We start from the raw sequence: 144,179 nt of genomic DNA, 5'->3' as shown, positions 1-144,179 counted from the left end.
TATATAACGATACTTCTAAAAAGTTCTTTAGAAAGAACTGTGTAAAATACGCACTATGCATAATATGACAGCGTTTATAACATATCAACAGCTATCGTTGAATTTTATTTGGTAGTGCGAGTATTATTCAGTTCTCGACGAGTACAGTCGACTCTCGTTATAGCAGACATGCTCGGGACGTCGTTTAGTGTCTGTTTTAGCGAGAGTCCGTAATAGCGGGGTGTGAGGGAAAAATTAAAGTGCCGTTAAAGGAGCTACGTCACGGGAATTTCGCAGATTTTTAGTCTAAACTGTTCTGAAATATAGTGGTAGGCAAGTTAAACCAAGAAAAACATTATCTTTGAACATCTAAAGGAAGATATAACCTTAATTTGCGGATAGAAATCAAGCTACGGCTATAAATATCGATTTTTTCAGTGAAGACGCGTGGAAACAATTTGAAAAGTTAAGCCTTAATTTTTCAAGTTGCAATCCATTTCCATCCGAGCCATCCGCAGCTAAAGACTTTAGACTTTTCTTTGCACTAATAAAGCAATTTTTAATAAAACAGGACTATTAGTTTTAGGTTTTCTGCGACGCAAATCTATATATAAATTTTGGCTGTTCAAAAATTTGGTAAAATCCGTGACAAATCCCCTTTAAGTAATATATACTTGACGAGTTAGTCAACGGTAGTGAAACTACTCAGTAGTCGTTGCGGGCACGGAGAATGACAATGGTCGAGGGTTTGAGAGTTTGATCTCTCCTAAGGAGTCGTCTGGAAGAAAAGGGCGCAAGCTGAAGTGAAAAAGCAAGGTCTGTTGTACAGCTACTGAAGCAATTAATGCAAAAATAAATATTTCAGAAGACTCTTAAAGTGCGTTTTGACAAACAGTGAACATCAGACTGCAATTTTCCGTAATAATGTTCATGGTGTCCGACTTATTGAGAGTCAACACAATAAAATTGTTCGTTTGGTACCACGAATTGGGGAAAGTGTCCGTAATTCCGTAATAACGAAAGTCCGTAATAGCGGGAGTCATTTCCAGTCAAACCTCTATATAGAACGTAACTTTCGCCGGGGATCTGGATTTTGTCCGTAGGAGCGAGTGTACGTAATAGCGGCGTGTCTGCAAGGCGAGAGTTGACTGTATCCTGAAAATTCGATCGCTGCAATATTACTTGAGAAAGTTCCTCGTATATTCCAGTCCATATTTGGCTTTTGTGAAAACATATATGGGTGTGGTTAGAAATAAACAGAAAATAAGCGAGTTTTATTTCAAGTTTATCAGTATAAGAGCGTTTGTCGTTTAGTAACTCAGAACTCAACAGTAAGCCAGTATCCCTTTGACATTTATTAGAGTATGACCTACAATGTATCCTTGGACAACGAAACTAGCTAGCTTAAACCTTAACATTTAACTTATAATTAGTCCGGTTTTTCAAACTGTCTTTTAGGCTACGGTTGCCGAAGGCGCGGGGAAAAGGGTGAAAACACGTGAAAGCGCGGGAAACTCTAAGCTTGCTACAAGTCGCTCGTGAGATTAGCAGGTGACCGCTTGAGACGGAAACGGAGGGCGCATGCGTGCATGAAAAACAAAATGGCGGAGGATTGTGGCGGAACGAGACATTCCTTGATTTAGTGTGTCATTCAGTGTGCTTCGTGCATTACGCACGAACAAATAAATTCCGTGCTGTCACTCACGCACGAATTCAAAGCAATCTTAACTTAAGTAACTCTACCAACACGAAACGAGCGACTTTAGTGCAAGTGTAGGTAAACCCCTGCTTGGTTCAATCAATCCTTCATGAAATTTTGGAATAAACCTCGACAAACGCAAAAGACTCTACTACATATTTTACTTCAGCTCACTCCGTAAGCTGCTGTTTTACTTTTATTTTCCGTGGTTTGTAAACAAAATATATTAGTATTTTTCGATATTAGAGTAGATTTTGAAAGACATTTTGAAGTAAAGATCAGCGACAAAACTAACCAACAACGTTTTGGTGTTTCCATGCATGAAAGCAATGCCAAGTTCAAATGTAAATTGGTGTAGATGTCACACGCATTTGATCAATTGCGTGCATTGTTCTTAGAGAATACTTTGGCACGGATGGAGTCAGACTGAGTGCTCCTGCCTTGTATTGGACCGAGTTCCTGAATAAAAAAAGTCTCATTAATATAAGGCAAGTCAATTTAGATGTGCACTTCATAGAACCAAGAATTGTTTAACAAAGGCTTTAGCATACAGGCCAAGACATTGTTTCGGTGCATGCCAGGGTGATATTGAAACACCTTTCATTCCCTGTTAATTTGTCATGTTTTATCTGGCCGGCTAATGTATGTCCTAAACTGAGTGAAAATAAACTAAAACGTTGCTTTTCTCACTGTCTTAAGCCAGTAGTTTTTTACAATGTTTAAAAGAATCATGTCTGTAAACTGTTTACTAACTTCTTTGCGCCAAGTGGTGCATAAGGCGTCATTTTATTGAAAGAATTTATATAAAGCTACAGTGTGTTTCATGGTTGAATTTCGTGTGGTTTTAATAAAGGGCTTAGCCTTTGTAAGACGGACGAGTTTTTTTTTTTATCTGTCACCTTTTTCTCTCCTCCATTTCCCATCTATCAAGTCAACATATCCATCCTCAAGCCAGAGAGACCCGCCTTTTAAGCGGGTTTTACCTTTCTAGCCGTCATTTCAGACATGCACACAGTAACAGATAAGAAATAAAAGTAAGAAAATTATCTTCCACAGGCCAAGCGACTACAATAGCGTGCGTAGATTTCGCCAGATAACAGAAATCAAGAATTATCATAATGAAATTATAGTGCAATCGATAAATAACCAGTCAATTACGTTAATCAGTGTCTTTCTATTGTTTTGCCTTGTACTCCTCCAGCCAGCTTCGCACCTCTGGTAAGACGTAATTGTACGGACCCGTCCCTCCCTCGTACACGATTTGTCCTTGTTGTAGAATAAACAGTCTCTCGGGAAAGGCGCCATAAGCTTCAGTGGCTTCGTTATTCCACGTGTCAACCATGACTGGGACAGGACATTGACTGATCTTTATCAACATTTTTGCTGCATCACAGCGCTCCTTTAAACTCTTATGCTGTGGAATTTCGACATTGTTCTGTGGAAAAAGGCGAATAAAAAATTCGTTAAAAGCCTGAGTAGAAACGTCCTCTTTGCGAGGAGATGCTAAAGATAACCCTTCAGTCAGAGATGATTTTCTATATTCTTGTCACCAGTCTTCCTGCCATGTGTTAATATAGCAAGGAGATATTAGATTTTGATCTTTCTCTTATCCGTACGCTGTCTACCGCCGACCAGCATTTGCGTTGGCGCAGAGGAAACGAGATTCTGTTAATCAACCCAGGCTTCTCCCGACATTTCAAGCTTATTTAAATTTTTATGCGCAAGAAGACCCATTTTATGTTTCCATTCCCGAAATCACGTTTCTTCCCGTTATCTATGGATTAAATCTTAATTAATTTGAGCTCCGGCAACGGATCGGAGTTCAAACGATGCGTGATCTTAGATCACGAAGCCGTGTAGAAAAAAATAAACAAAACGAAACAAAAAGGCTCCTTCTTTGTGTACCGCTCACAAAAGAGAACGCATTGTTTAACTGTTGTTTGGCGAGTCATTGTATTTTGGTCAGTATACTGTTTGTTCCCTTTGTTTCTATGCGGGTCATCTGTGTCTGGTAAACAAGCGTATAATTCAACGTTAAACGCCAAATTAAAATAACCGGCACGCATACATGCATGCACAGGCGATGACGCTTTACAATGATCCCAGAAATTGCATTTTTCTTATTCATTTTAATTATTATTTGCCTTGACTACAAAACGAACCTCCAATGCAATACATTACAAACTTACAGTATGATAAGATAAATACATTAAATCATTATGAACTTCGTCATTTAGCAACAGAAAGGCCCAGGATTGATTTCCACACCTAGTCGATACTGAAGATTGTGTGACACTACCGTATTGAAATGGTCTGAAATGTAATGAAGTCAACACCGCTTACTAGAAATAGGGTAGAAGTTCTTTCTTAATTTCTTAATTCTTAATTCTGGCTTCTCGTACAAATAGGAATACGGATACCGTCACTGTTTTGTTTTTAATGGCTTGAGATAAATACCCGAATAAATATTATCAAAAGCAGTGAAATGAAGATGGCGAGTCGCGAAGGGAAAAGAAAAGAAAATTAACTTAAACTTAAATATTATCGACAACAATGCACGTCAAAGGTTAAGCAAACAAAGATTTCAGATAGCTCACCTTTGCAATCTAATCAAGATACTGCTGCCATCGGTCTCCCTTTTGGAAAGGTTTCAAAAGTTATGACACTAACCGGCCTTCACTCGTCAAATTCAACATCAGTCAAGTTAGTCTGCCATCACGTATGCCGACTTCGGTAGAAAAGTTCTTTAAGCGAGCTCACAATTATCCAGTACATCATTCTCCCTTGAACCCAAAACTCTGTTTAACTGTACGTTAGAAATCAAACGCGTTTTGCCGATGGATGCTCTTAAAGTTGATTCAGTACTCATGACAATCAACGATGGCGTACCAAAACTGAGTAAACAACAAAGTGCCTATACTGAAGATTGTGTGACACTACCGTATTGAAATGGTCTGAAATGTAATGAAGTCAACACCGCTTACTAGAAATAGGGTAGACACGGCTGTTTCAGAGGCCATAACGTGGAAACTTAGTTGGCGCATGTCAAATTAACTTTTGGTGCGATTATCCGCTGAATGTTGGTTAAGTGGGCTCAACAAAATCCTGTTACTGCAAGAGCCCACAGTCGACCTAGCTGAAAAAAGTATATGCGCAAAGCTTGTAGAAAGTGGCATTTCGTGCGCAGTTGAGGTATTTTGCAACTGCGATAGTTATTTCAGTGGAAATGGGTGCTTCCTGCAATCATCACAAGGGAAGAAGGTGTTTATTCCGTGGAGTTTTGAGACCTTGTGTTTCGTCGCGCTCTTGAAGCAACGCGTTAAACACTTAATGTTTGTACTTTTATGGAATTTTTTCTTGAATAAAGATGTATGTCTGCTTTTAAGTCTATCTTTCGTCTTTCTTTTGCACACAATCCGGTTTTAATCCGAATTGGTTTAAGTGTTGAAATGACCGCGTTCTCGCAGCTTCATAATAGCAAAGATGGCGGCCATTTCTTGTTGAGCTTCGAATTACTTGGCCCGTTTCGTGCTAATTTCCCTTTCAATTTGAGTTTTAAGCGCTCAACCATATATACCAAACACCATAGAAAAATATCTAACAGCAAGATTTTGTTATTCACGAAAGAATTCGCAGAACCCAACTGCTAAGACGTATAGTTATCATTTCCTTCCTTCCCTTGCTTGTCATCAGTTGAGATATACGCAAACACGTACCCGTGAAGTTTGTATCATTGTCTTCTGGATCGTGCCTTTATTTATATATTCCAGTTCTAGAAACATTCGATCTTTGCCTGTACGTTTTTCTCTTTCTTTTGTTTGAAAATTATGCTTATTACAACGAGTAGATATTTTAAAATCAGTCTTGTTTTCACTGACTCATTCTCTGTACGTGATTAATTATTGGAGATAAGTGTTTCGAAATGTTTTCCTTGCGCTCGCACGTAATGTGATTAGAATGTAACATATCCACCGAAGATGTCGAAATTAAACACTCCTTTTCCTGAAACACGAAGTATCCTCAATAAAAAGTCTTACAATTCATGTGATTCAATCAAAACCTGCAAAACTACGATACACGAAAACGTCCGAACATGGCAACCTTTGGCCTTGATGAACATCAACAGATACTGTTGCAACTCTGTCGAATATGTGGCGAACGTCTGATGAAAGCTAAAGATCGGTACGAAAACAGTTATCCCTGCATTAATAATCAAGATCTTTTATTCAGTTCCTTTGGATTAAAAGTTCATGAGGATAATTCGGAAACGTGTCCACCAAAATTCTGCCACAAGTGCTACAAGCTTGCTTCTCGAGGAGGCACACGAGTTGCTATAAATATCTGGCCGGCTCATAAGCGAACAGGGAATTGCTCGATTTGTAATTCTTACAAGGAGCAGCAAAAGCCTGGTAGGAGAAAAAAATCCAAGCCTGGTGTGAAACCGTCTAAAGAGGTAACAGTTCTCGATGGAATGTCAGGGACTCTGAGTTTTGAGCCTAATGAAACCAATGAAAATAACCACTTTTCCCAGCAAGTAAAGGAGCTCAAAAGCTATAGAGGAACCGAGCCACTGTACCCAGAACTATTTGATGAAAACATTAAGTTTGAGTACATTTGCCCCATTTGCAAAGAAGTCCTGGATCAGCCGGTGCAGACAAAATGCCATATACCACATATTTTCTGTGCCAGTTGTTTATCTTTCTCGTTAAACATGTGTGGTCTCCAATGTCCAGTTTGCCGCACTGCCATGCAAGACCCTAAAGAATTTGTAGAACCAGCTCCCTTTGTGCTACAAACTATAATTTCAGAGCTCGATTTTAAATGCCCTACATGCAAGCAAACAATTCAGCTTCAAGAACTCCCCCATCACCAAGAACTAAGCTGTACCCCTGCCCCTCCAATTGCAACTTATAGAGTTACCCTACGTGAGCAAGACAGAAATCCGGCTGCAGCTACTTTACATCCAGACACCACTGAGCTAGCTCAAGTTCCACAACCTGCTCCAGTTCCTGGTGACACAGTACAACAAGTACCAGCAATAATGCAAGTGCCACCACCAGTTGCAACCAACCCAGGTCCTGTGTTTGGACAAGTTACTGTTCAACAGCTACTGCATAGCCAACAAGAAGAATTGTCTTCACTCAAGGAGGAAGTGGGGCTATTTATCATTCGCCAGTTCCTTACCAAATCCCAAGATGGTGCAACAATTCTTCTCAAAACAGGTGGCCAGGTAAATAGAAATAATTATTTGTAATAATACAATAACAACAATATAATAATAAATATTTTATTGTTATTATTACTATTATTATTAAATAATGGTAAATAATTTTAGTAATTCAGAATTTATTAATCTTTTAGCCAATTGAATTGGTGAAAAGAACAAGGCCAAGAAAATCAACAGACAATGCAAGTCAGAAGACTGCCAGGAAAAGATCAAAAATATTAGCCGGGACAAGAACAGCTGTTAGTGGTGGTGCAGAGGGTACCCAGCTTAAAGACGAGCTCAAAGCGATGGGGAAAATAGAAAGAGAAGCCCTACTGAAGGAGTGCCTAGGCAAGGAGTTCAAAATCACAATACCGCAGGGAGACATGTTGGCTATGAAAGCAGACCTCGGGGAAACCTGGTATAAACTTAGAAAGCTTAGAAGGTAAGAATAACAAGAACATTTCTCTAATAATAATAACTACAATAACAATAATAATAATAAATAATAATTAATAGTGTGATACTTTCCTACATTAACAGATGGTTTGACCAATGGGGACTGGCTTCAGAAAGTGAAAAACACCAGCGCCAACAGGTCCAGACCATCACTGACCCTGCCAACCTTACATGTGAAATGGTGCCATTTGAGTTTAAAAAACCAGGGTGCAACACAGAGATCCGAGAAGCAGAATTTGGTTATATTAATGACCTTAATCGCTTCATAGAGCTTCATTTGGACGAGAATGAAAAGTAAGGCTATTCATAGAGGGTGGTGTTAACATTAGGAATTTTGCTATGCATTTATACTATAGTAATTTTTACTTCTTGTATAAATTGTAGGAATGGTAGGTTGACATGGGAGAATGCTATTCCTGAAGACGAAGTCCACATAAAACTTGGTGGTGATGCTGGTGGTGGATCATTCAAAATGGCCTTCCAAATTGCAAATTTACAAAAGCCAAATTCAAAGACAAACACAGTGATCTTTGCCATGTTCCATGCTAAGGACTCATGGGCAAACCTTAAAACTGCCTTGATGCAATATAAAAACCAAGTGAACATCCTCAAAGAAGCTAGTTGGAGGTTGGTTACAAATAAAACCCAGGATACAAGTTTAAAATCAATGTAACTTGATTGTATTTATTTTAAAACATACCATTTACATTTAACAGGGGGAAAAAGCAAGTGGTGTTTCTCTTTGGAGATTATGAGTTTCTTTGCAAGGTATTTGGGATGGCTGGCTCCTCAGGTAAGTTGTAATGCATAAATTTTGTATACATCAGAATGTTCACATTTAAAACAGTTAATTTCTGAACATTCCACAAATGTATGATATGCATTTTTTCCAGGTACTTATCCATGCCTCTGGTGTCTCATAACTTACCCACTGATGCAACTGTCCCGCAGCGATCCTCAGCGACGCTTGATAGAAAAAAAGAACCTTACAGAATATTCAAGAGGACTATGATCAGTTTGTTGCGGATGGTTCCTGCGCTAGTCGACAGAAGTTTTACCACAATGTCACCCATGACAAACTGCTTGACATTGAGCTAGACAAAGTAATAATTTGCTTATTGAGTCAACACTTACTATCATAAAGGTTTTTTTTCTGTTGGCTTTCTTACCCTTAAACATGATATAACAATTATTTTTTAACAGGTTTGTGTTCCTGGGCTTCACATCAGCTTGGGTGTTTTTAAGAAACTTTTTGATGAGCTCGAGAATCAGTGCTTTGAGCTTGACAAAAGAGTTCAATTACAGCTGGCTGTGGGGAGTGAGCAGCTTGAAGAAACTGCTGTGGATGAGAAGATGCAAGCACTCAGAGCTGCACAGCAACACCAAAGTCAGGCTTCAGAGTTACAAGAGAAAGCAAATTCTTTACAAGAGATATTGAATTTACAGCATTTGCATTCTAATATAACTCTTGCCCCTGCCTACATTGAAACATTGCAGAAAGAAATAGAGAAACTCTATGAAAATGCAAAACAGGAGGTAATGAGTATTAATCTATTTCAATTTTTTGACTCCTTAAGTCTCCTTTAGCCTCAAAATGTTAAAATTAAGAAAATTTCTATGATTAATTATTTATTTTTTTGGTAAATGTCACATATTAATACCGGTCCAACACTCTGAACAGCTTACTGAGTCAATCTGTTATTACTTGTACAGGTGTTTGAAAAGCTAACAAAATGATTTCCACACTATGACTAAACTATACACAAACACTCTTCTTTGACACAAAATCGTAGGAAAAGCTGGCAGATGATCAGTGGAATTTGGCTGGACTCGAAAAGTCAGAAGGACCTTTGGTAAAGCAGCTTGACACATCTTTGAAAGAAATGAATGTGGAGAGGCAGGCATATCATGGGAAATCATTTATTGGCAATCATGTGCATACTTGCTGTAAGGTAATATTAATGATTTTTTCATAAAGACAAGAAAACCAGTATAAAGGACATTCAGCATCAACTTGTTTTGGTCTTACTTACACTAACACTAGCTATTCATTTTTTCTGTTTCAGGAAAACAATATAACTAAACTTTGCAACGGAATTGTTGTGAAAACAGAGGAGGTCTGCCCTTCCTTTGTTCCTCGGGCCATAGAAATCAGCACAAAATTTAAAGAGCTGTTTCAGTTATTTGCTACCATCCACTTTGTTTACGACAGTGCAGAATACCTCAGCGATGAAAGGATTGATAAACTAGGTTAGAATGTCTCTCAAATAAATTGTTTCTTGTTTTAAACAAAATTCATTAAAAGGAATATGCTTATGCTTATATCATAAGCTTAATAACGTAACCTGACAAATCTTTTCTCGTTTCAGAGGAAGACATCGACAGATTCCTGAAGTTTATCCGCCAAAAATTCCCACACATGTCAATTCCTCCAAAACTCCATATGTTGGAAGACCATGTTTGTCCTTTTCTCCGCAAGTGGCACATGGGGCTTGGATTTTACGGAGAACAAGGGATTGAGGGCATCCACTCCGAAATCAACAGCCAGTCGGAGCACTTTAATCATGTGAAAAAATCGGACGTGAGATTGCGGCAAATCCTTGTCAACCACCACATTGCTACGAGTCCAACACTCGCAGGAAAGGCCCCAAAACCTAAAGAAAGGAATTTAAAACGAAAAGCAAACGAATGAATGTGCCACTCGTAATGTACATGTGTAGATAAGTTGTAAATATAAAAGCTTTCGAACAGAGGTATGTAAAATAACTCCTGAAATTATTAAATAAATGATGTAAATTTTCACTGCTCGTTGTTTAAGACAAACGAATTTTTTGTGAACCTGAAAGTTTGTTATTTGTTGAATTCTCAAACCAAATAAAATAAATACATGTCTATGACACACTTTATAGTCTTAACTCCCATAGTAGATCAAATAAAAGCGCTTCTGGACTAAAATTCCTCCTAGAAAATTCAAAATGGAGTCGAGCAACCGTCGAGCTTACATTATTAAATGTGGCCGAAACGGAGTTTAAAACAATTCGGATTAAAACACTTACCTCGTTTCTTAAGTCAGAAAGGTTCGACATCTTTGCTCTCCATGTTAGTTTTGCTGGAAAAAATTCGGGCCTTTCAGAAATAGCAGTCAAACATTTCAGTTGATTTTCACGTAGTGCCCTTGTTGAAGTTCACCATAGCGACACTTTTTTATCGAACTCGGCGAGAATTCCACCGATTTTTCCAAAACTTTCGACGGCATTGACTCCTTCGATCCCTTTTGAACGGCCATGTTGAAATCTGTATGCATACATTACACGTACGGCGAGATTTCATTGGATAAAAATACACGAAGCAATCGGGTTGCCATGGACGCTAATGTTATGCGAATATTTAGTCTGGTATTAACTAGCCGGAAAAATAATTAACTTGGTCTCGCGCGTAAAGCGCATGTGCGAACTAAGTTTCCATTACGAAACAGCCGTGGTAGAAGTTCTTTCTTAATTTCTTAATTCTTAATTCTGGCTTCTCGTACAAATAGGAATACGGATACCGTCACTGTTTTGTTTTTAATGGCTTGAGATAAATACCCGAATAAATATTATCAAAAGCAGTGAAATGAAGATGGCGAGTCGCGAAGGGAAAAGAAAAGAAAATTAACTTAAACTTAAATATTATCGACAACAATGCACGTCAAAGGTTAAGCAAACAAAGATTTCAGATAGCTCACCTTTGCAATCTAATCAAGATACTGCTGCCATCGGTCTCCCTTTTGGAAAGGTTTCAAAAGTTATGACACTAACCGGCCTTCACTCGTCAAATTCAACATCAGTCAAGTTAGTCTGCCATCACGTATGCCGACTTCGGTAGAAAAGTTCTTTAAGCGAGCTCACAATTATCCAGTACATCATTCTCCCTTGAACCCAAAACTCTGTTTAACTGTACGTTAGAAATCAAACGCGTTTTGCCGATGGATGCTCTTAAAGTTGATTCAGTACTCATGACAATCAACGATGGCGTACCAAAACTGAGTAAACAACAAAGTGCCTATACTGAAGATTGTGTGACACTACCGTATTGAAATGGTCTGAAATGTAATGAAGTCAACACCGCTTACTAGAAATAGGGTAGAAGTTCTTTCTTAATTTCTTAATTCTTAATTCTGGCTTCTCGTACAAATAGGAATACGGATACCGTCACTGTTTTGTTTTTAATGGCTTGAGATAAATACCCGAATAAATATTATCAAAAGCAGTGAAATGAAGATGGCGAGTCGCGAAGGGAAAAGAAAAGAAAATTAACTTAAACTTAAATATTATCGACAACAATGCACGTCAAAGGTTAAGCAAACAAAGATTTCAGATAGCTCACCTTTGCAATCTAATCAAGATACTGCTGCCATCGGTCTCCCTTTTGGAAAGGTTTCAAAAGTTATGACACTAACCGGCCTTCACTCGTCAAATTCAACATCAGTCAAGTTAGTCTGCCATCACGTATGCCGACTTCGGTAGAAAAGTTCTTTAAGCGAGCTCACAATTATCCAGTACATCATTCTCCCTTGAACCCAAAACTCTGTTTAACTGTACGTTAGAAATCAAACGCGTTTTGCCGATGGATGCTCTTAAAGTTGATTCAGTACTCGGTAGGAGTAATCGTAACATTGCCCGTCCACGGGCCACAGCATATAGGCGTTGCGTCACCGCCTAAAAAGAATATATATTTCTCGGCACGTTCGAGTTCAAACTCGTCATTCATATTCTATTCAGTTTAATTTCTTGTTGACTTAAATCACGCTCTTATAAAGCTGGCTGAGCACGAACATCTTTCAAAACCGACTATTTATCCAAAACTGCCAGGGATGACGATATTCACTGCGCGCGAGACATGCCGGAAGCGTACAAAATTGCGATAAGAATAAAACGTGTCAAAACAAATTCGAAACATGACCATAATAAATTTTCATATTCTTCGAATCTAAATGGTAGCTCATAAATATTCACTGTCATACTACTTGTCATAATATCAATTCATAGTAGGTTTTTGTCAAAGGATATCAATTAATACTAGAAATTGTTTTCTATTGTTCATACATTTCGAAAAGTTCGATTGCCGAACTGAGTGGAACTCAACCGTTTGAAGTTCATTTAAGTTCGATCTAGTGCGAACCCGAACGATCGTTGCCGGAAAAGCAGACTTCAAAAGTTCCACCTTATTCAGTTGCCGTACTTGCACAAGTCAGAGTGATGCTTCAAAACCTTAAAAATTATTTATATTTTAAGAGATATACACAAGCGAGTTGGAAAACCGAAGTTACGTAATTCCGAGTATTGGTATTAGAAAACCATTAGTTAATTGCTGATATGAAATTTAAGCAACAGGTGAAGGAAAAAATTAAGGAAGGAAACAAATGACAGAGATAAATTCTTGCCAACATGCTAAAACAAAAATGACTTACATTCCAACGCCATTCATCGGTTGGGTGAGCTTCGCAGATGTAGACAATAAGAAAATCTGCCACGTCTTCAAACTCCCGAACAACCTTGGTGAAGTCGTTCAGAAGAGTGATGAAAAATGGAGGTCAGCTATAACTACCGAAGTTCACGACCAATGGCCGGCTACCTCTCGCGAAATCCAGCAGTCTGCACTCTTTCTCGTTAGTCGTAACTAGCCTGCAGTTCGGAGCAGCATTACCAAGTCGAGCTGTCTTGTTTAGATCTCCCAACATTATCTTTAGCACTGCTGACAGCATCTTGTTACTGCCGTAGTCATCCCAGAAATCCTGGTAAGGAACCAGAAGGTAGTGCTCTTCGTATTTTTGGATGCGTTCCTTGAGGTACGGAATGGAAGACGCAATTCTCAACAATCCAACCAAGATTGTAAATTTTAAAGCCGTAAAGCCCAGTAGGACTTGGTGACTCAACTCCGCCAGCATGTTGGCGGCAGATGACAAAATGAACAGCGCCTATGATAGATAAACCCGTTACAAATGACCGCATCGATAGCCGATGAAGAGTTAGACAATAAACATTTTTAGAATGTTTGCAACTCAATCAATTGTTGAGTTGCATGCGCTGTCTTCGTGGGAGTCACGGAACATTATTGTTTGCTTTCTTCTAGTTGAAAACACTTCTTACAACTATCAACAAACGAAGAATTGATCTGACAAAAGTTTTTGATGACAATTACGTCACACCTAAGAAGAAAAAAAACTTGTAGATCGTGGTTTTCACATCTCTGCCCGCAACTGAACAGCCGGAGGGTTCAATCTATGACATTTTCCTGCTGTTAATTGAAGGCGTTGGTTTGGAGAGGGTTTTTTATGTGTTAAGAGACTTAAAAAAAATCATCGAGCAAAAACTGTTACACAACCCTCGTCCGGTATTAGGATGGACGCACTCCAACGTTTTTTTTTTAATCTCATGATGAAAGACGCCCGCGCAAATTAAAGGAACTCTAAATGTATCGAGTCAGTTGGCTTAATTTTGTCTTTATACGAACATTATGCGATAATTATTTATGATATTTAAATCTACCGCAGGAATATTACTTGATGAGGTCAACTTAACATGTCAGGAATTTCGACTTCTGGCGCGCTGATGAATGTGGTCTAATTTTACTGACAATGGAAAGAGTCAGAGTGAACAATAATGAATGAACTTTTACTGTCATTATGTTTAGCTAATCGTTTGAGTCAATTACGTTGTTAAAACAAAGGTTTTTAAATCTAATATATTCCGAGTAATGGGCTCATTGAAACCGGCGTAGCGTGAATATAGCTCAAGAGTGGTCAATGTTACCCCGAGGCAAAACATGCATTTTCTGCGGTGTACCGGTAACTTAATTTTAGCAAATCTGTAACTTCGGAAGGAATCACCGTAATCAGTAAACATTAATCACAGGAGAAAGAAACCAGACAAACAATTGCTAAAACAAAGTTTTATTGATCGTTACTTCACGGAATGAAAGGTAACTTTTAATTATTATCAAACTTTCTAGAAATTATTCCACAGATGGTTAGGACATTAGAAGAAAAGTTTATAATAAAACAAAGATGTTTGTTTTCCTGAGGAACCTAAGCCAACCCAACCTAAAAACTTCTTTTAGCTAACCCCAGGCAATTTAAGGTCAAATTTGAAAGAGTGATACAGTTACAAGAATGACTTGGGCGAAAAAAGTTTGCTGGTTTTTCTTTTTTGATAATATGACCAGCCTAATTTGATTAAACGTTGAAATTGCTGGAAAGGCAGCCTATTTTAGTACCTGTGTATGGTTATATTATGATAATAATAAACATTGTGGTATATGACAAACATAAGTTCGTGTAACAATGGAACAGTTGTTAAGGTAAAAATGTAACCATAGATGTATTCACAAGCAGATAAGTTAAGTGACAAAAGAAATCAGCCGGCGCGATCGCACAAAAGGTCCGCAAAAAAGAAACGCAGATCGAAAAGATTACGCTTTGTGCCCCGTGTTTGTTTTACTCTGTTCGACATATTTCGAATGTATGCACTACAGGTGTAAAATAAGCTGGAAATTTTAACTTCACAGCGTAAGTTAACTGGAATAGTTTTCTTTTGCAGCCGTCACGCGCGCTACTTCGCTCACAATCGGATATGACGCCGCATAGATTCATCATCTGGTCACGCCGGGCAAAAGATTAAAAAGAAGTAGGGCCCGGCAGTCTGTTCGCAGTTTATACTTACTTAAAACACACGCTCACGAAAAACATCTCGATCAGCAGTACAACTTTGCCATTTCTAGCTTCTTGAAGAGTTTTATTCTAGTAACGTAAGTAACTTAAGCCTTATGTTTACAAAGATAAAATGTATCATTTTGTTATTTTTTTTAAATATTTTTATACGGAAGACTGATAACCTTTGTGAGGCCATATGTGTGTCCCATGGCGCATTGAAAACCGATGATAACCTTTGTGGAAAAGGTTGTAAAAGTGAGCCCGCAATATCACAATCTGTGGCACGTGACAACCAAGAAAATGGCGCGAAAAGACTCGCTGTCCTTTTCCCGTTAAGGGAACGGTCATTGTTTATCGACTAGGGGGGGGGGGGGGGAGTGGAGAATATTTTGGAAAGGCTCACTTGATTAGGTGACACGTAAGGGCAATCACTAAGTTAATGTAGGACAGAAAGGGTGTTATGCAAAATTTAAAGCCGTTTTATATTTGGTTTTACCGTACCCAAATTCGCAAGTAGCCAATCAGAAGCGCGATCTACTGTCCTGATATCCTACGATATCAAGTCACTGGCCTGATATGCCACCATATCACGGTCACTTTGAAGTAAAGTAGTGTTACTGTACGATGATTTGAAAAGAGGTTTTACCAATAAAACAGAACTTCGTAATTTAAATTTAGCGGTGTTTAGCGGTCGTAAAAAGAGAAAAGTTTTCCCGCCAAAACAAAACTTGAGCCGGCGCTCGCCAATTGCGCGATGTTTGCCGACGAGTACTGAGACATTCAGACTAAAAAAATGGAATCGGAATTTCCAAATTTTTCGCTTAGTTCTGATTCGAAAATTTAGAGAATGAAACTCTAAACAAACGAGTGGAAAAAGGTAGAAGAATAACTTGGTAAAAGTGTTGAAGACCAAGTCAACACAATTTGCAGTACTTACCTTGCAAACATGGCTTCAACAGAGCGATAAATATAACCGGATTTTTTGTCTGAATTTGGGTACGGTAAATACCTAATCGTACCTTTTTAGTACACTTCGGCTGCATATCAGGCTCGTTTGGTCTCGCCATGGGTATTTTGGCTCGACTGCGTCTCGCCAAAATACGAACCATGGCTCGACCAAACTCGCCTGATATGCTACCGAAGCGTACCAAAAAGGTACGATTAGGTGTAAGTATCGTTTTATACCAGAGATATATACTCATAACAACTTTTATGCAGTTTTAAGTCGTCGTTCATGTTACTTGAAAAACCACAAATACTAGGCCTTTGTCGATTGTGTTCGTAAAAGTAGCCTCATACTATGCTAGTAACAGACTTCGCAATTTTGCGAAATGTTGTCAAAACGGTCCCTTTCATTTCTACGATCTTTTAAACCATTCAATAGAGTGCAAGCTGGCTAGCTGGTTTTGGTTGTAGGTCTAGGAGAAATCGAAGGCTTAGTCAATCCGGTACACTTCATTGTCCATTTTTGACATATTGTGTGAAGAGGTCGGCGAAGCATTTTTCACGGCGAGTTTACGTCATCTTTACAGAGCCATCGTTCAAACCCGAAGCGTCGGAATAAGCTGCTTTGTTGAAGCGAGAGCTTTCTACTCTTTGGATGACATTTACCATTCAGCTGCATGGGCTAAAAGATTCCTAACTTCATTGCGGAAAACCACAAGTTTGACTGGTGCGCAGATTTTCACCCGAAAAAAAAGTTTGTCTGTTCGTGCGGCACGCATATCGATCGCGGTCACGGAAACTCGGTAATGTCGCTTTGATATAACATCGAATTCTTAGAACTAACGTTAAGTAACTGTAAAGTAGTGAGTAAGGGGAGGTGACCGTGCGTTAAATTCCTTTGCGCTAAAATTTTAGTTGTGCGCACATACCTTAATATACATGTCTTACGAAGGATACTTAATTGGAAAATTTGGAACATGTTAACGTATGGGCACGATCTAGAAAAAAATTGAAAGCTAAGGCGTCAAATGTCCAGCACTTTAAGTAGAGGATTTTGATGGTTTGAACCCGCACTAACCGCAAGACTTGAGAATATACTCATGCCCTTGAGCGACATCTAGAACAACGCTTCAGGCAAAAGCCGCTTCCGAGTGTTTTGAGTACAGTGTTTAGAGACCGGAACCCCTCCTCCAAGGATTGTCAAGCTAATGTGAAGCACATGAGACCGAAAATGACTCAACTCAATTCGCGCAGCAAATTTGTTATCTGGTATCAGGTGTGCATTTCTCGCTCTGTGATCTTGTGATCTCTGTGATCTTGGGAGTTGTAGAGGGATGGACTGCACGCGGATCGCAGATGACAAAAATTTGATTCTTAGGCTACGTTTACACGGGACCGGTCCGGAACGGATCCGGTCCGATTTTCGGACCGGTTAGGCCTTCTGTTTACACGGGACCGTTCTGGAACCGGTCTGGAACGGATCCAAAACTGGACTTGCAAAATTGCAGGTCCAGTTATGGATCCGTTCCGGACCGGTTCCAGAACGGTCCCGTGTAAACACCTGGATCGATTCCAAACGGTTCCATGTAAACAGGTCCGGTTCGGTTCGGAACGGTTCCGGACCGGTCCCGTGTAAACGTAGCCTTATACAATTCATAATGTCAATATATGTAAAAATTAAATAAATTATAATGTTCATTGTGCTTGTAAGTTAAGAAGCTCTTTCCTTTTTTGAAACATTGAATGTATATATTTACCTACTATTTTTGATGTATGTTCATTGTCAGCTCTAAGTAGGTACTTAATCCTCTCGTTCTCACTTAAATATATGTACCTTACATCAACCTTTGAAATGTGAGAACATAATTCATGTCTTATGGTTGTAAATCCCTGGCAACACATCAAAAAATGTTTTTCGTCTTCTACGCAATTTTGTTTACATACCAAGAATGTTCTTTGCTCTACTGGGATTGATTCTCTTTTATTTTCATATTTTCCAGTCTGTATTCGTAATGTATGACATCCTAATCTAAGCTTTGTCAGGCTTATTCTGTGCGCTGGGTTTTTAACTGTTGTTAGGTAATTCTCAAATTCATAGCTCTTTTTAACTTCCTTGTGTGTAAATTTTTCTCTTGAAGTTGACGATGAACTATTCTGGGTGCCCAGCCCGTTTTGTGAATACTTATTTCTGAGGGTTTTCCTCGTGGTTAATCGACCGTTCTTGATGTGTTGCCGGGTTATCGGTTCTGTTTCTTGATGCATCTCTTCGTTAGTTGCAACATCGAAACATGTTGTAGATGTTGTTGCATATTGAAATGCCTCACTTAACAAAACGTTATTACAACAATACTTCAGTCTTTGCCAGTAGCTGAAGATTGAGGTTTTTATGGCAATGATTAAAGGATAACGCCCAAGTTCTGCCCTGCAAGCAATGTTTTCTGTATACCATGGGACGTTTAATGTTTGTTTACAGAACTTAATGTGGACTTGTTCAATTGTGCTTTTATCGAAGTGTGTTTTATATGACAGTAGTTCTGGTCCCCAAATTTCGCACGCATAAAGTAACACGGGCTTAACAAGGGCATTGAAAAGTTTGTTCTTAAACGCAATAGCTACTGAATCAGTGTTAGAAAAGGATCGTTTAATTATCGAGAGGACCTTAGTGGCTTTTTTGCTGAGAATTTCCCTTGCATAAGTGTAACGACCGGATGAGGTCATTTCTATACCTAAATATGTTTGTTTGTCGACAATTTGCAAAGATTCATTGTCGTATTTAAAATTTATATTATTTTTGTTTTGTCCGTTACCGCTGAATATGATTATGTTCGACTTTTTGGTATTAACTTTGAGCTTCCATTGCTGAGCGTGTCTATGAATTACATTAAGCGATTGTTGCAACCCTTCGGGAGAAGGACTGATTATTAACAAATCATCTGCATACATTAAGCAGTTTATAGTTCGATTCCCTAACATCACACCTGGAGATTTGCTCTGTTTAAGATATTGCGGTAGATCATTCATAAATAAAGAAAATAAAACTGGACTTAGACCATCACCTTGCCTTATCCCTTTGTTACATGAAAATAGTTCAGTAAGTGCGTTTTGGTTAATTTTAACACAACTCCTAATAGACGAATACATGGATTTAATAACATTCAAGAATTTCCCTTGTATTCCGTATGTTTGTAATGAATGAATGAATGAATGAATGAATGAATGAATGAATGAATGAATGAATGAATGAATGAATGAATGAATGAATGAATGAAATGAATGAATGAGTGAGTGAATGAATGAATGAATGAATGAATGAATGAACGAATGAATGAATGAATGAATGAATGAATGAATGAGAAGTATGCAAAGAAGGCAAAGATTTCTCTCCAAAATAAATGATTATGAGTTAGTTAAAAACGAGTCCATCAGTAATTACAAACCATTAAAACAACAGCATCATCAACAACCACAACAAAGACTGATTTTCTCAGGTTTATTTCGCAGACCAATCATTACATTTCTTTCCTTCTATTAACAGTGTGTGTACTTCGAGCTAAAGAACCCTTCGAGTGAGGTTTGTATCTTTAGCTGTCATCTGTTACACGTCAACTCTGGAAAAAAAGAGCAACGACATTGCCAAAAAAAATACCTATAAAAATATTTCCTGTTGTCGAAAGAGATACACAGTCTCAATTCTATCACAGATGATATTAACTTAAATGAAGCTTCTTTTGTATACGCTTCTCTTAAATATGTGTACATCAGTATATATATATACAGCTTAAGCTCTTTTTGAAAGAACGGTAATAAATAGTAATAGTTATATTTATGTCCACAAATCAAATTATGTCAGTCATCTTAACAAAGTTTTTTTTGTCTTGGCTTTTTCTATTCCACACTCCTATTGCTTTGCTCTGTATTCTTCCAGCCAACGCTGTACCTCTGTCAAGTCATAATGGTACGGACCCGTCCCCCCCTCGTACACTATTTGTCCTTGCTGTATGACGTACAGCCTCTCGGGGAATGCGGCGTAAGCTTTGGAGGCCTCGTTCTCCATTGTGTCGACCAAGACTGGTGCGGGGCATCCACTGGATTTTAAAATTTCTGCAGCTTGACAGCGATCTTTTAAACTCTTATGCTGTGCAATTTCAACGTTATTCTGCAACAAGAGAAAAAGAACGGTAACGTGAGAATTGAACGTTTCACTGTTTTATTATTCGTCTTGATATATATGCTTCCACAAACCCAACAACCAGCAAAGAGGAGCAAAACATGACATAAAAAACAGTGTTTGTATGGAATTCCATTAGTGATAGAAAATATTTCTCCACAAATGAGTGAGAACCCGAAAGAACGAGCGCATACACGCCTCTCAAATCCATTTGCCATGTACCTAAGTTTACAGGCAGCAAATTTCTATATTTTTTTCGGAATTTTACACCAACACTGTGATTTGTGCCACGTTTATATCGTATTTAAAATGGCGGGAAAAGTGAGGACGTCGCGATGTGGTATTTTTCACTCTTTTCTGAAATAACTACTTGATGCTCACTTCGTAGTCCGAATTTACCATTGCTTGAAAACTATCATCACAAATGAATGAAATTCCCAAGTTTACATGGCTCAGTTATCTTATGCTTATTTAGCAGATAGGAACAAAAAATTCCTAGAATGCAAGATTTGCGCGTACATGCGTTGTATCGGTGCTGAGCCTTTCAAAGGCACCATTATTAGCAGTACGGGAGCACCTAAACAAGGAAATTTGATCAAGTCTCTTCGTTTATCTTTTTTCTCATATAATTTAGGGCCTTTTAAATGATATTTGTATAAACTAACACAGTTTAAGCTCTGCGGATTACTTTAGCTGAATATTAAAACTTTTAGGCAGTTACGAAATCTTCAGTTATTTCACGAATTCGAGGGCTGTTATTACCTTCCCGAAAATAATAGCTGGCATTTTCCCGTACCACCCCAAAAACAACAGGCATATTTTCCATATCACGAAATAAAGTTTGAAATGACATTTTTAAAGAAAATTTAAACTAAGGAGATTGCAGGCCTTCAAACAGATATTTTACTGAAAAGGTGCGTTGGTTGTGTCTGATCTTTTGCATTTCAAAAATGCGATTACTGATATTCGATTTAGAAACCGAGTGTGTTTGTGTATAAAGGAGGTTTACGATAACTAAGTGAAAACACTTAAGAGCAAGAATTCTGCTCTTAATTAAGTGAATTTTTCTAAAAATTCAAGATTGATGCGTTTTTCAAGGATTAAAGAGGATTAAAAAATAAGCTTTTTTATCCTGATGTTGTCGGCAAAAAAATTAAACCATATTTGGTGGACATTTTGAAGTTTAAATATCTTGCGCTTGTTCTAAACTAATCCAAAGTTTAGTGCTCTAAAGTCTAGAAACATTCGCTTTTATAATTGCTTGATGTTCTGTGTAATTTTGAAAAAAAAAATTGAAACTTGAGACCTAATTTCTCGTAAAGTTACTCAGCAGGCGATCACCAATTTTGATTTCAACTACGTCTGCTATGCAAGCTATGATTCAATATCAGTATTTGAGGTAAGTGTGTCAGATATTAAAGGTATAAGGTCGGAATTCACTATAAAAATTAGTTGGCTAGATGTGGGGGGTAGAGCGGCATGGCGAAAAAGACGAAATATACATGGCGAAAACAATAGAAGTTATTGTCGCGCGTGCCATTGACATGGAAGCCTTTATAATGAGCTTTGTTGACAATGATTTACCACCAAATGCGTTGAGCGACCGAAATCTGTGGTTAGCTGTGGTTAGAAGGATTGGATTCAGCGAGCGATACAATAGATCAGTTCAATACACTAACAGCGACAAAGCGAATATGTTCTTTCACTCAGTGGTAGGGCGCGGGTTCCTTGATAGCAAACACATGTTTAATTATAAGTGGAGTTGTTGTTAAAGGTATCACTGCACAGATCCTTTACAGTTAATTGCAACGAAAACTTTGGCTGGATACAGCTTCTCTATTTTGATCAATATAACTAATTAAATGTTGACAGCTTTGCAAAGATCACAACAAGCCGCTTGTAAGATAACACTTACTTTTCAAAAAGTTGTTTTGATGCGTAGCACTCGTCACTGCCTAAGTATTAAATTTGGTATTGGCTTTCGTTTCACTGATCATTTTGATCCAATTCAAAGGTTACAGTATTGCATGTGTACATGCCTTTACTGCTACTGTACGAGGACTTGAACAAACTCGTTTCTATCTTCTGTGGGCTGAAATTCATCGACAGTATTTTGAGCAATCATCAATTATCTTGGATGGCTGATTTCTTCAATATGGGAAGATTCATAAAAAAAGTTGTGTTTTTGTTTTTGGCTGAAATCAAGTGTCTCTTTTGTCGACGTCTAGTGCGTTTTGCCCTATTTTGAAGGTCAATACATGTACCAAGTCCCCAATCTTGTGGGAAACAGACCTTTTATAGCTAACTGAGAAAGACAGCAAAAAATCGGTATTAAGCGTTAAAATTGATAAATTTCTTTGAACCGCTTGCCGCAAACGTCGACTCTCTATTGTTGATTGTTACTATAAGCCGATATTTTGCTGTTTCCATCATTTGCGGTAAACTTTAATCACATATCACAGAAACAACGCCCTCCAAGACTCAAAGCCAAAAATTGCAATGAAGATTCAAAGGTTGACAACGATTTTTCCGGGGAATTTGGCGAGAACATTTTTCCATGAGTATAATGTTCGTACAAACATCCCTTACTGTGTACAACTGAATAGGCGCGGATACAATTTTTGAATTGCTTTGAAAGTAAGGAAAAATTCATTTTATGAAAGAAAAGTTAGTCAGTCTCACAGTTTGCCGGCATGTAGAAAGAACCCGACGACACCGTTTATTGAACAAAGTGCAGTGAATTTTATTAGAGCGATGTTGATCGCTTTTCCCGATCATTTCCGCTGATTAGTGAAGCCCAATATTGAGTCGATCAAAGCTTCAATGGAAATCGACCAGTGCGGTACATTATATTGGTGCTGATTTTCCGTACATTGATCCCTCTACTTTCTATTGTTAAAGACAACTCGGTTTCTGCACCAAGTATGTAAAAGAGCAATCCCTTAGACAGCGCGGAAGGTACCAAAACTCTTCAAAGCTTTTCTTCTTATTATTTTAATGCAACAGCTAACCACTAACTAACTACTCTCTACAATATGCAAGCTTTTATGCTATGGGACGACAGCCAAACACTAGCCAGGTGGCCAAAAACAAAGTACTCGGATGCACATCCCAGCCTATGCGCTGATTTCGACAAGCAAAGATACCAATGAAAACTAGAAAATACAGTGAACCCCGGTAACTCGGACTCGGATAACTCGAACAACCCGCTAACTCGAACTAAGTTTTATTTCATTTGGATTTGACCTTACTTTTCAGTCACTTTTACTCGGTTAACTCAAACTCGGATAACTCCAAACCCCGCTAACTCGAACTGTTCGAGTTACCGGGGTTTTACTGTACATATACGACTATTTTAAGGCAAAGCTAACCTTGGTTCTAATTAAGAAAGTAGTAGCCAAGGTTGCAAGAAACTGTTAGTGAGGAAAAACATGTTTTCATGAACGCGGAATTTCTGGGCAAACAGGAAAGGTATGTGATAGCTCACATCGGCTTGCCAAAACGCCCTTTGATCAGAAAGTTGAATGAAAGTATTTGGCTTCTCAACACTTTCTTTTTTTTTTTTTTATTAAAAAAAAAAAAAATTTTTAATTTTTTTTCTTCCTACAACCCCAAACCCCCCTTCTGAAATGAATAAAAACTCTAGTAATAATAGACTATGAACTCTCTCTAATTTTCTCTGAAAATCGTAGAGCGAACGCGAAAATATCGCGATCCACGCGTGTGCAGCGGTGGAGACGCGAGTTTGTAGCGTGGGCTTGCGAGGTTTGGTCTTGATGCAAATTCTTAGAACTAATATTGAAAGAAATGTACGAAATTGAGTAAGGACAGGTAATGTTTTGATTTTAAGGCTGCATAGAAGGAAAAATATTTATGCCATTACAGATACATTTATAAATCATTTGTGAACGTACAAATTAAGCACAAACCGTCCAATACCGGACCACTTGGGTTTCCCTTTGAAGTGGTTTATATCGTTAATTTTTTAAGCTTCGAGAGGGTAAATGTCCTTTTGTTTCCTACTGACGAAAAGAAAACCAGCTAATAAATGTGAATCGTCTTTTAGTTAACTAGTACTGTTGTGTGTGTTGATAGATTATAAAGAGAAGGATATTGAATCGTTTAATTGCTTTTATGTTTATAGTGGGACGAGTTACGTTTGCAATGTCAATTTAATCACGGCATTTTGTTTGTTTATTTATTGAACAGAAACAACATTGTTGCTGGATTGGCGATCAAATATCTGACTGACTTTTAGAATGGAAAATGAATAGAAACTTGGCTAGAGTTCATTTAAATTTACATCTTTGGGGTACTCTGCTAGCATCAATTAACAAAACTGCATTAGACGGTTGTAAACTTTATGCCTCAGGCTACTTAACAAGCTAAAGACTTTCAAAGCAATACCATTAATAGCTGATACCGCATCAGATCCACATAACGTATCTCAATTACCGCAAAGTCTTTGTTAAGGCGCTTGATAGCCGGTCGTCATTTTGCCGTAGGAAACGCAATCTCTTTCTAAAATCTTCTCGAATTTTTTGGTCATTTTATATCGTGTAATTATCTTGATTGGGCCATATGCGACTCTTCAGATGGCTGCTTTTTCAAGGACTTTTTAAGTTATACTTCTAAATGGTGGTAAAATGGACATTCCACTAAAACGCGAGATTCCCTTTTCGCGTGACGACTTAACCATTGAAAAACAGATTTGAACATATTTAACAAACTGATCGAACAATTTTTCCTGCTTTACACTTCAAAAAACTCGAAACACAACAAATAATACCTTTGTTTGATGCAAGTAAAATTACGAATCTCTCATGCTTGGTTAAAAATGACATCGTGAGATTTATTGTACATTAGCAAACTATTCCGCTCAATAAATTAAGAATAAGCAGTACTTACATTCCATCTCCAGCCGTCTGTTGGGTGGGCCTCTCTAATGTAAACAACAAGAAAGTCTGCCACCTCAGAAAATTCTCGAACGACCTTGGTGAAGTCATTCTGAAGACGGATGAAGAACGGCGGTCAGCTACAACTGCCGAAGTTAAGAACCAGGGGACGATTGCCTCTCGCCAAGTCCAGCAGTCTGCACTCTGTTCCATCCGTAGAAACCAGCTTGCAATTCGGAGCAGGAGCGCCGATCCGGGCTGTCCTGTTTAAATCGGCCAGGTTTATCTTGACAACTTCGCGCAGCATTTTCCAGCTACACCAGGACTGCCAAAAGTCTTCATATGGAACCAGCATGAACTTTTCGTTGTATCTCTTGATTTTGTCTTTTAGGATAGGGAGCGAAGAAGCGATCCGCATGAGGCCTATTCCTAATGTGATGCGAACAATGGTCAGAGGCCAGAGGATGGTGTATGTGAGTACAGAAAGCATGGCTGTTGCAAAAGCTTGGACAGCTTTTGAGCACTGAAGGAACACATACATTGTCGAGCCGACTGAGAACGGCTGGACGAGCGAATGAATGAACAGTTCCTGACCTGCTTGATTTATATACACATGCATACAGATGCGAAATACGTCATCTGTCATTAAAATCGTTTGGATTCCTGAAAAAAAATCAACAGTAAAAAACCTCGCGTGCTTCGGGTAAAGTCACGCAAACTCTTGGCTTCCTGTTTGCAGCACTTGAAAATATTGCTTTTTGGAGCACGTTTAGCTATGCAAGATTGCACAACTATAATCTTTTTGTGTGGACTTATCAACGAGCCAGAGTCCCGGAAACACGCACGTGCGAAGGGCAAAGTGCAAACATGTTTTATGGCGCGGCGATGTTGTTAGCTGAAATTATAGATAAAGCGAAAAGATCATAACAACTCGCTTGACCCAAATTTATAATAAGGATCATCACTAAGGGGTTTCGTCGAAAGGAACTGTCCTCAGTATTTACGTATTTTATGATAAGGCGATTTAAAATCGCTTTTAGACAGTGGGGGCGTACAAAGCAAGCTAAAGTTTGCAAATAGCTCATGCCTGCTTTTAGACTTTGTTCTTCACGTGCACATTAAATTTTTGCGGGCAATAAAATGATCTGTTATAAGTATTTACGTGCGTAAGAATTAAGAAAAGAATTAAGTGTGCATTGTATGAAGCTCACTTCAATTATAAAAGCCAAAATGACATCGGTGTAAAAATATATTGTGTCAGCATGATCAGGAATTTTCCATAAAAAATCTAAAAACCAGCTGATTATCTCAAAAGTATTTTTTCTTAGCTAAGAATTTTTCCTTTGCTGACTGTGCTGACGACCCCCGCGCTGTTCAAAAAAGTGAAAACCTTTTCTTCTCATTTTTATATTTTCGTCATTTAAAGCCCGGGCCAAACGCGCGAGGATGAGAGTTGATGAGAGTTAAAACTCTCACTCTCGACGTTTGATATGGAACTCTCATGCACTCTTACCGACTCTTATGCGCTCTCATCAACTTTGAACGTGCTCAAATTTTTCATGAGAGTCGATGAGAGTTTGACGGACTCTCGTTCTCGTTTGGCCCGAGTTGATGATAGTTGATGAGAGTTGACGAAAACTCTCATGGCACTCTCATCCTCGTTTGGCCCCGGCTTTACGGTTTCAGTTAGTTAAATTCCCGCGCGCTTCAGAAAATGGTTTTTAACTTTTGAGCGTGAACAACATGAAATTTCACTTCACAGTACCAATACACCGTAAAGCAAAAATTGTGCTATAGTTGTGTATTTTTTCAAATTCTTGATGTACCAGTACATTACTGGTTTTAACTAAAGTAAGTATTTCTAGTCTGAAACTTAAAAATGTCGAGCGTGTTTCTTATAAGGAATAAAAGTTTGATAATCCACTGAGCGGCGGAGTGAACTATTTTTGGCGATGTTTGGACATGTTTCTAGCGTAAGTGCAAGTTCTTTGTTTCAAGTGTTTTTTTCACGGTTGTGCGGTGTGGTAAGACCTAGAACTGCGAGAGAGCGACCGCAATTAATCAAAACCTTTTCAAAATACAATTGAAATGAAATATCAAGCACGCTGATCAAGATACTAATGACGTAGTTTCCAAATCGGCAATCATAATTTTGTTGTCAAAATATCAGGGACGCTTAAGCTGACGGCAGGCTCTATTAAGGAAGGAATGTGACGTAGTTTCCTATTTACGAACTTCTCAGCGTAGCGAATATCATGCAATGAAAACGATTTTCTCGATTTTAATTTTAATCAACAACAAACAGATATAAGTAAACAGAAGTTAAGGAATATTTCACGGTGAAATATAAATTGTATCTTTAGTTTGGATACACAAAAGACATAAATACGGGGACTTCTGTTGCGGCCAAAGTTTCTATTTTTCTATTTTTTAATCCCTTGACGTAGGTTACTGGTATAACATCCTAAGGAATTACCTAGAGCGGACTCTAAAAAAACCATAGTACTTGAAAAACAAGAAGGATTAAGTTTTGTAAATCCAAAATTTCACCGCACATCCGTAAAAAAAGTTCTGCTTCTAGCACCCGCACGCGAACAGGTTCGCTGTAACACCGACTGAATTACAAACGAAAGTCGACACTCCGATTCCCATAACCAAATGCCGTAACGCAAGGCAGCAAAGTAAAAAAAAAATAATACGGGAAAGTTATGTCTACAGCCTTCACCGTAACTCTAAAATCTACATTGTTGAAAATCCATCAAAGAGGAAAAAAATCTTGACTGTCGCACGCATACACGCGCCCCAAAAACCAAACATAAGTACTCGGTCCAACATTACCGTTACGAAGCACGCAAATGCTACACGGCTAGCAAGGTACAGTTTCTTTTACAAAAGATGCTTTTGATTCAACCACGTTTTAAGTCTGCTGACGAAAATTTACAAGTGTTTCAATTCTGCACGATTTTTTCGCTTTAAACGTTAAAGAATCTTGCCTTCCGTGCAGCCGCTGGCAGAGCAAAACGAAGGCTCAGTGTGTACTTGCACCGAGAATTGACGAACCACAATGACAGATGTTTGTTCGCGCTTAGCACTCAAATGGGTATGCCATACACCATGAACGGCAATGTCTTGGCTGTTTGTAAACTAGTGTTTCGTTCAGGAAGAGAATGGATCCGAAGCAAGTTCAGCGATCGAATATTAATTCGATTTATTTTGTTTGCTGTATCGTTATCAATGACATTATCCCATTTGTTTAGAAGAATAATGTTTATGAACCTCCTTCTCATCTATAACATAATCAACAACCTACTCTCAAAGCTCTTAAAGTATTGATATCTTTGCGTTTTCTCAGTTCTTGACTCATTGAATTATGCCATTTAAAAATGTTGATTTTCCCATATAACGTAGGTCCGAGTACAAATCAACCGGGAATTTGATTGGCAATGCTATAGTTGACCTTTCGCTTGTAGTCTACACTTGCATTCGCATTATTATGCTCAGAAGAGGTTTTTTATTATTATTATTTAAAGGATGACATCACCTTTAGTTAATATAAGGTGTAAAAGTTACGTTTGGCAGAATTAGTGCGAAAGAACGTGTGAAAAACGTTTCAACTAAAAAGTTTCCAGTTTAGTTTCTCTCGTAGTTTACAAGTGATGGTCAACGTGGCTATTCAAGTTGTTTTTTTTAGAAAGTTCGCATGCGTGGCCTAATTGAAATGAATTGTAAACCGTTCTCGCTTAGTTACTGTTATTTTTGATTGTTGATTGAAAGTATATAAAAAACACACAAAACGAATATTATACAATACAAAAGGCCGCAAAAGATAGTAAAAATAAAACTTGCTGCCTCATAACAGGAAAACTAAATCTGCACAAATAAAAAGAAGATTAACATTACCATTTATAACTAATATAATGAAGTCGTTAGTATCGCTTAAAGACTCGAGTGTGTCTTTTGAAAAGTAAACAACTTTTACCACTGCGAAGTTTAACTTGCGTCATTGTTTTTTTTAATTGTTTATCATTTTCAGTTCATAAATTGGTTAAAGTACGGCGGCTTCTGTATCAAATAATAATTTTTTGCCACTAAAAGAAATATTTAATGGCAATATCATCACTAAGCTTCGTTGCCATCTCATCAGCTGCTGCAACAGAAGTAACAACAACGTACTTACAAAAACTCAACGGTTCTCAAAATGGCTTATGAAACAACTAAATAGATATATAACGCTGTTACCAGTATAGGACTTTGTTTGCCGAGCTTCTTACGTAAATCCTTAGGAGTCCTTCAGTTTTAAGCATTTCGACCTTGAACTGGCGTGATTATACTCTTTATTTATATTGATGTTCTGTTTTTCTGCCTTGAGCACACATCGAACGATACGTTTCTTTTAAAAGAGCAAATACCCTATTTTCAAATCGGGTATTCTGGCGGAACCAACCAGATCACGAAAGTTTATAGTTTCGCTTACATGTAACACAAAAAGTATTTATCTAAATTTTAACAGTTGGTCACAACTTAATTTCGCCATTTTGGAAGAGAGATACGTCTGGACACGAATTCTCACTAACTTCTTCTTATAATACAGCAACTCTCTTTTCTCATGCATAAAGTCTCGAAAAACGCAAAGATTTGATGTCGCGCAAAATTAATTTGGTGAAATATTCACAAAACTGTAAATAAACTCAGATATTAGAACTTTACTCCGTGTTGGGGGCTGAAAGCGATCGTTGGGACTGGCATGGATTTAAATTTAGTTTTCCTGGACACGCAGATTGCTGAGAGTAATTCATTGTATAAAACAGATCAAAGCAAAGGGACCCGATGGTTCCATGTCAACATTCGACAATAAACGTGCGCTCATCATGGCACTGTACTGCTCCTGATCTGCGGTGGGCAGCGATAATCCATAATGCAAGCAATATATATATTGACGTATTCTTTTTGTTTAGTGGCCAAACATTGTATTGTTCATCGATACCATAATTAAACATCTTTAATTACTTTATAAACTTTAAATAATACATTTACATCTGACCGCCGCTCGTATAATCGATAACGTAATTATGCAAGCCGTCGGCTCAGTACGACTAAAAGCGCGGGAAAGTAGCCACTTGTTATCAATAAGCTAATAAGACTAGATATTATCTTGCCTGTAGGCAAACATCGAAAGTTAAACCCTTTGAGCGAGACAGAAATACAAATTAGAGAAACGCTTGTCCTTTCTCTGACAGAGAGAAAACGGCGAATAGTATTTGGCCTTAATTGGAGTCTGAAAGCAAGAGTCCGTAATAGCAATACCGACTACATAACTATGATACTGTCCGTAAATTCAAGACCACGGCTCGTATGCCCAATACTAACCCTGCAGTTGATTTTGCGTCACTGAGTAAAATCTAGATCACAATAGCAAGTTTTTTTCCAGCAACAATTCTTTCTTTCACTTTCATTTTCCTTTAAGTCAGCGAGTTTCGCAGCTTTGCGTTAGCAACAATAATTTATTATAAAGCGTGTGTTGTTGTTGTTGTTGTTAACTCGCAGACGCATTACATAATTTCACAAAATAACTGCGCTGGCCCTATATAAGATGTCGATGTGTTAAAATCGCTTTCCGTAAATTTGAGATGCTGAACGGGTACAAATCGCAACACATGCATGGCATATGTTCTATCATAAACAAGACTGTATGCAAAAATGAAGCGGGCCAAGTGGCAGTTCGGTTGCTTATATTATTTCCATGTTGGCTTCCAATATCAATTTCGTTGTAGAGAAATGCTACAAAACTGCCAACTGGGTCCTTCCTGTCGTAGTAGCCGGCCGTATACGACATAATCACAAGGTAGCCCTGGAGTAATATTGGCGGGGAATGTTAGTTTCGAAAGGTTGAAATTTCAAGACGCTGTACTCAAAACTGAAGCACGCGTACTATATAAACAGAAAACTATGCACAAACATATTAACACAGCCGTTTAAGAGGTTTAGATCATTGATAACTTTGATGACGACAAATTAAATTTTGAGCATTATACTGCGCTAATGTTTCGGATGATTAAAATAAAAGGGTACATGATCAATAACCAGGACAGCAGTTGCCTTGTTTTTCTTTTTTTTTTCCACAGGGGCGCGGTTTTGTTTTTGACACTTATAAAACTTAGAAGAACTTAACGTCTCAGGGTTTCATTGCTCTCTTAGCCACTTTGAGTAGTATTTAAAATGACATATCAAACGAGTTGATTACGTAAATGTGTTACCACCGGGAAGGAAGCTGATCGTTCTGTTGCAAGACATGACAATATTTGTTGTGTTAAGCAGCATACTGAGTCATGCAAAGTTTTAAATACCTTTAACACGAAATAATTCTGACCTACTTCAAAAAAACCCTCAGTAAACAGACTATACACTGTTATTGTGTGCTGCAGGGTTTTGCGGCTATCGCGTTTTGCCGATTGCAACTGCTGAGAAAACAATGTTTGATGGTGTCTCACGCGATTTGAAAGCCAGGCGGAACTTTGTTATCCATACACTCTTAAGCAACAAGGGTTTAAGTTTCAGGCTAAGAATCTGTTCATCCACATTAAAGTTCTCCAGGTATCTCCCGCACAATATTTTGTTGAAGCATTCTTGTACGTTTGTGACTTTATTCAACCTTTTATTAGTAACTTCTCTTCTTTTTCCGAGGCTCTATTAATGACGTAGTGCCCTATTTACACACTACTCAGAGCGGCGGAAATCATGCAACGAGCATGATTTTCTTTTATTTTAATTTATATCAAATTTATTTATTTATTTATTTATTTATTTATTTTTTAAGAAAAACAAACAAATATAGATAAATAGAAGTTAAGGAATATTTCACGGTAAAAACATACTATCTCTATTTGAATACACAAACAAGATTTAAATATGGGGACACTTATTGCGGCCAAAGGTTCTTAATCTTCTATTTTTTTAAAGCCCTTGAAGTAAGTAGCTTCCTAGAAAGGACTAAAAAAAACATAGTACTTGAGAAGGAATGAGGATTAAGGTATATAAATGCAATATTTCACCGCACATCCGTAAAGAAAGTTCTGTTCTTGAAACTTACCTTCAGCCCAGCACGTGCACGCGAACAGGTTTGCTGTAACACCGACTTACAAACGAATAATTCTTTACATCGGAAATGGAAACTCCTTGTTGCCATAAGGAAATGGGAATGCATGGCAGTGAAGTAAGTAAAACTTTTATTTTGACGCAAGAAAGTTAAATAAGTCTACAACCTCCAACTCTCTCTTCCACATTTAAAAATCCTAAAGAGGAAAAAAACTTGAATTTTGCGCGCATGCATACACGAGCCAAAAACCCAACATAGGTACACGGTCCAACATTCGCTACAAGAACGCACGCACATTTTCACGGATTACCGGGTAGCAGTTTTCTTTTACAAAAAATGCTTTCAATTCAAGTTCATTTATAATCTGTTGACAAAAAATTCCGAGTTTGAATTCTGCACGATTCTTTGCTTTATAGGTTGAAAATCTTGCCTCCCCGCGCAGCCGCTGGAAGAGCAAACCGAAGGCTCAGTGTATAGCTTGCACGCAAAGATTCGACGAACCGTAGAAATTGACATATGCTTGTTCACGCTACTAAGCACTGAAATGGGTTCCTAAATCAGTATGCCATACACCTTGCAAGGGAATTACTTGGCTGTTTGCAAACCAGTTTTCAGAGAACGAGTCCGAAGCAAGTTCAGCGATCGAATGTTACATTCGATTAATTTCGTTTGATGTATCGCTATCAATAACATTATCCCATTTGTTTAGAAGAACAATGTTTGTGAACCTTCTTCTGATCTATAACAAAATCAATAATTATACCCTACTGGCAGAGCTCTTATAGTATTGACATCTTTGCGCTTTCTCAGTTCTTAACTAATTGTGCCAATTAAAAAATTCTGATTTTCCCGTATAACAGGTCCGAGTACAAATCAACCGTGAATTTGATTGGCAATGCTATAGTTTACCTTTCGCTTGTAGTCTACACTTGCACTCGCATTATTTAATATGCTCAGAAAGGTTTTTTTATTCAAAGAGTGACATCACCTTTAGTTAATGTGAGTTATAAAAGTTTGGCAGAATTAGAACGTGCGAGAAAACCTTTCAACTTGAAAGATTCTAGTTTCTCTCGAAGTTTACGAGTGATAGTCAACTTGGTTACACTTCATTGGCTATTCACATTCACATGTGTGTCCTAATTGTAATAAATTGTAAACCGTTCTCGCTTAGTTATTGTTAATTTTGATGAAAGCATAAAATCACACAAAAAGAATATATAGAAATAGGGTAACTGTTATTTATAACAAAAAACCTCAAATAATATCAAAAATAAAACTTGCTGCCTTATAACAGGAAAACTAAATGCGTACAAGTAAAAATTAGAACATTACCATTGATAACTAATATAATGAAGTCGTTAGTATCGCCTAAAGACTCAAGTGTACCTTTTGAAAAGTAAACAACTTTTACCACTGCGAACTTTAACTTGCGTCATTGTTTTTTGAATTGTTCATCATTTTCAGTTTATTAGTACGGCGGCTTCTATATCGAATTGTCCATTTTAGCTAATAAAAAAGAGCAGATTTTATGCTACGTACAGAAAGGAACAATAGATGGAAAATCATCACCGAGCTTCGTTGCCATCTCGTCTGTTACTGCAACAGAAGTAATAACATAGTACTTACATAAACTCAACGGTTCTCAAAATGGCCTATGAAACAAATAAACAGATATAAACGCTGTTACCAGTATAGGACTTTGTTTGCCGAGCTTCTTACGTAAATCCTTAGGAGTCCTTCAGTTTTTTAAGCATTTCGACCTTGAACTAGCTTGAGTGGAGTCTTTATTTATATTGATGATCTATTTTCTCTGCCTTGAATAAACAGTTATTAATATAATATTGAAACATACTATTTTCTAATCGGGTGTTATTGGCCGAACAAAACAGCTTATGAAAGTTTATAGTTTCGTTTACATGTAACGAAAAAATTATTACTCTAAATTATCAAGCAGGACAACTTTATGTCGCAATTTTGAAAGAGCGATACGTGTCGACACAATTTTCACAAATTTCTGTTAAGAAAGCTACTTCCTTTTTTCCCCGATTTAAAACCATCATGAAAAAGGGCGAAGATTTGATGTCGTGCAGAAATCAATAAGCACAAAACTGTAAACTCAAAGGCATATATGGAACTTTATTGGAACTCCGTGTCGAGTGCTGAAAGAGATTGCTGGGTCGACAAGATGCCTTTTATTTTAAATGGGAATGCACATAGCTGAGAGTTATTCGTTGTAAAAAGTATCAAAGCGATGGGGCAGGTCAACATTCGAGAGAGAAAATATGCGCTTATCATGCTATTTGTATCTTTACTGCTTCCGATCTGAGGTGCAAACAATATACAGTTGAATCTCGATCACTCGAACCCTCAATAACTCGAACCTCCCGCTAACTCGAATCTTTTTCGATTCCCCTTCAGATCATTTTCTTGCTAATTAAACCTTCGATAACTCGAACTCCCGATATCTCGAACCTTTTTCGATTTCCCTTGAAGGTTCGAATTATCGAGATTCAACTGTATTGAGGTATATTTTTTGTTCAGTGGCCAAACATTGCAATTGTATTGTTCATCGATACCATAAATAAACTCACTTAATTACTTTATAAACATTAAATAATACAATTACACCAAACTGCCGCTCATTTGCGCAGTACGTCACATCGTAACTTAAACAAAATTGCGGGAAAATGGTCACTTGTTACCAATATGCTATTAATAGACTTAAATATCATCGTCTGTAGGCAAATATGGAAAGTTGAACTCTTGAACAAGACAGAGATACAAATTAGAGAAGTGTTTGTCCTTTCTCTGTCACTGGGAGAAAACGGCGAATAGTATTTGGACTTGGCCTCTGAAAGCAAGAGTCCGTAAAAGCAATATCGCTGAATATCGACTACGTGAATATACTGTCCGTAATTTCAAGACTACGGTTCTTAAGTACAATACTAATTATACAAATGGTATCGTGACACTGAGTACAAATAAAGATCATAATAGCAAGTTTTTTGAGCAACAGTTTCTTTCTTTTACTTTCATTTTACTTTATTTCCTTTTTAGTCGGCGAGTTTCGCAGCTTCGCGTTAGCAACTCCCAGACCATGACATAATTTCACAAAATAACTCCGCTGGCCTATATAAGATGTCATGTGATCATGTATCAGACACATTGCACAGCAGAACGTAGCTGTGTTAAAATCGCGTCCCGTAAATACGGCATGAAACGGATAAAAATCACAACACATACATGACATTTGTTCTATCATAACTAAAACTGCATGAAAATCAGTTTATATGCGGGTGCAAGTGGCAGTTCGGTTGTTGCTTGTAACTATGATGTAAGAAAATGTCACATAACGCTGCTCATAAGAGGTAATAGGAAAACTCTCTAATCTCTGTTCCCGCAACATAACCAACTGCCAACTGGGCCCCTCCTGTCGTAGTAACCGGCCGTCGGCAAAATCGCCAGCTAGCCCTGCAATAATTTTGGCGGGGAATGCTAGTTTGGAAAGGTTTAAATTTCAAGACGCTGTACTTCAAACTGAAGCGCCATACAAACAGAAAACTTCGCACGAAGATATTATCACTGCCATTAAAGATCAGCTGATAACTTTGATGACGTCAAATGAAATTTTGCCGGTCTTTTATACCGCCCTAATATTTTTAATTGATACGAATAAAAGGTTTAAATATGATCAATTGACAGGAGAGCAGTTGCTTTGTTTTTCAGCTTTTTGTCCTCACAAGCGCTCGGTCGTTATCGATCTCGCATATTTTATTTTTCGACACATATAGAAGTTAGAAAGAATTTTTTAATCCTTCTCACTTATATATCTTAGTTTCCGCAGAAGGTTTCCTGAGTTTCATCAGTCGTTTGGTCGGTTTGAACAGTATTTAAAATGACATATCAAAAGAGTTGATTACGTAAGTGGGTTACCACCGGGAAAGAAACTGATCGTTCTGTTAATTGTAAGAGATTCCAATATTTGTTGTATTTGGCAGCATACTGACCCATGCCTTTATACCTTCAACACGAAATAATCTGATCTGTCTTTCTGCAAAAATCCTTCGTAAACAAACCACACACTGCTATTGTGTACTGCATGGTTTTGAACCTGTCGCTATCTCGCCATTTTTAATCAGTGCAAAAAGAAAAACAATGTTTGATCGTGTCTCACGCGATTATAGGCTAGCCTAGGCGGAAACTCATTATCTATGCACTCTTGAGCAACAAGGGTTAGTTTAGACTGAATCAGTACATCCGCATCACGCACATCATTTGTTGCAGTAGCGTTTGATATTTTTTGGTTATTTTTTAAGGTTGGATACTATTTATGCGGTCCTCACTTGGGTTGGCAACAGTTGTAGCCTGTGTAAAGCCGCCCCCTCCCCTCAAAAAAATCGGGAAAGGGAGGGGGACGACTGTACACAGAGTAAGAAATTGGGTCTCATCGAGATGTGTAAATCTACCATAGAAGAGCGGAGCCAAAGTTTGTCTTTAAGCATCGCGATATACACCCGTGCACGACCACAAGGAATAAACTTGTGACTAAAACTCTGTGTTCTGAAAGTAATGTTTGTTAGAAGAAGGAACTAAAATGATTTCAAAACGCTGTATGTGTTTCCAAACTAAAGCAATAAATATAAAACGGAAACTTTGCACGACGATAAGAACCTGTTAAGAGGTTTTGATTAGATAAACAACTTTGATAACGTCAAATTTTTCTTCGTTAATAATTTCTGTTGACTAGAATAAAAGGATTAATTATTTGATTAAGATAGTTAGGTCAAGGGCGCCGTGTGTATCTTAAGGGTTTTATTTTTCGACACTTGTAGAACTTAGAAGAACTTATAAAGGAAGGGGTGGCTCAGTTTCTGCAGAGGGCTTAATCACTCTGTTGGCCGGTTTGAACAGTATTTGAAATGACAAACAAACTAGTTGCTAACGTAAATGCGGGGTTACCATGTACCAGGGAGGAAACTGATCGTTCTGTTCCAAGATATAACAATATTGGTTAAGTTTGGTGGCATATTGAGTCATGCAAAGTCTTAATCATTAAACATGAAAAAGATTTATCTATTGTAGGACTAACATTCGTATACAAACTTTATCCGAAAACGCATTGCTATTGTGTATTTCATATTCAAACAGGTTTCGTAGTATGTATCACTTTTTCACTATATATTCGCTTCCTTAGAAAACGATATTGGTGTCTTTCTAAACAGATTTAAGTGCTAGGAAGGACCTCGTTATCCATGCACTCTTGAGCAACAAAAGTTAGAAAATTTAGACTGAATCTGTACATCCGCATTTAAGTCACGCACATCATTTTGTTGAAAGATTCAAACACGTTTGTTGGTTCTGTCGTAATTTCCACCTTGAAATTAATCGACAATTCGTATTAACCAGTTACAAGCCTTATAATGATGCTTCAGTCATTCACAGCCAGCTTATCCTCAGCCGACCGACACTGGCGTTCAAATCCAATATGGCGGCTAGATTCGTACCCAGTCATTCATCAGTTTTACTTGTCTTGAAGTAAATGTTGAGGAAGGTTGGATACTATCAACGCGGAGCACACGAACAGTAGTGGGCTAGATTTGATCTCATCTGGGCTGTGCAAATTTACTGTACATAGAAAAGTGGATATAGCAATACCTTATCAACGAAAGCGTTTGCTTTTTAATAATTTTAAAAAGTACTATTCCTATTTCTGCTAGCATATGCATGATCACGACTATCATCTAAGGAAACTTAGTTCAGTTCATAGCGAGAAAAACATATCTAGAGGAAAAATAAAGAACAACTGAAACCACAGGTAGCCCAAGCTACGAAAATATGTTGACCTTTGTATTGTTACGTAATTTGAGTGATTTGCATATTTAAAAGGATTTGTACGGGGAAAGAAATATAGCCGAAAATTACGAAAAAATTACTCTTGAATTTTAATAAAAAATTAGTCATAGCTGAACTCCTGTGTTGATTTCTGTGTGAGCTGTGTGGCTTTTTAGCGGAATCGGAGCGATTTCTTGGAGTTTCGGTTCCAACGTTGTCTTCTTCAAAGACACCTTTCCACTTACCACATCAGCTTTTCGTTTTTGCGTGCATACGTATAATTATGGATCATAAAACCACCCAGTCCCTTCTTCGTTTTGTCAGAGAGGGTCGGGGTTTTTCGACATCATTTCACCGTACCATCTGCCTCGCGAACCGTGTACGTCAGTCCCACAACACCAAGCGAACCGTGCACTACCAAGGAGGAGGACGCCTGGGGACGAGGCAGCCGTACCATTGAAACACACACTTTCAGCTACTTTTTAGCTGAAAGACCTTGAATGGTCTGTGTTACGGTGAAAAATATACAACTGTAAAATGAAGGTATTCAAATTCACTAATCAGATAGATTCTAGAAAGAGCACTAAAACAGCTAAAACAATTTGCATCATAATTTTCTGCGCATTTTGCCTCTGGCTCGAAGTATAATCAAAAGGTCAGAAAAAAGGGGGGGGGCGTTGTTTTCATCATGCAATATTTTTCGGATATCTATTAAGACTATGGTTTATGTTGGAAAAGAATCAAGCACAACCTGTAGATCCCAGTGCTGACTTCATTTATTCCAAAGAAACAAGATAGATCTTGTTGTAATACGTTTGCACGAAGGGGCTTCCACGGAAACCATTTCAGTGCTTGCTTGTTATGTATAGAAATTGCCAATTATCGTCGGCTGCTTTGGAAAATTTGCCCAACCAAGTGCTGGACCAATCATCGCACTGCACGATTTCATTGTCAATGAACACTGCTAAAAAAAGGTGTTGTTACGGTTCACGTAGGCATTCGTTAGAGAGGTGCTGAACGAAGTGAGTGAACAGAACTCTTTTCGACGTTTTCACACTACTCAAATTGGTAATGTTATCGTTTTGCTTATTTCAGAATTCGTACAATTCCTTCTTTTCGCAAATCAGATTTAAGCCGCAAAGGGAAGGAATTTTTCACATCTATCGACACACGTTGTGAATATTTTCCAAGGATAAATTAAGCGACTGACCATCTGTTAAATTTACGGTTTGGTAGCTTTTATTCAGTTTCGGTATTAACGGCTTTATTTGCGACGTTAAAAAAAGAAGTTTTCAAAAAGGACTATCGGCAGATAAACTGATTTTCTTTGAACAAATCTCGTTTGTTGTAGTCTCTAGCCCGCTTTTGAAACGTTAGCTCGCTTATTGTAGAACGGACGGTGGAACAAGTCCTTGCCTCTTGTACTTTGTGACTGAAGTGCGAAGGCAAAATATTCAGTCTTATTTTTGAGTTAAACATTTTAACATATATAAACTGAAACGGTTTTAAAGCCAATCTGTTTTTGAAACCTTAATTTTCGGTGACTACTGTTCACCCTCATTAAAGTTAGACAAAAGTTCGTTGGTGCTCGCGCTACCATATCCGTGCGTTCTTAATTTTGAATTAGAGGTAAATAAGCGCGAGGGAAAGCTTTGCGTTCGCTCACAGCGTTGCTGGCCTGCCAAAGTGGAGTGCCACGACTCCAAGAAAAGCCTCTTGTTGAAGTTGCTTTTAACATAACTGGTATATTTTCTACATTTTCCTTTCTACCCTCTTTACAACGACGCTGAACTGAAAGGATTTTGATCATGAAGGCTATTTGCTACTTTCTTTTGATGACCGCCCTGATGCTGGAGGCAGCTCCCGGACGGGATCACTCAAAAGGTATTTCGTCCACTTTTTTGATAAATTATCAGTGCCTGGTAACCAATCAAACCTCAGGAATTGCAATATACCATCGCTAGTTTTTAATACGATATATGATATGATATGATTGATATGACATGACATGACATGACATGACATGACATGACATGACATGACATGACATGATATGATATGATAAAATATGATATGATATGATATGATATGATATGATATGATATGATATGATATGATATGATATGATATGATATGATATGATATTTAACAATTATTCCACGAGTGCGCGTTGGATATAAGATGGTAGATAGCCAACGAGACGCGTAGCGCCGAGTTGGCTATAACTATCTCATATCCAACAAGCGCGAGTGGAAAAATTGTTTTATTAAGAACACCCGAAGAATTGCAATATTGTAGCTCTCCAACTGTTTTCGTTGATGCGTATCGCCTACCATTTTTGTGGTCCATGGTATATGAGCTCATATACCATTAGCTGTCAACCAGTCAAAACGCAGGAATGACAATATACCATTGCTAGTTTTTAATAAGATAGGGATAAGATATATGATATGATATGATATGATATGATATGATATGATATGATATGATATGATATGATATGATATGATATATACTAGTTATGCAACGCTTTCGAGTGGTATACTATGGAATATCCCACGAGTCACTTGTATTTTCTCGGTATACACACGAGCCTTTAGGCGAGTGTGCATACCAAGAAAATACAAGTGACAAGTGGGATATTCCATAGTATACCACGAGAAAGTGTTGTGTAACTGTTTTATACCATGCCATAGAAAATACGCTTACTAAATTTCGTCGAAAAATACAGTCGCAGCGCACGATGGGAAGGTTGGGTTGAATACCGTCGAATATACAACAGCTTTCCTGTATTCTGATTGGCTGTATTTTTTATGGCATGGTATAAGATATGATATGATATGATATGATATGATATGATATTATATGATATATATGATACGATATGTTTTTTTTTTTTCGAGTTTGAACATTTCTAGAGCTACCGCTAACGTTTGCTGGACGACGTTGAATTGTAAACTGAGGTATTTACTCATATGAAGTTTTCAACAGGTGAAGACGTACTTCAAAAGCGCCAATCGGGAAGGTGTGGGGAGTCCCCCTATTTGGAATACAAGTGTATTGACGTACCCTTTTGTCCACTCGCTGAATTCGAGGGCAAAGGCAAATACCTAGATGGTCTGAAATGTTGTTTCAGGTTTTAAAGGTAATTTTTTTTGATAATATTTCAATAATTTTTTTCTTTTTGAACTGCTGGTTTTTTTTTACTGAGAAATAAAGCTAATAGGTTAAGACACTGTCCTAACAAAACTCATATAAGGCTGGAACATATCTTAACCCTCGGACGTACAAGCAAATTCATTCCCAAATCGAACGTACAAGCAAATTCATTGCACCAATGGCTTGTGCCATTGGTGCAATTAAACGAATTCGGCATCTCACTCCATTTAATATTTTGATCAAAGTTTATAATAGCCTTATTCAACCACAATTTGATTATTGCAACGTAGTGTGGGGAAGCTGTAACAAGGGCCTTTCTGAAAAACTGCAAAAGGCCTTCAAAACCACGCAGCTCGTACCCTAATGTCTGCGAGCTATGATAGTAATTTAGATGATTTGTTCCGGACACTGGGGTGGCGAAGACTCTATTATCAAAAATTGGAACAGAAGTCTATCCTAATGTATAAAACATTACATGGTATGACTCCTGATTATCTGAGATCAAGATTCGTATATCGTGACGATGTTAGTGCTTATCGTTTAAGGAATACCGAAAACAAATTAGTTCTTCCACAACCTCGAACTGATTATCTCAAGAAAGTTTTTCGTACAGCGGAGCTCAGTTGTGGAACAACTTACCTATAGACCTAAGACAAGCATCTTCACTGGTCGATTTCAAATCTAAATTAAGTCGGCACAGTTTAAAGTAATATCTAAATTTTATGTAAATTTTAGACACGGCCTCCATGAATAGCAGACTTTTCTTTTTTGTTATCCGAATTTGTTGTTATTAAATTTTTGTAGTTAGTTAGATAGGTAGATAGTCCAGTAACTTAATTGACTGATGGAAAAACCGTGTATAAATAAAGTTAGGGCTTTCCACAAGTTGCTCGAGATTTCCCAAAAGTTGCCCGTAATTTCTAAAAAAATTTGCTCAAAAGTTGCTGCAAAAATCCAAAAAAGTTGCTTCTGATGATAAAAGTTGCTCGAAAGTTGCTCCAAAAAATCCAAAACGCTGCTTCTTATCAAGAGAATTTCTCTAAATATATGCTCATTTCCCTTTAAGGGTTGGATTTCTAAGCGTTGTTCTGGAAATTTACAGCAAAAGAAGTATCTAAATAACATATTAAGGGGAAAATTTGTTAAGTAACAAGGTTTTCCAGTCTTTAACTGAGAAAAATTCGTGAAGATATCGATGACGTCATGTTTCCTGACGAGTTTTGTAATATTTTAATGCAGAATGAGCCGAAAGTTGAAAAGTTGAAACGTATTCAGATGTTCCTCAAAAATCTTCGGCAAACTTCGTAAAACTTCGGAAATGTTCGTATGGCCTTTAAACAACACTCGGATCTTCGGAGATCTTCGGTCTGGAAGTTGCTCAAAATGCAAAAAGTTGCTTAAGAGGAAAAAAGTTGCTCGAACGGGAAAAAGTTGCTCGAAATATGAAAAGTTGCCAAAAAGTTGCCGAGCAACTTGTGGAAAGCCCTAAATAAAGTTATCTTATCTTATCTTATCTTACCCCCACCATCGTACAAGGAGGTGGGGGGGGGGGGGTTGATGGAACTCCTCCCCGGAGTTTTCATTCTATTAAGGCACAGCGAAATTATTTTGCACTGAGAAGAAAGCCCGTAGCTTACTCTACAAGATGACATACTTTTAATTGGCTGACGTCATTAGAGCCCCCATCTTGGATCCGCCATCTTGGATTTCATCATTTTCTTAGAAAGTCGGAGAATAACATGCCATAATTCTTATGGAATGTAAAATTAAACAAATCGTGCTTTTCTGTTTCAAAAAGCTGGGAAAATAAAGAAAAATGTTAAAATTGACTAGTACTTTTGCTTTGTTTTTTTTCGACAACCTTTCTCGAATTAGCTGTATACAGAGTTCTGTTGGTCTTCGGGAAAAAAATGACAAGTTATAAGAAAGGGCAAATAGTTAAAACGCCTTTTTTCTATTTACAGTGACAACACAAAGCTTCACCTGATAAGGTAGAAAGTACCATTATCAGAAAGAAGTTCCATAGACGAGAGCCCGCGTAGCGAGGTTTAGCCAAAGCAGGGAGAAGCAGTTTACTTCTCAAAATGATGTAGTTTTGCAGCTATTTAAATAAATCGAGGGGAAATTATGTTATGTTGTTCATATTTTCCATTTTCTCTTCAGTCTTCTCAAGAAATGCGCTGAAACTGTAAAATTGAGGCAGACCCCAGGCTTATATGACTTTTTTGGAGGGATTTTTTTTTTCGAAGGCGGGGTACGCTGGGTCTATAATCGGAAATAGTTTTTCGTTTGAAATTTGTTTGGGTTAATATTTGAAAGAATGTTGCGTCTCAAGTTTAAAAGGTCCATACAAGAATATTGGGCAGTAAAACTCTCTAAACACAAGGAGATAATGGCCGTTTTCACACTAGAAGACAGACAAATCGTCTAGACGGACAAGCCGTCTGACAATTTGTTAGTCTAGTGTGAATTTAAGACGGCTTTTTGACGACTTGTTCGCCTAGACGAACAAGTCGTCCTCAAAAAATCGTCTTCCCAGACGGCCAAATCGACGGTCAGATTCAGACGACTTGAAACGTCCAAAATCGTGTCCGTCCCGTTTTCACACTAAGACGACTTGTCCGTCTTAGACGATTGGTCCGTTTTAGACGATTTGTCCGTCTAGACGATAGCCGGTCCCTAGTGTGAAAACGACCAATGTCGGCGAGTTCTAGAGTCCTTAAGAAACGTTAAAGTATGATAAAATACAACAACAGCGGGGAAATTGTATCTTTCTTTAATTTTTGTATTTATTATACAATTTTTTAACTCTTATTTTTTTGGGTTGAGCGGTTTTTACATAAGCCCTGGCTCAGAAGATTGGGAAACCACTTTCCACGCCTTTAAACTTAAAAATAGAATCTTATCTTCTTTAAGATCAAAATTTAAATGAAAACTTGTCTTATGGGCCGACTTAAGGCGGGAGGGTACACATAAATTTGAATGAAATTTCAAGAGGTTTAATTTATTAAAGAAATGGTAGAGGAAAGAAAATTATTTTTGGAACACCATCCATCTACTAATTCTAATTTTAAAACTACATTAAATCTTTAGTATTTCTTATTTCTTTAAAATTTTCTGATCTTTTGAGAAAAACTATTTCCTCCCAAACATACCCAAAAATCACCCCAAAATTTACAAGACATCCAGAAACATAGCTTCTTGTAATGAGCATAGGGTTTTTGGATTGCTTGAACCCGAACGAGATATTTCAAACGAGATTTTTCCGTTAACTCATGTTAAGCAGCGGAAAAACGGCCTTCAGGTGCATGCCCGCATTAATTTTTTTTTGAAGTGGGGATGGGTGGGGTGGAATCATGGGCGGTATTTTAAACGAGGGTGGCAGAAGGGGCGATGGGGACTTGTAATGGAGACTTTCCCCGGGGCGGGAGGGACTCGCATATGAAAGTGACGGGGATGCTTGTCGTCTCGCTTAGGGGTGTAAATTTCGGATTTTTGGTCTCACTTAGGGTGTTCCGGGCAAAACGCCAATATTTTAAGCCATAATGGTCTCGTTTAGGGTTACACAACGAAGAAATATAAACAAAAATAAATTCTATTCTTAGTTTTTTGGTATCTTTTAGGGGTCAAGAAAGGCTTGAGCCACACCCAGATTGGTCTCTTTTAGGGGTTCTTTTCAAAATTTCCGACGAGCATCCCCGTCCGTTTCATATAGGAGTCCCCCCCCCCCAGGGAGACTTTCACGGTAACGCCTCTTGCCATAAACTCCTTCAGCAAACACATGCATGTATTTAAATCCATGCTTTCTGAACTAACTTCATTTTATGTCTATAACGTCTGGAATATATTTATTACCCAACTCTATATTAAGGAGAAAACTCATGTGCAGCCACGAACATTTTCTATTACTCATTGAATCGACTGCGGTGAAAGGGTCTGGTGAAACTCACATATAAAGGTGGAGAGTCCCTTAAAAGTGCCAGAGTCTAGCACTGTGCCAGGGTGTAACTTAGTTTCACTGCCCCCCTTAAGAAAAAGTACTAAAACCGTTGCACAACTTTTGTAACAAGTTTAACTCCAAACGATTTGTATTCCTAGTTTAACAATAGTTGAAAATGTACATGAGGGCATCATGAAGTACAAAGTCAGTACAGATTGCCTTGACAATAGCTCCTCTGCTTCAAACTATAAGAATTTCTTTCAGAATTTTTTCTTAAGTTGTCATTAAGAGCCAAAGCAAGATAATCATGGGTTACTGCCTCAATCCCTTAGTTTTCAATATTTCAATGACTACGAATTAAAATCCATTATTCAAGTTTCCTATCTACATGTACATCCAAGAGGTGATCCACCATTTTCTATTTTATGCCAGTAAAGTGCATGTATATGAGCGTGATTGTTCTACATTTTCAACCTTTGAATCATCTATCCGCCTTCTGGCTGCTAATGTTCTTGCAGTTCCCTGTTTCTAATACTTGTCTACAGTTACTTGCAAACATTCCAACCGGTAAAACAATAAAAACGCATTGGTAGCTATTCTATGTTTACTAGAAAATGCCTATAAACTTTGGTAACTTAGTCCAAAGTAAGGCCGGTAGCTATCTTTGTTTGGAATGAAGCTTGCTAGGAAATTATTTTAACTTGGCAGAACCGAGTTTGAACCTTAGAAGATGCGTTAAGGTATTTTCACTTATATCTACCTGCAATGTATTTGACTTTGCCAATGAAAGACACAACATTTGTTTTTTAGCAAACCAGCTGAAAAATTTAATGACAATCGATCAAGGGTTAAAGTATATAGTTTTAAATCAGGAATCTCCTAATAGAATCAGAAAGATGGAATGTTTGCATAGCAATGAGTACTAGCCAGAAGCATATCACATATATGCTTCTGGTACTAGCACATAAACCGTTTATTATATATGTTACTCTAACAACTATAATAATTATAATATTTCCATTTTATCAAGGGCTACAAGCCTCTACTCATTATACTTTTCTCTATTTATAATATCTTCTAGCATCATACAATTTTTTGGTTCAACAGCCACATTTCCAAAGGTAGCTAACCCTAACCCTAACTTAAAAATCTGATGAGAAATAATTTGTCTGAGATGAATGATTTGTCATGGAACTGGAAATGGAACATGTGAAAAATGCTAGATGTGCAAAACTTCTACTAGACATTCAAAACCACCAAGAGAGGCTTTAATTTCATTTCTCTGATGATTTTGTTGCCACTTGAAAACTGAGCAGGCACATTATTCATCTGAATTATGCATCTGTTAGTTGTCTCATAGACACATAAAGTTGTTATGTTCATCCAACATTTAATTCATCTTATTTTCCTCATTCATCATCATGATGAAAAACCCCTAAAATATATATACCGGTACTTGTATTTATGTCTTACAAGATAAATATGGCCTCAATTTCTAAAACTTATATCTACATGAAATAAATTACCTTCTTGACGTTCCATACTGTCAAGAAAGAGGACTGACATTGTCAAGTGACCCTATTCAGCGGAATGGCAGAATGACAGAATGGCGATAGTATATTGCCCCCTCTAAGCAAACTGGGGTGAAGCTTACTACAAGCAAACCAGGGATGAAGCTAACCACAAGCAAACTAGTGGCATTCTATCATTCCGCCATTCTGCTGAATAGGGTCACCTACATTGTCCCATTATGGCCCTTGTGCTTGGCTAACAAGATACATGTTTATGTCAAACTCAGTGCCAGAAACAGACTTGCGTATAAGGTGAGGGTACAGGTTGACAATACACCTGACTGACCATTTTTTGACCCTATGGACCTCATATTTTTGCCAAAGAAAGGGGTCTGGCCTCTTCCCCATGGATCTATTTACTACATAATAATTATTAACTACAACATAGTATATTATTTACGTCTTAAGATTGTCCTTTCCAAGATTCTAGCCAATGTCGAAGCTCCTCAAGGTCATATCCCCAAGGGCCAATGTCCCCCTCATAAGCTACTCGGCCATCATGAACTATGTACAGTCTGTCAGGGAAGGCAGCATAAGACAGCAAAGCTTCATTTTTAAGAGTGTCAACAACAATGGGTGCTAAAGGGTCAAGTGATGCTAACATTTGAGCAGCCTGTAGACGATCCTCCAAGTTCTTGTGGTCATTGATAACATAATTATTCTAAAAATGAGGAATGAAAATAATGGGTTAATTTTAAAGGGGATGTACATGTGATTTGCAAGCTTGGTCCCAAACACCTTTGTTACTTTCAGGGGTGGTAAATGGTAGAATACGAGACTAGCCAAGTCGCGAGTCCCTTGTTGAGACCCAGGGCTCCTGGTCATCAGAAGAACCGCAAGTCTTCAAACTACAGTTTGGTCAAATTTGAGTCTCTGCAGGTTATAGCAGTCAGCTCGTGACAAACAAGCTGGGCATTGTCACAGCCACCTACCCTTCCAGTTGCTAATGCCTACTTCAAAACATTTTAAAGCCTCCGAAATATGTGTGTCAAAATTACTGCTTATACCCTCCCCAGTAAGAAACATGCCACAGAAAGATGAACCAAATTTTGGGTTCGTTAATTGCAAGGGCAAAGTAATTTTGACTTTTTACCGTAAATGAACAGATCATGGCTACTAGCTCTAAAATATTAGCGTTCTGGAGACTCCCACCGAGTCGCATGATTCAGAAAGGGGGGGGGGGGAGGCTAATTAAAAAGGTTTTAAACGGGGAGGCTCTGCCCCGAGGTCCAACCCGTTACCCTTTTATATACCATTTTGACAGAAAAGGTACCCCTTTCACATACCTAAATGAAATGACATATACCTAAAACAGGAAGTCTTATTCTCATTTTTATGTAGTGTTTAAAAAATTAAAATGATACAGCCATAAGGTGCGTCTGTTCGAAATTTTATAATTAAAGGCCCCTTAAAATACTTAAATGACAGATTTCCCTACCCTTTCACATACCTAAACTTTTGAAATTCCTACCCTTTTATATACCTGAAGCGTGAAAAATGCACCCCTTTCGGGCGGGGCCTCCCCATATAGGCCATTATAGGGAGTGCCCCCCACCCCCCTCCCCGGGCGTCTTGGTTAGTCTCGGTTAATCTCTTACTTACTAAGTCAGTGAGTAAACTAAATAAGATGTAAACTGTTCAAGCCCTGAAAAGAAACTGGGAATTTTAAACAAGCCACTCTCAAGCTTACCTTGATTCTCCATCCTTCAGTGGGATGTCCTTCTTCAGTGTAGACAATAAGGAAGTCTGCCACCTCAGAGAAATCTTTGACAATTTTCCTGAATTCGTGCAAGACTTCAATAAAATAATCTCAAGTACAGCTACCAAAATTGAGAACTAGGGGCCGGCTGAGCTTCATAAAGTCTAACAAACAACGGGATTCGCCTTCCAGAGTAATCACTTTACAGTTTGGAGCCTTCTCTCCAAGCTTGGCTGTGTGTTGAAGAGCCAACAGGTCCTTAAACACGTGATACTTCAGCCTCTCCCAACTCAAAGGATTCTCGGAATTTTGAACAACTTTTTTCCGCTGGAAAAGGTACCGAGGCCATTGAAGAAGGAACCAAATAATGGTCCGAAAGAAAATGAATAACCAGCGTATATAGTAGTACATTATTCGATGGAAATGTGCTGATTACATAGAGCATAAGTTAAAGGCGAAGCTACAAACGTCGGCCATATTGAAAGTGACCGCGGAGAGACACTGGGAACGAGGAAGCTCGAAGAAGGGCTGGGAGTCTGGGAGTGTCAACGGTCTTTGTGGGGAGGTTCAAAAATTATTTCTACAGCCCGGTCCGGTACGGGGAAGGTGGTGGCGGCGGTGGCGGTTGTGGATGGGCAACTATAAGCACTTCTTTTTCTTACGGAGAGTAGCCTGTTCCAGGCTTACTCTCCCCCAACTGCCGAGAGCCTGTAACAGGCCATACCTAAAGTAGCTTCCTAGAGTTTTACAGAACGTTGACTAGCGGTAAAATGGTAACAGTACTGCAGTGAGTCCATTTCGGAGGAGCCTAAAGGGGTGGGAACTGGGATTTGGGCAAATTTTCAATGGAAAATGGGATTCAGGTCAGTGGGACTGGGAATCACAAACAAACGGAATAAACAATACAACTGGGACTGGGATTTGGAAAAACGGGAAAACAGTAGGCTTGGAAATGGGATTTGGGGAAAATTTGGGCTGGGAAATGCCACCCTTCAGGAATATTACAGAGGTAATTGTACCAATAATAAATCTCGAGGAAGAAATTTAGACGGCAAATGAAATTTAATCAAATTAACAATTATCATTGCTATCAATCAAAATTTGCTGAAAAAAGGAACTACAGAAAATTTTTGGGACAATGGAGGATACTCATGCAGTAACAAGTAGGAATTCAATCAAATGCGCACGACACGCGCTCAAACGCGGTGAAAAAAAAAAACAGGGCGGGAAAAATTATAACGCGCGCTACTAGAGCCAATCACATTCGAGAAATTTGTTGTTTACAGTGGGACCCCGCCAACTCGCGATATTCCGAGGAAAAAGAAAATTTGTTCGATAGCGATGGTTCGTTTGAAATAACGGGGCAGGCATATTTTCCTAAAATATGGATACAGTACAGTATAACAACGGCTTATTCTTGTGTCTTCTCTATGTCTGAACTAATACTTGAATAGGTAGAACATTACTGTAAAATCGCAGACAAACAATACAGACGCTGTGAACAGTCTAAGCACAGTGCGACTGTACTATTATTGTCATTGCGGGGGTCAAGGAAAATTAGGTCAAGCAAAACTGCAAACAGTTCGAGACAGCGGGGTAATTTTTTCTGTAAATGACTGGAAAAAGATACGAGCAAATACAAGGGAAATTTAATAATTTTTTTTCAGATGGCGGGCCCTAATGTGACAAGCGGTAAATTTTACCAATTATCGACTAAGTAGAACACTGCCGATTGAATAATTAGTTTTCTAAATTAAATCAATAACTCGGCTGAATAAAAAAGGATACAATATTTATTTGAATTGATGAAATCCGGTTAAGTTTGAAGAGTGTCGGCTAGAACAAAGCAAGCAATTCAGACATCTCGAGAAAGTTTTCGAGATGAGACGAGACGAGATGAGCGTATTAGTTTCTATTGACTTGACATCTAAAACAAGCTGAAACAAAACGAAGCTAAAACAATATCGGGAGTAAACGCGTCGTATTAAAGTTTACTCAGTATGCTAAGCCTGCCAGCTTCTTTATCCCAAGATAAACAGTAAGATTAAAATGTTTTCAGCACCTGACCCTAATGTAAATTTAAGCGGAAGTCGAGAGGACGAGTAAACAAAGAATGATTGACAGAAGTAACGCACAAATCGACGAGTACAAAGCCCAAAGGTCCACAAAGTTACATGCAGATTTCAGGGATTATTCTCAAAAATTGGTCGCTTTTCTCGGGCTATAGTTCGGGGGTATATTCAAGATGGACGAAAGATCACACTCAGCTCTGAATTCTAGTAGTCAATCCGAGAAGTTTGTTTGCGACGACATAGGATCATTGGGACTCAAAATGGTGCCCTTCAGCCCAGCTGTCCTGTTTCGTTCCGTGTCTCTCGTCTTGTGCGTTGTTAACAGTGTTCTGTGTCCATTGACAGTTGCGGGGAATATCTTGGTTTTCGTGGCTGTACTCAGAAAATCGCAACTGAGAACTGTGGCAAATACTTCCATTCTGTGTCTGGCGTTCACGGATTTGATGGTGGGTGTCTTTGTTCAACCTTCGTACGTTGTTTATCAAGCAAGCAAACTGACTTCGAGTCCTGACAGCTTTCCGTGCGACAAGCTTCTTATCTACTCCTTCTCTGGGGTGATATGTATCTGTATGTCGTTTCTAACACTGATTCTGATCTCGCTCGAAAGATACATGGCGGTATTTTATCCGTATCTTTACGTGGCAAAGGTCAACTCTAAACGCGTCATCGCGGTTACAGTCACGGTCTGGGCAATATCGATTGGAATATTATTAACTGTGCGGTTTTTATTCGGGATAAACAGCAACGAGGAAACTGGAGTTATATCTTTGGTAATTATCACTAACTTCCTTGTCACTTCTTTCGTATACTTCAAGATATTCAGATTGGTGAAACGTTCCAATGCCCAAGTCAACGTAGAAATGTCACAACAAACTTCGACATCCGAGGGCGAGCCTCCCTCTCAGATGAACTCAAATCCTCGTGAAGCGAAAGCCTCAAAAACGGTTGCTTTTGTGGCAGGGACGTTGTTTTTGTGTTTCACGCCGACTTTGTGCGTCACCATAGTGGATCAAGCAAGACTGGCGCGGAGGGATCTTCTATATCACGTGATTTATCCAATTGCTGAGACAGCAGTTCTCTTGAACAGCTGCGTCAATCCGGGAATTTACGTCTGGAGAAATCGAGGAATCAGGCGGAGTCTATGTGAACTCTTAAGGAAATGTAAGCTAAGCAGTTAGTCTGATCTTACTAAAACTGCTCGATTACAGATGTGCTCAAAATCTGAACTACACGCATGTTTCACGGAAAATTACTCGCTACACACTAATCCTGTCTTAATTTCATTTCTCGAGGAATTAGAGATCTTTTGCAACTAGGTGTTTTACGTACTTTTGAATACGCGAATGGATTAAAAAGTTGACGAAAACTTTTTTAAAAGATAGTTTCCGTAAAGCTAATGAAATCATTAATGTCTTTTTCCCGCTGTTGATCACGTGACTGCCAATGGTGGACGATGTCTTTCTGACCGCCATGTTTGCACAAAGCTGTGCCTCGTCTCTATGGAAACGTCAGTTGCTGTTGATTCTGTTCTGCTTTCTTACACGGTTATTTTAACGACAAGAAGTTCTGGGAGACATCAAAGTTGTCAATACTACTCTGTCTCGTTATTGGACGTTCCAGCTTGAAGTTTGTCTCTCAAAATTTGGCCATAGACGCGGTACAAATAATCAACAGTATCTGAAATGAATAAATAAACACACAAATCAATTAATCAATCCATCAATCAATCGATCGATCATCGATCCAATCAAACGAACAGTCAGTCGGTCGGTCGGTCAATCAGTCGGTTGGTCGGTCAGTCAGTCAGTCAGTCAATGAGTGCGTATGAACATGACTGACCGACCGAACGACCGACTGCAGACTGAACGACAATATGTCATTTGCTCTATGATTGCCGGCGTAGTTTGGAAAGCACACAAGAAATTTATAATTTGATCAAATACAATAATGTCAACATGTACTCATTTCTTTCAAATAGAATATCAAGGCTATGGACAAGTGCAGGTTTATGTTAATTAAGCCTTCCCCACCAAGTAAGGGGGGGGGGGGGGGGGGATTACAGCAACTGAAAAGGGTAAAGGGCTTCGATGTCCCACCAGATTACCAAAACCGTAGCACAACTGACAGGGAAAAGGAATATTTTAGTCACAAGAAGTTAAAACTGCTTGTGATTAAAAAGCACATATGACAAACCTTCAAAGCTCAATCGTTGGTAGTTGGGAACGTTCTTTTTTATTTGTGACCATTTTTGGCGAAGCCACTGTGGCGAGTAGTCGCTGCAATAAAAACATTAACTTAAGATTACTGGATGTAAACATTAGCAGATGTCTTCCTACAGAAAACTAGACGTGCATATCACTGTAAAACTATAAGGAAGATCCAGTAAAATACAAAAATAAATATCTGAAAAACGTGTAAAATTTTATTTCCTAGAGAAGAAACTTGACACGATTCTCAAAATTAAATCACCAGCCTTAAAGGGGCTATGTCCGGGTATTTTAGGTCACCCATGCCCCTTTTAGGCCTTTCTGTGTTTGTTTTGAGTTCTCCTACAGTTGTAAGCCGTTATTGTGATATTTCAGTTAATTTTATGACCAGTTGGTCAGTGCCGAAATTGCCTAAAATTACGAGACATACCTTATTAAAGAAATATAACGAAACATTTTAACAACGCGAACAAATCACGCGATAAAAAACGCGAATTTAAGAAAAGTTCTGGTTATCGCTATAGTAAACAAGTTTACATCAATAAAATAACGCGAAATCGCGTTAATAACGTGCATCGTTAATTTCCTATAATAAGGTAGCCCCTTTAACGTTAGTAGGCACAGTGTCGTCAAGAAGGAGATGATGAGAGGTTACAACTGTTTTACCTCTAGCTCATCATTCACCATCACTTACTACACGCGTGTAATGATGCATTATTTCGAGTTCGACAGCCGTGTTTTTTCTTGTAATTTCAATCGATGTTTCATACAGTACTAAAGTAAAGTAAAGTAAAACTTTATTTACACAGGGTTGCCCATTCATCTCTAAAGCTGGTCTCCATAGGGGCCCTGTATCTTAAAAAAATAAATTTCATCAAAGAATTTTCATGAACCTATTTACATTTAAAAAGCCTAATAAAAATACAACACTAGAAATTAAGAACTACATTAAAAGCCACAAAATACAATACAAAATCACATTTAAAGCCTAAAATAACAATTAAATGTCAAAATTATGATAAAAGGAAAATATTAATGTCTTGCTCAGCGGCAGAACGTTTGAATGTTTTCAGCTTCACAATGTTTAAAAGGAGTTTGTTAAAAAGTTTTGCGCCAGTAAAAAGAAAGGTCCGTTTCCCAAAACTTTGTTTAATGTTTGGTAGGGATAGCCTCATACTTTGTCTTGTGGAAAAACTCACATTTCATACTCAGGTTTCACGTCATTCCAATCCAAATCACACTCTTCAGTGACTCCTGAGTTATATATCCTAACAGACAGAAAAAAAAACAACAACTGTTAACAAATACAGTTTATCAACAGACGCCAGAGCAATCGTTGTAAGTCTGAAATTTATAGAAGGGGGAGAGGCCGTGACCCATAATGGTTAGTAGGGGACCTTCAGATAGCAATACGAGTACAACATTGAGTACGAGCACGACTTTCGAATTTTTAACTAGTTTACGTTAGCAAAGACCTCACTTTTCCCTGTTGCTGACCAGTTGAGTAGGAAATTATCGGACAGGGGTACAAAATTGGCGTGGAACATATTTGAAAGCGTGCATGTAAGCACTAGGTTTAAAATAACGTACTCGTACTCCGATCTGAAGGTCTCTTCTGACAAGAGGCCTAGGTTTGAGCTCTGCCGTTGTCACTATGTGTTCTTGGGAAAATATTATTTACTTTCAGACTGCCTTTCTCCACCCACAAATATAAATGTGTGCTTGGCGAATTGTCAGGGAAGCCTGAGATAAATGCTCGGGGAGGGGGGGGGGCATTCCACCCGGGGGCGGGGTGACTGTGATGAACTAGCATTCCACCCGGAAGGAACAACAATGCTCCTAGTTGCTTCATACTTAGACTGTCCACAGCCTCTCTATTTTCCAACGCAAAAAAGCGACAGAGCGAGAAGGGGAGGGGGCGGGAGCAAGCGGAGAACTTCTCATTCCAAAGATGGCAACAACAGTTACTATTGAAGGCAATTATGAAATTAAATTTCCATTACTGAATTCATTACTTCGCTGTTGGTAGGTTCACATAATTCTATGTTTACCAGCAAAATGCACTGTATTAATTTTTGTAATTAACAAGTCTTCTCACCTTGTTATAAGTTTGAGCTCATGATTTTTCGTCCACTTGCTTTCTGTCTTATTTTCAGCCATGCTCCAGCACAACCCGTTTAACCTGATTAAAGAATGCATAATGGAACACTAAATCAGGGGAACAAGTGATCAAAATTCAAGTTCTCTTAATAAAAACAACGCATAATTTAACAAACAGGTGATGAGAATAAAGAAAATCATCAGCTTGGAACGTACAATACAGTCTCAGAACTACTGTTAACATTAAAGGTCTGGACACACTAGGTGACAAGTCGCTGCAACACGCCGCGACAACAAGTTGCTGTGACATGTCGCCTCGTGTGACATGGTGTATTCTTGCGACAATCTATGTCGCTGCGACAGAATTTTGTTGCTGCGATGTGTCGCACGAATTCAAAACAAGTTCACATTCCCCTTCTTCTAAAGTCGCTGCGTATGCACTGAACAAGTGCCTTGTCGCAGCGACTCGTTTTGAAGCAGTACACACGGAGCGACTTGTCCCAGCAACCTGTCGCTGCGACTTGTCGCCTAGTGTGTCCCAACCTTAAAACAAAATGTTTGACATTCTGTAAGGTTGGGTGACAGGGCTTATCCTGGTTTCCATAGTGTGTAGTGACCAGCAGTATCACTCTTCTCCTCCCTGGATGGGATGTTAGTCCATTGCATGGTTACTCCTTCTCCTCCACCCCCCCACCCCCCCCCCACTCCCCCCTTTCACCCAGCTAAGAGAGACACTGTAAAAGTAAAGTGACTTGCCCAACTAAGAACACAACACAATGACCCTGGCCAGGGCTGGAACCTGGACAGCTTGGTCCAAATGGAAAGCACACTAACCATTTCAACCACTGTGCCGCCCTGGCAATCTGTACGGAAAGGTTATTTTTTACCCCATAAAAAAGGGACAATAATTACAGTATACATGTAGGATGTGGTGAGGAGACTTATAATGTTAGACTTTCTCTCATAATTGTAGCAATTAAAATTGCTATAATGAGAGAAAGTCAAACATTAAAAGACAACATTAAAAAGAAGTTGTAGTTGTAAGTTTGAGACTGAAAGTGCTACATGTAGAAGCATTTTTACCATTTTTTTCTGCACATTTCTGCACCCCTGGTCTTGACCATTTGGGCCACGCCTTGCCAGTCAATTCCATGAAAAACTGGCTGCCCATCAGTGGTGTTGGTAACAAAATGCACAGCTTCTTTAAGCCGTTTAACCTCATCATCTGTCCATTTTCTGTCTTTCTGTTCCTGTTTGTCATCTACACATAGTAATAAATAAAACAAATCCTCAATTATTAGATGCACACTCTAATATAGGTGTTTTTTTTTTTTCAAATAAAAACCTAAAACAAAAAAAAAAACACTATAATGGTCATTTAGTGGCAAATAATAAATTGATACAGTACAGGCCAATTGTAAATTGACAGTCACTTGAAACCTGTATGACTTTACTGGAAACTCAAAACTCAAAACTTGAAGGCATCCAGCCTTGAACTTCAATTATCTATTTTCAAGTTTTGAGTCCATTGATTCGGGTGGTTCTGGATAAAATTTTAATAAGTAATTTGTCAAGTACAATAAGTTAATTAAGTTAAATCTTAAATAAGATAAACATTTTTTAACTGTCATTTTTTACACTGCCTGGAATCAAATATCTTAAACAATGTCACATTTGAATGCATTTTTGTAATAATTATTAACAAAAATAATTTTATGCTCTTTTCACAAACGGCATTTGTTTGTTAATTGGGTGAAATATTTATTTAGCCAAGTAAAGAAAATGAAACATTGTCTTCAGCAAAGATCACTCCCTGGTTTGCATTATTTTTACTAACCTTTGCATGTGGGTGGTAGTTTTGAAATCTTGCGGTTTACAGACATACGACTCCTGTCCATCAACTGGCCAATAGTAACCCAGTCTGATCCATGTATTGCATGCAATCTGTGTAACAAAATATACACTATATGATACAATCAAGTAACCTGTATTGTGTGGTTCCAGATTTAAATGTCCATACTCCCCCCACAGAAGGGATTGGAAATTCCTGGGGGTTGGGGGGGGTTCAGAGACCAAAAACTTTGAAAACATAATTTATATGAAGCTTAATTGGAATTTCCAGAGGGGTGGAAGGGGGGGGGGGGGTCTTAGTTTGGAAAAGTCCCTTCCATGTGGGAGGTATGGATAATTTTTGGAACTACACATGTGTCAAAATGCCACCAATCAGTGTTAATTCAAGACAATTTTGACTTACAACAGTCGAACCTCTCCTTACGGACAACTCTATAACACAGACACCTTGGTCCAAAAGAGACCAAAATTCATACAACCTCTACCTCTGTAATATGGACACCTTCATGATATGGACACTCTTCTCTGTTTCCTTGGTGTCCGTATTAAGAGGTGCAACTGTATTTCTATGGGAATACAAACTTTATTTTGGGAGTCAAAAAAAGGTCTTTTGGGGCACATTCTAGGAACTTAAGGATACGGATCACATATAAATTTTCAATTCTGTTTGCACTATGATTAGCTAAAATGCCATATTTTAACAAATTGTGTGTTAAATCTATATCATTCAGCATAACTAATAGAGTCTAAGCCAAAACCATAGTATTTAACTGCCACAAACACTTTAGTTATTTGAGAACAGTTGAAAAATGTAGAAAACGCTTGCCCATGGTTTGCAGTTTCTAAAATTCTCGTGTTCTCAAACTCGTGTTGCTTCTCATTACATGACTGTAATCCAGTCTGGAAAACATGTATGTTACGCCGAAGATCTTCGGCGTGGAACTCGATAATTTACGCCACTTCTGGCATATTTCATAGGGATTTGGCGTAAAACTTCGGCGTATCAAATACGAACTTTCCAGTGTGGGCATGGCTTCAGCTTCTTTATTTGTTAAAATTAATAGATAATAGTCCTTTACCTTTTCAATTCTTTAACCTCATCTTCAGTGTACCTGTAGTAAGAACAAGAAAATAAGAATAAAGCTCTACAGCATTTTTCCCTTACTACAGCTAAAAGTTGACAACACCATTCTTGATTTTAACTGCCAGACTGAGTATATGCGGTGGTTTAAATTTATCTTTGGTTTAAATTTTTCAAGCCAGTTTGATTTTCACTTTTCATTGTCTCAAATTCATTATCATATTCTGAAACAAAAGGAAATAAAAATCAAACTGGTTTGAAAAATTTTAAACCAAAGATAAATTTGAACCACAACATTTACAAGTAAGCACCAGGTTGAAGTAAAGACCAAGTCCACAAGGTCTTGTTTGACATACAAATACCGGCTACCCTTGTTGTTCCACAAGGTTCCACATTTCTCATGAATCATATTCTCATATTGTACCTTTAACTAAGATAGCAGAACTGTTCAAAACATGTCCAAATTGAAAACTAATGTCTTTAAAATTAAACAACTTTTTTAAATAACAGTTACATACTAGGCTTATTAACCAAGGAGAAGAAAACATGGCGGCGTAAACAAATAGGATACACGTAGCAACGCGAGATTTAGCATTTGCCTTACGGATCTCACGCTGCGTTTTCTCTGGACTCAATGAGGGTCCGATATCAAGACAGCTTTTGAATTTTATTTGAAGACGAAATACAAAAGAATTTTGCTGTGTTTGACTGAATTTTCACTCAAACTGCGAAGATACAATCGCATGTTGTAAAAACTTAAGCCAATTTATGTAACATTGCTATCAATGCGAGGTCATATCGACTTGGGTTGCAGAGCGCTAATCATTAACGTTGCAAAATGGCGCTTGTAGCAACCAACTTTGGTTTAGCTCCTAAGCTAAAAGAAGCCCCATCTCTTGTATTTGTGTTAACTTCATTAATTAATAACTTTGAAAAGAGTGAGTTTTCAGGTATGGTTTATTTTTGAAGTTTGAACAGTTCTACTACCTTAACAAAGACATCTACAAAGTTGAGTGAGGTAAAATTTATAACACTCCTGGCATTGAATTGAGAAAATATAGTGGGAAGAAAACACACTGACACTAAGTCTGTAATTCAATATGCACCCATAAAAAGTTAATACATGAATGTACACATTCAAATGTATGTTCTTGACACTAACCTTCCAACATAATTTGTCTCGTCAAAAATTCTTGTTGCACATTTGTAGATTGAGAACAATTCTCTTTGAATGCCTTTTCCTGCAAAATGGTTGATGAGCATTACCATAAGTAGAGTCAATAGCCTTATTCAACCACAATTTGTTTATTGCAACGTAGTGTGGGGAAGCGGTAACAAGGGCCTTTCTGAAAAACTGCAAAGGCTTCAAAACCGCGCAGCTCATACCCTAATGTCTGCAAGCTATGATAGTAATTTAGATTATTTGTTCCGGACACTGGGGTGGCGAAGACTCTATTATCAAAGATTGGAACAGAAGTCTATCCTAATGTATAAAACATTACATGGTATGACTCCTGATTATCTGAGATCAAGATTCGTAGATCGTGACGATGTTAGTGCTTATCGTTTAAGGAATACCGAAAACAAATTAGTTCTTCCAGAACCTCGAACTGATTATCTCAAGAAAAGTTTTTCGTACAGCAGAGCTCAGTTGTGGAACAACTTACCTATAGACCTAAGACAAGCATCTTCACTGGCCAATTTCAAATCTAAATTAAGTCGGTTACTTATTTTCGCGGGACTTAATTTTCGCGATTTTCGCGATTTTTTGAAAATCGCGAAATTAAAGACCCGCGAAAATTTATTTCAAACGTTTTCTATTGTATTTTTTATGCTAATTAGGTATTTTTGGCCTGATCGCGAAGATTAAGTTCCCGCGAAAATAAGTAACAATAAGGTAATATCTAAATTTTAAGTAAATTTTAGACATAGCCTCCATGAAAAGCAGACTTTTCTTTTTTTTTTTGCGCAACAATGTTGTGTGAAAAATTGGACACCCCGTTACATGAGCCAACTTTCTAAATATTTGTCATCTTGCGTTGCGAGTTTTTGACTTGGGTTCAAAAACTCAGGAGGTGTTGCTGAGTCAAAAGGTGTGCAAAAAATCATCCCCGGTACCAAGGTGTTCGATTTTTCGCATAACATTGTTGCAAGTTGTCCAGTGTAACACTGTCTTTATACCAAAATACATGTACAGTTGTATTACAGGCTGTATGTACATGTACAAAAAATATTAATTTTTAAATTACAAAATTAATTTGAAAAAATATATTCCAATACATGTTCCTCCTCAACAGTACACTCAACTCCACCTTTTACTGATATTATTTTTAAAATTACATAGTGAGAGACTTACAGTCTGTAGCAGATACAAGAGATCAGACTGTTGGGTTTACACTTACCAAGTTCTTTACAAAAATCATTGCTTCGGACAAAACGCTTCCAGTACTTGCTTTCCTCTTTATCCATTCTTGAATGAAATAGAAGTGGGTTGGGGTCTGCCAGATTGTGACGCTAGTAAGAAAACAGAGACAAACTTGGTTTAAGGTCGCGCAGGACCCTTGCTCATTAATAAATTCATTAGCCAAATTTCTTAACGGGGTGCTATCTTGTAAAGCTAATTAATTCGCTACATTTTGAACATCGATTCCTCTAAAATTTATCAAGGATATTAAGGGATGATGGAATTACATCATGATTGCCCTTTTACTGAGAGATGACCGTTTACTGTAATGTTACAGGCTCTTAAAAGTTTAACTGCAGATAATGCGATTTTGTGTCCAAGTTTTCGGCTACAACAGCGCACCGAATTAAATGATTATATAACCTAGTGATGAATCATAACCTCTTTTATGTTATGACAAGAACAAAATTTTTGATTTCAAAAACTGCTAGAAGTTATCTGCTTCTAAGAGAGTAAAAATGTGAAATCTAAACTTTGAAACGTGCTATCTTCATTTTGAGAACGAAATTTCAAAATTCGCTCTTGTCATACAACAATAGAGTGCACCAAGTTCATGTTCCTCGCGAATCAACTCCTGAAATTCTATATCGGCGAAGAAAACTTGGACACAAAATTGCAGGATTTTCCGCTTCCGAAGACCTTCCGAGTCAATGTTTACCACCGACGTGCGCTACCGGTATGTTCGCAGCTGTGAATCTAATTATGATAATTCGCTTTGTTTCAGGGCACGGTACGCAAAGCTGAGAACAATTCCATGTAATTACTTGTACAAAGAACTTTAAGAAAAACATTGTCATGAATATTTTGTTTGTTGTCGGCTTCAGTCGTCGCAGTTCGTGCATACTCTTTAAATAAATACATACATAATGATCTCAAGGGTCCTGCGCGACCTTAAATCTATTCATACAACAATTTTACAATTGTATAATTGTACAATTGTATTCAGGTTTGAATGTTTATTGCATTTAAGATGTGATACACACACATGAAAACAGAATTTATAGGTTACAAACAAAATTAAATATTGAACTTGACCATTGCATGAAAGATCACACAATGTACAACCATACACACAGTAGAAACAGCAGTACATACATGTACATGTACATGTATGTAGTACAATACTTATCAGTCAAGAAAAGATCATTGTACTGTACCTCTAAAAAACAAGCCATATTGAATTTTAACAAGTCATGCTCCTGACTGGACCACTTTCCTTTCTTTACTTTGATTCCTACAAAATTAAGTAGCATACAGTTGTAAATAGGCCATCCCAATAAAATGTTGTGATTGCCATCACCCAAACAACCCAATATTTTTAAAAAGAAAAACAAATCCAGATTGACTGTCTGAGAAGCAAGTATTTTAATTAACAAGTACATTATCCAATCTTCTATTGCAAAAATTTAACACATTGAGCACATCTAAGTGATCCTTGGTCAGGTCTGCAAATACCTCTTGAAATGAAAATTTTCGTCAAAGAAACTAAAGAAACTTCAGAAACTTCAGCCGTGGTAATTCCTTTTCGCTTTTCCCATAGAAAATTAATGACTTCAAAGGGAAGCCTCGAGCCATGGTGCCCATAGTGCTGGAGTTTATCCTGGTTACACTTAGCATTAAGCAGGTACATGTAGGAATATTTCTACTCCCTGCTGAATGGGATGCTAGTCCATGGCAGGGTACCCCTCCATTATTATGTTGCCGGTACCCATTTATATACCTGGGTGGAGAGAGGCATTATAAAAGTAAAGTGTCTTGCCCAAGAACACAACACAGGGACCCTGACAAGGACTTGAACAGAGACCGCTCGATCCAGAGTCCGGTGCACTAACCATTAGGCCACTGCGCCTCCCATGCACATAAATAGCGACCTTCAGATTTGACTACAAGTACGAGAACGAGTACGAGTACGACTTTGGAATTTCAACACAATTTTATCCCCCAAACTATAACTCTTCTCTGTTGCTGACTAACACATAAATAAACGTTAGGGATAATTTTGGTGTGATAAGTGATGATAGGAGACACACGAATTCGGTTTGAAAACTCCTACTCGTACTCAAGTTCGTACTTGTAGTCCAATCTAAAGGTCGCTAATAACTGGAATGAAAACTGTCTTCCATTGTAGATCATGAAAACATGCTATAATGTACTGTATTCATATGTATAAATTTCTTTTTTGCTCACAAATAATTTATTTTCAACTATCATTAGAAGTTATAAATGAACAATGCTACAGTGTAAAAGCCATATTTGTTATGTTACTCTCAAGAACACATCTAACTACTGCTAGCCATGGACATAATGATCGTACGAGCAAAGAGAATTTACATTTCAGGGCTCAAAATAATTTTTGGATACTGACCGGTCATGTTGACCGGCCAAATCAATTTTTGCTCGGTCGTGTCTCGTTTTTGACCGGTCAAAATATTGAGTATTTACTTTGAAGCATTGCAATAGCCTATTCTGCCAAAAATTTCGCCTCATAAGCTAAAACACTAGTTGTTAAAGAGTATAAGCTTAAATGTTAACTTTTGATCGCTAAAAGTGTCATTTTATTATCTGTTTAGCGTATTTACAGACGTGGATGTTTCCTGTTTTATTTAAGCAAACCGCTAACAAATCGGCAGAGCGTGACCGTCTCATCTGTATTCTACACATTTGTGACTGCAAGCTGCTATGACATTTTATTATTTTACTGCAAAATTTCAAGAAATACTGCAAATAAATTTTTTTGTGTGGTTTTTTATTTGAAAGCTGTGTACGTGACCGGTCAAAATGGCCGCAGAACCAAAATTTTGTCCGGACAAATCATCATTTTGGCCGGACATTGTCCGTTGACCGGCCGTTATTTTGAGCCCTGCATTTTGATAATCACAACAACTTTGTAATAAGAAAGTCTCCTTACTTAGCGATCAGGCTTTCCATAAGACTCTTGGACACAGACTCCCACAATTTATTATATTTAATTTTACGTTTCTTTTTTATTGCCCAACTGATTGAGCCAATTTCACAAGAGAGAGAGGACAATAGGAAACAAAACATTTGATGGATTTTTTTTATAAAAACACAACTTTCATGAGAAGGAAAGGAAAAGTTTTCTGTTACATGTACAGTCAACTCTCGTTTAAGCGGACACACTCGGGAGGTCGTTTAGTGTCCGTTAAAGCGAGGGTCCGTAATAGCGGGAGTCATTTCCAGTCAAACCTTATTCGCTAGGGATCTGGATTTTGTCCGTAATAGCGAGTGTCCGCAATAGCGGGGTGTCCGCAAGGCGAGAGTTGACTGTACCGGTATGTTCTTTCAAATCTTACATGTAGTACTGACCTTTCTCAGTTAATGCATTTAACCTTTCCTTTGGAAGTGTCCATGTTTCATGGATTTTATTAGAAATTGCAGTTGCTTCTCTCAGCTTTGTTTCATCCATTTTTATATTTGATACCACTGCTGGCTCAACTCTTGACTTTATGACTTCAGTTTCACTGTCATTGCCATTTGCAAGATTAATTTTATCCACAGCTATGTTCGTCGTCAAATTGTCTGTCCTTTTCTTTCTCTTTTTCTGCTGATGGTCCTTTTCTGTAGATACATGTTCTTTCCCAGATAGAGATGACTTCTTGGAAACATGGGTGGTCGACTGGGGAGAATTTCCAGGAGAAATTTCAAAACTATATCCTGTTGGCTCAAAAGTGCTTGATTCTGCAGAAGTATGCGCATTTTCTGTTCTTTGATTACAAGAGAAATCACTTTCATGCATCTCAACATATTTTTCTCTGTCTCTACGTTTATGAGACTTTGACGTTTGCACACTCTGTTTGCTTTTTTTGACAACCCCTTCAGAAAATTCGGTCTGGGATTTACGTTTTTGTTTCTTTTTGATCTCCTTATTACTTAAAATATTTGATGAATCAATAACTCTTGATTTATCAAGTTGAGTTGCACAACTTTCTCCATGATTTGAGTTCGCTGCCTCAACATCAATTTCTGCGTGTCTTTTCTTTTTCTTCTTAGCTTTCTTCCTGACTTCATTATCACTTGAAACGATTGATGAATCATTAACTCTTGACCTATCAAATTGAGTTGCAAAGCTTTCTCCATGACTTGAGTTCACTGCCTCAACATCAATTTCTGCGTGTCTTTTCTTTTTCTTTTTAGCTTTCTTCCTGACTTCATTATCACTTGAAACGATTGATGAATCATTAACTCTTGACTCATCAAATTCAGTTGCACAGCTTTCTCCATGACTTGAGTTCACTGCCTCAACATCGATATCCAAATGTCTTCTCTTTTTCTTCTTCGCTTTCTTCCTGACTTCATTATCACTTGAAACGATTGATGAATCAATAACTCTTGACTCATCGAATTCAGTTACATAGCTTTCTCTATGACTTGAGTTCGTTGCCTCAACGTCAATTTCCAAATGTCGTCTCTTTGTCTTCTTCGCTTTCTTCCTGACTTCACTTGTATTCCCATGATCATGTTTAGTCGCTGCTTCGATCGTTGTCATATCTTCCATTACTTTCTTTTTCTTCTCCTTTTTCCTTAATTCCTTGTCTCTTTTCTTTTCATGCTTATGAGAACTTTCCGCTTCATCATATTTCTTGCGCTTGCGGTGATTTACCGAAGCTTGGCCATTGACAACTTGCTGATTGTGCAGCTCTTCAAACTCGCCCATAGCTTGCTCCTTGTCAGTACTTTTCTCTAACTCCTTTAGCGACTTTTGGTAGTAACGGAACATCTTTTTTCAAGGCTGTAGGATTGATAGGACCTGGTTATTTTTATCTGCAGAACAACTTCAACACAGTTGCAACACAGCCGCCATATTGAAAATACAGGGACAGCAAAGAATCATGGGATATCTTATTGAAGCCCAGACTCCCTCGGTGTGGAGGCGGCCGGTTCAGTCCGGTCCAGTCCCTGAACTCTCACTTCCCGCGCCTTGGTTCAACCCCAGGGGTCATGAATGGTCCCTCAAAATGTCGCAGTGCTCGCAATGCTCGCAAAATTTTAGTGGGTGCTCGTTTGCTCGTGCTCGCACGTTTTTACAAGTGCTCGCATGCTCGGTTTTCAGTGGTGTAACTTTTTGAAAAGTACTCGTTGCTCGCAAGGCTAACTTTTGTCAGTGCTCGAGCTCGCAAAGAAAAACGCTTTGCTCGCATGCTCGCAAATGCTCGCAAAGACCATTTGATACCCATCAACCCCTATATTTAACAATTATCCTGCGAAATCGCGCGGAATATCGCCTGATACTTAGCCGACGAGGCCGTAGGCCGAGTTGGCTAAAATCAGACGATATTCCGCAAGATTGAGCAGGATAATTGTTTAATTATTCAACAAATTGTCAACGAAACACATTTTGCAGAAAAAAAAACTGTAATTATGCAGCGCTTTACAAGATTTCGGAATTATCTTCGCAACCTACGTATAACGCAGGATATCTGTTATGTACGGATGACAGATATCGTTAACATTTTGACCATATATGGGCAGCGCGCGCATGTGTTGAATAATAAAAACTGATATAGAGCGCCCGGAAGAGAGCGTTCATGGGCAAGACTAGTTCAAAGCACGATAAACCAATGACCCTAGACAAAAGTAGTCGTCAATAGAGAGAGAAAGTCTTTATTTAAATAGGGTTACTCCATCATATACTAAAACTGTGTTAGTCGGGTTCACATTTAGGGACATAATAGCGACAGTAACGACATCACATAACCGCAACTCCCAAACGCACACAAAAGACACTTCATGTTGATGTTTTATATATCTCCAGTGTAAACAATGCAACATACTAACGACGTAGAAGAAACAAAACAATTCCGTGTCTATAGCGAGTTATAGAAAGAAACACCGTGGAAGTTTAATTGGGAGAACGAGAAATGCTGGAGGGGGGTAACTAGGTATTTCTTATATAGCTGTGCGAACGGGAAACGGGTAATTCCTTAAGTACACATCGTGCTTTCAATCACACTACCGTTATTGGGAGGTAAGCGTTAACACACGAGTCGCATATGAGTGACAGTAGGTAGTTTTTTTTTTACTGCTCAAGGGTAATAGGTAACGGAATACAAGTAACAAGTAACCCGGGCGCTCCGGTTAGCCTGCTTACGGTCAGCCCTCAGTGTAGTGATGGGCACACGATTTATACTTCCGTCAGTTATAGGTTACCTATGTTTCATGAATCGCTATCTTTTATCTCTTATTCAAAAACTCATTAATAATTCATAAGCCCATCAACCTATCTATCAACTGGTCGATATTACGTCACGTGGATCGACTTTATATTGTTAAAACCTCTTCCTTATTAGTATGCGGTGTTTTATCAGATATAAAGTCACTGCACGTGATTTATGAATATTAATTAGCAATACATCATCTGAAACAACAAATGGTGGTGACTATTTAATGTTCTTTACACACGCAGTACATTTACTTTTGTACAAAATTAATAGTACAGTTGTTAAATACAGACTCAGAAAAATTCTGTACGTTTTACCATTCTCTTTGCACACTTCTTCGGCAAATTTAATCTGTCAAGAGTTCAATGACTCAGCCGTCGTACTGGTTATGTCAGTGTCCAAGCATTGCACTTTAGAGTTGTCAGTTCTGAAGGCGCAAGGCTCGATTGCTGGACTTCGGTTTTTCCTACCATTCTGCCATTCTCGAAAAATTTTCAAGGACCACTTTGTCCCTGCCTATGTTGACTTTGGGGTAGCACTTTCTAATAATTTCCTCTCTTCCTCGGCATTTTTAGGCTTCCGAAAAGCCCTGGAAGTGGACGCCATGTCCTCTTCGTTCAGTTCAAAACACGTGTGAGATTTGATTTTCTTGCATACTTATTTTCTACGTAATATTTTTTTCGTATGCTAATTTCCAACGCCACAGAGGCATCGATGATATGAACTCTATTGGGACACGCTTATTTAGGAGTGTCTTTGAAGCCGTTCAATAAACTCGCAGATCGTGCTTCATCAAGTCTAAAACACTCGGCTGCGCCTCGTGTTTTAAACTTGATAAAGCACTCCTGCTTGTTTATTAAACATTACTTCATGACCTGTAAAACGATCGATCGTGATTATAGATCTCTCTGTCCCGGCTGTTGATATTTATTCAGCGCATCGTCACAACCAGGCAACGTAAAACGCTAAGGAGACATGCCGGGGGTAACTCAGTTTCACGATCGACATCTGCATTTTCCCGGCTAGGGTGGGAGGAGGAGGGAGGGCGAATGAACTAAATGGAAGTCCAAAGTGCGAAGATCACTTCAACACGCAAATTTAACGCAGAATTAAAATATTTTTTGCATCCTATTCTCTCTAATTAATTACATTAAAACAAAGTTCAATATTTTTTCTTTCGATTATCATTCTACAGATGAAGCCGCTATAATCGTAACTCTACTTATATAACAGCTATTTTCTAAATTGCATGTTGCCGAATGTCGCACGCCATTCATTGTTCAAAACGTGGTTGTATAACCCATCTCAAACTGTCCTCATTTGTTTCTTAGGAAAGGCTCTTGTCTTTAGCCCGAATTTAAAACTGTTTATCTTTTGCATATAGACGGTTAAATTCGTCTTTTAAATCCCCTCCTTGTTCCTTGAACGAACATTGTCGAGCGTCGTACATATTATATCTGTTTGCCGATATTTCATATATTATTTTATAAATCCATCCGAAGATATTTTAAAGTCTCGAAAATCCGTCTGTGGCTGAGACTTGTGATAATAAGTGCTCGATTGGCCGATACCCAAACACTTAAAGTGCGGTCACAAAATGCTAAACCCGAAAGTTATATTGCAACAAAGTACATCAGAAAAACGCAGAAAGTTCTTCTTTCCATTCGGGCAATTCTGATTTACTCAGTTGATTTTTTCCATGAGTTCTTGTTGGAGTAGAGCTTCTTCGTACTTTTCCTTGACGATTTGAGTTAGGGTTGAGTCTTACATGAGACAACGAATCCAACAAACGCGCGTTTGCGTTGCGCAGGTTGTCGATTTCTAGCTTCTGTGAGTGCAGCTTTTTTTCCAGTTTGAGTTTTTCCTCCTTTTCAGGCTGTGATTTGAATGATTCCAGTTTCTTTCGGAGCGATTCGATCTGGCTGTTTTTGGTAGTTATTTCATTAGTTAAAGACTCAATCGTCGCGTCCCTTGCTTCTAAAAGCCTTTTTATTTCAGCTTGTTCTTTACGGAAATCGGCTTCCAGCAGAAGAAGTTTCGAAATAATGTCTTTCATTTCCTGGTCGTAATCTTTCTGTTGTTGTTCTAGCTCTTGTTCTCTTGCTTGTAAAGCGTAGGTCAAGTCTAGCGTTCGCGCTCGCTGTATCTTCAACTCTGTCCTGACTTGCAGCACTTCTTTATGGAGTCTTTTGACTTCCTCTTTTAAAATATTTACAGTAGTTTCAAGCTGAAATTGAGAAAACAAAGGAATCAGCACAAGTTTAGGTTCAGTAACTAAAGTTAAACTAAGGAGGGGAGGGGGCAGGGAGGACTGATGGGGAGGGATGTTGTTTGAGGTGAAAAGGGATGAAGTTATTGGTGCTAAAAATGGATCTAGACAGTTCTCTAAGGAAAGAAACCCCTCCGGCTGTAAGCTCTCTTTTCCCATAACACGGGAGCTCATTTGCAAGTCAATAAAGCTCATGAGATCGTAGGGAAGAGGGTAGCCTGGGAGCAAGCTCTCTTCCCCTCCGGCCCAACCCCTACTGTCCTGGTAGAAGAGCCTCTTTCTTGATCTCTTGCAGTAAGCACGAAACCATTCTTCACTCAAGTTTTATATTATAGTGGCGTTGCTATGAAACCTGATGAACTGAATGAACCTGAAAGATCTTTGACAAAACGAATTCGCTACTAAATCGACAACAACACGACCACATTTCCGACAATTACTCGAAAGACGAGAATGAAAAAAGACACGATATCCGACCAATCTCTCGACCCATGACCACAGGAAAAACCACTTCAATTCGTCACGTATTTTAGGTATTACAGTCAACTCTCGCCTTGCGGACACCCCGCATTGAGGACACTCACTATTAAGGACAAAATCCAGATCCCCGGAGAGAGAGGTCAGGGCCGTACCTAGTATTTTTTGTCTGCGGGGACAAGTTTCCCTGGCGGGGACAACTGGGGTCTTGCTAGTTTAGTTTTTTTTTTCTTGTTTTCTTCAGCTTTCTTAGTTTTTCAGTTTTCCTGGCGGGGGCAACTGCCCCCCCCCCCCCCCCCCCTGCTAGGTACGGCCCTGGAGGTTTGACTGGAAATGACTCTCGCTATAACGGACACTAAACGACGCCCCGAGCGTGTCCGCTATAAGAGAGTTGGCTGTAAAAGTATTTTATCAAAATTGCGTGACCACAAACAATTCGATATTGATTTAGCAATTTATAACACAAAGACAAAATTCCAAAGTATAAACTGACAATAACAATTTCGAGAAGGCGTCAATAAAGTACTGAAAGTAAATCCATACCCAGAAGCTCAGATTGTGAAGTAATATTTCAAAACAGTTCTGCGTGCTTTTATAAATACGTCCTCTCATGTGTAAAGAGGGGCGAGTGTCGGAGCACGATGCCGGACGCGCATGATGTACGATATACACTTTTCCGCGTACAAATATAAATGAATGCAGTGAAACAAAGGCATAATTTCTTTTACCGTACCAGTGAAATAACTAACAATAGTATCGATATAAACTTTAATTTGCATTTCGAACAGGTCTAAATGGACTAGAAATCGAACATTTATTAAATGGTGTACTTTGCTCTTGAGGACTGTTAAACATTTGTTTAGCATACTGTTTATAAGTTGTGATATTCGCGTCTGTTATCAATATATGGTCGTGTTTGCATGCTGATGGACTGGCAGGCTACCATAAAAACTCACATTCCATCGAGATCGATTTACAAACATGTTACAACAGAAATCCAGAATGCTAAAATTAAACTAGGCCCGCTTTCAACTCTGACAACTCTAAGGTTAATTGAATCAGTTTCTCTGTGGTTATAACTGCGGTAAATTACAATCTCACACCAGACAGTTACCTCAAGCGTTTGTTTAGATTGTAAATCAAATAACGACGACATTCGATCGCTGCCGTATGAAGGAAAAAAAAGTTGTGCTATAAAAGCATGCGAGGTTAAATTTCGCCATGAATACGTCCGATGACGTAATGTCGATTGAGTTTATATTTTTCCGCGGACTAAAACAAATCGAACGAAGAATTTTGCGTTTCGTTTTCGCCAGCAAATTTATATCATTCATTTAATGTGTTATTTGCGTACTCTTTAGCCCACAATGGCAAGACAGTTCCGTCAAAGGTCGACATTCCTACATATCATTGCGAGTGAACTTGAGTAATTTTTCTCCGGGTCTTTCGCGACCTAAACGTACCTGATGTCGGTTCAATTTTGGACTCTTGGAGCTCATATCGGTGCGTTTTCCAGCGATTTCCATTCAAGGATTAAACTCTTGAGGTCGAGAACAACTTTCTTTGTCTCCTACGCGTCGAGGAAGCTCTTACATTGACCCTTCTTGAGTTTCTGCAAAGAAAATGCAAGCAATGTGTGAAAATCCGCATAAGCTGTAATCTGAACTAGTTGCGGTTAATTATTAACAAACATGATATGCCTTAGGGGATAAAGCCACTTCTGTTCACGCGCGCGGTATGGCCGAGCAAAGGGAAAATCAACAAACTTTTGAACAGGATTTTCCAGAGCGGTTTCCTTCAACGTTGGTGGGCCGCGTCTGCCTCGCTTAGTTCAAAGTCACAACACATATTCGTGTTTCATCGTCTAGAGCAGGATTGTATTGAAAGCTTCGCGAGACGTCAACAGAAAGGTAACCAACAACTTGAAATTAAGAGGCTATTTGTTAATTTAGGCGATTAAGGTACACAGTGCGAACAATTGGTTTGTTTTTCATTTGCATCACAATGGTGTGCTCCGTCACAGGAAGACACGGGATGCCCAAAGAAGATCAATAACGCAAAACAATTGTTCCTAACTCATTTATTTTCAGCGAGTCGAAAAGCCAACGACGACAAGGGGGGTCTGAACTTATTATATAGGAACACAAATCCCAGCGTTTCTTTACTCAAATTCTGCTGTTATTACTCGATTTCAGGAGTCTTGCAAAATTCGTTCTATATAACCGTAAGTGCCGTGGGAGTGCCAAAAAAGTTTATTTCCAGCACCCCCTTCCTCTCTATATAACAACCCCCTCCCCCATTAACCTTGTCCAGTAACATGCCCGGAAAACTACATTCAGAGAGAATCCGTCCGATATGTATACAGAACAGGGTAGCACTGGCAAGCACCATGAAAAAAGTTAACGCAATCAGTAGCTATAGGAAAAATTGATATTTTAAGCGCGAGATTCGCAAAGGGCACTCGCCAGCTTGCTCACTGTACGCTCGTTATATTACAGGAGTCACAAACGTGAGCGCAACCGGGCACTTGAGCCCGCGTTCAAGAGATTTCACAACCACATGCATCGCTAACTCGACAGATAAATTATAAATAGAGGCATCGTGTCGCCCTCCCTGGACGCTTGACTTTAGCACTTTGCTAGTCCTAACAATCTAGATTTGAACAGTTGAAATAGTGCTTAGGATGATAAAATATATTGAACAGAAAGGTGTAAAATGAAGACTGCAGCAAAGCGACCCCGGAAAGCGACATCTCAACATGTATCTGAAAGGTTTAGAACAGCTTCCTTCCCCCCCCCCCCCCTCCCCCCCCCCCCCCCACACACACACACACACACACACACACTCCCTCTCTTCCCCCAGCGTCCCCGTCATAGCCTTGTAGTGACCGTGTTACCACCGTGTGGCCGTGTAACCGTGGAGAGGTTAAGTTGAAAAGAACGCGCCACGACGGAAGACCACCGGTTTTTTTTCTTTTTTTATCTATGTAATTTCAGGCCGTCGGAGCCCCTGGAGTGCAACGACAAAACACTGTGTCGGCAAACCTTTTGGGCATTTGAAATAAACCGCAAAGAAAGACTGCGTTTAATCAAATATAACACACAAAAGAATGGATTTTGAATTCATGCCGATTCCTTGCAGGTCGCCGACGTCACAGTCCAATTCCTGCTTTGTGTAACAATCACTGAAGCGTGATACGATCACGCGTCACATGTTAACGTTGTGTAAACAACTAACAATATATGCATTTCTTTTCTCTTGGCTATGTTTAACAAATTATCCTTATACTTTTCATTTTTTGTTACACGTATTCCTACTGATAGCTAATCCATTTCTTTAATGGAACTTACAGCCATGTTGACCACGCATAAAATATAGCTGCACTCTAAAGCAAAAAGACATATTAACCAACTGTAGAATTTTTATACTTACTACGAGTGGCATAATTTCCAACATTCTATTCCCTTGCTCTAATTAATTAAAATAATAGAAAAGCGTGCTTTTCTCTTTTTGTGTTAACTGAGAAATTTCTTGCGTACTTATCAAGAAAACGAAAACAGACTTGCTCTGCAAGCTCGCTTATCAAATGCGAAGTAAGTCCTGCTCGCTTTGAAGGTCAAACTTAAGAAAAAGAACTTCCGGTAACCCACAAAGCCTTGAATGACGCAGTTATTTATCAATAAGAGAGCAGACGCATAACTAACTGATATTAATTTGTAATCTGTTTTTGCTATGTCTACGTATATGAAGTAATTATGCAGCGTCCACAATTCAACGCAATTGTTCACTTTGGTTTGCAGACGTCAGATTTTCGTGAGCCTCATCATCAGCGAATCACACCTGTACTAAAAAACAAAGATTTGACTTACCTTTCTAGCTGTTTCAATTCCAAAGTTTCAGCTAAATATCTTAAAAGAAAGTTCAATGCCGCATTTAAACGGATGTTTAAACATCAAAAAATATCTCCTGACGCGAAAAGAAAGATTAACGATGATGACGTAAACCATCTAAAACCGGAAACCGTTGGAGACGCGACTGAACCAATATCATTACCATTAATCTTCCATTAACCATTAACATCCGAACACTTACTTCAAGAAACTGAAACACGTGCGCTTATCCGTTGGTTCAATCCCAAGCCCAAAATCTAATTTGTTTTCTTATTGATTGCCTGTATTTCTTTTGAAGCTACAGTAGTTCGGAGAATTTAAAGCTACTTCAAAAGAATATCTTTTAGTTTATTAGAGTTCAACCATAGACTAAACTGTTAGAACGACGTTGCGTTAATGGCGACGTGCAAGCATTCGCCCACTTCTCATCACAAGGTACTCCATTTACGTCTCACTAGAAGGTTTAGAGTGCATTCCTCGGCCATCGTGAATGTTCTGTCTTTTTTTTTCAACTTGTATCGTGCGTGTTTGCACACAAAGTGGACCTATTTTTTTTGTTAAGGCGACACTGTTACAAAGAACCCGTGATCTCAACTAAAGTTTGAGCCAGTAGCCTTGTTGTTTTAATCGGCATCGCTCTCGCGGCTGTTTAACTCCCTATTCACTGTATACACTTGCATGCAAGCCACTATAATCTTAGAAATCAATTTACAAGATAGATCTTTCGGGTTCAGTTATCGCTTCCTCAAATAGCTTACATAAACAACTCATTATGGTAAAAAAAATGTTGCATATACAACCTGTTGAACCTCGGAGTTCTAGCATTCTGATTGGCTTGTAGTGTAAACGAGAATAAAGGAAAACAATAGACACGTTAAAAAAAAAAAGAGAAAGAAACCATAATTCCACATTAACAGGTTTACAATTCGCTGAACATTAAGCTGAAAGGTGATAAAACTCTCAGATCAGAAGTAGCTTCTAAAGGAATATGTGATATGACCACTGGTCTGTGATTACAGCTGGCTCGTATTGGTCTCGGCCGTTTTGTACGTTCGTTCTCGTTCGCTAAAGCAGTCGAAAGGGAGAGGCGGCTGCATTCGCAGGAGAAGACAGAGCTGGCCTTCCAATATAAAAATAACGAGAAAAAGAGAATATTAGGGCATTTATGTTTAATGATTAATTAATATTTTTCTTGTTTGTGAATGAACAGGCTCTGATGGGGGTGGGGCGGGGGCTCCCAATGTAAAAGTGACCGGAGTGAGTTAATTCAAAGGTGGTGGCTTGGCAACGCTAAAGCTGTTAAAAATATTCTCCAAGTTTCTCCAGAACTTCTCCAAGTCTAGCACAAAATTAAGAAATGACCCTTGCAGTCGTGTTTGCAATTAAACAAATTTCTTCACTTTAGACTTATTATCCACAGTTGTCATATATAATTCACTCATATATAGGTATTTAGTTCGTTTATCAATTAAGGGTTCGCCGTACAAAGAAGTATGACCCATGGGTACTGGGTCGCAAGCCCTTATTAAAGATCCTTGATAACTTTTATAGTCGCAAAACTGGCGCCACGGTTTTAATTAATCAATTTTTCACCTTTTTTGCGGTCGATATCAAAGTACAGGATGAAAGCTTTATTGCATTTAAATTAAACAGTTTGATAAGGTATATCATGATAAATTTTATTGGTGATTTATCATCTTAACAAAACCGCGACTAAATGGTTATTAAATTCAGGCCACATTTCAACTGTGAGAGCAGACATGCCATGGTTACCTTATATAATCTCTAAAATATGATAATCATCATTCTGTACAATGTAGGTATTACCCACCTGTTTAATAAATTGAAAATGGCAATGTGATAAAACTTAAAAGGCTAAAACGTTTCGCCAACAGAGGGCTATAGATTATGGCTAATTTATTTTTTTCAGACTTTTGACCATTTTTGTTTTGTACTCCCCTGTCACATAAAAAGATTAGTACAAATAAGCCAATGTTTCTAGTTTTTATATCTTTTCCACTTAATCTAGATCTTGGTTTAAAATATATACATATGCAATGTTGTACTAATCTATAATTTGTGATCTTTATTATTTACTAATCTATAATTTGTACCTAGAAGGTTTTAAAAGTATTCCGTCTCCGACTTTATTTCCATCTAAATTTTGCTCAAATGTAGACTTTATGGCTGACTTTTTAAATCTAGAGTTTTGTTTCGTATTGATCACCGATCAGTGATTCATTGGTGCCTGCAGATCTTTTTCCCTTCCCGAATGTAGAATCGCGTTGTTTTTGCCCTCCGAGATGTCTTCGAAAGCAGCGGGGTAGCATCGATTTGGCCTCCGTGCGAAATTCTTTGCTGACTATGCAGTAAACAAGCGGATCAGCGGCAGAATTCGTGAAGGTTGATATGAAGATCGCCAAAAGAAGAAGATTCAGGTAGTTCTGATAAAATAATTTGTCCCAATATGCTGCGGCAAGGTTGAACATATTTAAAGGAAGCATTGTCAAAGCGAACAAGATTACCAGTGGTTTGAGGATCCGTTGTGTTCTCTTGGTTTGCTGTAATATGGCTCTGGCGTTCACCATCGATGATGGCTCCCTCACGGCTTGTGCGTGGTTTGCAGTTTCTTCTTGAAACAATCTTGACCGCTCAGACACTCTTTTACCGATCCTTTGGTAGCAGAAGGCAATAATGCTTAGTGGCAGGACGTACTGTAGCATGGCGTTGAGTGTGACGAAGCCACGGTAAAAGGTTATGGAAAACGTCGGATAGCATCTTCGCGACTTTGAATCGTACGCGCGATAAATGTACACCGGTAGGGATGTTGTAGCGAAGGAAATCACCCAAATTGTGATTATAATTACCCGAGATCGTTTTAACGACCGTCTTCCTCCAATCCGTATTTTTTTCCAGGCGATGTTTGCGTAGCGTTCAACTGCAATCGTGGTGATCGACCATATTGACGCGCAATAGAACATTTCGGAGCAGGGTGTGATGTACAAGCAGAGCGCCTTCCCGAGAACCCATTCGAATGGAAATTGAATTCTCAAGACACCCACGGGAAGAATAAACAATAAAACGCCCAAATCTGCAAATGCTAAGCTTAGAAGATATTGGTTCATTGCCGATAGTACTTGCGGTCTTCTAATGATGGTGGCGCAAACGATTACATTTCCAACTACACCCAAAAGGCCGATGGTTATTGGAAGGCCGATTTCGAAGATTGTGAAACCAATTGGAAGCTTCAAGTAAAGCTCGCCTGCTATCGGGCTGACTTTTGTATGGAGAGAGGTATTATTTGCCATTTCACCTTGTTGAATGTCGTAAAAGAAGGTTTTTTTTACCTCGGCCAGGTGAAGGAGAAACCAATTACAGTCAGCACTTTGAGGGAGATCTCCTTGTGGCCTAGCCTACAACCGACTTCAACTTGATCGTGATCTAGACGAATGGCAAATATAAAAATTGCATTCATAAATATTTATGTCAACAAAAAATATTGAAAATGGTAATTGATATCGTATTCGAATGATCACAATAAAGTTATGACGCATCTGATAATCGTTTTAATAAAACATTTTCATTTGAGGGCAAAAATATTTACGCGTAGGTCATTTCATTATTGCTCACCCTCGCATCAATTTTGGTGTTTAGTAGCTCAGAACTAAACATAAAAATGTTTATAAAGAAACGATCATGGTTTATTTTAAGCCTGGTAGAGAAATGAGAATATATAACTCTCATAAAAGCTAAAATGTCTTGAAGAGACTTGCATGGTTTCCGACGTTTTAGTTTTGATTACATTTACCTTCAATGCAAAACACGTATTGAAAAACCAATGACAATTCCGTAAGAGGCTGAGATGTGTACAAACCAATAATATAAAGCAGCACGATATAATGTAATGAATAGATTCTGCCTTAATTTTTTTTTTTTTTTTATTTTTTTTTTTGTTAAAAATAAAAAACCCCCTTTTTTTAAATTTATTCCCTAAAAAAAAAATTAAAATTGTATTCTATTTCAGGGCAATGACCTTATGTTACGCGCTTTGACTCTTTAAAGTGTTAAAAACATTCTAGTAAGTGGTTTGAATTTATAGAAATTTGCTTTATTTTCTCCAATTTTAATTCCAACGTTTGAGTAGCATGCACTACCACACCCTTCAAATGAAGTGAAAGCTTGTCAGTGGTGAAATTTCCGATGTTTGTCTTAGGATATTACATGCTTTTATTTCGGATATCGACATTTGCCAGGAGAAAACATGATTCAATGTGTATTTTCGGAGTTTTAAACGTAATTGCGCGCTAATCAAAGGTGCTGTGGAAGGCACTCTGCATTACAAAATAATCTTCTTACAGAATGGAACCGAAAAATAACAGTTAACTAACCGGTAGATAAAGTAGAAAGAAATGATAAGCCATAAAGCCATAAAGAAACACGGATCGCCAAGATTACGCCTGATTATAAAGCGGATATTAAAACTAACAATTTAATCCTTTTTACGTTAAAAAAACTGGCTGGCGCCGGCCGTATGTTAGTAGACCTACATACGCTTAAATTTCATCACCTCATTTTCATATAAAGATATAAATCATTTGAATTGATCTTTTTGCGATCGATCGTCTTCTTGAAAGGGCTTACCGCTCATGTGAAAATGGCTGAAAAAAGCTTTTGTCTGTAAACACACCTGCTAGTAATGTTTACAATCGATAAAAACGAACGCAAAATACGCGTGACATAGCAAAATAGATCCATTTAAATAGTGATCCATTTCTCTTTCTTTTATGCCAACAGAAATGCCTACAGTAGCCAAATAACGTAGTATTAGACGTCAACTAGTAAGTGCTTCTACGTCAAAAGCAATTACTGCCTATGCCACAGGGACATACTAGGTTGATGTGCAATTGTACGCAATGAAGCTATGAAAATAAATAGCGACAACCTTATTATGTCGAGGTTTTCCCTATTTTCCTTGAGACCAGTCATTAAGTAAGTATTAAATACAAAGTGGAAGTGTTCAATGATAATATTTCCAAATTCACGCAAGATGAATTGTAAATTGGCTGAACAGGTTTGTATTCAAAGAAGAGGTAAAGCGGAAAAATATCTTTTGTCGAAATTTCACGAGAGAAGTCCACGAATTGCTGAAATGTCATCGGGAAAAATAAAATAAATGATAAACCGAATAGCTGCATCTTCAGCTCGTTTGAGCAAATGGAATGGAATAGAATCTTTCCCCGCTTAGTAAGTTGAAGGCGTAGTAAGCTAATCATTTTATGCCGAAAAAGCGTTGAGTCATTATTTAGGGAGCTAGTTGAATAAACTTCCTCTGTCGCGCGCCTCGAGAAATGAGGGTAGGATTTTCCAGATTCGTTTTCAGTTTACTCTATGCATGTTATAAAAGAAATGTTAAATGTCACGGCTGCGTATCCATCGAGTTATGGGTACACTTGGGAGGTTTGCTAAGGACTCGGCAAGCTACATTTGCTCTCCGCGGCCGCGCCTTGAGCAACCCTTACCTGCTTTAATACACTTCTCTCGTGCTCTCTAAAATAATTCCCGCGAGCATCCATAGCTCGATGGATGCGGTAAACTGCCCGTTTATAATTCCTCTGTTTGACAGACCGATTACTAAAACTTTCGTGGTTTTCTGAAAATGGGCAATCCGTAAATTTTACTGTTGTCTTTCGACCTTTACCTCTGAAAAAGTTTATGTAAGAAGGTTTTCAGCCGTACCATAAATTATTGATTTTAAATCCCTTTGGACACGTCATGGTTACGGGGGTTTCATTTTAAACATACCCTTGTAGAAGTTTATGCGTCGTAAGTCGGTGGAAAAGCTCATAAATTATCTGAATATTTAGCATTGTACATTTTGTTTTAGGATTTTGAAAGAAAAAGAAAACTCGCCAAGCAGATTGCATGTTCTTATTTGTTGATAAACGAATTTAATCAGTATTTCGTTCAGTTGTTTGTGGTCGGTAAAGGTCAAGCAGAGTACTTTTTATATTGTTTTCTTTTTAAAAAGTTGAGGAACAGTTCAAACAGGAATATAATGCGCTTTTATGATATTTTTCTAAGCTAAATGACTTGCGAGATTAAATGGCACAGAGAACAGCATACCATACAGTCAACAGCCTGGGGCGGGGAAGCTCCTCGAAAATTCAGTGGGTGGTGCAGTGTGCACGCTCTCCAAAAACCTCCCTTACTCTATTTCAGACCAAAATCTTGCGATTTCGATCCCTATTTCATACCTGACCGAAACATTAATACCCTATTTAAGACCCAGAAACTGCCCTTTACTTTGTGTTAACATTTGACTAGAGCTTCAAATTCCCGACGTTTTTTTAATCGAACTTCTTCAGGGATGAATACTAGCAGTCATTAAAGGTTTCCTCAGTCCAAAAATTATACCTAATATTAATTGCTGACTAGAGTGTACAAGCTATACAGGCATATTTCAGATTAAAATTGTCAAAATCTTACCCTATTTAGCCCAAACACTTGAAATCGAAACTCTTTGGCGTCGCACAAACTTATATAGCTTTTAAAAGGATAAACGTCGCGCCCATGAGTCTACAGTGCGAATAATGCATAATTAATAGTTTACACTGAAATGCATTTTACAAGACAGGAAACTGAAACATCAATCCGGGCTGAAATATCTGATCACTTGTTTTTGCAGATTTTTTAAAAGTGTGCAATTAAAGTATACACTAATTATGAAAACTCTTTTAATGATCTGGTCTCCGTCGGGGTTGTAAATTTAAATTCATTTAAAGACAAATGTTTGACTTTTAATTGATGGAATTTTAAATTTTACCCCAAGTTCATCGTCACAAATTTTCATTTAGTTGGCGCCTTGATTCTGCTAATTTGCTATTCTTCAGCTGGAAACTCGGACATTTTTTGACAAGATAAAAAAGTAACTCAACTACACGAAAAAGACTGAAAAATTTTAGCAATCACAAATTATTTCCACAGTTGGCGATTTTATTGACGGAAGAATTAACTAGCTAGTCTCATCCTTAATTTTGACATTATTAAATCAGTCAGATAATAGATTTGGCGCCGATGGGTGTTTCTTTATTGCTTTTTTCAGCATCGCCCAGCTCGATCTAGACAATTCGTTGAAGAGCTTTTTACTGGAGTAAAAATGAGGTGTTTTGAAAATAAATACCTTACCTGTACAAGCCAGCGTGCATGCATTTTGCGAACACATAAAAAAGCTGTCACTCCGAAAAATTGTTTCATGCGTTAGCCCACTGTTGATCAAAGATGTAATAGACAGAATTTAACAGAAACCATCAAATCAGCAGGCTATTTAGTTAGAAAAAAACAAGGCAGCAAGAAAAACAACAACCTGAATGGAAAAACTGAATGGACACAAAAAAAAATGAGTTTTTAGTGAAAAAGAAACATCTAGCTAAGGAATTAATTAACAACGGTTGAGGCAAAAGCCTTGAAAACTGTTTTCCACGGTAAATTAAACATGGGCTTTGCTTATCCTCCAAAATATCAGTTTGTTCACTTTTTGTAACAGAGATTAGCATTACTTCTCTGGCTACGTACTTTTAACTTTAAACATTGATAGGACTTAATTCATCCTTCTGGTCCATACATTTGTTTACTATTTCTGAATAATATTTCATGCTCTGTAAGTTAATGTTGAGGAAACTGGACCGAAACGAAAAGAGCTTTCCGTTTATCAGACCATGTGTCGCTTACGAATTATTTTCGTCTATTTTCTATTTCTTAAAACATTGATTAATTTTCTTCTTCTCTTCGGTAGAGATTTATTTAAATCTGGTCATGCATTATTTCTTTGGATGCCTTTATTTGTTCAACTTTCTAGCAAAGGGGCCTAAAAATGCTTGAATTTACTCAACACGATCGCGCTGTTTCGCGCATTGTTTTGAAGACGCACTGAATTCACGCTTGTTGCTCGATTAAACCATTTATTCCAACTGAAATTGAATCTTCAGAAACTTAATATACAAAACAATTTTAAAACCGGAAAATCAGGTTGTCAATCCACAGGCATCAATCAAGTTGTGTCTGTACAAACAAAACCGCAAACGTGACTTGTGTTACATAACAAAAATAAAAATCTCGATGATTTGGTAAGTGCAGAATGCAATATGGAACAATTGAAAGTATGATGTTTTATATATGTTCGTGTTTATTTGCTTTATTTTACTTTCGGAAAAACTGTTCACAGGCTACTTGTATTCTTTCCCAGGTGTTCCTTACGCTAATCTTTGCAAACGTAACACGACACTTTTGTTCGTTTATAACAAAATACTTTTGTCTTCCTTGAAAATGCGATAACATGAAACTTTTGTTTTTTGTTTGTTTTACGGCGGCATCGATGACATTTGTTTAATTTAATTAAGTTACGGTTTAGACTGCACGAAAGACGATTCTCAAAAACTAAAGAAACAAATCTAATCAAAAAACATATTTTTCGACAGGTTTTTTAAAACGCAGTACAGCTAGGATATTTGTTTCCTGGTTATCAGGTGTTCACGCCGAAAATCCCGGTGCAAGTTTTTGCATACCTAATTACGAAAGCGCTGTGAAAATCTCAAAATCTAATTTAATTAATTTGCGGTTTTTACTTGGCGCCAAGAAGTCTGCAGGAAGCCTACCGCAAACACGTAATACAAGCGATGTTCATGATAGTTCCAGAAAACAACGTAGACTAATCTGCGCATGCGTTTGGTGTAAATTACGTTGAGTAGTACCACAAGGAGAGCAAAGGGTTTTCTGAAACAAATATATACGTTTGAGATCTTCATATGAAAGTAACGTAGATGTGCTCCAGGTTTTACCTAGGGGTACGGTCAGGTGCTCCCCACCCCCACCCCCTCCACAAGGAATAATTAATTAATTGATATTAATTAATTAATTGGTGATTAAAAGTTTACACTGTAGCGCTTTAGGGGTTTAGCGGACGACAGCCCCACCAAACCATCACAATAGTGCATTCTGCACTAAAAACGTGACTGTCCGCAACACTCCCCCTAGTTGCTCACCTCAGTGTGAGTCAACTACATTCGTTTTGAAAACTAAGACTGTATCTGTCATCGCAATGTTCGATGTTTATAAAATGTTCGCGTTATTTACAAGCATAAAAAAATGTATATCTGTACACAGTAACATTTAAGCTTCTCAGTTCAGTTCAAGATTTCACCTCGAGCGGAACCACATGTTGAATGGGTCGTCGTAATCGTTGAATTGAACTGCTATTTGTGCCCGTAACTTTAACTGAAACTGCTCGCACTTTTCCATCTCGGCCAGGGTGCAATTCCTCTACTTTCGCCAGCTTCCAGAAACTTCGACGAACGCTGTCATTTTTGAGAATAACAATGTCCCCAACTTTGACTCCTGTAGCGCTATTGTCTCCATTTAGCCGTGCGTTCTTGATAGCATGTTCTCTTAAACTCGTTAAATATTCATTTCTCCATTGGCGAGTGAATTGTCCCAGCAAATGTCTATGATGTTTAAGTCTCTTTGTCAGAGAATCGTAGGTACTGGTGATTTCGTAGTGTTGACTATTCGGGGTTGTTGTAACTCTTCGACCATAAATCAAATCCGATGGCGTTAAGGGATATGAGATGGAATCCTCGTCGTCGTACACATACGTCAACGGTCTTGCGTTGATCAGCCCTTCTATTTCAGTTAACAGCGTACTCAGCTCATCGTAGGTGAGGGTAGACCTTCCAATGGTCTTTTGAATAGGAGACTTTACGCTGCGAACGAGCCTTTCCCAGTAGCCTCCCCACCACGGCGCCTTTTCCACGATAAAGTTCCATGTGATTTGATTATTGGTCAAATATCGCCAAACTTCCGGTGATCGTACTAATTTTCGAATGTCCTTGCTTGCGGACTTGAACGTTTTAGCGTTGTCAGATTGAAGATTAGCTGGAAGTCCCTTTCTGCTGGTGAATTTTCTGAAAGACAGAAGGAAATCTTGGACTCCAAGTCCGCGGGTCAACTCTAAGTGCACTGCACGCGTTGAAGCGCATGTAAATAAACATACGTAAACCTTGATACATTCAGCGTTATTGGCATTTTCCTTTACGTAGAATGGCCCAGCAAAGTCGAGTCCAACATTAGTAAAAGGTGGGTCGTCTGAGACTCGGGTGTTTGGAAGGTCAGCGAACGGTGGTGGTTTGCATGGAGCTGCATCGAAACGTCGGCAGACGACGCAGTGACGAATGATTTTCTTAACTGTCTCCCGACCGCGTAGAATCCAGAACCGTTCTCGTAGGGTTGTAAGCGTGTCTCTTATCCCAGAATGCTTGACTAAATCGTGAATGTGTTTTACCGTGAGATTGGTGAAGGCATGCTTGGATGGTAAAAGTATCGGAGTTTTTGTAGAAACCGATAGAGGAGCATTTGTGATCCGTCCCTTGCACTTGATAATTCCATCGTCGTCGAGAAACAGTCCAAACTGTGAAACACGTGTAGGTGGCGTTAATTTCGGATCCTTTCGCGTTAAGAAAGCAAGTTCATCAGCAAATGACGAAGCTTGAACCGATTGTAACCACAGATTCTCGGCGTTCTTCAATTCGGCGGTTGTTAAATCTTCGAACTCTCCTTTCCGGTTTTCAAGTGTTCGGTTCTTGAGTTTGTTGATGAACTTGATTACATATGCGGTTACTCGAAATAATTTCGTTACGTTGCTGAACCGCCCAATGTCGATTATCTGGTCAACCTTCGGGTTGAGTTTATCGCAGACAGTGGTTACAAGGGAATGCGTTACATCTGGTACGTTTTTGACTGCTTCCTGTAAAATTTCTTCATTCAATGGTTCCGTCTGAGAGCTTTCAGGCCATTCAGTCTCGGGTCGATAAAGAAAACTCGGACCGTTCCACCATGTATTGCTGTCAGAAAGTTCTTTCGCCGATAGTCCTCGTGAGGGTAGATCGGCAGGATTTAATTCTCCTGGACAGTGCCTCCATAAATCTTTGGGAGTTAAACGTCGAATTTCTTCTACTCTTTGAGCGATGTACTGCTTCCATACTCTTTCATTTTTGATCCAGCAAAGAGCGGTTGTAGAATCACTCCAGAGAACGGTAGGGTATTCAGCTCCAACAGACTTTAACTTGTTAACAAGACGGGCCAAAATTAATGCTCCTAGTAACTCCAATCGAGGAATTGTCTGCCTTTTGATAGGAGAAACTCTCGATTTTGAAGCGACCAATTTAATTTCGACTCGACCATCGCTGTACGTGTTTCGAATGTAAACCACCGCGGCGTAGGCGCGTTCTGAAGCATCACTGAAGCCATGTATCTGAATGGTTACAGGTTGTCGAGAGAAATAGCAGCGAGGAATACGATAGCTGTCAATAAACTTCAGATCTTGGAGAAACGATTTCCATCGGTTAAGCAAAGTTCCTTGTAATTCGTCGTCCCAATTTGTTTTGTTGATACAAAGTTCTTGAAACAAGATCTTCATATCTATTGTCAGAGGCGTCAAAAAGCCCATGGGGTCGAAGATCTTGGCCGTAACCTTGAGAACAGATCGCTTGGTGAGAGGAAGTGAACTCGCAAATGAGCAAAGGTCGGAAAAACTGAAGAACATTTCGTCAGTGAGAGTGTTCCAGTTCATTCCTAGAATTTTAATCACTGTATCCTCGTTGTCAGAAGTCGTTGAGTCACAACCAACACTCGATTTAGCGAATGATTCGTCATCTTCTTTGTTGACATTCATGACTTCCTGTTGTGTGTTTGTTGATCCTGGTGAACTTTCAAATTTCGCAATTTCCATTTGTAATTTTCTCGAATTGGATCGCCACTTTCTGAGATTGAATCCTCCACTTGACATAACTTTCTTGCATCTCTTGTAAACAGCGAGACCTCTTTCCTCGTCTGACTCCCCCGTTAACAGGTCGTCCACGTACAGAGATTGTTCCAATAATTCAGCAATTTCGGGGTCACTTTGTTTGTTGAGCTGCAAGTGATGCAAGATTGTCGCACCCAAAATAGCAGGCGAGGGGCGTAACCCAAACACCAGCCGTGTGAACTTGTATTGTACAATCTGCGACTTATCGGAAGTTGGGTTTCCAAACCATAAAAATCGAAGAAAGTCTCGATGATCCTCTTGAATTCCCACCATAAGGAAGGCCTTTTCAATGTCAGCTGTGATACCGACAGGGTTTTTCCGAAAGTTCGCTAGCATATTGAAAACATGTGGAATGTGATTTGGCCCAGTTTCAAGGCAATCGTTGAGTGACTTCTCTTGTTTACCAGATTTCGCAGATCCATCGTACACAATTCGAACCTTCGTAGTTTCACGATCCTTTCTTACGACTGCATGATGAGGCAAATAATGACTTTGCGCAGCGTTTTTCTCGTTTGAATCTTCGTTCGGCACTTTCTCGATTATCCCCTTGGATAACTGGTCTTGAATGATTTTGTCATATTCTGCTAATAACTCCGGGTCTTTGCGCAGCTTGTGATGTAAAGATCTTAGTCGAGATTCGCACAACAGATAGTTGTCGGAGGATAGCGGCAAACAATCTTCTTTCCACGGTAATTTGACTTCGTATCGGTCTCCGCTCCATGCAACATCGATTTTGAATGATTCGTCGGTTTCGGTTTCAGGTTGAGCCAAATCCTTAATGCCAATTGCTTCAGTCTCCCAAAAGTCCTTTAGAGTGTTCGTGAGAACGTCGTCTTCGTTTCGGGCAAATAGAGCGTCATGGCCTTCGATTATTAAATTTGAATGCGAAACATAACTTCGATCGAGTGTTCCATTGACTGGACCGGACAGCAGCCAACCGAGCTTGCTTTTTACAGCAATAGGACCTTCGTCTCCTCGTCTTGTCTCCCCCGTTACAAAATCCCAGTAATAATCGCAGCCGATCAGCATATCAATCGAACCTTCGGCATCATACGGCTCATCCGCTAGCTCCAATCCATCCAAATGTGGGTAGTTTACTGAGACCTTGCCAGGTAGAGGCGAACAAATAACGGGGAATGTCAGAGCAGAAATGTTAATGGCATCATCGCTTCCTGAAGACTTTCGTATTTGTAAATTCACCACATCGCAATTCTGCTTCTTGTACCTTGCTTCTCCAAATGTGTTAAGATTGAGCTTTTCCTTTTGTAGAGGCTTCAGTTGTAACCTTGATCGCAGATTATCTGTAATGTACGACCGCTGGCTGCCATTGTCGAATAATACACGGATTGTGGTCGATTTTGTTCCCTCGTCGTTTGTGGCGATCGCAGTGGCCGTTTGCAACAAAACACTTCCCTTGTTACTGGACGTCGAAGTTGTTAACTGAGTTGTTGGGGTTTCTGCATTAGCCGTGTTGACTCGTGTGGCGTTGCCATAATTTTGAACTTGTGTCTCCGGTTCGCTTTGAGGCGAATTTTCCTTGTGAGTTGGTGGCTGAAAATTCAGTTGTTCACCGGGTGATTGTGCTTGACAAATCGATTGATGATGCCTTCGCTTGCAATTTCTACAACTCTTGTCGCACTGATCAACTAAATGTCCCTTCTTCAAACACATAAAACACCTTTTGTCGCGTCTAAGAATGTCTCTTCTGGCGTTGATATCTGTTACCTTGTTGCAAGACGCTGAGAAATGTCTTTCAGTGCAGTAAACACATTTGGGAACAGTCGATTCTGGCTTTGAAGTGGCACCAAAAAAGGCTCCAGCTGTCGGCAACGGAGGTTTGGGGGGCGGTGGACGCTTAACTTGCTCGGTCGCGGCCTTTATCTTCTCGCTAATCTCTCTCGCTTCAATTTCACTTTGTATAAGATCAAGCAAGGACTCGATTTCCCAAACGTCTTGAGACGTATTTCTCGCCACTTGTACGCGAATTTCGGCAGGAAGTTTCGCCATAATGATTGGAATAAGCAAGCTGCCATACTGATCCGACTTGACTCCCAGAGCTTCAAGTCCCCTGATGTTTACGCTTATTTTGTCGTACAGAAAACGAAGTTGGCCTGGTTTATCCACCGTACAGATGTTCAGTTTAAGAAGCTCTTCCATATGAGCGGAAATAAGCTGCTGCGGTTTGCCGAATCTCTTTTTCAAGATGTCCACTGCTGACTCGTAGTTTTCCTCTGTTACTGGCAAACCTTCAATCGCGCGTGATGCACTACCTTCTAATAACGAAACAAGATAGCTAAACTTGTCGACGTTTGTCAACCCAGGATTAGAATGAACTGCACTTTCGAACGTGTCCCAGAAGGTGCGGAATTGTGTAACATCTCCTTTAAACCTACGAAGTGTCAGTTTTGGCAATTTTGTTCGAGCCACTTTCGGAGTTTCTGTTCCAGTTCCCGAGTTTTGCTGCTGTAGTGGTGGACTCGCTGAATACGATCCAGGTGGTGGAGGAGGAATGTAAACATCGTCCTTTCCTTGAGATCCTTGAGATCCTTGAGCGAGGTTAGAGGGTTCACTTGAACTAAGCGGGTTAATGGGCGTTGTTCCTTGTGAAATAGCTTCGATCGCATCCATTACGCGCATTTTTAAATCTTCAGCGTTTTCGATTTCCTCTTCGATATCCTCGACCTTGCATACCGCAATGATTTTCTCGTCGAATTGATGAATTAATTCTAATTTTTCCTTTAGAATCCTTTCGATTCGCGCCAATTGATTCCTTGCCTGTTGATCGAGTGGATTTTCACCATGTAATATTGTGTCGGCTTTTCCGATGAGCTTAGTAACAACTCCCTTGTTACCCGCACGCGTCGCTCGCAGTCTTGGAAGTGGATCCTCCTTTGGAAGTTGATCTTCATTCGGCTCAGTTTGATCCCCTTCTGTCGATGTCATGTTTTCCCCAATGTCGTGAATCAGTGCCCCACGTTGGGCGCCATGTTTTGAAGACGCACTGAATTCACGCTTGTTGCTCGATTAAACCATTTATTCCAACTGAAATTGAATCTTCAGAAACTTAATATACAAAACAATTTTAAAACCGGAAAATCAGGTTGTCAATCCACAGGCATCAATCAAGTTGTGTCTGTACAAACAAAACCGCAAACGTGACTTGTGTTACATAACAAAAATAAAAACGTGACTGTCCGCAACACGCATTATGTCAAGAATTGGTTTCATATTTAGTTGTAAAATTGTAAAATAATAATAATAATAATAATAATAATAATAATAATGATGATGATGATGATGATGATGATGATGATGATGATGTAAAGTTTTTGTGGGCGCATTTAAAAAAAAACTCAATGCGCTTATTGTTTCTTATAACAATAGCCCAAGTAATAAGAAGGTTATTGAACTAGCCTGTTCGGCCCATTAGTTTCTTAAGTTAATCCTTTCGCTGCTGAATTTTATCAAAACAAATAGCTCTTTTCCACCGTTAAATTGTTTTTTGGGCACTATGATGCTACATTCCCATAAACTTCGCCAGTAAAGCCTTTTTGTCTCGTGTTACGTCGCCGTGACGTAACACGAGATTATCCGAGGGGACTTGGTAGCTCAGGATAGTGCTTTGTGTAAGACCTCTCGTAAGGTAACGAAGTGATAAAGTAGCAAGGAAACAAGGTAAGAAATAGACATATTTACATAGATACATTTTGCTGATAAGATACATCGGGATGCTGTTCTTCGTATTGCGCGTTTTCTCTTGTCGAGTTTTAAACGTGCTTATTTACACGTGTGAGACATGGTGTAAATGTTTGGATTACTAAGGTATGTGAATAATGTAATATATTACATGAAGTATCATCTTTAGTAATACCGCCAAATCTGATAAGGAGATTTTATCTCACATATGTTGCTTAAATAGGTAGTTTTTTACATGGAAAATGAATTTATCTTTACGGTAGGTTTGTGTTTTGATATTATATTTGCGGTGGGTATTGTTAAAGTATGCGGCTGGCTGAAAAGCTGTTGTTAAATTTCTGTTTGCGTTACAAGAAAGCCATTTTGGTGCGTGTTAGGGTCGAGGGTTGTTGAGGTCAGAGCAGTTTTCAGATATGTCAAATGATGTGTCAAAAGGAGAATATTAAGTGAAGTTACCACGCAAACAAAAATATTGATGTGGTATCTCATCTTCGGCTTTGTTCGTTTCTTTAAACTTTATTCAGTAAAGAATAGGAAGGGCGTATTATGAATAGTGTAGAAACAGAATAAAAGGATTAAGGGAAGTGCGATTATCGTTATCTGAGAAACAGGAAATTAATTTGCTTTGCTTTGTTAATTGTATACGCTTTCCAGAACGTGATATGATATTTTGAAGTCACAAAGTCAAATTCATAATTCCTTTTTGTTTGTTTTTCTTAGGGCCGGGTCGCACTAAAAAATTTTTTGGAAGAATTTGTTTACTTTGCGGTGAAAATCTATCAACACGCGAGATTTTTAAGTGCGACCTCCACTTAAAAAAAAAAGCGAGCCGATTTTCCAAAATTTTGTCTTTAATAAAAAAGGAAGCCGTCTCCAGTGATAACAGAACCTGTCAGGGAAATGACATTGAAGGTCATGGTCGCACGCAATCACAAAGCGCGGGAACTTCGCTAGAACACTCGATCATGGATGGAGGTGGCTTTTTTCTCAGTTCAACACCATTTTATCCGGTTACTTTTTTGATCAGCAGCAGCAGCAGCAACAGCAGTTTGGCCCTTTTATGAATGAACTGCATTTGCAGTTAAACGTGGGTGAAGGCAGTCAAAGCAGGCCAGGGAGCGCATCGAGCGATATAACGAGCTCCCCGACGAGTCCCGTTGCTGTTGCAAGTACATCTACAGCATCTTCTCCCGAATCCGGACCGGCAAAGAGAACTTACGACAAATGGGTCCGACGATGATCAGAAAATGCTAATTCGTCTTTGGGCTGATAATTTCGATCGCCTGAAGAGCAGAGAAGCACGAAAGGTCTGGGATGAAATGAGGCGAGCACTGAACTCGAAATTTGGCACGAAGAGGACCAGGGATAAAGTATTTTAAGCGTCAAGCAATCAAATTCATTTCCGGTTGTCACTTGCGAAGCCGGACCAAGATATATTAAGTGATAATACACAATACATCTTGCAACAGTATCAACAAAATGCAAGTAATCAACGTTTTCACGGAACATATATCTTGTCCTTCCACGGCGTAAATTTCGAGAGTTTAAAGCGTATTTTACAAATAGACTTGAGCAAAAACAAACTAAACTAGCAAAACATGTGGCAAAGAAGTGTGAAACAAACAGGAAACCACGCAGCGCAGACTATAAATGCAATGACCTCTAGACATTTCCTTGGCCACAATCTCACGGCTCTATTTAATACATAATGCCTCCAGATAAAACAGATCCCCATTAGAAAGAAGTGAGAAGCAAATTACGTCGAAAAACCTTCTCAGGAAACTAATTTGCTTTGCTTTTCACCACTTCGGCTTTAGATTTCAAGTGTAGTGTCAGGTGACGTTCTTGCTAAACAAAGACTGAATGTTCGGGCAACATCTGTCGAAGATACTGTGTAGTGGGTAGTCGGGGGGTAGTGTACAATCGGGTCGAGGGTTGTTGGCGCCAGAGCACTTTTCAGATATGTCAAATGATGTGTCAAAAGGAGAATATTAAGTGAAGTTATCACGCAAACAGAAAAATTGAAGTGGTATCTCATTTTGCGTTTTGGTAGGTTGTTTAAACTTCATTCAGGCCATAATAGGAAAGCAGTATATTGAATACGCGGTAGATACAGAATAAAACCATTAAGGGAAGTGCGAATATAGGTTTCTGCGAAACGGGAAACAAATTTGTTTTGTTCAGTGTACTTATGTCTTACTAATTAGGTAGCTGTATCAACAAGTTGCGCTGGAAGTTCTAACTCAGAGACTCAAAGGACAGTACAGAATGCAATATGGTCAATCAATCGACAGCATGATAATAATTTTCCAGGGTAATTTCGCTTGAGAATAAGTCAAATGAGTTCACCTTTCAGTACAGTATTGAAGCAGCAAACGTGATATTTGTGCTTTTCGTACAAAGGTTTGTAACATGACACCTTTGTTTTTCTCTTAGACTGCTATGATGCGTTTAAATCTAATTAAATTAACGCCACGGATTCTACAAGAATCATATCGCATTCGTCCCCTTCAGCATTTAGAAAAAGACCTAAAAAATTACAAATTTTCAGAACAGCGCACGAGCAGAGCACAAACTATTAATTACAAAGCATAAAATGTCGAAAATGCGACTTTTCCCCCGAAATTGTCGCTAAAAATTGCGGCTTTTTCCCCGAAATTGTCGCTAAAGCATTTCGTGCACCAGATCATGCTCTCGCCACGGTCTGGTGAACACGTCACACGCTCACTCAAGCACGAAGCCGAGAAGCAAGTAGTGTGAAGATTTCTTCCAAGAAATGTCGGAACAGTCACGAAAGCATGTTCAAACACTAAAGCGGCAGAGGTTTTACAAAATAAAACGGAGGTTAGTTCAACCGATGGAGAACAAATCAAAGGAAAGAAACTGACGGATGTAACATGATATTGTTGTTTTTCTCGCAGATCGCTGTGATGCCTTTTAAGTCTAATTACATTAACGCCACGGATTCTACAGGAATTCAACCGCATTGAAAAGCACAAGCACACCACGTTAGGCTTTAATACAAAATTTCTAAACACGTCCCTGTTATTTTAATTTTCGATAGCTTGAATTTCACTTTGATATTGAAACAGCAAACGAGATACTGAGATATTTTCTGCAAACAAGGCGACATTGATTATAACACAGATATTATCAATTAATTATGAGATGCTAGATCACCTTTTCTAAGAAAACAGCGTTGCCATATCAAGAATTATTTCACATGAACTGCTATGACGCCTTAGTGTCTAATTCAATTAATTTGTGGTTTTAACTTGGGGCCACGGAGTCTACTCGAATCCTTCTGCAGAAGAAAAACTCAATGTTCGTGATGTAGACCGATCTGCGCATGCGTTTAGCACAAAGTATTTTTTTCCAGAAAGAATTGTACCACAAGGAGAGCATAGTGCTTTCTGAAACAAATATATACCTTGAGTTCTTCAATTGTAAGTATCGTAATGTACTCCCCGATTTACCAAGGGCACACGGTCAGGTGCTCTCCATCCCCTCCCCCCTTTACAGAAATAATTAATTAATTGATATTAATTAATTAATTGGTGATTAAAAGTTTACACCGCGTTAGCGGTTTAGTGGCTTAGTGGTTTAGGGGTTTAGCAAACGCCAACCCACCAAACCATCACAATAGTGCATTCTGCACTAAAAAGCGTATTGAGAATTAATAATTTAATCAAGGTTATTATATGTGAATCATTGCGAAGATTTTGTTGAGTTTTTGGAAGGACAGTTGGACAGGTTTGACTATTTGAGTAGAATGTGAAGAAAGGGCACATGGTGCGATGCTGGTATAGCACAAGCTGTTGCAAATGCTTGAAAATAAAATTTGAGAATTAATATTGTAGAATCCGGAGATGGTTTTTCTGAGCTTATATGATTGTTAGCAACGAGTGCTACTTTACTGATCTGTAACACGAGACAGCCCAACGGGCACTTTGATTTGTGGTTACGTCAGTAACCGTACTATGCTAGAGGGTCTGTTAGTAAGTCCGTAAGATTTTTCATGGGGATAACTGCTGACCGTCACGTTGTCAGAACTCTTCTTTAGTGGAAGAAGAAGTGCTGATCCCGAAACATATGGAAGATTAATTTTTTTTCGAAAGGGACTTAATACTCATTTAGTAAGAACCATATTTTTATTTTTTTTAGTCTTAAAAGTACCACGCAGTACGCGGATTTTTTTTCTTTTTACCACGTTGTCAGAACGTATACGACATTGCAGGCTCGTTTTCCCATGTCCTTTTATACTCACGCATGGTTGACCAAACAAATAAAATGGCGTTTGTTGTAGGCTCGTTCGAGGCAATGTTTTTTGTCCGTTAACGATTAAAAGACATTTTTTTGAAGTCTAGAATTGAAGGAAATGAATCTGGAGAATACTCAACGGCAGAAACAAGTGGACATCGAGGTCTTTAAGTCTTCGTTTCTGCGTCGTTTGCCAAGGAAGAAATTCGCAATTTGACATAGACGAAACTTTAATAACCCAAACTACGAACTTGAAATGGAGTTCTCAGGACTTGCACGCTCAGCTAAATGCAATAATTGCGCTAGACACTTAGAAAAAGAAAATAAGAAAAAAGAAAATATTACCCAGACAAAAAAAAAGGAAGGCGTGGATTTGAACCCGGACTCGCACGCATCAGAAGCAACTACTCTAACCGCTAGGCTATCAGTTCTCTCGAATCCATCACAGTTCAATTTTAAGTTGAATTGATGTTTCTCGTACAAATTAAAAGAGCTTTCAACCAACAGGCTTACTTGATTGAAGGTTAACCGAAATGAAGACCTGCAAAACGTATTTTTAACGTTTTTTTGACATATTTTCAATGTTTGTTACGTATTTTTTGTCCAACTCGCGAAAATAAAACACCAGTAAATACTGTCTCGTCAAAATTGCAAAATAAAGTACTCTCCAATAAACCTAAACATACAACTTCTCTCTCATCATTGTCGTTCTTATTTACTACAGAGACGTAACCACGTGTCCCCTTAGAGGGCTTTTGTTATACATTGAAGCTCGCTGCAGATTCTGATTGTTACTTTAGCAAATACGCCTTTCCGATTTTGTTCTTGCTCCTTTTCCTTTCCTTTTTTTGGGTCATTTTATTCTTGCTACCTTCTTCTCTTTACTGCGACATCCTTTTAACCAACTGCAAAGGTTTAGATCTTAATTAGTGGTAATGATACCTTGATCAATTGATCAATAGTGTATTGGCCTATTTTACCACCCATTTGCACCAAAAACTGATCATGTTTCAGTTGTTTTTAATTTCGATTAACTCTTACAGAAAGCAGTAGATATTCAAAATGGACGGTCTTGTGAAATGATCTATCCTATCTGTGTCAGTTGCTTGGACGGTCTTGTGAAATGATCTATCCTATCTGTGTCAGTTGCTTATCACAAAAATCTAATGGCACGCAAATTGATAATGTCACAAGTGGTTCAATGACTGTAGCACCTTATGCCGAAAAAAAAATCGGGTTACGCACCAAAAGGGGTTAATTCGGTAAAAGATTAAGACGGAATCCACAAGGAAGTCGAGTAATTTTTATTAAAGTTGGACAAAAATCAAGTACCAGAATAATTTAAATCCTATTGCGTTATTTCCTACCCTTAATAAAAGGTAAAGATGTAAGTAATTATCCGTGATAACACCAACAACAATTTCTTATCAGAGTCTGAGAAAATGAATTTCAAAGTTCACAAGGTATAGCCAAAATCTCACGTGTAGCCATTTTGGAAATTCGTTTTAAGCGATTCAGTGGAATTTAGCGGAACTTCGAAATTTGTTTTCGATGTTTGGTGTTGTTAGAAAAGATTTCTTTTGATAAGATATTTGAAGCAGTAACAAAAAAGTTTGCAATAAGGTGGAAATAATTCTGGTACAACAATTTCTTATCAGAGTCTGAGAAAATGATATTCAAAGTTCACAAGCTATGGGCAAAAGCTCACATCTTTTAAGCGATTCATGGGAATTCAGTGGAACTTCGAAATTAGTTTTCGATGTTTGGTGTTGTTAGAAAAGATTTCTTTCGATGAGATAATTGAAGCAGTAACACAAAAGCTTGCAATCAGGTGTAAATAGTTTTGGTACATAATTTTGTCCAATAACTACTCGAAGTCCTGGAGGATTTCCTCTTAAAACACCCTTCTTGTTATACGAAGAGCAATGCATTCATCTAATACATTACCCTTCTCACTTTCGCCGGCGTTACTCTCGCCAACGGATCGGTCCATAAACTAACCAGTGATAAAAAAAAACGCCTGATCGCAGGTTATCCATTAACTTGCAAATGCAGTCGAGCCTCCCGTACGCAACCACCAATCTTACGAGTCCAGACCACAGAGGTCTAAATTTTGAGCCATATCCGGTCTGTCGTCGCTTCAGAGGCTAATCTAAGCCTGCGACTGCAGCACCCTAGCTCCCATCGCTCCCGAACTCCCTCCGGTCGGAAGCGACGAGAGGGGGCTGTATTCATAGGCTAAAACGACAGAGTCATAAGCGGAATCGGAAGGAAATGAAAACGTTCTGATTCTTCCGACTCTGATTCCGTTGAGCTCATGACTCCGCTTACGGCTCCAATTTTCGATTCTCACTAGGTCGTAACCGTTTTAGCTTACGACTCCGATTACGACTTCGACTCCGGCTCCGTTGCTATTGAAAACCATCCTTTAGTCTCGTGCAGCCATTGTGTAGCCATGGTTACACTGACTATTGTCATGACTACGGGCGCTTCGGGACGTTGTGCAGCTGCAGGCGAAAAATACGGGGGAAATACGGGGGAAATGCGGCATTTCTACGCTGAAATATGGGTATGTGGTAATTCTTGTAATGAAATAAAATTGTTTAATAATATTATAAAATATAACTTGTGACACTTTTAAGTTGCAAAAATCCTTATTTATTTCCGGCACAAAATGTATATAAGAAATGCACAAAACAGTACGTCCACTATGAAAACAAACGCCAACTTAATGAACGTTTTGATTAACACTTGCCGCTCTACACAAAGTCATCAGCAGTATATAAACCTCTAGCCTGCGAATACAGCCGCCTCTCATTCGCGTCCCGCAACAAAAAGCGGGACGCGAATGAGAGGCGGCTGTATTCGCAGGCTAATAAACCTCCAGCTTTGGCCGTACCTAGGATTTTTTGTCTGCGGGGGCAAACTCCACTAAACTCCACTGCGGGCCGGGGAAAACTCCAATATAGCTACAATAAATAGCCCAGCAAACACCATGTTTTGGCGGGGTCAACTCCCCCCTCCCGCCCTTCCCCCCCGTCCCCCCGCTAGGTACGGCCCTGCCAGCTCTTGTGACAGAGTATCTTTTAAAATCTTTCTTTTAATCAGTTAGAAATGTTCACTTCATAGAAAACTATGGCGACACAAATGCTAAAAAATAGATGTGCGAACTATATATTATGTGTCGACATTTGGCCTGTTTACCCAATACTAACCCATCATTCTCTGTTATACAATATGCGAGAAAATTCTACTGCGCTCACTGGTATATACAGTCAATGAGAGCGTAGACCATGTAAATGACGTAACATGTAACGCAACGTAAGGCAAATATCAAGAAACTTGAGAACTAGTCGCTCCTTTTTTAAAAAAAAAAACGAATCCGGCGAATTGCGAAAAGTCAGTTGGAACATTTAGAAACAGCTAAAAAACATAAAGGCTGACCCTACGGTAGGATTGAACTATCATGATTTCCTTCCAACATTTAAGAGCTGTCACACACGCGCGCGATTTCATGGTCTACACCCCCTCCCTTGTAATCGATATGTTACTAATGTTAGTTATTTTATAATTCAAAACGTTTAAATATGTAAAGGTCCCCTCGGTTTAATTTTAAGTTTGTATTCACTTTTTCATTCTAGCCTAGCTAGGTTTGTTTTAGAAAACCGAAATATCAATCAAAAGTGCCAGTATGATTTAATTTTATATTTTAAACAGGTTTGTTTGCTTAATTCTTGTATTATATTTGGTCACAGTTGTTCTTCTCCATGCCGTAAGATTGTGGACTGCTGTTTATCGTCTGGTTTCTATAAGACTATAACTTTATGGGAATAGATTTTGGCCACTCTGGCTTACTATCGGGGTCACGGTCCTCCCCAGTTTGCAATTCGCCCTCTCCCTTTGGGCGCCTCTGCGTCCGCTACTCGGATAAAAAGCCTTTTAATCCTTCTTTTTTATAAGCCCTCATCCTAAATACAACAATCTATTTTCCCCTAAAACTAAAAAAAAATTAATTTAACTGCACAGTTAAAGCTTTCGTGCAAGTATGTTAAAAGTAATCCAAATTTAAATATTAGTGGAGTTATTTTCCTTACATTGTAGTACAGGCCCTGAAGACAACTAGCTCTGCTAGTTGAAATACAGTAAAAAACCTGCGAGTATGGGCCTGCATTTTCCCAAGTAATTCTAAACAGGTTCTTACATAAATGGTAATTAGCACATTAGGCTATTTAGGTTCTAAATAGGTTCTTATTAAATAAAACTGCTGAAGCGATCTGTGGTCATAGCTTAAAATATAAAAATGGTTTAAACAGATCTAAAAATATAAAAAAGATACTCTAAATTTTCGATCGCCTTCTGCGGTCATTCTCTGAAGAAGACCGCAGAAGGCGATCGAAAATTTAGAGTATCCTTTTTATATTTTTAGATCTGTTTAAACCATTTTTATATTTTAGGTTCTTATTTTCTGAAGAAAAATTTACATTAATTGTTGCTTACAGAATTTATAGCGGTATTCAGCCTTTTCCTTATATGAAATTTGCATTGGCATTTACCGGTACATTGAAACTGCAGTGATGAGGCTCCTGGGACCCTATATGTCAAAAGTGTTATTATCTGAAGGAAAATCAGTCCTGTAGTCGGACTTTTCTGAAAACCGAGGCAATCGTGAAGAGCCGAAGGCGCGAACCCCTGGCGGGTCAAATGCCATTTTTAGGCAATATCAGAAAAAGAAACGTTTCTTTGTACATCAAATTTAGAATGAAATGCTGTAATTTAGACTGTTCACAGCCCTATATTTTCCTATTTTTCTTCTGTTAGCGAACGGTCCACCGATTGCGAGAGACCTGGACGCTAGCGCAAAACGAAAGACGCCAGGGAGCAGAGGGCGGGAACGAAAAATCTTTTCCCATGCAATAATTTCCTAGTAAATTATTGGTATCAAACAGATGGTAAAAAATGACAATTGTAAGGCTAATTCAAAGCATTCACATCTGTATTTATGAATAAAAATCTTCAATAAAAGGTTAATAAAAGTACAAGAAGAAGTACTTCGTGGGGGAGGGGCCTCTCGGCTGAAAATTTCATTGCTGTTTACTAGCTGGAAATAGGAAATTGGCGTTGGCACTATATCAAGAATTGATTAGTATACGAATGCTCGTAATCCCGCAAAGTTTGGTGCTTGTATCAAAAATCGCACAATTCAGGAGCTAAGCCGCCGGACTACATCATTTCCGTTATTTTCTGACTTTCTAAGAAAATGGTGAAATCCAAGATGGCGGATCCAAAATGGCGGCTCTAAGACGTCATGGACGTAATATGACGTCACAGCCAACAAGGGCTTTCTACTCAGTTCAAAATAATTTCGCTGCGCCTTAAGAGAACGGAAACTCTAACGAAAACTCTGGTGGGGGTATGAATTTGCTTGTACGTCCGCGGGTTATTAGAGAAAGATAATGCATAGCCTCTTACAGGAACATGACAAATATTAATTAATTCAAGATGTTTACCGAGGCAAGTGCCTTGGTTCGCCTACGGCCCTGAAAATTACATTTTAGCCGAATTGATGTACAAATTAGATGAAAGTGTGAAATGGGTGACTGTTAAACAAGTTATTTAACATTTCACTGTCTGAAAGGTCACGGTCAAAGACCATCAGATCACTGTAGTACGCATGACTTGTTTCGCCGTTGTCTCTTTTGAAGCCAATGTCGTAGACTGTATGCCCTGAATTCTTGAAGTCAATAACTGGATTTTCATCTGCCACAAGTTCTTCCTTCATGTCTCCGTTGATGTACAGTTTGGCTTTGCGATCCGTGCGTCTCCAAGTCACAGCCACGTGACTCCATACACCTAACTGCACAGTATCACTGTTGAAATAGTAATGGTCTGGATAAAAGCAGACAAACTACTATTTTTAAAAAATGTACAACAACTTTTAGTTTGCAAGACATGTTTTGATCGTTCCAACGATCATCTTCAGTTGTGGGATCGTTTACAGTTGAAGTTGAATTTTTTACAAGCAATGGCGTAACATGCGTGATACGCAACATTCGTGATACATTTTAAATTTAACGTGCAGCATTTAAATGCGCGAGACATGGAACAATGCGCGCGAGTATAAATACACGGCAAAGAAATTAAACAGTAAAAATAACTTAGTAAATTACAATTATTACACAAAATGATGCAAAAAAAAATTAAATTAAATTAAACGACACTTATTTATAAGAAAATAACATAATACTAAAATGAAAGAGTTAAGTCAGCATGTTTGAGCTGCTTATTTAACGTGGGGTTTTCCCAGCGGATGTGGACAGCCTCTTTTAAAATTAGCTGTAGTCTATTGGGTGCGAAATCTGCAATAGAAAAGCAGTTCTTAGATGCAAGCCTACGGCATGCCTCAGTCTGCTGCAGATGTTGGTAAATGTGTGAGTTCCTGTCCCTACTCAGATGCTCACGAATGCGCGTTGAAAGATGACGGCTAGTTTCGCCGATGTAACAGGCATTACATCCTGCACAAGAAAATTTGTAGACAACGCGCGAACGGAGATCGAGAGGAACAGGATCCTTCACACTGAACATACTACTCACTTTAAAAGACGAAAAAACTAACTTAATTTCAATGTTAGTACAATAACGGTGGACAAGTTTACGCAATCTCTTCTGAGCTTCTGCAGAAAAGGATCCTACATAAGGTAACTTAAAATAATAAGATGAAACGGGTTGTTGAACCCGAGAGCTATCTGATGGGCGGACTTGAGCTCTGCTTACGTATTGGTTGACAACCTTATCTATAATATGAACAGGGAAAAGGTTTTTACGTAGGATACAGGGCTCCTTACGAACTATTTTAGTTTTCTTACGGAAAACTGAAGTTTGGATATAAACGTTCACAGGGCTCCTTACGAACTATTTTAGTTTTACTGCATTCTCTTACAAAATTGGTCTTGTAAGAACACTGGTTGACAGGGTCTACAAAATCAACAATTCCTGGTTGAGCTTTCATGATGATATTATGAACCTCACTCGTATCCTACGTAAAAACCTTTTCCCTGTTCATATTATAGATAAGGTTGTCAACCAATACGTAAGCAGAGCTCAAGTCCGCCCATCAGATAGCTCTCGGGTTCAACAACCCGTTTCATCTTATTATTTTAAGTTACCTTATGTAGGATCCTTTTCTGCAGAAGCTCAGAAGAGATTGCGTAAACTTGTCCACCGTTATTGTACTAACATTGAAATTAAGTTAGTTTTTTCGTCTTTTAAAGTGAGTAGTTTGTTCAGTGTGAAGGATCCGGTGCCTCTCGATCTCCGTTCGCGCGTTGTCTACAAATTTTCTTGTGCAGGATGTAATGCCTGTTACATCGGCGAAACTAGCCGTCATCTTTCAACGCGCATTCGTGAGCATCTGAGTAGGGACAGGAACTCACACATTTACCAACATCTGCAGCAGACTGAGGCATGCCGTAGGCTTGCATCTAAGAACTGCTTTTCTATTGTAGATTCCGCACCCAATAGACTACAGCTAATTTTAAAAGAGGCTGTCCACATCCGCTGGGAAAACCCCACGTTAAATAAGCAGCTCAAACATGCTGACTTAACTTTCATTTTAGTATTATGTTATTTTCTTATAAATAAGTGTCGTTTAATTTAATTTAATTTTTTTTGCATCATTTTGTGTAATAATTGTAATTTACTAAGTTATTTTTACTGTTTAATTTCTTTGCCGTGTATTTATACTCGCGCGCATTGTTCCATGTCTCGCGCATTTAAATGCTGCACGTTAAATTTAAAATGTATCACGAATGTTGCGTATCACGCATGTTACGCCATTGCTTGTAAAAAATTCAACTTCAACTGTAAACGATCCCACAACTGAAGATGATCGTTGGAACGATCGAAACATGTCTTGCAAACTAAAAGTTGTTGTACATTTTTTGAAATAGTAATAATAATAATAATAATAATAATAATAATAATAATAATGATGATGATGATGATGATGATAATAATAACTACGACTAACGTAGTCAGAGGGACAATAACTGAATTAACCAATCAGATTGCTCCATTGCCGGTTTAATATTTTCAAAATAATTGTCCAACATGATCCTTCGCGAACTTGCATTGTCCATTGTAATGGCTTACAAATGTGAAAAAATAAAGTTGATTTGCATGAAAAACCCTCTAATACTTTAAAGGTCGCGGAAGACACCTACAGCAGGAATAAATTCATAAAGCGAAATTTTGCTTGGCCCGCATCTTATTTCTCGGCTGTTATGGGTGCGATTAAGCTCAATCTTACAGTGACATACAGAAATGATGAAAGACCATGAATGTCATCTTTTATTTGGTGGATTGCACTTAACGGCGATGTTACAGCCTCGTTAGTTCCAATTTGGGAAGAACTTCTTGATTTTGGGGCAGAGTTTGCAGAACGAGTAGGAGACAGCACACTGTGATCTTGTCAAAAACTAATCAGTCGATACCTCTAGAGTGTCATAACAGAAGCGGATTTTTTAATTTAAAGTTTGCCAGCAAGTTATGGTGGTTGTAATGTGCAAATTTTAATTTAATGCCTTTTCTCTCTTTTTAAAAGCGCTCTTTTAGAATTCCACTTCTGTTATGTCACACTACAGTATTCCTAGTTGACAGCTCATGAAGTTCTGTATCCGCGCTGTATTCTGCCCCAAAATTGTCGGAAAAGTCCAAACTTTGAGATTTCCGAAGGTGTCTCGATCAAAACACGGTTTCTAAATGGTAACTATATTCCACGCTTTAATGGTGAGAACAATGCGTTTTCAAAAAAGGCACGATTGCTTATCAGTGAATATTATTATGATAACACTGACTTGCAGAAATATTAGGCCATAGGCTTCCTTCAATCTATATAAACGTATAACCACAGGCTTACCATCCTATGTTTGTGAGGTCACAGCATGCCCATATTTAATATTCAAATTTCTTCACTTATTGCTATTGTAAATATTTAAGCTTTCTAAAATCGGTTTTTACGACTCGTATTTGTAATAAAATGAAGTAGAAATATTTTCGCATTGTTAAGGTTTGTTTTTATGCCGTTTTCTTGGCGATTTGTAGCGCGCGAGAGCAGTCTTTTCTAGGAGTTTAAGTTTTCGACTCGTGTATAGAATACAAATACTTACACAAGGCGTGCAACTTCGACATCGACGAATCGGGTACCGCCTCTGGAATGCAACCGAAAACACTTTTTTCTGAACTAATTTTCATCGGAGATCTCGGACCTCGAAAGAACAGTCTTCGAACTATAGTCTGGCCAAATTCGAGTGCAATCGGTTCACGTTGTTGTTCTTTTAAACTAGCTGGAATATTAAATAAGGTCGTAAATTTGCTGATTTACGATGATCTGTACCACTTACTTGGACAATTTATGCAATATTCACTGAAATTGGTCAAAGTTACTGCCTATGCCCTCTCCTGGAAAGCCAACGTGTCTCACTACAAAACGTCCTCTGGGGTACCCCAAAGACTGAAATACTGTTCGGAAATCACGACAGCGAAGCCGAAGACAACGTAAACTGGAAAATTAATTTGTACACGCTATTTTGTGGATTTGTTGAGTGAACTGACGTATATTATATAAGTGTGAAGAAATGTTCATATAATTTAAAACATAAGAAGTCGAGGTGTAAATTATATTTCCAGTTCACCTTGTCTTCGGCTTCGCTGTCGTGATTTCCGAACAGTACTCCTTTAGGGTACCGCAGGGGACGTTTGTAGTGGAACACGTTTTGCTTTCTGGGGGGAACATAGACAATTATTTTGACCAATTTCAGCGAATATTGCATACTTTGTCCAAGTAAGTGGTACAGATCATCGTAAATCGGCAAATTTACGACCTTATTTGATATTCCAGCTAGTTTAAAAGAACAACGACGTGAACCGATTGCACTCGAATTAGGCCAGACTATAGTTCGAAGACTGTTCTTTCGAGTTCCGAGATCTCCGATGAAAATTAGTTCAGAAAAAAATGTGTTTTCGGATTTTCGGATTTTCGGATTTTCAACTTAGTGCTTAATTTAGACAAAGACAAGAAACGTGGCGTCGCAAAAAAAAAAAAAAAAAAAAAAAAAGGTGGCGTCGCAAGAACACACAATAATTCAGTTAGGGTCGTTCAGGAATTTATGGAAAACTTAGAATTAATTGATGCTTGGAGAGTGCTACATCCCGACTCCCTAAGACTTCTTTCTTGTTAGCCAAAGCTTAATGTGTAATGTCATGCGCGCCGATATTTTGACAGGATACAAAACAGACCATTCAATGGTCGATATCAGTATAGCTGTTCATTCGAATCCAAGAGGACCAGGCTTTTGGAAACTTAATACTTCTTTCTTGAACGAAATTGAATACGTTAACCAAATAAAATCAACAATCCAAGCTGTTAAAGAAGAATATCAAAATGATGACACTGTGAACCACGCGTTATTGTGGGAGATGATAAAAATGAAAATCCGAGAACAATCATTAAAATATGCAGCTGCCAAAAAAGCTCAAATTTTAAAACGGGAAGAAGAGCTAGAAAAAGCAATTAACAACTTGCGAATATATATGGAAACAACAAGCGACGACGAAAATGCAAAACAAGTTGGGGCTCAGGAAGTAGAAACAAAAGAGGCAGAATTGGAGAATATAATTGAGTACCGCACCAAAGGTGCAATCTTAAGATCGAAATGTAGCTAAATGTAGATGGTATAATGAGGGAGAGAAATACAAAATACTTTTTAAACATGGAAAAAAGGCACTACAAACAGGGAGTAATAAGTCAGCTAAAAATTAATGATGATGAAACAGTAAACACTGACAAAGAAATCCTAAATCAGTGTGAATACTTTTACAGAAATCTATATAGCTCTCATATAAATATCAACGACACTTTTGTTAATGACATGTTTTTCGACGAAAATAATACTAAGGTGCTGAACCCAGACGAGAAAATGTCATGCGAAGGCCTGCTGACCAAAGAGGAATGTTTACAAGACTTAAAAATACAGAAACAATTAAAACACCAGGCTCAGACGGAATACCTGCCGAATTTTATAAAGTTTTCTGGAACGATTTGTCGGACTTCCTTGTTAATTCGATTAATTTTGCATATCAAACAGGGCAATTTCCGGTAACCCAGAGACGCAGAATCATTAAATTAATCCCTAAAAAAGATGCAGAACCTTACTTTATTAAGAACTGGAGACCAATAACCCTTTTGAACTGCGATTACAAAATCGCGACCAAAGCTATTGCGAACAGACTAAAAAAAGTTCTACCGAACCTTGTAGATAATGATCAAACTGGATTTCTTAAAGGGACTATGTCACGAATTTAACCAGATTTTTGAAGGGCCAAAATTTATATTTGTGTCGCATGAAACCTAGAAATAATAGTCCATTTTTATTAAAATTGCTTTATTAGAGCACTGAAACTGTTAACTAGCATTATTGGCTGCGGATGGCGGATGGAAACGGATTGCAATTTGAAAACGTTAGGAAAACGTTTTCAATTTGTCCCTGCGCGTCTTCAAAAAATCGATATTTGTAGCCTTAGCTTGATTTCTATCCGCAAATTAAGATTATATCTTCCTTAAGATGTTCAAAGATATTGTTTTTTATGGGTTAAGTTGCATTCCACTAATTTCACAACAGTTTCGACCAAAACTCTGCGAAATCTCCGTGACATAAACCCTTTAAAGATAGGTTTATCGGGGAGAATATTAGACTCATTGACAGCATAATCCATTACGCAAAGGCTAACAAAGCCCCTGGTCTTTTACTTTTTCTTGACTTTGAAAAAGCAGTTGATACAGTAGAGTGGCCATTCATTCAAAAAACATTTAAATATTACAACTTTGGACAATCACTTATAAACTGGATTAAACCTAAGCTACCACAACACAGAAAGCGCATTCTAAATAACGGATGGGCCAGCCACCTTTTTAAGCTCGAAAGAGGAGTAAGGCAGGGCTGTCCCCTTTCTCCTTATCTTTTTATTCTCTGTGTTGAGGTTCTAACAGAAACAATCAGGAAAAAAACAAAATGTCAAAGGCATCTTTGTGAATGGAAATGAAATAAAAATTAGTCAGTATGCGGACACCACTTTAATACTCAATGTTTCCAAGGAATCTCTTACATCTTCTATGCATATATTGGATAATTTTCAACGGATATCTGGCCTTAAATTAAATAACAAAAAGACGGAAGCCCTTTGGATTGGTGCTAATGCTGAAAAAGAAGACAAATTATGCCCAGAAAGAGACCTAAAATGGGTTTAAAAAAAGACCAAAGCTCTTGGAGTATGGTTCTCGACTAATCCTGACCTAACCGCAGAGCTGAACTACAACGAAAAATTGATATAAGTAAAAAATAGCCTAAGCTGTTGAGAGTGCCTTCGACTTACCCTTTTTGGCAAAATTACTGTTCTAAAAAGTTTAATTGCGTCCCAACTTGTATACATTTTGTCTCCCCTCACGACTAATCACCGTGTCTTAGAAAAAATCAATAGGCTCTTCTATGATTTCTTATGGAACGGCAAAGGCGACAAAGTTAAGAGGGAAGTAATGATTAATGACTATGAAAAAGGCGGCTTAAAAATGATTGATATTGAATCCTTCAATAAAGGATTGAAAACTACCTGGGTCAAAAAATATACCGATGTAAACAATCACGGAAAATGGAAATATTTTTTTGACTTAGAACTCCGGAACTACGGTGGCAGAGCCTTTTTCAGCGGCAACCTTAGCAAAAGTGACTTGTTAAAGTATGTCAATTTATCCTATCCATTTATTGTGGAAATCTTAAATATATGGTCTGAAATCACTTACGAGAATAATACGGACCATTTATGCTCTCAGAGCCTTTGGCACAACTCTCTTATAAGAATCGATAACAGACCAATCTTCTACAAGAAATGGCAGCAAAAAGGGATTTACAAGGTTTCGCATTTGATGAAAGATTCAAATACCTTCCTATCCTTTTTCTGAATTCAAAGATCGGTATGGTATCACTGAAACAAATTATCTTGCTTTCTACCGGATGTTATCCGCTTTAAAAAAATCAAAGCACCCTTACACAATAAAACAAATATACAATATAAAAGCTTTTATACGAAATTTATGAAAGCAAGTAAACCAAGCAGACAGGCCTATAAAAAAATTAATTGGTCTTAAACAAAGGTGTCCAACCAATAGTCAAGAAAAATGGGCTACGGATTGTGCCTTTAAAGCCCATGAACCAATAGACTGGAGTGCGGCGTACCAGCTATCTTTCCAGTGTACAAAATCTACAAAACTAATTGTATTTCAATTCAAATTGCTGCATAGACGACTGGCGACTAATGATTTTCTTAAAAAAGTAGGAATTAAAGATGACGATCTCTGTAGTTTCTGCAAAACTGAGAAGGAAAGCCTAATTCATCTTTTCTGGTCCTGTAGGGTTGTCTCTACCTTCTGGCAAAACCTTAAGGAGCTTCTTGTAAGCCAAAATCTTGCGTTGAGAACATACAACCTATCTTTAACTATAGTTTTAGGCCTCAGGCCAGACACATCAAAGAATTAATAAACAGAAACTTAATTTTAATTTTCTTGTGGCGAGATATTATATATGGTCCTGTAGGACACGCAACTTGTCCCCTGAAATGAAACATTTCTCTGTCTTTCTGGCATGTTACAACAGCCTCAAAACTGGAGCAGCATCAGTGAATATTGCATAAATTGTCCAAGTAAGTGGTACAGATCATCGTAAATCAGCAAATTTACGACCTTATTTGATATTCCAGCTAGTTTAAAAGAACAACGACGTGAACCGATTGCACTCGAATTAGGCCAGACTATAGTTCGAAGACTGTTCTTTCGAGGTCCGAGATCCCCGATGAAAATTAGTTCCGAAAAAAGTGTTTTCGGTTGCATTCCAGAGGCGGTACCCGATTCGTCGATGTCGAAGTTGCACGCCTTGTGTAAGTATTTGTATTCTATACACGAGTCGAAAACTTAAACTCCTAGAACTGCGCGCTACAAATCGCCAAGAAAACGGAATAAAAACAAACCCTAACAATGCGAAAATATTTCTTCTTTATTTTATTACAAATACGAGTCGTAAAAACCGATCTTAGAAAGCTTAAATATTTACAATAGCTATTAGTGAAGAAATCTGAATATTAAATATGGGCATGCTGTGACCTCACAAACATAGGATGGTAAGTCTGTGGTATAACGTGAAGCGTTGTTGTAAACTGGGTAAAATCTCAGAAGAGTTCTAACACTTTTTCTTTGTTTTAGAAATCTAAGAAACATGGGTAATTTTCAGAGCCCTACTTCACTTTTGTGTAAACGTTTTGTTCACGAACAATTCCGCACGCGAACACATCAAATCACGCGCCCGCGCTCATATTTTGATGCAAATACTCGCTCGTTAAGTTGTCGATGTCAGTCGTTGCACTTACGCTTTAAATAAATGCATAATGATGAGCCTAAGGTCTAAGGTGTCCCCCACGCCTTAAAGTGTTTTGTAAAACGACGTTAGGCAATTTTTTTTTCGACCAAAACAAATGTGTTGTCAGGGCAATCAGGTTTCTTTCTGCACTTGCAGGTGTCAGGTTGCTGCGTTAGTGTGTTTGTTTTTGAGAGAACGTGTTTGGTGTGTGACGAAATAATGGATTTCATGTTTGGCATGCATGAGTAACTCAGTTTAAGTGTGTGTCTGTTGAAAATCTTTATGCTCCTCGATCAAATGAGTTGAGCGCTCTTCAAAATACATTCTTCCCAAGAAAGAAAGAATTTATATATATATATATATGCAGTTATATATATATTTATATATCATCACAAGCATCCAACGCTTTCCATCTTCATAGAAAATTATAACTTTATCACAAATGAAGACATTTTTTTCATTTTTTTACCTATATTTCGACGCCTTATAGGCGTCTTCTTCAGGGTAAATTACCGTTGCCCTGCACGCGCCATACTACAATAACAAGTTTCAAATTGAGCACATTGGATTAAATGTAAAGTTTAACGCTGGAAAGTTCAATGTTCCGTATAGTCAGTTCCTACGGCTGCGAAAGATCTGCAGTGACGATGATGATTTTCAGCACGAGACATCTAACATGGAAAAGCATTTTGCGGCACGTGGCTACCCACAAGACGTAATAACCAGAGCACGCGTACGAGCGGAAGCAAAACGAAGAGAAGATCTACTCGCATCCACCGCCGGAAACGAGACTGCCGTCGACCGCCCACCTCTGGTTATCACGTATCATCCCAAGAACGTCGATGTTTGCAACATCATACAGCGGAACTTTTCAATCTTACGCGATGACCAAAGCACTAGCGCCATTTACAACAAGCCGCCGCTAAAGGCCTTTCGTCGTGCAAAAAATCTTAAAGATTTACTAGTACATTCTAGCCTACCGTCAGATCCCCAGATTCAAGTGGGCACTTACAAATGCAACCGACGCGAATGCCGAACCTGTCCTTTTGTAAACTCCAGTGACAGAATAAGAACTCACAATGGACATATCAGAATCTCGGGCCATTATACGTGCATCACAAGTCAACTTGTTTATTGCATTTCATGCCGTAAATGCCCCGGGATGGTCTACATTGGAGAGACAGGCCGTCGGCTCGGAGATCGCTTCAGAGAGCACCGTTTAGACGTCATACGGAAGAGAGTTGAGCTGCCGGTACCTGATCATTTTACGAAACCAGGCCACAACCTAAACGACATGATGGTCGCAGTGATAAGAGCAAACCTGGCTGATCAAGCAAAGAGAAGACGTGAGGAAATGCGAGTCATCTTTAATTTCAAGACGCTGGCACCAAGCGGGCTAAACCAAGACTTTAGCTTTGCTTAAGTAACTCGTATGCGAGCTTTGCCCGCGCGCGCTTCCATCACACGCGCGAGCTCCCAAATTATGTTAATTTGAATTTCCATCGTTTATTTTCGCATACGTGAGCGTGAGCTACGACATTTTTTTACTACTACTACTGATGAAGGCAGCACTGCCGAAACGTTTAGTATTTTACATTGAACTTTCCAGCGTTAAACTTTACATTTAATCCAATGTGTTCATTTAAATTAACGCTGCGCAGGACATTTTCGTTTTTTCGTATTTTCGTTTTTTCAAATTGAGCATCCACGCGCGCGCGCTACAATAATAAAGTTCGTTAGCGCGCGCATGTGAGGGAGTAAACGAATTATTGTAGCGCGCGCGCGTGGATGCTCAATTTGAAACTTGTTATTGTAGTATGGCGCGTGCAGGGCAACGGTAATTTACCCTGAAGAAGGCGCCTATAAGGCGTCGAAATATAGGTAAAAAAATGAAAAAAAATGTCTTCATTTGTGATAAAGTTATATATATATATTTATATATACTTACCTAGTCGCAATACTCACAACAGGCTCGTTATTTGCAACGTCTCGTCTTGCAGAAAATTTTAGTAGACGACTTTGGTCGATTTGAAACCAAAACTGATGAGGAGTTGACCAGTCAGCATATATTGCTTGTCTTGCACTGTACGGTGATACTATTTTTATCCAGACGGCAATAGTGAAGTCAGTTTGGCGAATTGCAACGGCCGGTGTCTCGGCATAGGTATTTGCGGTGCCATCCAAGTAAAGTACTTTCCTGCCATTTTGTTCCACATAAGTTGCAGCTCCGTGTAAACTGTAGCAAAGATCAATAGCTTTCGTTAAATAGAGACACAAAGGCGGCGTTAATTCAAAGCCAACGAGTTTACTGAAAAACCGCTGTAATGGCTCATCAAAGACTATAGTATGACGTATAGCTACCTGGAGTTTTGCTTCCTTCGTCAACCCCCCCCCCCCCACCCCCCACTCCCCGCCTCCCGAACCTTCACATAGATTGGATGCAAGTCAATTGGAGATTACCACCCAGCAAATTTTGGATCTCCCACAAAAAGTTTTGTGTCAGCACCTTGTATACTCCCGGGTGGGGAGTAGATAAAAGCGCTGTAAGAGTTAAGTTTCTTGTCCAAGAACACAACACAGATTGATCCGCCCAACTCCAAATTCCTCCTAACCATTAATACTCAAAGTTGAGACTCCTCAGTTTAACATATCTTATTGTTACTTATTTTCGCGGGCAGTTAATTTCGCGAAAATGGAACTGCCATATTTCGCGGGATTTTAATTTCGCGATTTCGCCAAAAAAATAAGATTAAAGGGAACTTAATTTCGCGAAAAGTGTCAAAATACTGGTCTACATTAACAAACAGTAAGTCTTAAAATTGGTGCAACTGATTTTAATTTTCCACTGCAACAGTTTCCAATGACATTGAACAAAACCATATAACAAAACAAAACTTTAAAAACAGTTTAACATGTTCCGTTGCAACAAAGTAGAGCTAGTTTGACGACTGTACCAAGGTAATTAAGTAGTAAACTGACGAAAACGTTGAATATTCATAACGAATTATATAGAAGGGTATTAAATTTCGCGTTGTTATTTTTCGCGAGAACCTTTTTTCGCGGGTCTTAAATTTCGCGATTTTCAAAAAATCGCGAAAATCAAATTAAGTCCCGCGAAAATAAGTAACAATAAGGTAACTAAACTTTAACTTTTTATCCAAAGGCAAGCAATTGAAACTATGTAAATAAACTGGCGTGTTTTTTTTCCTGAAGGATGTTGTGGTATCACTGTAGTCTTGTAGTTAAGAATTAAGCGTAAAAATTAAGTGGTTCAACATTCATTTGGTTCCAGGTCGTTCCAAGTCGTCCATTTTTCAGGAATGCGAATCTTGATAAAAAATTCCCGTAGGAATAGAAGAAGCCAGTAAAACAGTTTATGAATTTCGTTCAGTTTTCCTGGTTAATGATTAAATTCAAATGTAGAATAAAAGATTCGGTACTTGATTTGCAAAAAAAGGTAAAAAAAAAAAACAAACAGAATTACAGTGAAACCTCGATTTAACGAAGTGCCAAGGGACTGGGGAAATTGATCGTTATATGGAGGGCTCGTTATATCCTGTACGTATAGAGCTTAAAGTTAAAACACTACATGAATTGCACAACCAATATGAATAATTAACTTGCAATTTTACTCATTAACTGAAATTTCTCGACAACCGACAAAGGTCGAAAATTTTAACTGTCAACCGACAAAGTAATGACCCTCCTTCAAGATGATCCTTCAAGCTTGTGGGGTCACATTTAAATATTTTATATGAATTATTGAAGAACACGAAACAAACAGTATTTCTCTTATGTATAAATAAAGTCACTATGTCTAAGAAGAACTGTTGAGGCAGAAAGAACGTCAAAGTTAAGGTATCACGGAAGGAAAATTGGCGTTTTCGTTCCAAGTGAAATTGTGTGCAAATCATCAAAGTTTAGGCGTTCACGTAAATGTGTTCTCAAATAAACCTAATGTTGCGCAACACCATAATTGCAAACAAACGTTGACGTTGCTTATTATGGTTTATACGTTCAAAACAAAATACAATGTTTATTCAATAAGCTTTCAGAAAATATATACTTTATTGGGGTAACCATTGATTGTTTGCACACAATTTTACTTCGCACGAAAACGCAAATTTTCCTTCCGTGTCTTTGAAGCAGTCCTTACTGTATATTTTTAAGCGTTCTTATAAGAGGGTGCTAATGGGGGTACCCAATTGTCAGTTAACTACTAGTTTTTAGGCCAATTGTCAGTTGACTACTATTTTTTTGGCCAATTGTCAGTTAACTACTACTTTTAGTTATCTATTAAATTTCCTTTTCTTACAGCGAAAATTATTGCGTCATAACCTGAATTTTTTTTACTTCAGCACGTCAGTGATAAAAAATAAAAAGACAGGCCTGCACGACTCTCACGCATGTGTATTAGCCATTTTCTTAATTTCGATCTCTCTCTTTCGAAGACCTACCCCTTTTGTATAATTTTAGGGAAGATTCTTTGAATATTTTCTTGTGCAATGGTTGTTGTTCTATAAAATGTCAATTTTTCATGAGTATTTGCTTCAAGTTCGGACTATGTTTGGTACTGCTGGTTGGTATTACGTTACAATAGGCAAGTTTCAAGTTTTGGTTGGAGGGCCTACTTCCTGCGTTCAAAATTAACATCCGCGATAGTTCTTTAGACTAGGCTTTCTGGGTAACCTCTCTCGATAAAATGTGATTGGAAGTGCTTGATTTTTTCCAACCTTGTTCCCAGGGCTTTTCTCTTGGTCGGATTTTCTCATCAAATTTTGTTTTAGAGGAATTTGTTCTAAGCATTTTTAGGCGTCTCCATTGATAAAACCTTTACTAACTTCTTGTGGGTGACACGAGGAGTAATAAGTCTACTGAAATGTTTCAGTGGGCTTGTAATGGGTGCGTATGTCAAACACTGATTAGCATGATGCGACCGCCAGTTTAGTGCCCATGGCAGTTCCGTGTGTAGTTAAAAACCTCAAGTCAAACGCACCGAGTCCAAACTTTTCCGCTTTTCGTTTGACTGATTTCCATGAAATCGATCAAATGTTTACAAGCTTTGTCCATTGAATTGTGCTTTGCCATGTCAAACAGTATGCGACCTCTGTTTTCGTTTGAATGCCGATCCTTCGTCATCATCTCGATAAAAACTTAGAATAACTTGACCACACATCACTTGATGCCATTACGGAGATCAGCATGTGTGTACTGTCGTGAATTGTAATACCTGTCGTAAATTGTAATAACAATTGTCGTGATTTGTAATAACGCACCTATCGCAAATTGTAATAACACATTGCCGTATTTTGTAATACTCCGAGCTGTCGTAAATTGTAATAGCACATTGTCGTCTTTTGTAATAATCCTTTAATTAATATGAGAATTAGCAATCATACAGAAATCTGGTTTTCGTTTTCTATAACTGGGGAAAAACACTTAAAGATTTCGTGGTGTAAATTTATTCCTGCTTTGTATCGTCATAGTTATTCAACATTACTAGCTAACTACTCACCAGAACAGCAACAAATTTGCAGCAAAGCACGTTGTAAGGAAACATGAAGTTACATTTGTTATTCCTCTAGTCGGTTTTTAACAAGTCATTGGCCTTCATTTTTGTGAGGGAAAAACAATCTAAACATATTTTCATGATATTTAGCTTGTCTTTTAAGTGTTGAGCCACTCCACCCTTTATCTCCCTTCGGTGTCGTCTGACCGACTTAAATTTTCACGTTAAAAAAAGTAAAACGAGCTATGAGGAAGATAATGACGTAGTCAAACACAACAGATTAACGGCATTTCTTAACACTCAATAGTAGTAATGGCGGTTCTTCTTTCTTTTCTCCGTGTTTTCGTTTGATTTTTACAACCACATCGACCTTGTCTTCCTCAATATTTATTGCCATCATATTGATTTTGTTTCCAGGCTCCACGGCAATGATGTTGTGGTATCAGACCACCCATTGTAATTCCGAACTCCTCCTATTTTCACAGTGATGTTCAATTAAATAATTTTGTTTGGATGGCTTTTTTATTTTATTTTGGCTGAAAGAATTGTCCGGTGAATAGCCCTTTTAATAATATCATCGGCGGAGAAAGGTTGAAGCCAGATAACTAAAAATAAATGTTAAAAAGGTAAAAACTAAGAAACAGCGAAGTTAATTTTTCACACTCCGTGCCAACACTCCTGAGAGTAAGGGGCTGGGCAATGCAATTAAATATAAGTACTAATGAGGTACCATTTCTACCCTTTTATTTAGAAAAAAAACAAGCTTTGAACTTGAATTTTGTTTTGTATTTTCTTTCTTTTATCAAAATAATGCACATTTTTTTTTTAAAAAAATAATAATAATTGCCGGAGCCTCTCACTAATTCCTTCGATGTACGTCGCCAGAGTTTAGGGGGGTCCTTCTTGGACTGGCACTAGTTACGAGCGCGAAATATTATGTTTTCAATGTAGTTTTTCTCGTTCCATGCAACAAATTCACCATAAAGCATTACCAAACGATCAAAAATGGCCTGCCAGGCTGCCATTAGAAACTGCCCTAGATCTGAAGTTAAGAATAGAGTGTGATAATACTGCTTATTACAAAACACGACAATGTGTTATTACAATTTACGACAGCTCGGAGTATTACAAATTACGGCAATGTGTTATTACAATTTGCGATAGGCGCATTATTACAATTTACGACAACTGTTATTACAATTTACGACAGGTATTACAATTTACGACAACTGTTATTACAATTTACGACAGGTATTGCAATTCACGACGTTATTACAATTTACGACAGTACACATGTGCCTGATACGACCCTGGTACCTTCCGCATAATTATAAAATCAGTTAATATGTCACCTGGTGATGCAGCGGGGCAGGTCAATGCCACGAAATAGCTTTGGTGTTAGGAAAAACTTGGTTATTTTTATTAACAACAACAATCGTATTCAGTATAATTAATAGAATGTCACTTAACTGTTAACGTTTCATTTATCAGTTAACTACTAATTTTTTGGCCAATTATCAGTTAACTGTTAACCCCATTAGCACCCTCTTATAATGTTCAGACGATACTCGTTCAATAACCTCTTCCCACATAAAAAAAAAACAATGCTTACTTTATATCACTGTTGGTGCAATCGAGAATCCAGTGATTTATGGGACTCAATCCTAAGAGATAAAATTCGTTCAGGTTAGAAGTCTGTTTGAACAAACATTTTGAAATCAATACCATTGGATGGATTTAGAGTTGAGGCACGTGGCCTGGACGAAAAAGACGACTTGCTTTTAAACCCATTGACTCCTGGAGATTTTTCAAAAAACGCATTTTTAGATGTTTTTGACCTTTTAAGGTCTATTATAAGCTAAAATAGCTCAAAATCACTCAAAACGGCCCTTGTGTCCCTGTTTTTCACCAGAATCACGTTTAACAACTTTGTTGCTCGTGCATGCGCACAAATCAAAGTTTGGACGATAAACCATCCTACCACTTTAGGCTTTTTGTGTTTTTTTTTTCGCTTTTCGTTTTTCTCTTCTTCCTTTCTCTTTGCTGCAGTATTTGGCCTTCTACCAGGCTTTTCTAGTACAAGAATTTCCGTTTTCACTAAAATTTTGAAGCGTTTTGGTGCATATTTCAAGCTTTATCTATCTTATCACGCTGGTTTAGGTATCGTTGGAAAGGCGTTGTTCTGCTTCACGAGTCAATGGGTTAAACTAGCGAGTTACCACCCCTTGTACCAAATTCAGAAGTCTCAATGAAGTTATTATCAATATGGCAAGAAATGAGATATACCTTACAATTTGTTGATAGTGTTTCGAAGCATTATTGCCTCGTGTTACATTTTGTTAATTATGAAACGGTGGCAAAAAAATAATTCGAGAGAGGGCTATATCAAGTGCTTTCCTAATCTGACGCTAATAATTAATTAATTAATTAATAACTTAATTAATTACTAACTGTTTTGCCTTCATTTAAGTGCGTATGTATATTTTTTAAATTAAAGCAGAAAATCGTTAGGGTTTAAGACGTGTAACATATTAATTCCTGCTTCTAATTAATTAATTAGAAGTTGCCGAGGGAACTGGGGCGAGTTTTAAATTTCAAGTAATCGATAATCTGGCACCACTAAATAAAAGATGGTGAGATTGGTCATTTGACCAAGTTTGATGCTTACAGGATGAACAGAAACGAAGTTACGGACCTTGAAACATGGTTCAAAATCCACGAAACGTCTCTAATCCGACTAATCGGTAAGCCAGCGTCCCCCAAATATAAACTATTAAATTTTTTATCCATTTTGTGATAGCTGTAAAATCCTGCCAAAGACCCATTATTTGAAAGAAACTAAGATGAAAATCACTATGTTTGCACATTTTAAAGAGTACCACAAAAATCATAAAAAATTTAAGAGTTTATATGGTTTTGGGGGACGCTGCCTCAAAATAAGAGACGTTTGCAGTGGATTCTGAACCATGTTTCAAGGTCCATATTTTCGTCTCTGTTCATCCTAAAAGCATCCAACTTGGTCCAATAACCAATCTCACCATGATCTTTCATCCGGTGGTGTCAAATTATCGATTACTTGCACCAGACCTCACTGTGCTGGCCGTTTCCTATTAATCATGTTTAAGCAAGAGAAGATGGTGGACAACGAAGAGATCGATAGAATCACATTTGAAAGTAAGCACTTACCGACACATACGTTTCCATACCAGACTTCGCCTGTTACGCCACAGTTGTGAGTTCCTTGCGAGCATTTATCCACTTCTGTCAAGAAGGATTTGCAAAAATAAAACAATGTTATATCCCCGCCAACAAGTACCAGAAGCTGACACTTGCCCGTGCAGTCCCTCACGTTAAGATCGCGGGGGACACCTTCGGCTAAGCATTATGCATTTATTTAAAGCGTATGCACGAAGTGCAACTAACGACTGTCATCGACAACTTAACGGGCGAGTATTTGCATAAAGATATGAGCGCGCGTGTGATTTGGTGTGTTCGCGTGTGGAATTATTTGTGAACAAAATGTTTACTCAAAAGTAAATTAGGGTTCTCAAAAAAAAAACATTTTTATTTGATTTCTAAAACATAAAAATGCTTGAACTATTAAGAGATTTTACCTAATTTACAACAGCAACGGTTAAGTTTATTCGTTTGGAAGGAAGTCTATGGCCTTACATTCGTGTAACTCAGAGTTATCATAATAATATTCACTGGTAAACAATCGTGTCTTTTTTGTTACAAAATGCATTGTTCTCACGATTAAAGCATGGAATATAATTACCATAATTACCATTTGGAAACCGTGTTTTGATCGGGACACCTTCGGAAATCTTAAAGTTTGGACTTTTCCGACAATTTTGGGGCTGAGAATACAGCGCGGATACAGAACTTCACGAGCTGCCACTGCAGAGAGGTAAACTAGGCATACTGTAGTGTGTCATAACAGAAGCGGAATTCTAAAAGTGCGCTTTTAAAAAGAGAGAGAAGGCATTATATTCAAACAGTGTGCTGTCTCCTACTTGTTCCGCAAACTCAGCCCAAAAATCAAGTTCTTCCCAATTTGGAACTAACGAGGCTGTTACATCGCCGTTAAGTGCAATCTACCAAATAAAAGATCACATTTATAATCTTCTATCATTTCGGTTTGTCTCTGTAAAATTTGAGCCTAATCGCCCCCATAACAGACGAGAAATAAGCGTTTTAAATGATGCAGGTCAAGCAAAATTTCGCTTCATGAATTTATTCATGCTGTATACGTAGGTGTCCCCCGCGACATCTTCGATGAAGCTGCTTCTTTACAATTCTGCTATGCAGACGCTTTTTGGGGTCGTCACAAAATATTTCCTGGAAAAAGAAAGATTGTGTGACGAGCAAAAGAGCTTAAGATGGTTTCCGCACAATTTTTGAGTAATACAGGCAAAAATAAAGTTACCAAAAAGACCTCTTAGCATGGCAACAGTTTTAGTACAGCTAACAAAAACCTGGCAAAAATTTAGCAATCAAGCTGACCCCGCGAGAGAAAAATGGATTTGAAGTTGTAATTATTTCAGTTAAAACGGACATTTTGCGCCAGTTCAAAACAAAATGGCGCGCGTTTTATACATTTTTTCGAGGTTTGACTAAACTAGCCATGGCGGGACCAAAATAGCCTAATACGCGGCCAAAGCTTACCCAAAAGATACGAGTACATATTTACTGTACCCAAATTCGGCCAAAAAAAACAGCGATATCGTCGGGTCAGTCATTTAATATCGTAACTGCCTGATCAGGGCAGAAGAAAAAAGCTTCTGATTGTTTTTTTTTTTTGTTTGTTTTTTTTTTTGGTAATTTCTTGACATTCTCTGTCTTTGCTATTCTTTGAATGACGTCATAATATCGATATCGATATCGAAAAAAGGCATATATCGTATCGATATCGTTTTGAAAAACCTGTATCGACCCATCCTTACCTGGCGTTGAGAAAGTTGCTCAGAAAAGCTGTCCCCCCACCAGCTCCTTCCAGGGCTTTCCACAAGGTTGTTCGCCAACTTTTTGGCAACTTTTCATATTCGAGCAACTTTTTCCCCTTAAGCAACTTTTTTCCTTTCGAGCATCTTGTTGCATTTTGAGCAATTTCTAGACCGAAGATCTCTAAAGATTGCCCGAGTGTTGTTCCAAGGCCATACAAACGTTTCCGAAGATTAACGAGTCCAGGCCAGTAGGTCTGGTAAAGACGGTAAAGGTAACCATACGGCCTGTATGACTGAATAAGCCATCAAATGTGTCGCTAGCTCTGTACGTTATAAAATTCATAATAGTCTCACGTCAAATTTTAAGTTTGTTTTGATAACTTTCATTATCAATGATGAACCTCCCCGTATAAAATTTGTTGGGTACCCCCCAGGATAGATCAATCAAAGTCCTTCTAGTTCGTTTGTTGTTTTGGTTTTGCTCACGTGTAATCAATTAAAAACATACTAAAATCGCCCTGTTTCATGGCAAGCATACGCAAGAAGTGCAGCAGACCTTGAGCTGTAGAGTGAGATTAGCTACTAGGGCCATAATAACTGTAACGAGAACTAAATAGTTTTACAACCTTCAGTGCATGCGTCTCCTGTGAATCCGGGGTCGTTGCAAAAACAGGAATGCCCTCCGTTGTCAAGGTAACATGTTTGGTTATCTGCACAGGGAGGGTCGCAGAGACTCTGTGAAAAAAAAAAATAAAGGAAAAACAGTTATTAAAATATATAAAATAATCTATATGAGAGATCTATTCCTTTAAAATGACTTGGTCCTCGTTTTTAAAGGGGATTTGTCACGGATTTTACCAGAGTTTTGAACAGCAAAAATTTATATTTGTCTCGCATGAAACCTAAAAATTAATAGTCCATTTTTATTTCAAAATACTATATTAGAGCACTGAAACTGTCAACGAGCATCTTTGCAATTGGCTGCGGTGCGGATGGCTTCGACGAAAATGGATTGCAACTTAAAAAATTGACGCTTAACTTCAAGTTGTTTCCGTGCGTCTTTAAAAAATCGATATTAATAGCCGTAGCTTGATTTTTATCCGCAAATTAAGGTTATATCTTCCTTTAGAAGTTCAAACATAATGTTTTTCGTGAGTAAAGTTGCCTATCACTGATTTTAGAACAGTTAAGACCGAAAATCTGCGAAATCCCGGTGACGTAGCTCCTTTATTACTTTTTTCACAACATGATTTTCATGATAAGTTGATAAAGAAGGAAAACGTACCGTTTGTATAATAACTTGCAAACACCTTTTTCGGTTTATTGGGCTTATTGAGACAGCAATTTTCTTACCCCCGATTGCTCAAATCTCCTGATTACTTGTAGCAATTTTTGTTTCCCCTGAAGGTCCAAGAAATCGGGATTCTACTGTATTCCCCGTGCCACCCATGTTTAAGCTATCGTCATACAAGATAACTTACCGCTGATGGACGGTATGTGAATCCAGGTCTTGCTACAAGTTGGTTTGGATGGGAAGTATGGAGAGAGCTGCTTAGTTCACAAACTCGTTCCCCTCCCCCCTGAGGCGGTCCAAGGTTGTAGGATTTGCACGAGTCTTCCCCCCAGCACGCTATTTTACACTGGTCTTCACTTTGTACATATCTTGTCTGGATTATGTTTGCAGTAAACGCGCTGTCTGGATAAATATCTGTGCCTTTAAACTGCAGCGTACGGCAGCGATCTATAGAAAGAAAAATTGTGAATACTCATTTTCATCAGCCACAACAATCGCTATATTTTTTTAGTCGCTAATTAGCTTGTATTGTAACGATTCCCATAGGGGTATTCAGCCCCTTAAAATTCCTTGTGAATATCACACTACTTGACGCCGACCATTTTACTCGAGGCTATTTTCCCTTAATCGTTATTTGTGTTTAAGTTAGTTTTTGTATTTTCTTTCCTTGGTTTGTTTTTCTCTTTGGTTTTTAATGGTTCGAATTTTTTTCGACTTATATTTTGCAAGGTAATGGTTACATCGCTTTCACTGCCTCCTCTTGCCTTGTTATTCTATAAGCATTTCTCATCTTTATTTGCGTTGTATCTTTATTTAGCTTATTTCAGTTCTTTTTTGTAACTTTTATTTCGCATATATATCTCTGTAACTGTTGTAACAAACTCGATTGCTGGCCTCTTCTTCCGTAAACTGTTGTGCCATTTGCGTCGATACTTATAATAGAAATGTTTTCTATTCGACAGAGCAAATAAAGCGAAAGGAATATGTAATGTAATAAGAGTAAGTGGAGTCTAATCATACAAGAGGCTAACAAAACGGAACGACCGCGAAGTGGGAATTTAATGCAACTTGCTTATTAAAAGTATGATTACACAGGCCAAACTGGACCAAAAAAATTGCACTTGGTTTTAACCATTTAAAAATGTTTTGGTAAGTTACAAACGAGATGACAGCTAAGAAGATGAGATGACAGCTAACTGTTTTTCAAAATAATATGTAATTTTTAAATTTTCCGATTTTATACACGTGCAACATAATTTAATTTAGCTTAAATCTTAGTATCATTATATATTTTAATATTTTCAACTTCCATTTTAGGTACACTGTAAGTTTTTTGGCGATCGACTTTTTAATTTTTACTTTTTACTAAGGCCTCTTTTGATAACAGTTTTAATTGTTAAAGCTAACCATGTTGAAATAAAGGCTTACTACTGCTAGAATTTTTCAGTCAATTGAAGTCTGTAAGAAAATCAACCGATGTCGGACTCAAATACAGTCAACTCCTACTATAACGAAATACCTCAGTTCGGGACCGCAATTTGGTGTCCGCAATAGACAGTCCCTAGTAGTGGGAGTCAAAATAATTAATCGTCGGGACTTCAACTCCTGTCCGAAAAAAAAAAACAGGATGTCCGTAAAAGCGAGGTGTCCGCAAGGCGAGAGTTGACTGTTATGGCCTGCTAATAATTAATAAGATTCTAGAATATTATTTATTTATCTGGACAAAAATAGACTGAAACAACAAAACCACGACAAAAAATGCCCATCTTTATTAGAAGAAACTCTGTTCTCGTTTACAAGTGCTACACGCACATTGCTAAAAACAAGCCAACACAATTTTCACGGTTCTACAGCTTGCCAAGTTGCCTGACCGCTCTTCAAGTTTTTCGAGTATTTGTTTATTTTTTCATTTGGAAAATGCAAATTTAAACGTGAGACGTCCTTTCTTGGATTCTACATGAACGTCAATGGCGAGACTTAAACGCCGGACGAAGAAGTGTTGTCCTCGGTCGATCTGAGCTCAATCTGGTTTAGCACCTTGAAATTAAATTTCTTACGCACTTTTGGGCATCCATTGGCGCATTGTAATATTTTGAACTTGTTTTAACACAAAAATCTTTTATTCTAACTTGGTAATACGTCTGAATACAGTTCACCTTCCTAAAGGAGGACAAAATCCACCGATTAAAATAAATGTCAAGACGTTAGGTGCCAAAAAATATATGTAGACAATTTTTTCCGCATTAGGCAATTGAGTCCGTAATGGAAACAATTTCGAACTCGCTAAATAAATTATTACCTGCTGAAGAAATGAAAAATTTCAAAGTAACGATATTATTTTGTTAAGAAAGAAGTTGCCCTGGCTTATAAGCTACAGCTAATTTAAGATTTCGGACGGTCCCAAGTGTCGGTCGGAAAATAACTGCTTCTACCGAATGAAGCTAACTTTAATACGTTTTTTCGTTTCATCAATCGATTCTTAATTTCAGAAAAGAAAGATCAAAGACACTTACAAATACGTTCACAAATAGTTATGAGTAGTAACACATGAACGAATGTATATTTTCTTTAAAGTTAGTTCCAAAGATTGTTTATTGACCCCTTTATTCCACTTACCTTCCGCGAAGACAAGTTGAAAAGCGGTGACCAAAATGATGTTTAGATAGAATCCACACTCGTACGGGCAAAACTCTTTCATTTTACACAGATCATTTCTCACAACAGTAGCTTATCAGCAATATCTACTCTCTTTAAATAGCTGCGATTCTTTTGCCGTTTCTCTACAGTCTTTAACTTTCCTTTGACGCCTTCAATACGTCCTCAGTTTAATTAGACCGAATTAAGTGTGAAGATGAGAATAAACTGCTGACAGGCAATTATGCGAATTATCTAGATCCCTTCTCGCGCACGACAGGTAATTTAAGTTGTTTAAACAACACGTTATATAGTATATTGACGCATTGCACCTGCCAAGGGCAACGGGACACAATTTGCATAGGTTTTCAAAATAAGTTCCAATACACCAACATTTATTATTCCACTCTCATGTCATTTGAGCGACTTCTTTTTAAACGGCGTTTTTTAACAAATTTAAGCAGCCACTACGGCGACCCAAGGACAACTTCGATTAAAAAATAAATTTCTATTTTACTTAGGAATCTCGCGATAATCTTTGTTTATTTGGTTTATTATTGTCTATCGTTGTCAAAGCTGTGAATGCAAAAGTGTATGTGAAAGACAGCTTTCTGTTAGGAAACTTAGGAAATAAGATTAGAAACTTGAATAAAATTGTGGACAGTAGATCACGTTTCGAGGTAACACAGAGACCCACAGAAATTGGTCATTTCGCGTTGTTGTTTTGCGAAAGAGTCATTGTACTGCTCATTAAACCTTTTGTTTAGGGTCATTCCCATGCTTTCGCCCTAAAGACCCAACTTGCAGTTTGCAATGCTTTACAACTTGCAATTTGCAACAATGTTGCGAGACAAGTAGTTCAAAGAAGGTGTTGCCCACATTTCTGGGCCTTTAATTATTCGATGGAGCAATGTCAAAATACCGACAGCTTTTCAAGATTACCATAATTGCTGTTTCCTGTTTAAAAAATAGAATTCATAGGGAAGAGACACAGCCACAAAAGTAGGTAACCCCATGCCCTTGGCAGGAACGCAATCATATGAAGATATTAAAAGAGGATATTAGAGTTGTTTCGACTATGAAGTATATCAAGCATTTTATTTACAGTCGACGGGCACAAAAACTGAAATAATGAAAGTTGGGAAGAAAAAGATGCTCAATAAAAGTTGCAGATGAAGAGATCAGTCGCTGAGCATCAGTTGCCGTTTTCCGTCCGGGTTTGCCAGAAATGCAATGTCCATTACCACTTAAAAAATAATGTGCTTTCAAGTGCCTTCAGTTGTGAGTTGGAAGAAACTTCTGCTTTCTCAGTACCCTTCCATTCTTGGAGGTTGCTTATTTCCTCTTGGAACTTATAAAAACATGCGCAATAAAACCGGAACACCTGCAGAATTTGTGGTCTAGAAAATTCCATTTTACCCTGACCGGACCATCACTAGAGAAAATTAACACCTGTTGTATGTCACAACACAGGGCGCCCACGCAACCTAGGCGCGACAGTTTGTTGTTTTGAAAAATGAAAGAAAAGCATCGGAAAAAACCCCGAAATGTTCCTATTGTTGCGAATTAATTTAAATGTAAACTTTTCTTTAGCCTGCGAGCAGGCTCTCTATTCGGGGGCACGTTGCCCCCGAATAGAGAGCCTGCGAGCAGGCTAACTTTCCTTAGTCTTTGTGTTTTGCCGTTCCCTGATGCGACTAAAAAGGCAAATCTTGTCGATTGGAAGGGTTTAGCTGTTCTCAGTCGCAAGTACGCCAAAAAACAACAAATAACGTAAACTAGAATAGAATTATGAGGGTTCACTCAGTGTTCAACAACATAACCTTTGAACAACAAAATCATTCTCCAAGGTGTGAATAGACGTAATGAATGGTTTTTTAGTGTGAATAGACGTAATGAATGGTTTGATATCCGTCGCCCGATTTTGAAGGCAAGCACAAAACAAACGAATGAAGACAATCTTATTCAATTCTAACTTTTGATGAAATCACGGAGTTAAAAAATCACGTTAACCATCAACTTACATTTGTTTCAACCACAGTTATGCCGGGTTTATTACGTAGTTTTTTCCTTTTAATTTACTGGCGATAGAGCGCGTTGTAGAAATTAATCGGAGGGTTATAAAATAAACAAGAAGCTTAAAGCTTAAAGCTTAAAACCGGGCGGTTAATATTTAACTACTTGATAAGGCAAGTACAGCAAAAACTTTTAAAATACCATTTAATTAAGTAACACACGATTCTGTGGTTGTTTGTCCATGCTTGGACAAATTCCTGCGTAGTCTTTCAAATTTTTATTTTGTTCTGAAAACTGAATAACCTCGGTATTTTTAGATTTTAGTTTTTATCTTTGTATAATGGCAGATTAGCTGAATAGTGCTATATAAATATTATTATTAATTATTATTATTATTATTTTGCACTTAAAATTTTTGAACATAAAATTTTGAACTGCTTCTAAAAAGAGAACCATGAAAAAAAGTCAAAGGTTGCGCGATACAATCAAGCATAGATTTTTATTCAACCCCCCACCTCCCCCTGTTTCCCCCTTTTCTTAGCCATTCACCTTCGAATCTCGCCTTACACTCCCCTCCATTCCCCCATCCGCAGCAGGCTTTGACTCTACTCTCTCCCATCACACATTCTACTCCTCACACTTTTCCCCTGCCCTCCTCAGCACTTTGGTGGTGGTGCCAGCCGAGCAGCAGTTTGTGGGTGAGTAACTGTGACACACAAATCCGAGGTTTGCATAAGTTATTCAGTTTCCGTGAGTTGTAGTAGTGTGTCAAAATGTCCTTCATCACATTTATAGCTGCTTTTATCAACATGCCTGGATAAATGACTGATTAGGTCGAAAACGTTTGGTGTGTTCATAATCTTGAATAAATGAACTCAAACCAGTTGAATGGTATTTACAAATGATCTCCGTGCAAAACAAACAAACAATTAGAAAGAATTCGTTAAAAACAAAGACGCGTTTATTGTTTTTAAAAAATTGTATTATACCAAAAAAAAAAGAAATAAGAAAAAATTAGAAAGCTTTTAAGCTTTCAAACACGTGAGCTCTTTAAGTCAAGTTGATTTTTTGATCGAAAAGCCTGCCTATCTGCTGCATTTTAGGATGCAGTCACGCAAACGCCAGTTCTAACTTGCGTGATTCAGTTTCTCCATCGCCGATCGGTTCCGACTGAAACTCAGAACCCTTGAATGAAAAACAAAAAACCTTAAACTTCTCGCTAAAAAGAGCGGAGTAAACAGAAAAATACAGTATTCGCTACTGGTTCAACAAAGCAAATCACCTAAATATCAAGAAAAAAATTCTTCAAAACACAATTTCAAATAAAGATAATAAAAAAAGGCTAGCATGCATTAGATCACGCGTATCATGCAGATAACACCACACGGTGTGTCTTAAATCTAATTAATGCTGTTCGTTTCAAAACCTTGAAAACGAATAAAACTATTCATTTAAATATCAACAATAACCAAAAATCTTTAAAACAAAATTACAAAAGAAAATAAAAAAGACTAAAAAAGGGCATGCATTAGATCACGCCTAACAGATGCTGTTCGTTTTAAAATCCTAAAATCCCAACTAAATGTGAAAAAAGAAAAAAAGATTCAAGATGAGGCCAAGAAACATTTAAATGGCATTACTGTAAAATTTTGAATACTTAAAAAGCCGTGAAATTAACATGCCGTGATAAAATTTAATTAAATATCCGCGCCAAAGGGCAAGTTTTCATTTTGGCGTCAATTATTTCACTCGATGGCTTTACCGATCCTTTTAAAAACTCCATTCTAGCTTGTAGAAATTATTATATAATTACTTTACATTTCCATTTTGTTTTCTGAGCTCTTGAAAAGTGTGCGAGTAAAGTTTTTACATCAAGAACTAAAATAAGGTTGTTTTTGTTGTGCAAACATTCAATTCGTCTGTGACAGACAACTTTGTCGGGCCAACGGTACATGGATGAAAATGCATGGACAAAATCGACACAATTCTTGCTAAATGGAAAATATCTTCAAAGTGGGATCTGGCCGAAAAGTTCTTTGGCTACCAGCCGTTTTCAAAAGCAGAAGCTTGCTGCAAAAAAACATTGCGTGACTGACGTAATGGCTTTTCATGTACAAAAAGTCGAACGCTTGAATAACACAAAAATATATAATTCACGTACGCTTAACAGAAATCAGGGTTTAGATAAAATTTTAAATAGGAGAGTGATCAAATAGCTACTGCTGAGTAAACATCAAAAGTGCGTGATTTAAATCCTGGCCAAGAAAGCGGCCGAGTGAACTACTAAGACAAACAAGGTAAATACGGTGCCTCAATCTATAAATAGATGTTATTTGTTACAAAAGCCTGAAAACCCCAACTTAACGTGAAAAAATAAGTGAAACATGAAAAAAAGTTTCAGATGAATTTTTATTCAAGATGGGGTCAGGAAAAATTTTGAAAGGAATAAAGAAAAAGAAAATTTCAAAACCGTGAAAGTTTGTAGCCGTGGTAGAATTTAATTACATGCAATTACCTAAACCAGGATTTCATTTTGTAGTTCATTTGTTTTACTTGCTGGCTTTACGGATCCTTTCAAAAATTTCCATCATAGTTTGTAGAAAAACTATACATTACCGTTTTGTTTTCTGAAGTCTTGGGAGGTGTGTAAGAAAAGCTTTTACATCAAGAACAAAAAGAAGATGACTTCGCTGTGCAAACATTCAATCGTCTCTGATACGCGACTTTGCCGGCTCAACTGTACACGGATGAAAATGGACACAATTTTTTCTATTAAATGGAGAGCATCTTCAAAGTATTCCGGCTCAAAACTTCTCTGGCTACCAGCCCCTTTTTTTAAAGCAGTTATGCGTGAAGCTTGCTGCAAAATCATTGCGTGATTGACGTAGCAGTTTTCAATAAAAAAAATAATTGCTTGGACGTGTCAAAAAAATCACCGGTTTCGCAAACCAGTACTCAAACGCTTGAATAACACAAAAATATTTATTTCACGCTTAAGAGAATTGAGGGTATTAGATAAAATTTAAAATAGGAGAATGATTTAATAGCTACTTCCGAGTAAACATCAAGGGTGCGTGATTTGAATCCTGGCCAAGAAAGTGGCCGAGTGGGTCTGGAACGATTTACCGACAAGACTACTACTACGACGAAAAAATTCCGGGCGATTTATGAACCGGGCCGGCCGGCCCAGTCTCCGCCCGGTTAATAAACCCCTTTCTGGCTCGCTGATATATTGGAGGACTGGCCTGGCTACAATAAGTAAATTTTCAATTAATACCAACATTTTCATTGCATTTTCAAATAGCATTAAATCATGGTGACTGTCACTTTCTCACAATATTTCGTCAAAATACCAATCTTTTGGTACTCCCACGCATTCCCTTTTGAAACAACAAAAGGGACCCAATCTGGTTAAAACCTTTTGATTATGTCTTATTCAACTATCACCAAATTCTCGAAAGCAAGGAAAATAAATTTTTCGACTAGGACTTCAGTTGAAGCGACAAGGAGTACTAGGTTGACAAATTTGCAAACGGTCGGTTTTGTTGCAGAAATGATCGCGCTTTCCTGCCGCGTTGATTTTTGTCTCGTGTTACGTCGCGGTCACGTCGTGAACGACGTGACCGTGACGTAACACGAGATTATCCGAGGGGACTTGGTAGCTCAGGATAGTGCTTTGTGTAAGACCTCTCGTAAGGTAACGAAGTGATAAAGTAGCAAGGAAACAAGGTAAGAAATAGACATATTTACATAGATACATTTTGCTGATAAGATGCATCGGGATGCTGTTCTTCGTATTGCGCGTTTTCTCTTGTCGAGTTTTAAACGTGCTTATTTACACGTGTGAGACATGGTGTAAATGTTTGGATTACTAAGGTATGTGAATAATGTAATATATTACATGAAGTATCATCTTTAGTAATACCGCCAAATCTGATAAGGAGATTTTATCTCACATATGTTGCTTAAATAGGTAGTTTTTTACATGGAAAATGAATTTATCTTTACGGTAGGTTTGTGTTTTGATATTATATTTGCGGTGGGTATTGTTAAAGTATGCGGCTGGCTGAAAAGCTGTTGTTAAATTTCTGTTTGCGTTACAAGAAAGCCATTTTGGTGCGTGTTAGGGTCGAGGGTTGTTGAGGTCAGAGCAGTTTTCAGATATGTCAAATGATGTGTCAAAAGGAGAATATTAAGTGAAGTTACCACGCAAACAAAAATATTGATGTGGTATCTCATCTTCGGCTTTGTTCGTTTCTTTTAACTTTATTCAGTAAAGAATAGGAAGGGCGTATTATGAATAGTGTAGAAACAGAATAAAAGGATTAAGGGAAGTGCGATTATCGTTATCTGAGAAACAGGAAATTAATTTGCTTTGCTTTGTTAATTGTATACGCTTTACAGAACGTGATATGATATTTTGAAGACACTAAGGTCACAAAGTCAAATTCATAATTCCTTTTTGTTTGTTTTTCTTAGGGCCGGGTCGCACTAAAAAAAATTTTGGAAGAATTTGTTTACTTTGCGGTGAAAATCTATCAACACGCGAGATTTTTAAGTGCGACCTCCACTTAAAAAAAAAGGCGAACCGATTTTCCAAAATTTTGTCTTTAATAACAAAGGAAGCCGTCTCCAGTGATAACAGAACCTGTCAGGGAAATGACATTGAAGGTCATCATCGCACGCAATCACAAAGCGCGGGAACTTCGCTAGAACACTCGATCATGGATGGAGGTGGCTTTTTTCTCAGTTCAACACCATTTTATCCGGTTACTTTTTTGATCAGCAGCAGCAGCAGCAACAGCAGTTTGGCCCTTTTATGAATGAACTGCATTCGCAGTTAAACGTGGGTGAAGGCAGTCAAAGCAGGCCAGGGAGCGCATCGAGCGATATAACGAGCTCCCCGACGAGTCCCGTTGCTGTTGCAAGTACATCTACAGCATCTTCTCCCGAATCCGGACCGGTAAAGAGAACTTACGACAAATGGGTCCGACGATGATCAGAAAATGCCAATTCGTCTTTGGGCTGATAATTTCGATCGCCTGAAGAGCAGAGAAGCACGAAAGGTCTGGGATGAAATGAGGCGAGCACTGAACTCGAAATTTGACACGAAGAGGACCAGGGATAAAGTCTTTTAAGCGTCAAGCAATCAAATTCATTTCCGGTTGTCACTTGCGAAGCCGGACCAAGATATATTAAGTGATAATACACAATACATCTTGCAACAGTATCAACAAAATGCAAGTAATCAACGTTTTCACGGAACATATATCTTGTCCTTCCACGGCGTAAATTTCGAGAGTTTAAAGCGTATTTTACAAATAGACTTGAGCAAAAACAAACTAAACTAGCCAAACATGTGGCAAAGAAGTGTGAAACAAACAGGAAACCACGCAGCACAGACTATAAATGCAATGACCTCTAGACATTTCCTTGGCCACAATCTTACGGCTCTATTTAAGGCACATTAAGGCAACTCAATCACTTGAGAATTTTTTGCTATTTTAATATTAGAAGTTCCTTTTGGAGAGAACAGTTATCTGTACCTTTCTAGTCAAAGGTAACTCGTGGTAGTTTTCACCCACTGACATGCCAGCCTTGCTTTGTTTCTCTACGCAATGCTTAAATATATTTGCTTTCAAGTTTGATACGGATAAACATGTACATGTACCCGGGATAAACTTACTGAGATACATTTATTATGATGCTAGAAAGGCAACAACAACTGGAAGAAGTTAAACACATGCTGCCTTTGTTGACCCAGAATTGCATGACAGAAAAATGTGATCCCTGATAGGAAATTAACAGTTATTTCTAATTTTTATGATATTCTAGAACAAACTGTTCTATTCTATCCACCTACAATTATTGTAGATATTGTATGAGACCTGCAGAAAAATATCTTCATGCTAAAATAAGAAATGACTGTTACTTTCCCGTCAGGAATCTTATTATTCTGTCACACAAAACCTACATGTAAGTCAACAAAGGCAGCATACATTCGACTTCTGAGTTATTGTTGTCATTCCAGCCTCATAAAAGGCAGTGCAAGTGTTTATATGAACATGTAATAATCTAGTCTCAACAGCTTTCATTGTCTCTATCTTCTGCATTTTTGAGGTCCCTCTGAAGGCATTAAGAACCAAGTACTGTTTCAAAAAATTACCATTTCATTCCGTTTCTTAAAGTAATAAAACATATTTAGCTGCCAAAGACTTAATTTGAGAAAAGAAGACAGGGCTTGAGAATAACAGTAGCCAACTAGTCACAAGCTAGTAGAATTATTGTTTTGCTTAGTAGGTTTTGGGTTTTTCACTAGCCAAAATAGCTCGTAAGAATTGCAGGAATTTTAGTTGAAATAAACTGTAAATTGAACTTGACTCTGAGAGAATACAGCTTACAAGTACACTGTTGACATACATGTACCATAAAATCCTGGTTATAAGGCTTAAAGCCCTCGTCTTATAAACGCGGGGCTCATTTACAAGAGTCTAATAAGCGACCCAACACCTGCAGAAAAAGGTGAAAATTTAAAAAAATTTGCACTAGTTTTACTTTGAAATAAACCTTGTCCTGTAGCAGCCACTGATGACAAGTTGGCTCCCTTGTCTCTCTTTCTTCTCTTACCAAGCTTTTGGCTGGAAAGTATATGTTGAAGAACCCAAAAACTTTGTATCCAGTTCAACTGGCAACATACTGTGTTTTCACAAAATTATTGAACCTGGAGGTCAGATTATTTTAGTAATGATATGTACTTGACTAGCAAATGTACATGTAATTGTAGAAAAAACTCAACCAAGTCACTTGCCTGAAAATTACATGCAAGTCTCTCAGTTCCATTTACTTACATTGTAATACGAGCATTACAGACGGAAGCATTACAGTACAATCCATTTATAATACTGTACATGTAAATACAACTATTATTTTGCCATTTAAATCTGCACATTTTACACAGCTGAGTGCAGTTCAACAAGAGCAAAATTTGAATGTAAGTAAAATTTGTGCAAGCTATGAAAAACACTCACTCAATGTCAGCTGTGTATTCATATATACAGTAGTAATACATGTCATTATTTTCATTGACTGACCCAGGCAATAAGTTCTGAAGTACATGGCTTATCTTTTGCGGCACCTGTTGGAGACCAATACTATAAAATTCTGCTTATAAGCATCCCCCCCCCCCCCAGATATAAGCTCATTTACCTGCATGTAGACACTGAAAATACATCCCTACTATTGTTCCATATATTGAAAGGAATTTGACTTATGATCAATGTACAGTAATTCAAATGAATTTGAACTTGATTTACATTGTAGAGAGGTTTTCACTTGAGTGTTAACTCATTAAATGTTCACTGCCAGATTTCCACATTTCCACACTTCCAGAGATAGACTGTTAACTGCTGTGCAGTCTATGATTGTGGTGGAAATGGAGACTGTTTTCGTTTTTCGAAGTGTTAGTCATCAGATCTTTAACTCGGTAGCAAGTCATTTGCTGCCCTCAGGGCCGATGGCGAATAGGGAAGTAGGTAATTAAGTATGTAATTAGCAAATCATTTGATAGTGCGTTTTGCAGTTGTTGAATACCTTAGAAATCATTGCGAAGATTTTGTTGAGTTTTTGGAAGGACAGTTGGACAGGTTTGACTATTTGAGTAGAATGTGAAGAAAGGGCACATGGTGCGATGCTGGTATAGCACAAGCTGTTGCAAATGCTTGAGAATGAAATTTGAGAATTAATATTGTAGAATCCGGAGTTGGTTTTTCTGAGCTTATATGATTGTTAGCAACGGGTGCTACTTTACTGATCTGTAACACGAGACAGCCCAACGGGCACTTTGATTGTTTGATTTCGTCGTTTCGCATTTCGATACTTTTTGTAATAAGTCCTTTTTTGATAGATTTTTAATTGTAAATAGTAGACTTTTCATTTCATGTAAGTGTCACTCGATAATTCAGTTTCTTTTAACTGCAAAAGAGTTTGAATAAACTATTATTATTATAAAGTGCGGCCATGTTTCCTCAACAATAATTCCCCTCTGAAACCGAGGTGTAGATGACCTTACAGGGGTAAAAAATAGGGCCCCAATGGGTCCATGTGTTTTGCTGCTAGAGCAAAGTCTTAGGGAACATGTTGATGAAAGACAAGTGAGTCGAGATTGAAATCCAACGTCTTTTATTGTCTGTCACTTGTGTGCAGGTTAATAATTGCACTATATTGTAGTCACTTTGTGTTAATTCAATCCTGATAATTTTACTGATCAATGTTATGTTGAAATCAACAACGGAAAGACGGCGTTGAACGTAACGCAAAGTTCATTTTGAAAGCGAAAGTTTACAAATAATTATTATCATTCGTCAGTCATCCCTTCACGCATGAACACTCGTCGAATTTCAGTGTCTTCACAACAAGATCGGAAGATCGATAAGGACCAATTTTTGATTCTGCGAAAGTTCGTTTTCTTAAAGTTTTAGAAATTTGTGAAGTTGGAGGATTCACTGAGGACTGCGTAGCCGAAGATGCAGTGGCTCGCTGGACATCAAATTCTATTTTTCACGGCGTTTAATTAATCTTCACAAAATAAACATGTGGCGCCAGCGTGGCAGTCAAAAATTCATTTTTCAAAAAACTTTCCCTTTCCAGCTATTTTAGCGGGGCTTATACTATAGTACCTACCTGTCAGTCGTAGAAAAGCTGAAATTTAAGGATGAACTGTTTATTAAATGAAGACCGTATTATTTTTTAATAACTAGTAAACAAACTGGTCGCCACGCATTTAAACACGAACTGACGAATGTTGCATCTGATGCAGTGAATCTGGTGAATGAGAACTTCCTTTAATATTTCTTTGTTTTCGACGGTGTGCACCACTGAATAAGTTTCTTTCCCATTGTGATGTTACTAGTATTAATTCGTTTCTAGCTGTCTTTTATGTAGCTCGAATACAGCTACAATTAGCGGTGCAGCCTACCAGCATGGTATATTCCTTTCCAGCTGTCTTTGCGTGACAAGTTACACGTTCATACATTTTATTTTAAAATACGAAGTTCAGAGTTAATACAGTACTAGTATGCTGTAGACAGTGTAGACAAGGTGAGGGTAAGTTTATTTTCAAAGCGAAAGTTTACAAACTGTGCACTAACCGGTCCTTTGGAGAAAATATTTATGACCTTCGGCGAGGTTCCAAGTCTTCGCTCTTTTCGTAAATGATGAAAACTGCAGAATAATTTTCTCATAAAACTGGAGTGGTCGCGCCACAGTTTGTTTTCTTTCCCAATGCGATATACTTTTAAATCGGTTTTCTGTTTTCCAACGTGTCCAACGTGGTTTGCGTTCGAATACTTTGGCCCGTAACTTCGAATGCGATCAGCGCTACGGTTCATTGGTTTCGATTTTGTTTGTTCATGGATTTGATTGACATCGGTAGTTCAGATTTCTCCTCTGTTACGGCACTTACACCTTACACCTTACGTCCCTTACGGCACAAACTTCAGCTCTCAATGTGTTTTGCTTGCAGCCCTTGCGGCTGCAGCAAAACACAAAAAACCAAAGATGACTTAAATGATTTATTTCAATTACGATTCCTTTTATTATATAGTATAACCTCTGGACTACACTGATCCTCCCATACTGCTTTAAAGCAGAAGAACTTTATACTGAACGCGCAGAAAATCAGTGAAACAAAGAGTTCTTGAAGTCGCAGTTCCTCGCTGAATTTGTTTCAACTATACTTGCTTATTTTGCTAATACCTCAAGTCTTTTCCCTCCCTGTATATTGTCTGCAGCACTTCCAATGGCTATTTGAGGCCTTCCGCGCTAAGAACATTACGGTTTTTGGTACATTCTTCTCTTTATTTTCAGTTCCAACATTTTCAGTGCTACAACATTTAGTAACAACGAGCAGTAATGCCCCTAGTAAAATAAAAATTTTGAAAATCCAATTAACCGTTGCGCTTTCAAGGGTACTAAGCTTTAAACAAAAAACAGTAATCCATAAATTTATTTGGAATAACATTGAAAACAAACAGCACCTGCAGAAAGTACTGCTCAATAGAGTTTCATCCAGAGACTAAATTTTATTAAAGAACATAAACAAATACTAGTTTTGACTCTGGAAGAGAAAGGCCTTACCATCTCTGTTCAAGAGTCTACTGATTAGAATCTCAAAATTTCAATTTAAGGTCGCATTGTGCAAAAAGATTCTAAGTACCATTTTTGGGGAAAGTCGATACCATTAAAGGGGCTAGGTCAGGGTATTTTAGGTAATTCTATTTATTTTCGTTAATAAAGAGCTCTAAACTTTAAATTGGCAGAGCAAAAGTCTTTTACTGGCAAAATCACGGCCACATATAAACAAACAAGGATGATTTTCGAGCATTGTAAATCACACTTTCATACAAACTGAGATAAACTTGGAAAAAAGTCTGGCCGACGTTTTTCAAGTTTGCCCGAACGCAATCCCTTTTATTCTTCTCGAATTTTGCCCATCCATGCCCCTTTTTGGCCTTTCTGTGTTTCTTATGAGTTCTTCTACAGTTTTATTAAGCCGTCATTATGATATTTCAGTTAATTCTATGAACAGCTGGTCAGTTTCGAAATTGCCTAAAATTGCGTGACATAGCCCCTTTAATCAAACGGTGTTTTTCATTACAAACACCATCACTGATTTGATTATCGCCGTTCTAGTTTCAATGTTTTGAATAAACACTAAAGGTAGTTATAAAACTACGAAAGAACGGCAGGATTTTGCTAATAAAAAAAAGTAAAACAAAACAAAAACAAAGAAAATCGAAAACGTTGACGCAAAAATCTATGCAAGTTCAGAACTTGTCCCAAAATACAGCTCTCGCCCTCGCAAAAGATTGAAGGTCCATCAGGCTTGCTTTGAAAAGCACCTTCATTTAACGATTTTCAACTTCATTAAGTAAAGCCTTCTTGGTGCAAGGCGCGCCGCGCGGTGAGAGGTCAAATTAGATGACCGATTCGCGACAGAGAACTAATGAATTCCCAGCAGAGCTATAAGTTGTGCTCGTGGTTGTTGCATGTCTAGTTCCTCTGCGTGTCTTTGTCAAAATAGTCTCTTGTCTGGGGAAATCTATCAGGTCTGTAGTCGGTGTCTTTTTCCAGTCTTGTTTTGACTTCTTTTTTAATCTCTCTGCGGTACGCTCCGTGGAGCTTACGATTTCCCTTGGCGGCTTTGGACAGATCTGGAAAAGGATGAAATTCAAGAGAAAATATCAGCATTGTTTCTAAATATGTCTCTTTTTTGCCATGCTTTAGAAGAAATCGAAGTGACAATACTGCTACATATAGTAACAAAGCTAATACTGTAAAATATCGGTTCACCCCCCCCCCCCCCCCTGGATATTAGCTCCCCTTTGCTAGAAGACAGTACTGAACAGGGCTAAATGTTGATTTATTATGACTTTTTAACTTTAACGCGTATTTAAAACAACACTGCCGTGGTTAGTTTCAAAAACGTTTCTTATTCCGCTTATAAGCCCCCCCCCCCCCCCCGGATGTAAGCCCCTCCGTTTATAAGCCTATCCAAAACCCTTACGAAGTTGATAAGCCCAGGGCTTATATAAACCGGAAGTTTACGGTATACGATTTTTACTAATGAGATTACTGAGCTACAGTGGGAAGAGAAAGACAAAGAACAATCCTGTAATGGGAAAGGAAACTAGAAGGTATTCCATCGACGACAAAGTGTTTCAATACTTCAGACCTCTGCATGTTGAATTTCCGGGCATTTTCTTAGCCAGCTGCAAACTATTGAAGTCTTCATTACAATTAGCCATGTTCAAAACGAGCAGGGGACTGGGTACGAATATTCAATATCGATTGCACTGAAAAACTGGGCCCGTCATCTGAAAGAGCATCCAAAAATTAGTAACTCGACCAAATTTGAGAGTTATTGGTTTAAACGCAAAGGCATGGAACTCTTTTAAAAATCGTTAAAATAAGAGAGCTTAGTATGGCTGGATGGACAGCTGTCCCTCCAATCCATACTAAGCTCTCTTATTTTAGCAATTTCTAAAAGTGAACCATACCTATGCGTTTGAACCAATAACTCTCAAATTTGGCTGAGTTACTAATTTTTGGATGCTCTTTCAGATGACGGGCCCAGTTTTTCAGTGCAATCGATATTGAATATTCGTACCCAGTCCCCTGCTCGTTTTGAACATGGCTAATTAGGCAAGACCATCTAACCTTCCAGACTCGTGAGCGGTGTGGCTCCCGTGGCTGCGGCGGCCTGCTTCAGTGCGTCACCAATGCTGTCTTCACTTGGAGTAACGCCTCGCTGGTCTACCATCTAGACACGTGATCAACGATAGTCAGGTGAGTGCTTACATGAAGTAGTCATCCACAAAGTGATGACGACACATGAACAGCGAAAATGAACGAAATAGCTTCTGTGTTTGTATAAATCAAGTCAAAGAAACTTATGACAGAGGAAAGGAGAGACGTTTTTCAACTTGTGTTACATCGGGTACCAACAGAAAATTTCTTTTGTTGTAATCAGGGGTTTGGGTTGGAAAAGTGGTAGCAACACATACCTTTCGTCTCTTGGGCGGTAGCCCGTTTATGTAAGCATCACTGAATGGTGCCTGGGGCGGCATTCTTCTCTGCCGTACAATATCTGTTGTGATGACAGGGATCCACTCCTGCGAAAAAATAGAAAAATGTGACTCTATTGTACAGCTGGATACAAAACAAGGTAAAAATAGAAAAATACAACAACAACAAAGTGACACAGTTTACGACTTGTGGACGACGTAACTGCCAAATCAACATCTCATTTTTGAACAAAATTAATCATATAAACACATACCTCGGGCATGATAGTCTTCCAGTCGTCATCCTTATTCTCATCCTCCATAGCCTCGTCCCCCTCCGGACACTCTGTCTGTAGCCTATCTGAATCAGTGCCTGCTGTAACAGATCCGGGGGGAGTTGTAAAGGTCTCCGAATCATCGGAGCCATGACTGTCCATTTCATCGTCTATAGCCTGATGTTAAAATACAAATATACTGTTAACCTTCTGGCTTCTCGCGTTTAAACACACAAAACCATTTCCTCACCCCATCAGCCTTTCCATCGACTGCTGTGCTTTCCTCAGCCGTGGGTCTGACAGGAGCTTGTGTCTCTGAAGAGGCTTGTGGCTGCGGAGGCGCTTGCGGTTGTGAGGGAGGCTGGGGTGGTGAAGCGCGTATCATAAACCGCTGCAGTCTTCCTTCACAGTAAGCCCTGCTATAGTACATCTGTCGGATGTTCCTAAGCAACACTTGAACAAACATCTCTCGCGACTGCTCATCCATTTCAGCTGTTAACGTTGACTGTGGCTGTAAGTTTACAATACACAAACAGTTTATCCTTCGAGTTGCAAACTTGAAAATCTAAGTTCTCCTTTCTTATTACCATACGTCAACTTCAATATTAGTTGTGAGAATTTTGTGGTACACCAAGACAGTTTCCCTACTTGAAGATTATCTGTTCTATTCCGGACTTTTTGACAAGAAAATGATAATGTTATGGGGAAATATATATTTCAAGACCACTCTTGAGAGTTCAAGGAGTTGAAAGATTAAACGTATCTCTTATTAAGTTTCAAAAAAAATGCATTTGCATATCTGCGTCCTGTGGTTTCAAACTTACGAAAAATGTGTAAGTGACCTGCGCAGCGTTAATTGAAGTGAACACATTGGATACTGTTATATGTACAGCGTTGGACATTACAGTATCCAATGGTTTCAAACTTACACCGAGTCATACTTTCTGGTATTAAAAAGAATCCAACTTGGAAATAAAATTTTAAGCTTGTTAAAAGACAATGAGATAGATATTATTCAGTCAGTGACACAAGCTACTCGGAAAAATTCCGAGTTCTCCCGACACCAGTCGAACCTATGACCTTCCGCACATCGGTCAAACGCCGAGGATCGCACACCGGTCGGAAGCGTTCGACCAGCGCGCGGAGGGTTATACGTTCGACTGGTGTTGGGAAAACTCGGAAGTTTTTCCGGAGCTGTGTCCTGACTGAATATTCTGTCTCAAAACTCAAACTTACCAATCTATTCCTGATAACTCGCTCCACACCATCAAGCCCATCTCTATAGCAGAACACCAGCATTGTGAAGAATTCTGCAGCTATGTCCTTCATGTGGCCTTGAAAGTACTCGGCAAATCTCGGGTTGTCTTCTGTTTACACCAAGAAACGACAACAACAAATATCAGCATCTCTTGATAGTGTATTCGTAGAAAGTCCCAACAACTGACCACTATACAACATCCCACGACATTTACAACAACAAAACCGAAATCAAAAGGTGTGTGAGGAGGGTTACCAGTGAATAAAATGAAAGTTGACACGTTAAAAAAATGGCATTCGTATCCATCACCTTTACCATGTATAAAAGGAGTATTTTCCCCCCCTTTTTTTTTTTTCAATTTTTAAAAATTTTTTTAAATTGTGAGCGGCGATTTCCACCGCCATTTTTCTTAAAAAGAGAAAAAAAAAAATATTTTTATAAAATTAAAAAAAAAATTTTTTTTGGGGCAAAATTTAAAAAAACCCCCCCCCAAAAAAGCCCCCCCCAAAAAGCCCCAAGAAAAGCGAAAAAAATAAAAAGAGCCGCGGCGCTTATTCGAGTAAATACGGTAGGGGAAAATGAAGTTTGCGCTTTTATGACATCCGTTTAATACGGACACCTCGTTGTGACACGGTTGTCGGTTATGATACAGTAAACACCCGCGTGTAAGAACCTACTTTTTTCAGAGTTTGGCAAAACAGGTTCTTGTATTATGGGGTACTTATTGACAGTTTAGGCTAAGTAGGTTCTTAATTTCTATAGAGTAGACATTGTTGTTGATTATCAGAAAAGAGTATAAAATCTGGTCTGTTCTTCATTATAAATATTTATTAATGTACCCATGTTGCCAAAAGTCCAACAACAGTAATTGATCAAAAACCCTCGATCACCTTTTTGATATTTGGTAAAAATATATATATATATAAATTAAATAGTTAAACCCCACATACAAGAACCTGTTGGAATTTGATTGGCTAAACAGGTTCTTATATTTTGGGGTATTAAAAAAGCAAATTTCTGCCAGAAGGTTCTTAAATCCCTAGGTTCTTAAACGCGGGTTTTTACTGTATCTGCACAATGATAGACCACACATTCAGGCGTTCCATACGGGCACTCCCTTTAATTAAGGTCATTGCCCTGTTCATTGCGCTCCTTCTGCGCGTTTCGCGTTGCGCGCGCCGCCTCCTGGCGGCTCTTGTGGCTGTCCGCGTGTCCTCTCCTCGGTCTGTGCCTTCTTTCTCTTGGTGGCGTCCTTCTCGCTCTCGCTGCGCGACTCCGGGGTGTCGGTCCCCTCCCCGCCCCCCGCCCTCTCCGTGGCGGTGTCGTTCTTCGCACCAACACACTTTCCGTGGTCCGTGCACTGACCGTGTTAACAGGCGTTAGCTGCACTCATCAAGCCCCAGCTCTACTCTGTAAAATATCCTAATATACTAAAAATGCTCTTGTCATAAATTTAATGCTGTATTTACTTACCCGAATGTAAAACCAAGCTCACTGCATTTCCGATGTAATGCTCAAGAAAACTCTGTGCTGATTCCACAATATCAATGTTATCTTTTGTTGGAACACTTCTCTGAAGGTAAAAAAAGAAAAAAATAATTATTAATGAAGATATAACTTTTATTTGCAATAACGACAAAACATTACCACTGGACCACCTTCACACGTGTAGCTTCTGTGGAAAGCCTGTCGCTTATTAGGCTCGATTTCCAGCCGCCTTTCGGGAAAATGAGCCCGTGCTCCTCCCCCACGAGTCTCTCTCGGGGAGGAACAAAGACCGGACTCGAGAAGGCGGCGGAAGTCGAGCCTACTCGCTTATTTGAACAAACGAAAACACGTGTATTTGAGGTACAATGCAAGTGTTTTTGCTGGCTCTAACTTTGTGATTTGTCCCAGAGATCTGCAATTTAAAGATGATTTCCAGTCCGTACTGCGCAGACTCAGGGTTTGTTTTCATTTTTGTTTTGAATTCGTTGAAACGTTACACTTCGGTGATAGCGTACATGAAGTTTTTTTAGTTCGCCATTACGGATCGTTTCGTTCAAGAATCACGATGAGCTAAAACGTCCGTTTGAAATACCTTCGAGCTTCTTTTACTCGTTATTATTGTTTTGCAAGGATATCTGGCGTTAATAATGAAGAAAAAGGTAAGTTTTGTCCCGGAATTTTTATTTTTGCTAGTAAACATTCTTCTGTTTGTGAGACTCACAAACATTGCAGGCGGAGATTGCGCAGTACGGACTGGAAATTATCTTTAATGCCTCCACAGAACGCAACATTTCAGTTCTAACTTTCAATTCGAGTTGGGATACTGCACCAGCATATTTTATTAGAAAATGAAGTTCTTATGCTCCATGTCACTTAGTCGTTATAAGACTGTCTGCATCCTCTTTTTTCTCAGATCTTGAAGCGTGCGAAAAACTCGTTTAGCGACCAACTGAGAAAATAAGGAGTAGTCCTGTGCATTACCTAAGTCCTTATTGGATCGTTGATAATAAGGGAACAAATGTCGTTGCTACGCAATCTCAAAAGTATACGAAGAGCTTTTCGGTGTTATTATTAATTACAACATCCTGTCAAAAACCTCCATCGTAAAGGAATAGGTGCGCTTTGTACCCAAAAATCTTTGGCGCTAATTATGTAGCCTTTAAGTAGGATTATAGTGTACTAGTGCGGTGCTTGACACAGTACCCTGATACCCGGGGAGGTGCTAGATTGACAAACTTACTAAGGAATCAGCGACTCCATCGACGATCTCTTTGGTTAGCTCCGCCACTGCTGTCTGGATGGGATTCAGAAAGCAAAAAAGCAACAAAAAAATTATTCAAGAACAACAATCACCAAAGTCACCAAAATGCTATGACAAGTATGACTGATTGATGTTGCCAGGTTAATTAAAGTACCACTTTACAGGCACTCCAGAGCGTTAACTCTTATTCCCACAACTGATCAAGCTCTAACTTCTCGTAACTATAAGCAGTACATTAGTAAATAATAAAGATGGTAATTTTTTTATTTGTCAAGCAGTCGTGTAATGAGGGTATGGAAATTATCAAAGCCTTATAGAGCTGTAATAAAACTAGACATATAAATTGTTTAATGGAAAATGGAAACACTTAGTGTGGTTTTAAAATGAGTTTAATTGTACACGAAAATTATACGAGGATTTGGCCAAACCACCATAATACCGGTAATAACTTATTTATGGGGAAATTAAATGCTTGTTACACAATCAAAGTGAAGAATGGTTAGACAGGAAAACAAACCTACTAGCACCACTAGCCACTTTTATTTACCAAGCCCTAGAAATAATTCATTAACTAATACTTAAAGGTTGAAAGTATGGTCAAGACCATACAGTAAAGTCAATGCGGAACCTTACATTAATGTTCTCGTGTGAGGGTTCTTTTCCTTGCAAAAGGTCCTCCTTTACGTACAGCATCAGAGCTGGCTGCATTCGTTCAAATGGCGCCTCTGAACCTAAATATTCAATAGACACTTGAACTAAGTGCATGTGTAATGGTGTCCTTAAGATGAGAATGGGAAAAATTGCTTTGCTTTGCCTTGAATTTTGCAAATTCACGCTGGATTTAGGAAAAAATTTTCTCAACTTGTCAATTACAGCACTTATGTAACTGCACAGCAAGTGGTTTGCATTTACAAACTATTTTAGCCAAGAGAACAGATCGAAGTTTTAAGGTCTCTGACCAATGTTCTTCTCTACAGTACTGTGCTGACCAACCTCTTCTCTGCATTGAACAAATACCTGGCATTTTACAATCTGTGGCTTACTCTGAAGAAAATTAAAGGCTTAGGACAAAATCTGTGCAGATACCTCGGTACTTTAAGACCATGTAGCCATTGTACAGAGCAAACACCACTCTAAAGTTCCAAAAGTAATGGCGTTCATTACTTTATGATTCAGCAACCTTTTAGTGTCGCTTGTTTCGGTGGCCCGCAACATGTTGTATTTACTAATAATCGTCAAAAATTATTGCTGCACGATTGGAGGACGCCACTTTGGTAACCTAACCGTATAATGACATGTTAGGGTGAAACGTACCTACGACCACACCCATGACATCCTCGATTGTCATCACAGCACTCAGGCGCTGATAAAGGGCTGCCACCAATCCTAAATAAAATAACACAGAATATCAACAAGACTGATGACAAGATAAATTACTGTGGCTTAATTCTGATACATAACAGTGTATATTGACTTACAGTACGGTGACTGAGCAATAGGTACACGTATGTATCTGGTAATATAGGTATCTCGTAAGATAATGGTAGAGTATCTGCAGTGTCTAATGCGAAACGCCTGTCCGACTAAGTTTTGTGGTTTCACATTTTGTCGTCTTCAGATTCATTAATAAAGAAACTACTCGACAGTAGACCCATTTTCATAAATCCATTGCCCATTTCAATTCCTGTGATGTACAGGATTGCTCTTTTATCGTTCTTCAAACTATTCATCTATAAACAGGTTAATGTTTTATTAAATTCGCGGAAAAATCTTCAGCGCGAGTGATGCTTGTTGTGAGTTGTGTGTGGTTGTGGGGGTGCTTGTCTCTGTTCTGATTCTCGGGCTAGTCGCAAAGTCCCTGACTCGTCTGTGTTCTCTTCCACTGCTCTTATAGACTTATCTCTCGGTGGTGCTCACTAGGTGGCCTTTCATCACACCAAATGTATTTGGGCGATTCCTATCGCTTGAGTCTTGCTATCACTTCCTCACAAGTTTCCATTAATAAAAAGAGGCCGGAAATTTTAAAACATTCCCATTCATCCATCTGGCCGCTCCAACGTCCAACTCGCACGAGAGTCAACCTCGAGCATCCCTCGGCGCTTTTAATAATTTGCGAAGCAACCCGCGGGAGGTCCTCTCTCGAGCGCAAGTCTCTCTAGTCTCTGCCTGCTCAGTTACTCCCGCCCATCCCTCCTCAGCTTCCCGTCAAGACCATCCGCCCCTATCCATCTGCGACAGGGGTCAGATCTGGCTGTCGCTTCTCCATCCTGTTTCACAGCAGTGCGTCGCAGCGAGGTTTTAGGTATCTCTTTTGATAAGGAAATCAAATTGAGTATTTGCTGATGACACTAATCTTTCTGTGAGATTTAACTCATGGACTTATATCTAGCATCTTCGGGGATATCTCGGACTAGAAAATTACGCTATGTGGCTTATAGGACAGACAAAGGGCAAGCGGTGCCAGGTCGGGCGCGGAGAGGGTCAGAGGAGGTCTGGACACGGGGACAAACGGTCTGATGGGGTGATCTGGTGTATCGGATGGAGGACTTAAGTTTTACAGGGACATTCTATTATATATAAAGAACTCACTTTAAATTTATAACATTCATGAAAATCCTGTTTAATAATAAGGAAATACTAATAGGAGGGAAATTTTTTTTCTTGGCTAAACAAAGGAAAAGACGGTATGGACCTTTAGACATTGAGGGTAAAGTTCTTCTTTTGCGGATTTACAATTTTAATCTTTCTCCATTTTTTCAGCCATAAGTCATTCAACACTCTAGCAGAGAGACTTGAGCGGCGGTTTGGGTTGGTCCTTCATGATAATGTTTCTTAAATTGACGAGCCAAAGCCAAAGATTTTATTGGCTGTTAGTGAATAAATCATACAAACAGCACACGGGGCGAAACGTTGGGAAAAATATTACTTCCGAAAACATCAACTGGAAGAAAACATTCCAATCGGTCCACAAAACTGCTAAAGAAAACAAGTTGCGAGAATTGCATTTCAAGGTATTCATAGGTTTTTTGTAACTAAAAAGGAGCTTTTCATATTTAAGGGGGAGTATCCGAGACGCTCGCCGTCCACTCGCAGGGCGGTCCCTTCCCTCGGCTCCCATTATTTCATCATTTCATTCATGCCCTCTCCTCCTTGCTTTGAGTCACTCTTATTTGTAAGTTCTGAGTTGCAGATTGGGAGTTGTAAAGTATTTTGTAATAGCGTTGTAATATGTATTTTTTTGTGTATAAATAAAAAAAAAAAAAAAAAAAAAAAAAAAAAACTAATGAAAGCTTTGCACAGAGTAATGAATCTATGTGATTCAAACCTTCTTCATCTTGTATATCCAGTCCACTTGCCCTCATGGTTTGGATCAAAGAGTTAATTGTCTGTGTCTGACCTCCTGGTAATTTTGAAGCAAACAAAGAAACGGTCAATTGTTAGTACTTTGGACCTACCTGAATATGTACATGCAACCCATTAAATGAAGTAGTTTGGGAAGTAAAATAATAATGGTACATGTATCAGGGCTTGAAAAAACAAACAAACTTGAATTCCAGTTTGCCCTTGGCTCAATCTGAAGGCCAGTACACTAACCCAGGGCTGCAAAACACAGTTGGTCATCAGTCATTGGCCGACCAAAAATTTGCTCGGTCCGACAAAATCCCAAGTGTGACCAGTCGGACGCAATGTCCAGACAATTTTTTGATCATAAATCATTTTACGGCGACATGCAATGAATAAAAA

At 38.4% G+C, this 144,179-nt stretch overlaps 9 protein-coding genes, 2 long non-coding RNA genes and 2 pseudogenes across 16 annotated transcripts in view; 4 read left to right on the top strand and 9 right to left on the bottom strand.

Annotated features, from left to right (window-relative positions):
• Positions 1-840, top strand: part of LOC144630596 (uncharacterized) — a 4,450-nt gene extending 3,610 nt beyond the window's left edge. For both annotated transcript variants that reach the window (XM_078488971.1, XM_078488978.1), the window contains exon 2: positions 1-840. This exon is cut by the window's left edge and continues 120 nt beyond it. The gene's annotated coding sequence lies outside the window, so the exon portion shown is untranslated.
• Positions 841-2,162: 1,322 nt separating this feature from the next.
• Positions 2,163-13,614, bottom strand: LOC144630610 (type I iodothyronine deiodinase-like; annotated as a pseudogene). Its single transcript, XR_013566581.1, has 2 exons — positions 12,793-13,614; positions 2,163-3,113 (listed from the first exon to the last, which is right to left on the bottom strand). The product of XR_013566581.1 is annotated as a type I iodothyronine deiodinase-like (transcript).
• Positions 4,886-10,196, top strand: LOC144644481 (uncharacterized). The gene is made up of 11 exons (XM_078504007.1): positions 4,886-6,908; positions 7,040-7,329; positions 7,428-7,637; positions 7,728-7,970; positions 8,060-8,136; positions 8,237-8,285; positions 8,326-8,446; positions 8,547-8,879; positions 9,137-9,295; positions 9,410-9,593; positions 9,713-10,196. The coding sequence occupies exons 1-11, from the start codon at positions 5,772-5,774 to the stop codon at positions 10,033-10,035; spliced, it is 3,126 nt and encodes a 1,041-aa protein (XP_078360133.1). The 5' UTR covers positions 4,886-5,771; the 3' UTR covers positions 10,036-10,196.
• Positions 13,615-19,454: 5,840 nt separating the features above from the next.
• LOC144630585 (type I iodothyronine deiodinase-like) lies at positions 19,455-25,612 on the bottom strand (annotated as a pseudogene). Its single transcript, XR_013566578.1, has 2 exons — positions 25,055-25,612; positions 19,455-20,134 (listed from the first exon to the last, which is right to left on the bottom strand). The product of XR_013566578.1 is annotated as a type I iodothyronine deiodinase-like (transcript).
• A 14,149-nt stretch (positions 25,613-39,761) lies between these two features.
• On the top strand, positions 39,762-43,241 carry LOC144631411 (uncharacterized). The gene is made up of 3 exons (XR_013566729.1): positions 39,762-39,850; positions 40,958-41,111; positions 43,090-43,241. It is a non-coding gene; the product is annotated as an uncharacterized LOC144631411 (long non-coding RNA).
• Positions 43,242-45,184: 1,943 nt separating this feature from the next.
• LOC144630580 (uncharacterized) lies at positions 45,185-48,814 on the bottom strand. Its single transcript, XR_013566577.1, has 2 exons — positions 48,327-48,814; positions 45,185-47,297 (listed from the first exon to the last, which is right to left on the bottom strand). It is a non-coding gene; the product is annotated as an uncharacterized LOC144630580 (long non-coding RNA).
• A 1,148-nt stretch (positions 48,815-49,962) lies between these two features.
• LOC144630890 (uncharacterized) lies at positions 49,963-64,961 on the bottom strand. Its single transcript, XM_078489260.1, has 11 exons — positions 63,438-64,961; positions 61,268-61,344; positions 60,049-60,160; positions 58,809-58,887; positions 57,645-57,677; positions 56,552-56,658; positions 55,798-55,975; positions 54,713-54,796; positions 53,814-53,882; positions 52,601-52,683; positions 49,963-52,084 (listed from the first exon to the last, which is right to left on the bottom strand). The coding sequence occupies exons 1-11, from the start codon at positions 64,846-64,848 to the stop codon at positions 51,999-52,001; spliced, it is 2,319 nt and encodes a 772-aa protein (XP_078345386.1). The 5' UTR covers positions 64,849-64,961; the 3' UTR covers positions 49,963-51,998.
• LOC144631182 (histamine H2 receptor-like) lies at positions 50,581-51,586 on the top strand. The gene has a single exon (XM_078489591.1). The coding sequence runs from the start codon at positions 50,581-50,583 to the stop codon at positions 51,583-51,585; it is 1,005 nt and encodes a 334-aa protein (XP_078345717.1). The 3' UTR covers position 51,586.
• A 2,425-nt stretch (positions 64,962-67,386) lies between the features above and the next one.
• Positions 67,387-71,025, bottom strand: LOC144630561 (uncharacterized). 3 transcript variants are annotated; one of them, XM_078488935.1, is made up of 3 exons: positions 70,802-71,025; positions 70,499-70,647; positions 67,387-68,516 (listed from the first exon to the last, which is right to left on the bottom strand). In XM_078488935.1, exons 2-3 carry the CDS (start codon positions 70,559-70,561, stop codon positions 67,923-67,925), a joined length of 657 nt encoding a protein of 218 aa, XP_078345061.1. In that variant the 5' UTR covers positions 70,562-70,647; positions 70,802-71,025; the 3' UTR covers positions 67,387-67,922. The 3 variants fall into 3 exon arrangements, with proteins under 3 accessions (XP_078345061.1, XP_078345068.1, XP_078345053.1); XM_078488942.1 differs by having other exon boundaries at positions 70,835-71,025; XM_078488927.1 differs by having other exon boundaries at positions 70,499-71,025.
• Positions 71,026-73,835: 2,810 nt separating this feature from the next.
• On the bottom strand, positions 73,836-78,552 carry LOC144630552 (neuromedin-U receptor 2-like). The gene is made up of 2 exons (XM_078488914.1): positions 78,445-78,552; positions 73,836-76,366 (listed from the first exon to the last, which is right to left on the bottom strand). The coding sequence occupies exon 2, from the start codon at positions 76,231-76,233 to the stop codon at positions 75,127-75,129; it is 1,107 nt and encodes a 368-aa protein (XP_078345040.1). The 5' UTR covers positions 76,234-76,366; positions 78,445-78,552; the 3' UTR covers positions 73,836-75,126.
• Positions 78,553-80,863: 2,311 nt separating this feature from the next.
• On the bottom strand, positions 80,864-87,722 carry LOC144647099 (uncharacterized). Its single transcript, XM_078506853.1, has 2 exons — positions 81,930-87,722; positions 80,864-81,036 (listed from the first exon to the last, which is right to left on the bottom strand). The coding sequence occupies exon 1, from the start codon at positions 87,720-87,722 to the stop codon at positions 82,110-82,112; it is 5,613 nt and encodes a 1,870-aa protein (XP_078362979.1). The 3' UTR covers positions 80,864-81,036; positions 81,930-82,109.
• Positions 87,723-95,404: 7,682 nt separating this feature from the next.
• LOC144630542 (uncharacterized) lies at positions 95,405-121,837 on the bottom strand. Its single transcript, XM_078488905.1, has 8 exons — positions 121,557-121,837; positions 119,128-119,387; positions 118,273-118,381; positions 115,887-115,961; positions 114,313-114,364; positions 109,140-109,427; positions 95,617-98,602; positions 95,405-95,523 (listed from the first exon to the last, which is right to left on the bottom strand). Exons 1-7 carry the CDS (start codon positions 121,636-121,638, stop codon positions 98,308-98,310), a joined length of 1,161 nt encoding a protein of 386 aa, XP_078345031.1. The 5' UTR covers positions 121,639-121,837; the 3' UTR covers positions 95,405-95,523; positions 95,617-98,307.
• Positions 121,838-133,424: 11,587 nt separating this feature from the next.
• Positions 133,425-144,179, bottom strand: part of LOC144630733 (large proline-rich protein bag6-A-like) — a 23,762-nt gene continuing 13,007 nt past the window's right edge. The window contains exons 15-25 of the mRNA XM_078489110.1: positions 143,761-143,835; positions 141,750-141,821; positions 141,069-141,166; positions 140,415-140,468; positions 139,160-139,259; positions 137,665-137,795; positions 136,679-136,939; positions 136,429-136,605; positions 136,154-136,261; positions 135,807-135,909; positions 133,425-134,800 (exon numbers count right to left, since the gene is read on the bottom strand). Coding sequence (XP_078345236.1) covers positions 134,640-134,800; positions 135,807-135,909; positions 136,154-136,261; positions 136,429-136,605; positions 136,679-136,939; positions 137,665-137,795; positions 139,160-139,259; positions 140,415-140,468; positions 141,069-141,166; positions 141,750-141,821; positions 143,761-143,835 — 1,340 coding nt within the window. The 3' untranslated portion in view covers positions 133,425-134,639. The remainder of the gene's footprint in view (positions 134,801-135,806; positions 135,910-136,153; positions 136,262-136,428; positions 136,606-136,678; positions 136,940-137,664; positions 137,796-139,159; positions 139,260-140,414; positions 140,469-141,068; positions 141,167-141,749; positions 141,822-143,760; positions 143,836-144,179) is intronic.

Source organism: Oculina patagonica, chromosome 1 (genome assembly GCF_052425735.1).
Source record: "Oculina patagonica isolate OP01 chromosome 1, crgOcupat, whole genome shotgun sequence".
Taxonomy (NCBI): Eukaryota; Metazoa; Cnidaria; class Anthozoa; order Scleractinia; family Oculinidae; genus Oculina; species Oculina patagonica.
Note: the sequence above shows the minus strand (reverse complement) of the source record. Positions and strands in the feature narration are given on the sequence as shown.

Excerpts from the sequence above, each read along its gene's own strand:
- LOC144647099 (XM_078506853.1), bottom strand. The coding sequence starts at position 87,722 with ATGACATCGACAGAAGGGGATCAAACTGAGCCGAATGAAGATCAACTT.
- LOC144630890 (XM_078489260.1), bottom strand. The coding sequence starts at position 64,848 with ATGTTCCGTTACTACCAAAAGTCGCTAAAGGAGTTAGAGAAAAGTACT. Across the intron at positions 54,797-55,797 it reads GAAATGTGCAGAAAAAAATG|GTTAAACGGGTTGTGCTGGA; the intron begins GTAAAAATGCTT and ends TTCTTTAATCAG. Across the intron at positions 53,883-54,712 it reads GAGCTCAAACTTATAACAAG|GATATATAACTCAGGAGTCA; the intron begins GTGAGAAGACTT and ends TCTGTCTGTTAG.
- LOC144644481 (XM_078504007.1), top strand. The coding sequence starts at position 5,772 with ATGGCAACCTTTGGCCTTGATGAACATCAACAGATACTGTTGCAACTC. Across the intron at positions 8,447-8,546 it reads TTGACATTGAGCTAGACAAA|GTTTGTGTTCCTGGGCTTCA; the intron begins GTAATAATTTGC and ends ATTTTTTAACAG. Across the intron at positions 9,594-9,712 it reads TGAAAGGATTGATAAACTAG|AGGAAGACATCGACAGATTC; the intron begins GTTAGAATGTCT and ends TTCTCGTTTCAG.
- LOC144630542 (XM_078488905.1), bottom strand. The coding sequence starts at position 121,638 with ATGAAAGAGTTTTGCCCGTACGAGTGTGGATTCTATCTAAACATCATT. Across the intron at positions 119,388-121,556 it reads TCAACTTGTCTTCGCGGAAG|ATCGCTGCCGTACGCTGCAG; the intron begins GTAAGTGGAATA and ends TTCTTTCTATAG. Across the intron at positions 109,428-114,312 it reads TGCACCAACAGTGATATAAA|TTTACACGGAGCTGCAACTT; the intron begins GTAAGCATTGTT and ends TCTTTGCTACAG.
- LOC144631182 (XM_078489591.1), top strand. The coding sequence starts at position 50,581 with ATGGACGAAAGATCACACTCAGCTCTGAATTCTAGTAGTCAATCCGAG.
- LOC144630552 (XM_078488914.1), bottom strand. The coding sequence starts at position 76,233 with ATGGCAAATAATACCTCTCTCCATACAAAAGTCAGCCCGATAGCAGGC.
- LOC144630561 (XM_078488927.1), bottom strand. The coding sequence starts at position 70,561 with ATGGAAATCGCTGGAAAACGCACCGATATGAGCTCCAAGAGTCCAAAA. Across the intron at positions 68,517-70,498 it reads CAAAATTGAACCGACATCAG|CTTGAAACTACTGTAAATAT; the intron begins GTACGTTTAGGT and ends TCTCAATTTCAG.